Source organism: Bactrocera tryoni, chromosome 3 (assembly GCF_016617805.1).
Source record: "Bactrocera tryoni isolate S06 chromosome 3, CSIRO_BtryS06_freeze2, whole genome shotgun sequence".
In the NCBI taxonomy this organism is placed as follows: Eukaryota; Metazoa; Arthropoda; class Insecta; order Diptera; family Tephritidae; genus Bactrocera; species Bactrocera tryoni.
Genome location: NC_052501.1, coordinates 60549181 through 60667451, shown reverse-complemented (window position 1 = coordinate 60667451; position 118271 = coordinate 60549181). Strand labels below are relative to the sequence as shown.

Genomic DNA, 118271 nt, shown 5'->3' with positions numbered 1-118271 from the left:
ACAAAATTAAGCGAATTACCTATAAATTTCATACCTGTACATACATACATATAAAAACATATGTATATTGAAGTACAGAAAAGCTCCAGAGCGAGGAGCATTAGAAAGATTGCAAACTTTTAACCAAACGATTTTATGGACATAAATATGTACATAGGTATTTTTATACACGAGTACATTTATATCTGTAATCACATATATGTATGTATGTATATAGTATATGCGTATGTACATATGGTGACACCAAAGTCAAAGTCACCCAAAACAACTATGTCGGCAGCGTACAATGCCTCCAAATATCTCGATGTTACGAAAATCGGTCGGTTTGTTGTTACATTTGTGTGTGTACATATGTACATGCATACATATATGATCTTTCATTCTCTTAATTTTATGTACATAAGCGATACTAAACCTCGCGTAAACATCGCGCCAAGAAGTGACTAAACATTTCTGGGTGGCGATAAACGATTCTGTTAACACGGCAAGACAACTACCGGCAGAATTACTAGTTACATACATATATACCGCAAAGCCGGTTACGATGCGTTATTGCACACACATATGTATATACATACGTATGTACTTCTACACATACACATCTACATAATATTCAGCTAAACTTTAATGATATTATATATACTGAGAGCAATGTATTAATGTAAACTTGAAGACTCTGAGCAAATGAAACTGTTAAAGTTTTACAGTGTGGGGCTGATTGGGCGCCGACCAACATTGTTCAGAGCGAAATCGTATGATCGACAAGTATACAGACATGTGTCTACATTTAGCCATATTAATGGGAGAATAAGAGGAATAAAATCATCGAAGTTCACTTTCAGTAAGACAAGTGACAATTTGTCAAAGTAAAATGTCACATAAAAACAATTTAGATGTGTTTTTTTATTGTTTATGTTATTTGTGTAAAATTGTAATGCAGCGTGAGATGGTGTTACACCGATACTTCTAAAAAGAGTTTTTAAAATTTATATACCAAATATTTTATTGACAGTATTATTTTTTGAAAGCAATAAATTCTTAATAATATAATCTAAGAATGTGTGGATGTGTATATGTAAGTAAAGATATAACTTTTTGAAGCCTATTTACATACAATCATACCAAAACCGATAAATGTACTTCTATTGTTCTAAAATACTTTTTAAGCATTAAGTAAGTTTATGATTAACTAATTTATAAACAAGCAATTTTTTTAATCGATAATACGGGTGAATTAATTCTTTATTTACTCAAAAGTATTATTAAAAAAAATACATAAATACGTAAAGTAAAATAACGGCAAAGAAGTTAGGCATGGCTAAGTTCGTACAACGGCAAATACCATATACATTTGTATGTATTTGCATATTAGGGGGTCCGTTTTTGCCCTAAAAAGAAGGATTAAACGTAAACCAGCTACTTATTTTCAATTTAAACATTGCTTAAATTATATTTATTTTCTCATGTGCTATATACATAAATAACATGGTTTTCTTGATATTTTGCATTAACTAAATAAATCTACAACTTTGGAAATGTGATATCGTAATACAAAGTATACTGGAAAAGGCAAAAGATTTATTAACGTTTTCTTTTCCATACAAAATTAAAAGTTATGTGCAGTTATGCCTCTAGTACCTTTCTTTATTTTAATACATTTAATATATAAGACACTTGACAAACCTCCAAAAAAGATAATTTAATCAAAAATCGCCTTCTTATCACAGGATGTCTATAAATTGCGATTTTTAACTGCCTCGTAAAACGTTTACATAAACTTCACGAACTAAAGCAATAAAAAAGATAATTATAAATAATATTCGCACGTTTATACTCTCGTGTACAAGAACAACAAAATATGGAGAATTTATTATCAACACTTTAAGCGGCACGTATCTGATAGCAAAAAGGAATTTATCAAGCAAAACCACAGCACTTATGAATGATTTAATTAGCACCACGATGAATAAAGCTAGCTATCAGTAGCGTTAACAAAACGCAGGTTAAATATACATACATATGTTTACATATAATTGCAATTATGTTCGAAAAAATGGCAGAGCTTTCCAATAATTGAAAAACTTTCATGGTAAATCCCATTTGTAAAATTTTTCATTGTTGTTGTTAAATGGATACTTTTTATCATGCAATAAGTGTACAAATTAGAAAGTCTAAAAAGCGAGATTTCATTATTTTCTGATAACGAGAAAAAATAGGAAAATGTACAGCCGAGAACCTTCCCGCTTCAATTAAGAGTCCACATTTGGAGAGATTCTGTTAGAAGTGTCTAAGAACCCAGTTTTCAGACTAGCAGCGAAAAAAATGTTTTTGTTTTTTACCCACCCTAATGGATACACAAACCATTCCTACACAGTTCCCTTAAGGATATATTGCATACGACTGTCATTACGTGTACGCGTTGTCTTTATAAGAACCTAACAGCATCTTTGCAATATCAGACTTAGTGTCGCTATTTTTTCAAAAACCATCGTATGTACGTGTATTCTATCAATTGATACCACTTGCAATTCGTTTATGGGTGGTGTTCAGTGCGTATGAGCAACTTTTCATCACTTTTATTGTTATATTTATTTTCACTTGCTGCATAATCAATTGTGGAAGCTTAGCATCCATACTTTCATTAACGCTATGTTTTCAAATATATGTATTACAAGCATTTATTTGATTAATAGTCGTGAATTTTAACTTTATAATTTATAGTTTTTTGACATCTCCACGGCTGATCTAAGATGAAAACAATTATTGTGAGCTAAAACACAAATATATGCATGTGTGTATTAATGTATGCCTATGTACATACATGCATGCTTGAATGTATGTTTGTACACCATTTGATAATTATAAAGCTTGGTATAAGTATTAATAATTCTCAACCTTTTTCACGAGTCATTTCATTATCAGCAATATATGGCATCGAGCAGAAGATTTTGCAGACGAGAATGATTAGAGCATTCAGACAGACTTAATTAGTTTTGTGATTTGCGATTTTAAATATTGTATACTCAACAATAAAATTTAATTTGTATGAAAACAAGTGTAATACATATGCATTGTACATATGTATTATTATAAAAGTAAATAACCAATTCATGTGAATATGATGCAAAAATTAATCACAAATTTAAAATATGCGTTTTCTTTCTCATTACAGTCTCTTTTAAGAACAACTTATTTAACACGGCTATTTTCCTACTTATTTTCCCTTCTGAAGAATATGTTTTCTGAAATTATACTTAACCATATACAATTTCTGTCCGCAGAGTAAGCTTTTCAAGTTTGTAACGCCAGAATAGTAGTCGCACGTTGTCAAATCTGCAAAATACGGTAGCGATTCGTAGACTAACCGAGCGATTCTGTATTGTGATATAGTCACAAGTCTCTAAAATTGAGATTTTCATTCAATTCAGTACGTAACAATCACAAAATCACAATTGAAAACGAACAGGTCTAATCAGCTCTTACATTTCATTATTTAGAGATGTATTTACACTTGAATGAAAATAAACGTGTCGATAATAAATACTAAATTTTCTACAACATAGTCAAAAAGCATAATTACTAATATAAAAATATATCTTGACTTTGTTTCAGAATATTGACGAAATTTATGTGAAATTGATTTATTTTTAACTTTTTCGTGTTTGAGTTATTACAAAATACAAAAAAATGACAATCGATTAATATTAATATTTAAAAAGGGAAAACAATAGTTCTTTTCTGCTAACTACATATCAGGCCACAGAAAAAAAGCTCGGTCTAATACTATGTTCGGAATGTTGTGGAATCTAAGTCGTTCGACCGACAATGTGTGTTTCCGATGAGTTTTCACTGACAACTATCAATAGCGGCATTCTCTTGCCATTGCAAGATTTCACGATGACACAAAATGCAAAAATCCTATACTGAAATATACAAGGCCAAGAAAGCACCCATTGCAGAATCTAGTGATATATGACGACACGAAAATAAACATGGGTTTTGGTTTGACATATTTTACAGTCATTGCAAATAATTTTCTGCGTGTTTTTTTTGTTGTGCTGTTGCACTAAGAGGAAAATTCTGCAAATTCTGCACCGTGCAAGGTTTTGCAAGAGCAAGAGAATCCCCCTAATATGAGAATATCAAGCGACAGCTGTTTTTGTATATGGATGTAAACAAATATCAAGGGCCGGCAAAATATGTCTTCCAAAACCATCGATTAAACCACAGCAGGCACCGATTATAATGAGTGGAATGTAAGTTTTCAAGTAGTTTTCAGCGAAAACTGTGTTTTCGTTTGACGTATTTTACATTGACGTAAACACAAGTTTTCGTGCGAAAACCACTTTTTCCCACGAAAACGTGTTTTCGTTGTCGGTCCGAACATAGTATAACCTCTAGTATAAATGTTTGCACCCATTGTATATAATATTACGGAGAAGGAAAGTGTATACTTTTACCGTTTTGAAAAACAAAAAGTCAATTGAAAACTCGAAAAATTAATTGATTTGGACATCCAAACGTGAAAATTAAAGTAAATTACCAAACATATAATCTATTCTAATACGGCTGTATAAACTGACGGTGAACAACACCAAAAGCTTCATCAGGAACGGGAAGGACCTATCCGAGCCGTTCGATACCAAACAAGGTTTCAGACAAGGTGACTCCCTTTCGTGTGACTTTTTCATCCTACTTTTGGAGAAACTAATTCGAGCTGCAGAACTAAACAGAGAAGGTACCATCTTCTATAAGAGCGTACAGCTGCTGGCGTATGCCAATGATATTGATATCATTGACCATAACAACCGCGCCGTTATCTTGGAACCAGCCTCAACACCAACAACAACGTCAGCCTCGAAATCCAACGCAGAATATATCTTGCCAACAGGTGCTACTTCGGACTAAGTAGGCAATTGAGAAGTAAAGTTCTCTCTCGACGAACAAAAAAAACTCTATAAGTCACTCATTATTCCCAACCTGTTATATGTATGGTGTAGAGGCATGGACGATGACAACATCTGATGACTCGACTTTACGAGTTTTTGAAAAAAAGTTCTGCGAAAGATTTATGGTCCTTTGCGCGTTGGCAACGGCGAATATCGCATTCCATGAAACGATAAGTGTATGAGATATACGACGACATTGACATAGTTCAGCGAATTAAAAGACAGCGGCTACGCTGGCTAGGTCATGTTATCCGGATGGACGAAAACACTCCAGCTCTGAAAGTATTGAAAGTATTCGATGCAGTACCCGCCGGGAGAAGCAGAGGAAGAGGAAGATCTCTACTCCGTTAGAAAGAACAGGTGGAGAAGGACCTAGCTTCACTTTTACTTGTAATCTCAAATTGGCGCCACCTTGCGAAAAGAAGAAACGACAGTGAACACTCATACCTTTGATCTCTCTCTGTGCTCCTCTCCAGCTCTACTCTAGAAAATCACCGTTGAATTCAAATAAATATGTTAGTGAAAAGTTTATAATATCACTGTATCAGTTGTCACTGATACCTCTTCAGTGTAGAGGAAATATCAACAATGATTCTTTTCTTCGGAGTCGTCGGTCTATAATATAAAGTATAGATGTATGGTACACACATATGTATGTACATATATGTAAATAGTCGAAACCCCAATTAATGGCAGCCAATTTAGCGGAAGAAACAACAATGATAAGGCAATGAGAAAACAAAATTTACCTACAAACACATACACATGTTCATATGTATGTATGTATGTACATATGTATGTAGTGTAGTAGTATGTATGTATGTATGTATGTATGACATATACCGCATCATTTATACAAATTTATGCAAGTGTTTATTTGATCGCTTACATATGCGTATATGCATATGTACATATACATATATGTATATTGAAGATAAGAACTCGGTTGCCTCGGTCAATCGAGACACACCTACAAAATTCGTTAAAGCAAGTACTAGAAAAATGATATACTTACGCGTGTTTTCATCAGTAAAGTTCCCAAAGACAATTAATTTTTATACCCTGAAAAGGGTATATTAAGTTTGTCAAGTTTTCAAGCGATTGAGAACGCGACAGTAACACTACCATAAAAAGTAAAGCAGTATCTTTTTTCCTCTAAACTTATGTGTGTATGATAGGGCTTTTCATTTTTATACCCTGAACAGGGTATATTAAGTTTGCCACGAAGTTTGTAACACCCAGAAGGAAGGGTCGGAGACCCTATAAAGTATATATATGTATAAATGATCAGTATGTCGAGCTGAGTCAATTTAGCCATGTCCGTCTATCTGTCCGTCTGTCTGTATATATACGAACTAGTCCCTCGTTTTGAAATTTTGCAAACATCATTTTTCAAAAAGCTGCTCATTTGTCGGAAATGCCGATATCGGACCACTATAACATATAGCTGCCGTATAAACTGAACGATCGGAATCAAAGGCTTGTATGGAAAACTTTCACATTTGACAATGTATCTTCACGAAATTTGGTATAGATTATTTTCCAAGACAACAATGTAATCTCCGAAGAAATTGTTCAGATCGGATTCCTATAGCATATAGCTGCCATACAAACTGAATGATCGGAATCAAATGCTTGCAAGGGAAACTTCCTCATTTGACGATATATCTTCACGAAATTCGGTATGAGTTATTGTTTATAGAAATAATGTAATATCAGAAGAAATTGTTCAGATCGGATTACTATAGCATATAGCTGCTATACAAACCGAACGATCGGAATCAAGGGCTTGTATGGAAAACTTTCGCATTTGACGTGGTATCTTCACGAAATTTAGCATGGATCACTGCTTAAGGTAACAATATAATATCCAAAAAAATTGTTCGGAACGAATTACTGTAGCATATAGCTTCCATGCAAACAGAACACATAGTTACTAAGAGAAATGCACCTGTGAAGGGTATTTAGCTTCGGTACAACCGAAGTTAACGTTTTTTCTGGTTTTCATATGTACATATATACTTATGTATGTATGTGTACATTTATGTATACTATATACATATGTATGTATTTATATTTTGTAATTAAATATATACTTCCTCTTGGTTGAATTATATGTACATATATGCCCATCGTACATTTTGCCATGTTGAACGCATTTTTTACATCTAGGGTAATCAGCACATAGCCTCCTTTCCATCTCTTGCCACTTACTGCTCATTTCACCGTATCGGCGTCGTCACGTTTGCGTCAACAGTGGATCTCTTTTTTATGAAGCCGTGTTGTCTCTTTAATAATCCGCCGGCTTCATGGATTGCTAACTCCAAGCGGTTTAATAATATAATATAAACCGCGTATATTAGGTATTTTCGTACACTTAATCCATTGTGTCTAACATACACAGAGGTCGGTACTATGAAGGCTCTTCAGGTCGTGTCTTTGGTTTTGATAGGAGAACTAAACGCTGTACTTTCCACGAGTCGGGGAACACCTCTTCCTTTAAACAAGCGTTGTACATTTTAGCGAACAAGAAAGAGCTTCAAAAGCTTTATAAGATCCAAGCAAACAGAACACAAACTTTAAAAACACTTTATTTTGTATGCACTCTTTTAAACGCGATTCTATTATTTTTAATAATAAATTAATTTGCTTCCACCTTCGCAAAAGTATATACTTGAGAGCATTAATGAAATTGTTAGAGTTTTATTTCATCTATGTCTATGAAATATTTATGTACAGCTGTGTTCATGGATATAGTTATGCCCCTGGCTTCTAACTATAAAATAGAACAATCAAGTTAAAAATACAAACTATGAATTTTATGCTTTTAAAAAGTAATTTTTAGCTACATACTTCTACGTATATCCACAATTTTATTTTTTCAATATATTTGTATTTTACTACGAAGATTTATTATCGTTTAATATTTCCCGATAAATTTGTGATTGAATTCAGTTTCAGTGCTGCGCTGGCCGAGACATTATGTCGATCCTTTTTGATTCAAACCCCTCCATACCTAGCTTGGTACTATGTTTTGGGTCATTATCCTGTTCAAAAGTCGTTTTTTAGACATTTCCCAGCTGCAAAATGATATCATAACAACCTTCAATAGGTTTACATATGTATGTAACTTATTCAGTTCATGATGCTATATATCAAATATGTAGTGTGTTTTTATAGCCCTGACAGACGGCAGCGCTAATTTGCTTTAGCGGGCATAATTTACATTAACTGGGGCATTTGTTAATGCAAATTAGTAATGCACAAAAATTTCGTGCATTTAGCTGAATTTACCAAATTTTAGTAGGCAACATTGGTTAAAAATGGCAGATTTTTGCTAATGTGAATGTTGATTAATAGAAAGAAGATAAAAACGTAAACAAAAGATTTAAGTAAAGCGTTAGAGGTAAGCTGTTTTTATATTGCTAATTATATTATGTGCCAGTATATTTACAAAAAACTAATTTTAATATTTTTAGATGGAAGGAAACAAACAACGAACAATGTGGACAAACAGTGACGAAAATGTTTTAATTGATTTGAGGCGTGAACGAGTCAGACACTTGCGATGTGCTAAGCATAATTTGCACATCTATGCCGATATATGTATCTGTGCAAATGGTACACAAATTTACACCAAAACAAGTTCATGTAAAAAGAGAAATTACATGGGCGAACTAATAAAAGTGGCAAAAGTACAACACATATTGCTGAAGATTTTTGATCACCCGGCGACATTTGGACAGTCGATAGTTATAGTGCTTTCCAATTTTATTTCACTTTTTCTTACAAGTAAACAAATTTCAACATCAGCTGTCTAAATGCACAGATCTGCCGTCTGTCACCATAAAATTCCAATGCGCATTAGCGTTGCTTAATGCGTATTAATTTTGCTCGTCTGTCAGGGCTATTAGAGACATATTTTCTGGACCACATTCTTCCGAAAAGAAGCAACATTGCTTTCATTGGTCCAGATGGCTAATTGAAATGTAATTTCGCTTATTTTTTTTTTTTGCAGCCACATGTTTCTTCGTCAAAAGAGTCACCTTCGGCGAACTTCTTATCTCATTTTGTTGCTTATTGTTTTCAAACAGTCTTCCACGATTTTTAAGATAAATAAGAAACAATTTAAAAAATGTTTTTCATAATTTTTGAGGATGGTTAAGACTTTATTTTTAAATATCGTATAATCTTTCTGTTCTATAATATTGATTTTGTACATTTCCACCATGATTCTCTGCTTTATCATTGTAATGTTACAGCTTCGCATATAATTGTAGTGAGTTAAACTATAGCTTCGATTCCCTGAAGGTTCTTTTATATTTCCTTAACTTTATTATCAACTAGAGGACCCGTCCACGCTTCACCGTGGCTGATACATAGATAATACTACCACTACTATCTATGTATGTATATGGTTTCGATTAGTTGGGTTATTACTGTTGTTAATGAGTTATAGCATTTTTGTGAAGCAACTTGTGTTAGTTTACAAAAAAATGGATCATAAAGCATTTCGTGTGTTAACAAAGCATTGCTTTTTTGGGGAAAACGCTGTTGAATTTGTTCTCAGGGAAATACATCGTTGAAAAGATATTTGCTAAGCTGGAAACAGGCGAAATGAGCAAAGTAAGTGCCTCGCAAGTTCATAAGCCAACAAAAACAACGAATAACTGATTCTGAGAAGTGTTTAAGTGCTCTCTAATCGGAATAAAGCCGAATTTTTGCGTCGGTGATAGAAACATAGCTCCAAGTTAATACCACCAGTTCACATTACATGAACATATTCTTTATCTGTCATAAATATGTAACATGACACTTACGACCCATATGGTCCGTATTAAGTATCCGTAAGTAACATTATGTGTACTTTGCTAACCTTAGGTGGTCCAAAAATGTAACTCATAGATTGTAAGATGAATCTTCCCACTTGTAACATATGTCCTACATATGTCCTATCTCAAGTGGATTGTAGATATACTTCCTAGAATGTAAGATTAATATTTGTATCTAGGCTTAAGCAAAATATTGTATTTAAGAAAATGTAATAAAGAAAACGGCTCAGTTGACCACAGGGAGTTGCTCACGGGTAGTTGCCCGTAGCTGCCCAAAATCTAAACAGAGTTTTTAATTTCCATCATTTCCCACTGGAGTAAAATCGACAGTCATTCTAGTGGACTGCACATGATGAACCGGTTCCCAGGCGTGGAAAGACAAAAAGGCGGCTGGAAAGGTTATGACATCAGTCTTTTCGGATGCACGTGGTATAATACATACTCAAAAACTGATTACTGAGCCAGTTATAATCTATTTCACTGCGTGCTTGGTTGCAGTTCTTTTCTTCTATTCCAAATACTTAGCAATTGTATTATTTTTGAGGAAGAATTTGTTTAAAATTGGATGCACAAATTCAAATGATTCCTACAAACATGAATTTAGAACAAATGCTTATGATTTAAAATATAATTTTTGTATTTATGAGTTGTATTGGATTCTAACATAAAGAGATAAAAGGTATCCTATGTCCTTACCCTGGTTCTAAGCTACCTCCCCACCAATTTTCAGCGAAATCGGTTCAGCCATTCTTGAGTTGTAAATGGTGTAGCTCACACAACTTTCTTTTATATACATACATATGTATATAGATATCCTTTCTCAATAGATCAGTTTCTTGTTCTGCCCACTAAAAAAAAAGAGCACTGGGATTTCATAAAAATGTCATCAGCAAATTTGTAAATTACTTAAATACTTCTATTTATCACAACTATTTAATAATTTTTATACTCTTGCAACCAGTTGTTACAGAGAACGTATCACCTAAAACTAATCGAGATAGATATAGGGTTATATAGTATATGTACATATATGTACTATAAATGATCAGGGTGACGAGAAAAATTTAAATCCGGTTGACTGTCGTCTGTTCGTCCGTCCGTGGAAGCTGTAACTTGAGTTAAACTTGGTATGCAGGTTTCTTAGTACAAAAATAATAGCGGGTTGGTAGATGGACGTAATCGGACCATTGCCACACAAATCACCATTAACCGAAAACATATAAAGTGCCATAACGAATCATTAAATTAAGATATAAAACTCTAATTTGGTACAGGAGATCGCAGTAGCCAGGGGCACCTGTGGGCATTTTTTTTTTAAGTGGGCGTATCCCCGCCCTTTAATAAGTTTAATTTATATATCCCCTAAAACACTAAAGCTACAACAACCAAATATAAAATACAAATCTTATAAGAACTCCTACTTATATACTTATATATTGTGAAAATGTATGAAATCGGATGAAAACCCCACTCACTCCCCATATAACTGTACTGTTCAAAACAACAAGAAGCGCGATAAATCAATAACAAATGCTCCAGAAACGTAAAAATTTGCCGCCAGCGAGATGATATGTTAAGGCTTTATAGGGGACGGGGTAAAAATTGGACGACGGGGGTGGCACCGCCAATTTTTTGGTGAAATCCGACGGTACCTGGCATTCTTTTCGCATTCCACGTTGTGAAAATGAGCGAAATCGGACAATAAATACAATTATGCCTACTTCCCATATTGCACAATTTTAAATTCCACTTAATTATTTTACTTTCCAGTACACAAATCAAGAAGAAATAAATATAACGGGCTTAAACTTTGTACGAATAATGCCTTTAGTATATGCCCCCTTATGACCAAAAATTGTTGAAATCCAACAATAACTATTGGTTGAATCGGATCAATGATAGCCCCTATATATGTACATAAGTAGCTAATATAAAGATAATCGAACTTCCGTGAGACTTTATACCGCATCTATCGGTATCAATGAAAATGACAGAGAGTGTTTTACTCATAACAGTGTATCTTTGTGCCTAAAATAGATAAATTTGAGCGAAAACTTGACTTACCCCCCCATATAACTAATATCAGGATTTTCGACCATGGGGCAGACTTCATTCTATATGATTGTTAATAGTATTATTATTATATAGTGGTATTGGGAAAAATAGATTAAATCTGCTCGATACTACCCCAACTTCCATATACTTCATATAATGGTTTTCATTTTTCTAACAAACCGTATGTGTCTGTCAGTATAAGAGTTATATATAGTATATGTACATATATACATATGTATGTATATAATTGCTTGAATTTCGATCCTAAAATTGACGTTTTACATCATAAAGTATTTCGCTGGCTTTGATTCTTGTAAGTTGCAAGAATATAAAATGTTCGGTTGCACCCGAACTTAGTCCTTTCTTACTTATTTCATTTATAGAACTCTAACGACAAGCACTTTTATTTTTAATGAAAAGCTTGTTTTGCAGAAAATATAAAAATGCGTTTTATAATTTGAAATGTCTATTCTTCCAAAATAATCACTCTTATTGGAAAGTGAGAATATGTTAGGAAAGATCTCTAAATATAAGAAGCTGCTGCACTATTATTGTCATGAGCATAACTATGATTATGTATGATTTAAAATTATTTAACTTACATAAAATAATTACGAAATTTTGCATTAATTTAATTAATGTCAGACAAATATGTATGTATGTACATGTAAACAAAAAATTTGAGCTTTTTTCATTCAACTTAAAAACAAACATACATACATACATACATATGTATAAGTAACATACATGTAAGTAAATACATATTATTAGCAAGTGGTGTGATATTCGTTGATATTATATTCACCATGGTTAAAACTTTATGAAATAACCGTTATTCTTAATCACTGCTTCACAGCTGCGTGGCAAGCTCTCTATTAACCTTTGGTATATGTCCAAAGGATAGAGTTCATTGCTTCGTCTACTCCTGCCCAAAGCTCGTTGCATTTTGTAAATTTTTCTTTGCCCAATTTTTTCATTGACTTCATTCCACAAGTTTTCGATAGGGTTTTAGATTTGGACCTTGCGCTGGCCAATCAATAATTAGAATCTTTTCTTGCGTACGCCAGTTTTTTATTACCTTTCCAATATGCAATTTGCTGGCACAACATCATAGATATTGTATTCCTTAGTAAATTAAGATATGCAAATTTATCCATATTCTCTTCTATCTATAGTAGTGGTTCAACTCCACACCTTGAAAACGACACCCAAACTTTTAAATTTCCTAAACCGTGCTTTACGGTCTTTTTGGTATATCTTGGATTGACTTCTTGGTTTTTCTCTTGATGCAGAATTGTTTTTCCAACAGACCAAAGTGGTTTATTTCGGTCTCATCAGTAAAAAGTATGATTTTTCAAAAATTTAAATCTTTTGATCTGTGTTCTTTTTCGACAGTAATTGTTTTTTTTTTATGTCCACACTCTCAAACAAATTATTTTCACTTAAACGTCTTCGCAATAGTCTACTTAACACGTTTAAGCCCAATTCTGTATTGACTTTGACCATTATTGCGCGTGAGGATTTGAAAAGCTGATCCTTTACAATTTCTAACAATTATTTTATCCTCGCGGTCGTTTTGCGAAGCGATGCCTCACAAATTATGTTTGAAGATAACAGATTTTTTTTGGAACATTTCACTATATTAGACATTTTTTCTTGGTTTATACCGTTTTTGTAAAGATACCAAATATTTCTTCTGTTTATACTCTCGCAACAATGTTGCTAAGGAGAGTATTATAGTTTTGTTCACATAACGGTTGTTTGTAAGTCCTAAAACTAAAAGAGTCAGATATAGGGTTACATATACCAAAGTGATCAGGGTGACGAATATAGTTGAAATCCGGATGTCTGTCTGTCCGCCTGTCCGTCCGTCCGTCTGTGCAAGCTGTAACTTGAGTAAAAATTGAGATATCATGATGAAACTTGGTACACGTATTCCTTAGCTCCATAAGAAGGTTAAGTTTGAAGATGGGCAAAATCGGCCAACTGCCACGCCCACAAAATGGCGGAAACTGAAAACCTATAAAGTGTCATAACTAAGCCATAAATAAAGATATTAAAGTGAAATTTGGCACAAGGGATCGCATTAGGGAGGGGCATATTTGGACGTTATTTTTTTTGGAAAAGTGGGCGTGCCTCCGCCCCCTACTAAGTTTTTGTACGTATCTCGGAAACTACTATAGCTATGTCAACCAAACTCTACAGAGTCGTTTTCTTCAGTCATTTCCATATACAGTTCAAAAATGGAAGAAATCGGATAATAACCACGCCCACCTCCCATACAAAGGTTATGTTGAAAATCACTAAAAGTGCGTTAACGGACTAACAAAAAACGTCAGAAACACTAAATTTTACGGAAGAAATTGCAGAAGGAAGCTGCACCCAGGCTTTTTTTAAATTGAAAATGGGCGTGGCGTCGCTTACTTATGGACCAAAAACCATATCTCAGGAACTACATACTCTACCGATTTCAATGAAATTCGGTATATAATATTTTCTTAACACCCTGATGCCATGTACGAAATATGAGTGAAATCGGTTCACAACCACGCCTTCTTCCAATACAACGCTATTTTGAATTCCATCTGATGCCTTCTCTGTATAATACATACATTAGGAACCAATGATGATAGCGGAATAAAACTTTACACAAACACGGTATTTGAAAAATATGTAAATGACGGATATGAAATCTCGATTATCACTTTATCATGCGAGAATATAAAATGTTCGGTGACACCCGAACTTAGCCCTTCCTTACTTGTTTCTATTGTTGTCCTACTCCCAATGTCCGCACATTTTGCAGAAATGCAGACAAACTGCGTTTAATTGCTGAGTAAACATGTTTATGACTGTTTTATGCATTTGTTTATTTGTTTGGTTATTCGAATGCGCGCAAAAGACACACTAACGTATAGATGTTCATATATACATATACAATATTACATTATATTTAGAAATGTTTACCGTCAAAACTTTCAAGTTTCTATATACATTTACACATATATAATTTTATAGGTATTTATACACACTCTGTACACTGACCCCGTTGATAATAGCGCTATTTTTGAGTAGTGTCAAGCTTTTATACTGAAGGTGATTTAGAGCTTTTGCCAAAATTCCATTAATCGGTCCTGTGGCGCAATGGATAACGCGTCTGACTACGGATCAGAAGATTCCAGGTTCGACTCCTGGCAGGATCGCAGATTTATTTTTTTTATAAATTTTATAATATAATTTTACATTTATTTGAAATCCGTTACATATTTAGAATCTCATTAACTTTTACTTATTGTAAAACTAAATAAAATATATTTTTAGCGCTATATTTAAGAGACAAGTTAATCACTGTTGAGACTAATTTGTATTTATCATATTCCATGCAAAGGTAATAGGACAGGAGGTATAAGTGAAACTTGCACATAATTTTACTTAATTCCTAGAAATGCATAAATATTTAGAGCATCAATGAGAAGATTAAGAAATCCTGAAAATTTTATCCAAAGCAAGATTTGGACAATTGAAACAAAAAACCGTTAACAAGGTAGAGTAGAACTATGTATTGGAAATTTATGATACTTATATTTATCCGAGCCATTCGGTATTACAAACACAAATGCAAGCCAAACTTTATATAAGAGGTTATGTATCCCAAATATAGATGTTATTAAAAATATTAGTAAATAAGAGCGTTAAATATATAGCACTGAATGACGTCATGTTTTCTGCCTCTAGAACACCAACAACATAAGTAAATTTCTGATTAAAACGAAATATGATTTCATCCAGAGTGTTCTTACGTCTAAAAAAATAGCGGTCTTGAATATGTCAGTATTGCTCACTTCAATAATTAAGTAAAAAATCTTTATGATTCTAACCGTAATCTTTAATAACTTTATTAATTGATTTATTTCCTTCTGAGTATAATATGATTCTTATAGCGGGATTCTGTAACCAGTCTCTAGTCTCTATTTGAGACATTTTGAGGCAAAGTCTCAATTTGAGACTAGTTACTATTCACTAAACAGTCTCTAGCGTTAGTCTCAAAATATTGAGACCTGGTAGTTAGGAGGTCACAAAACTAAAAAGAACTCTTGTCTGCCATTTTGAATATACTGAATAGAGATCATCATAGATATTAATCGATTGTGGTTTCTTTATATTTTGTAAGCAACTCAAACACGAAAAGGTTAAAAATAAATCAATTTTACATAAATTTCGTAAATATTATGAAACAAAGTCAACATATATTTTTATTTTCATTGATAATTATGTTTTTTGACTATGTTATAGAAAATTTAATATTTGTTATCGACATATTTATTTTCATTCAAGTGTAAAAACATCTCTGAATAATGAAATGTAATAGATTTTGTGACTGTCACTTACAGAATAGCAATATCATCTCAAGTCTCAAAAATTGTCTCTAACTTAAAATCTCAAATTTAGAGACTTGAGACTGTCTCAAGTTACAGAATCGCACGGTTAATCATTTCTATCTTGTAATAGTGTGAACAGCTTGTAAGATTATAAAATAATACCTTTAATAAATGTTGCAACTACAACACTGAAACCAGCTGATTTGTGAAATTTCGTAAAAATTGTTATCAACAAATCGCATTGATAAACAAATTAATTAGCAAATATTTCAACAAACATCTTTAGATCAAAATGTTGACTGCTAAAATAGGTAAAGTTGGCAAAGTGCTTATATGTGGTATGAAAGGTGTTGGCAAAACGGCATTGTTGGAGCAACTAATTTATGGGAATGTTAATATGGATACGGTAGGTGTAATTATCCAACTCACATATTTTTATACAAACCTTTAATTTCCAATACAATTTAGGAATTACATCCCACTATAGAAGATATATATGTTGCCAGTGTGGATACAGGACGCGGTGGAGCACGTGAGACTCTTCGAATTTACGACAGCGCAGGACTACAGGGAAAGGGACAACTGCCACGCCACTATCTTTATTTTCCAGATGGTTATGTATTGGTGTATGATCCAACTGATCCCAGTAGTTTAGATATGTTAGCAGATATAAAAACCGATATCGATCGTAATAAGGAGAAAAAAGATAATGTAGCAATAATCGTTTTGGCTAATATGCGTGCACGCAACAGACGTGATTCACCAGCATCGCCACCCATTCAAGTAACGCAGCCCCAATCACAGCAGCAGCAACCCGATCCAGTGGAGTCTGTATTGAATCGTGCAAATAGTTGGTGCGCACGTGAACGTATTAAACATTACACTGTAAATGCCATGGAACGTCCGTCTTTGTATGAACCATTTATATCATTGTGCGCCCGTTTGCATCCGCCACCGACAAAGAGCAGTTTCCCCCAATTGCGTCAGGTAATGCAGAAAACACAGAAAAATGATAGCTAGGACGGGGAATCGGATGGCGGCGGTGATAATATGCTATGGTGTATTACAGGCTGTCAGCGTATCGGCAGTGGTGGTGATGGGCAGTAAGTTATTATGTGAAATAATAGTAGTATCGAAATGGTATTAAAACTCTTTAAAAATTAACATTGCATATTACAGTAAACTTGACTTTTCTACTTACTATAATTAGTACTTAAACAAAATAAGTGTAAAATTTCTTCATAGGAAATTATGGCTGTTAAATTAATTAGCAGTGCAATATGAAAAATGAAAACAAGTAAAGAAAATGTTTTTGTTTTAACATCTACTCTGATAAGGTTTGTGTTTTTTTCTAAATGGAATCAAAATTAATTAAGTTAAATTTACCGTGCGATTCTGTACTGCGATACTGTCTCAAGTCTCTAAATTTGAGATTTTGAGTTAGAGACAATTTTTGAGACTTGAGACGATTTTGCCATTCTGTAAGTGACAGTCACAAAATCTATTACATTTCATTATTCAGAGATGTTTTTAAACTTGAATGAAAATAAATATGTCGATAAGAAATATTAAATTTTCTATAACATAGTCAAAAAACATAATTATCAATAAAAGTAAAAATATATGTTGACTTTGTTTCATAATATTTACGAAATTTATGTAAAATTCATTTATTTTTAACCTTTTCGTGTTTGAGTTGCTTACAAAATAGAAAATAACTACAATCGATTAATATCTGTCATGATCTCTATTCAGTATATTCAAAATGGCAGACAAGAGTTCTTTTTGGTTTTGTGACCTGCTAATTACCAGGTCTCAAGTTTGAGTCAATATTTTGAGACTAACGCTAGAGACTGTTTAAAGCGCCCATACACGAGCACACAAGTGCGTTCGATCGGTATGTGTGCGCTTGCGGTTTATCGTGTATGGGCTTGTTCGCGTACCGATCCATGTTCGCGAAAATGTTTGATTTTTTACGATCGGTGCGCGAACATGTTTATCGTGTATGGCGTTGTCGGCGCACAAAATCTCATTTCTCTCGTGTCGCCGAACAGTGAAGATCGCGGACAATGGCAAGAGTTAAGGGGAGAGCCTGCTTTCGAGGCTTCAAGGATTTGAGGATTTTTTTGGGAGGGAAAGAAATAATTGATCCAATCGAAATTTCTAGGCTTTATAGTTATATATTTGAACATCTTTCACAAATTTTTTGGATACGAAATCTTTGATATTCTGCCTTTGGCAAGCAATTACCCGATGCATCTCGCATGTACATTTTTCGGACGGCGGGCAGGATGCAGGTCGCAATTTCTATCGGAAACAAACAATTCAAAGAGATTAACATTTTTTATTAATTTAAACTAAGAAAATTCCAAAAAAAAAGTGTAAAATTTAAAATTTTATTAAAAATTTAATAAGTAGTGGCTTTTGATCAAAAGAATTTTACTTTATGCTGTTTAAAAAAATATGTTAAAACTTGACTTTTCTTAATATTTTTTTTAGTTTAAATATAAGATAATTTTATGTCAATGATAATAAACTTTGCCCCAATTCTATACAACGTTTAGTTTTTTTTCTATCCTGCCCGCCAATTAAGAATAATCGTAAAAATGAAAAACCGAGAAATCACGCTTTAAAGTTTTCGCTTTTTGCCTAAGCGCTCATACATATGTATACATACATAGTGTAAGAAAAAAAAAGTTGGAATAACTTATTAACGAAATTCCATGAAATAGATAAAAATGCAACATTAGAAATAAATTCCAAGAAATGTTCCGCTTGCCTGTCGCACATCTTAACTCTGTGAAGAACGGACGCAAAATGGATTTGTGTGTCGTGTATGGGCAAACGAATTCATACCGATCGAACGCACTTGTGTGCTCGTGTATGGGCACTATTAGTGAATAGCAACTAGTCACAAATTGAGATTTTACCTCAAAATGTCTCAAATAGAGACTGGTTACAGAATCCCGCTATTAGTACATCAATATTTAGTAAAGTAATTGAGCCGTTTCTATACAATTGCAGCGGCGGTGATATATTAAATGCAACCATGTAAAGCATCTATTCTGCCGCTTGTTCTATTCAACTTCGTTCCATCTGTCATATTTCATTGTGGAAATTTGTCTGCAACTTGCAAAATTTTAATCTCGTGGAAAATAATTTACAGCTGGTAAAACTCAAAAAATATTAATAAAAGTATTTAAAATATTGTGTTTACGCAAAGGACTATGTCCAAAGAAGAAGTAAAAGCTGAAGCAATGGAAGCTAACGACAATTCGGTGAGTAGAAAACCATCGCTTAAAAATGTGTGCATGAATGAGTCTCGCTTGTGCATACTAATGTATATATATATATGTATATATGATGTGTCGGAACAAGCAACGCCGCTACTATGGCATTTGTTTAACGATACAAACAGCTGGAAATGCCGGGCCACATGCTACAAAAAAAACGCGGCAAAATAATATTTTTTTGCTAACATGTAATATCTTATAGAATGAAACCACTTCGGAGGCAACAACTTCGTCTGCTGAAAAGGAAGTAGATTTCGACAACAAGATCGAAAATGATCGAGGCAAACGATTTGATTTTTTGCTTAAACAAACGGAAATCTTCACGCATTTTATGACAAATAGTAATAAAAGCCCAACTAAGCCTAAAGGGCGACCAAAAAAAAACAAAGAAAAGGAGAAGGAAAAAGAAGGGAATGCGGAGTAAGTAAATATAAGCAAAAAAATGTATAGTTATTAATAAAAAAAAACCGTTTGTAGCCATCGCCACCGAAAGACTGAGCAGGAAGAAGATGAGGAACTCTTGGCGGAAGATACACAATCGAAAGAACTTTTCCGTTTCGAAAGTTCGCCCAGTTACATTAAAAATGGCGAATTGCGCGATTATCAAGTACGTGGCTTAAACTGGATGATATCGCTGTATGAAAACGGTATAAACGGTATATTGGCCGATGAAATGGGTTTGGGTAAAACTTTACAAACGATTTCTTTGCTTGGCTATCTCAAACATTTTAAGTAAGTTCACCTGTAATAATTACGAAAATTTAACCATAACTTAACCACCTAAAATCTTGTAGAAATCAAGCTGGTCCACATATTGTAGTTGTACCCAAATCAACTTTGCAAAATTGGGTTAACGAATTCAAAAAGTGGTGTCCTTCATTACGCGCTGTCTGTCTCATTGGTGACCAAGATGCACGTAACACATTCATACGCGATGTACTCTTACCAGGCGAATGGGATGTTTGCGTCACCTCTTACGAAATGTGTATACGCGAAAAATCTGTTTTCAAGAAATTTAATTGGCGTTATATGGTTATTGATGAAGCACATCGTATCAAAAACGAAAAATCCAAGCTCTCAGAAATTCTGCGTGAGTTTAAAACAGCCAACCGTCTGCTTATCACTGGCACACCATTACAGAATAACTTGCACGAGTTGTGGGCTTTGTTGAATTTCTTGCTGCCGGATGTCTTCAATTCGTCCGAAGATTTTGATGAATGGTTCAATACAAACACTTGCCTAGGCGACGATGCGCTCATAACACGCTTACACGCAGTATTGAAACCATTTTTGTTGCGTCGTCTCAAAGCCGAGGTGGAACGCCGTCTTAAGCCCAAGAAAGAAATAAAAATATTTGTCGGTCTTTCAAAGATGCAGCGTGAATGGTATACAAAAGTATTGATGAAAGATATTGATGTTGTGAATGGTGCGGGTAAATTGGAGAAAATGCGTCTACAAAATATCTTGATGCAATTACGAAAATGCACCAATCACCCTTATCTCTTTGACGGTGCCGAACCAGGGCCACCGTATACCACTGATACGCATTTAGTTTATAACTCTGGCAAAATGGTCATACTTGATAAATTATTGCCCAAGTTGCAAGCACAAGGTTCACGTGTACTTATATTCTCCCAAATGACACGCATGTTGGATATACTCGAGGATTACTGTTTATGGCATAACTATCAGTATTGTCGTTTGGACGGCCAAACTCCACACGAGGATCGTAACAGGCAAATACAAGAATATAATATGGACAATAGTTCTAAATTTATTTTTATGCTTTCCACACGCGCTGGTGGTTTGGGTATCAATTTAGCCACCGCTGATGTGGTTATCATTTATGATTCGGACTGGAATCCTCAAATGGACTTGCAGGCAAGTGCTGCTAAACTGTTAATTTGTAACATTGTAAATGTAATGTATAGTTTTTTTTATTTACTTTTATATAGGCTATGGACCGTGCGCATCGTATCGGTCAAAAGAAACAGGTGCGTGTTTTCCGCTTCATTACCGAAAATACGGTGGAGGAAAAGATTGTGGAGCGCGCTGAAGTTAAGTTGCGTCTCGACAAATTGGTTATACAACAAGGTCGTCTGGTGGACAATAGGACGGCACAGTTGAACAAAGACGAAATGCTAAATATCATTCGTTTCGGCGCAAACCATGTCTTCGCCTCTAAAGACTCTGAATTAACTGATGAAGACATTGACACTATTTTGGAGCGTGGTGAAGCCAAGACTGCCGAAGAAAAGGCCAAACTGGATCAATTAGGCGAAGGCTCTTTACGCACATTCACCGTTGACACTGGCGGTGGTGAGGGCGGTTCGACTTCTGTATATCAGTTTGAGGGTGAAGATTATCGAGAAAAGCAGAAATTAAATGCATTGGGAAATTGGATCGAACCACCAAAGCGTGAACGTAAAGCGAATTATGCTGTAGATGCATATTTCCGAGAGGCTCTTCGTGTTTCTGAACCAAAAGCACCGAAAGCGCCACGCCCACCAAAACAACCAATAGTGCAAGATTTTCAATTCTTTCCGCCACGTCTTTTCGAGCTGCTCGATCAGGAGATTTACTATTTCCGAAAAACAGTCGGCTATAAAGTGCCAAAAAACCCCGAGTTGGGTTCGGAGGCAACTAAAATGCAACGAGAAGAACAACGTAAAATTGATGAAGCCGAGCCGCTGAGTGAGGAAGAGATTGCCGAGAAGGAATCACTTCTAACACAAGGATTCACAACGTGGACCAAACGTGATTTTAATCAGTTCATTAAAGCGAATGAGAAATACGGCCGTGATGATATAGAAAATATTGCAAAAGATGTGGAAGGCAAAACACCTGAGGAAGTTATTGAATATAATGCAGTTTTTTGGGAGCGTTGTCATGAGTTGCAGGATATCGAAAGAATTATGGGTCAAATTGAGCGAGGCGAAGCAAAAATACAACGAAGACTATCAATCAAAAAAGCATTAGATCAAAAGGTGAGCTGAAGAGAAAGCTAAAATTATTTAAAGAATTATACATTGAAATATTTTTTCAGATGTCACGTTATCGTGCACCATTCCATCAACTACGCCTGCAATATGGCAACAACAAGGGTAAAAATTATGTGGAACGCGAAGATCGTTTCTTGGTTTGCATGCTACACAAACTTGGCTTTGACAAGGAAAATGTCTATGAGGAGTTACGTGACGCTATACGGTAAGTAATGAACCTGAAATTGCCAATATATGGATTTAACCCCTTTTGTATTTGCAGCTCATCACCAGAGTTTCGCTTCGATTGGTTTATAAAATCTCGTACAGCACTTGAACTACAGCGTCGTTGCAACACGCTTATAACACTCATTGAGCGCGAGAATATCGAACTTGAAGAAAAAGAACGTCAAGAGAAAAAGAAGAAGGCTGCTAAGAACTCGACAGGCGCGAGTACAACAAGTGCACCGCCGGCAAAGACAAATCAGAAGCGCAAATCCGAAGCAATGCCCGTTGAAAAGAACGCCAAGAAGAAGAAAAAATAGATTTAAAGTATCCTACATAGCATACATTACAAGCTACATCATAATTATACAAAATACAACCAGCCGCTGTTAGAATCGTAGCATATTCGTTGATGTAGCTACCATATATTTGATAAATTATAAACTACTTGATTGAAGGGGAGATCGTCGTCCGCAAAATTATCAATATATCACTCTTACCATATTTTTATATTCATTTACTCATTGATCATGATCAGAAGCTACAATAACAAACTTATCAGCAGCCGGAAACTAATAAGCGTATATATACTCAAATATACTACTGAAACCCACTAATTTAAGTAAACTTACATTTTTATGCTAATTTTAATGCTATTGCACCATAGAGATAAAATTGCTTTAGTTGCTTCACTCGATGTCTTGTTCGATTTCAATAATTACTAGTAAGTATGACTATAAATATAAACTTTTCAAGTTGTCTAGTAAATGTCTCTTTATATTTCATGGGTTTAAAATATGAGTTGAACAGCAATGCAACTTAAAAATGTAAGTAACATGCAGTAACTGTGAGGTGTACAGTTAAATGTCACTTCATTTTTATATCGATGTTGCCAATCACTTTTTTATTGGTCACTCCTGTAAGCTATTAGAGAGTGTTGTGTGGGTTCATGCGACCGTAGTTACTTTATTAAAATTACGAATACAAATTTCCAAATGTATTTCTAATTTTACATTTTATTTGGTCTATATAATCATCGCAAAACTACTTAATGTCCATATGGAACTGTACTTAATACTTAAATAATGAATAAAGCTACCACAAATACATAACAAAATGGATTCAACCTTTCTGAATGCGTGTATCTAAAACAATATGTACACTCAGGTTTAGGAATGATTTATCATATATTTTCCTCTTTGGTAATGTTTTTACTTATAAAAAGTGTGAATTAAAAGTAGTAGAAAACACTTTCCACAAGCCAATGCAAGACGGCATTTAAGTAAACTACATTATTTAATAATATTAGTCTTAAATATATTTTGTTATACGGGCATTTAACTTCAATTACCGCCAACGCAATGTGTAACGTAGTTTACGTAAATGTATTCGTGTATTAAATACGACATCCCATAGTGGACTGCTAATGCCATAGCCCATATCTTGGTGTGCGAAATGGTGTTGATAGTGATACCGTTTCATATTGTACATGAAGCGTGTATGTTCTAGTGAAGGATTTCCATAGTGGAGGTAGTAATGCATCAAATCATAACATAGATAACCGCTGAGTGCGCCGGCTAACACAATACGTGGTTGTGGCAACAATACACTGAGAGGCGCGTAAAGTATGCTGGCAATAACAACGCCCGGCAGTGGTGGAAAAACAAGGCGCATCGAATCGAAAGGCACTTTATGATGCAGTCCATGTATCATAAAATGAAATGAGCACAAGAGTGGATGAGTGTCAGCATTCACCTTCATATGGAACACAAATCGATGGAGCACATATTCAAGAAAAGTCCACAAGAGTATGCCGGCAGCAAAATAGGCGGTCATAAATGATAACTGTGGATAAAAATATGTGCATGTAGTGATTTCATAATTTAGTTTAAACATAAAGTTCTTACCTCATTTAAGCTAGCTGTATTCCAAAAGGGTGAAAACTCATCCCATAAGCATTTGCTAATGACGGGTATCCAAAATAAAGGTATAACCCACCAAGGAGTTTTCGTTAACATTTCCAAATATGTTGGTCCGAAAAGACGCAAAGGTCTATCTACTGGTTTATGCACCCATTCATCATAATGTCTTGTTATGTGCGAAATTTGTGGCAGCATTGCTTTGGACCAATCTACCAAATGCTGGAATGAAAGGTAATAAAGAAAAAATATTATTATTATTATTAAAATAAACATTACATTATATGTAACAGTGATATGATAAGCATACCAAAATTAAATTTAAATCAATGTGTTATAACAGTCGGTCGGACATTCATAAAACAATCGTTAGTTACTACAAATAATGCCATATTTAATTAACTTTCTTTTAAAAACTTGGCACCACTGTCAAACATATCAAAACAAACATCGCTTTTTGACATTCTGAATGTCAACAAATTGGCTTATACAAAAAAGTCAAAATCGTCGAGCGTAAACTTCAAAATATTTCAAATTTTATTTTGAAAATTTTTATTTTTACAATTCGTGAGAATATTTATTTTGTCTGAGTTTATATAGCAGTAAAAGCAGTAAAACGGAGGGAAACAAGCGAAGAAACGAGAGCAGCTCTTGCATGAGCAACGGAGGAGTAGTAGAGTCACGGAGTAAAAGTGCAATATCTGCAACGTCAGTGAAACCCATGGAAACATTAAAGGGTATTTTCAGTGTCCCCAGTAAGTATAACAGGCGAATGTAAGCAACTACAGCATTTAATTAGAAAAAAGTGAGTGATATATATGTACATAAAGGCTTTAATTGGCATGCACATATTCTGTTGGCATTGTTTGTTACTTCTCGGTTGTCAGGAGCAACCAAGGAGCACACTGTTTATATTGAAAAGACTTCTTTTTTTTACATTATTTGCAAGAATAGGAGAACTTAATAATGTTTTTACTCTGAATGTAGAGATGGATCGTAATCGTCGAAATTTCCTGAGGGAGAATAAATTGAGCTTACGTGAATTACAAAGGGTGACTAATAAGGGTAAAATGCAACAGCAACAAGAACAACTGTTACGGGACCAAAAATACGCTGGACGCCGTTCACAATCTCAACAACGTAACAACAACAATTGCTTGGATGTGAGTCGAATATTTGAAAGCTTATTTTTTCTGAAACTAGATTTGGCAGTTATTAATTATTCTACCTTATATTCCGTAGAAACAAACTGTGACCCGCTGCCCTTCATTGTCACGGGTTCCCAGTGGCCGTGTTGTGGGGACTTCTGCTGCCGGTGGTGTCGGCGATTGTTCAAATCATATTGGTAGACGCAGTGTTTCTCGGACAAATAGCACGACGACAATCAAATCTGTACATAAACAAGTGCAAACTGAAGATATACAAGACGAACAATTTCTTTATGACGCTTTGAAGCGGTTAGAGCCCATTCTAAGGAAATTGTATGTTTTTTGTATTAAACATTTTATATTTTAACAGTTGTACCACCAACGAATCTCAGTCACGTTTTAATGGTTTACAACCTAACTTTACGCCACGTTCACAATATATTGCAAACGATGCACAAAGCCGAAACTCTTTTTATCCGTCAGCTGATGAGGACCAAAGGTGTCTGGGGAATTCAGATGACTGTAGGTTTGCTACGCAGCCGCAAATACAGGATCCGTACGTACAACGTGAAGATACAAATAATTATGTTGAGCAATATAATGAACAGCAACATGGCGAAGTAATTGGAGGTGATGATGTAGATACAATACATAATGAAAATGTTAGACGATTATGTGCGCCTGAATCATCATCAAAGTACAATTTCGCACCAACTCCACGCTCTCAACAACACTTCACCAATGGATATAATATGGTGGACAGTGATGGATTACCACCAACAACAACAATGCAATCATCATATGAACCGCCAGATCAACAGCAACAGCAACAACCATTGCGTTACCGAATGCAACCTCATGTACAAGGTGATTTACGTGCCAATTTCGAAAATATGTCTTTAAACAACGGTTACGGCGGCGTTGCTGACTGCGATGTTGCAGTTGATGAAGATTATGGTGCCTTAGGAAACAGCGGTGGTGTTGAGGCTGTTTCCATATCTGGTCGTAGTCGACGTACGAATATTTCACATAATTCACAGCAAAGTAATACAGATTTGGTCAAAAAGCGTTCAAGTGGTAGCATACATAAACTTGGTTGTAAGTTAAGCCCCTGGGCGGTTAATACTTTACAGTTATTTGAATGCAACTTTATCAATTATGCTTGCAGCTCGAGATAACATTAGTCTGCCTCGTTATTTGGAGCGTGAGAAACGTGAAAAGGAGGAACAACGCCAACGTCAAAGTGAACGCGATCCCAATTGCCCGCCTGGACATTACCCACTATCGGATAAAGAGCGTCAGGCAGCACTTCAATCAGCTGAAACCAGTACGTAATAAAACTGCTGAATTATATCCATGTATATTGTTTTTAATTTTTATTGTTACAAAATAATACTTTCAGGATTCAAAGCACTTGTAAATGAACTAAATCGCATGCCTATGACAACTGAAACTTTACGTATGCGTGTGCGCAAAGCCGAAATTGAGAGAGAACTGAAACTACTCGAAACAGATATACGGGTATTTTCGAAGTCTAAGGTTTATTTGAAGCATAAGGAACAGAACATTTGAAATGAACACTTTTGTGTGTAAATGTATATGTCTGATTACAGCCAGTGAGGCGAAAAAATGGAAATGTAAAAAATGTGCATAAAATATACTTTAAGACATTGCGATGTCATCAATGTCATTGCCCTTTACTAACATAATGGCTTATATATTTAATTGGTGTTCTTAGTACCTTCGTCATTAACATGGGAAACTTATTTTCTCCTGTGAATGTTAATTTTCATTAAGACTTTCGAGTATTTTGATATAGAGGTGTGTGTGTTTGTATAATATTTTTGTGTGCATAAATGCATTAATTTGTGGGACTTTTAAGTAGCTTTAGTCAGAAACCACTAGTAGAATTATAATTCTACGTAAATTTCGATGTGCGACGTTGTGTGTGTGTACTAGTTTGATAATTATTTTGAAGTTATGTGTAAACAAAACAAACAGGATGCCACATGATTCATAGCTACTGATATCTACTAATGAAATATATTATTTCTTATATAAATATGCAATTAAATATTTGTATTGTATGACACGAAAATTAAAAGAATCGAAATCTATATTTTTTCTTATGTAATTAACTATCTGCAAACTTTGAAATCTATTTAAATTTTTTTAACTGAAAATAGTTATTGAAAAACAATAGCATTTGCATTTAAGGCGGTAAATAAATAAAATGGATTTATTATGAAAAACAAAAATTTTTAGTTTTAATTGAATGGTAATCTTCATAAAAATGCACTTGCAGCCTTTTGTAATGACTTTACCATATTTATATGAGTGGATTGTTGTTGTTTTAACTGTAAACACTTGAATGCTGCGAGTAAGATAATGATGAAGGCATGGCTTAAAACCGAGTAAACTGTAATCAAACCTCAAATCTATATCAATACCTAATTATTCAGTTTGATAATAGTAAATCGTCCAGTCGTGCAAGCGACAGCCGCCAAGCACGTCGCTCCCAAAAGTATTTATGCTAAAACATTTTGTTCAGCTTGATTTAAATTATATAAACGAGGTACTCATCGTATGTTGTTGTTGTAGCGACAGAAAACATAGGAATACTGCTGAGTTTACAGATCTTGGTTAATAAAAATCCTGATTCGTTCCAATCTGTCGCTTTTGATTCTTAACACATTTAGCGCCATTTGCGGCACTGGTGCACACGCCCTGAGTACATACACGTTTGGGCCGCGTGTTTACATATCCACACGCAACCTTAACGTCTTGAAACGCGAATGTGGCATAGTGCACACGATTTACATTGGGTTTAAATACCTGGAATGAAACTGTGGCCCCAGAAGAACGTAAAATTGTGTTTGGCCTGAGATGTTTGTATACCCAAAATGCGTCAGCGGCAGACAAAATATAGGACTATTTGGTTCAACGAGAACAGATAGATGGTTTTTTGTAATAGAGTTTTTTTTTCCTTTTTGTATTGAAATAATCAATTTTCTACCGTACAAAAATAATGATAACATTCAAATCTACAACTACTAGAAGGAATGTAATAATTCAACATCATCATCATCAACGTCTTCTGAGTCACAAAAATCTGACAGATCGGAGAGATCAGCATTCAAAATTTCATTTATCTCTTTATCACTAAGTTTTTTCCTTGACATCTTTTATTTTTTTCCAATTGGCTGAATTAGTTCGTCTAAAGCAATAAAGAAAGAAAAAAATGTTAAGTGTGCACCACGCGGCACCAGGAAGTAAAATTACTGCACACACAGAAAATTGGTGGTAATAGTGGAAAAAGTAAAAATTTTCACTTTCTGATTTCAAATATACAATAAATAGCATAAACAGAATGTTATCAGAAAAAAAATATTTTGGCCTGAATGAGTAAATCGCGATTGATTAACACACAAGTTAAACGATTTTGGATTATTCTAGTCTTTAATCCAGACCCTCACATAACAATTCTTAACCATTTCGGCTGTTTTTATAAGTCCCTTCAAACATTCCCAACAACTCTCTTCTCTTTATTGACCAACCATTGCAATAACTCATTACTCTTAGATAACTATTTAATAATATTATATAAATTTGTATACATTTCACATATATGTACATATATATGTGTTTTAGTTATAGTCTGGTATATTAAGAGGTTTCTGACACCCAAAAGAAAACTTACTACATACAAAGGTCAGCGTGCAGAACTGATTCGATTTACCCACAACCTTCTATCTGAATATAAGTGCGTGAATTGGTCCTTCAGTTTTTGAAATATCGATCTGAAATTTTGCAGACGTCTTTCTCTATCCAAGAAGCTACTCACTTGACGCAGCTGCTGATATCAAACCACTATAGCATACAGTTTGAAAAGCTGTTGTATGGAAATTTATTTGAAAGATACCTCTGCGAAATTTGGCATGAATAATTGTCTAAGACCCCTGGCATTCAAACTCAAGACTTTGTATGGAAAACTTTTTATTCGACAAAGTACCTTCATGAAATTTTTCACAGATTATTGTTCAAGGCAGCGATACAATCTCCGAAAAATGATTCAAATAGGGTCACTATAATATATAGATGCCCTACAAACTGATTGATCAAAAACGTAATGAAGAACTTTTTATACCCTTTTATGTTATAAGAAATGCACTTGGAAAGCTTCAGTTAGCGTTTTTGTTTCTCGTTTTTTTATGATTTTATGACAGTTTGTAACACTTAACCTTCGAATTAAAGTCGCAGTTGTCAAATTGCAGTTATTTTTAAATTCGTCCATTCATAGTACATGTGAACTTTTACGCTTTCTAACAAATATTTTCTTATCTTATTTAATTGCTGTTAACTAGTGTAAGCATAGTTAACTAAATAATCTCTATCTTAAATTGCCAAATGATATATATTTTAAATAGAAACTTTCGTGAAAAATATATCACACTTGCTATACCGAAGGTTTTACCCAAAGTGTTTGTGATAAAAAGTGAGAATTGTTATTTATTCAAATGCGTCAACAAAAAGTGCATACATACATACATATGTACTTGTACATACAGTGGGGAGCAAAACCGTCAACATGTTTACTGAATGCGACTAAAGGTCCTTATATCTTTTTTTCTACTAGCAGTATCGGCAACATTTATACACCAAAATAAAGATAATAATTCAATTTATTAAAAATAGAAAACAGAACAGCTTTTATTTATTCTTGAACGAAAATGTACGATAAATTCGATTTACAAGTCATTTTGACAGTTTTGCACCAGTGTATAAGTATGCCATGAAAGTCCCGCTATATTTACCGGAATGGCTGGGTTCGGTAATTCAATGGAAGTTCTGAGTAGAGACGGAGTTAACAATTTATATTAGTAACGTTTTGTCTGTCGTGGCGATTACTAAAAATTTTTCCAGGGGTTTTTTGTGAACCAAAAAAAAAATGCGAAAGTTACTGCGAGACGTCGAAGATAAAGTTATTGTTTTAATTAAAAACAGCTATTCAGCTAGGAAAATTGCCGAAGAGTTAAATATAAGTCGACAAACGGTAATAAATGTGAAGAAAAGACAAAATATTGTCCAAGTTGTAAACGCTGAAGGCCGCCCGCGAAAGCTTACCGATGGTGATGCCCGTGCTGTTGAGCGATTATTATGCAAAAATGAATGTAGGACTCCTCGAGAAGCTGCTTCTAAGTTAGAACTTCAAGCGAGTTCATGGACAGTTCGACGCTCTTTAAATAAAATTGGTATGGTTGCTGCGGTTAAACAAAAAAAACCTGCTTTATCTGAACGAAATGTTAAAGCTAGACTTCATTTTTGCCGAGAACGGAAAGATTGGACAATTGAGGACTGGAAAAGGGTTATATGGTCAGATGAGACGAAAATTAACAGGTATCAATCTGATGGTAAGGCATATTTTTGGCATCGTCCGCAAGAAAAGCTTCAGCGTGGACAGGTAAAGCAAACTGTCAAATTCGGTGGCGGAAGTTTGATGATTTGGGGTTGCTTCACGTGGTGGCATATTGGTCCTTTGTTTAGAATAAGTGGAATAATGAATAAGGAGATATATCTGCATATTCTAAATTCACAGTTGCCTGACTTCGTGGACGAATGTGCCTATCCAGCGGAGGAAATAATTTTTCAACAAGATGGCGACCCGAAACATACGGCGAAAATTGTCCAAGAATGGCTCCAAAATCAATGTTTTAACACTTTCAAATGGCCAGCACAAAGTCCCGACCTTAACCCGATAGAAAATTTGTGGGCATACGTTAAGCAGCAGCTGGCTAAGTATCGAAATCCGCCTTCCAACATGGACGAACTGTGGAGTCGGGTACAGACGAAGTGGAGAAATATACCCCACTCAATTATTGAAAACTTGGTTGAAAGTATGCCCAGACGCATAAAAAGCGTAATAAAAAATAAAGGTCTATGGACAAAGTACTAAGCCCTGTGAAGAACTTAGTTCTAAGTGTATAAGTGCAAAACTGTCAAAATGACTTGTAAATGGAATTTATCGTATATTTTCGTTCAAGAATAAATAAAAGCTTTTCTGTTTTCTATTTTTAATAAATTGAATTATTATCTTTATTTTGGTGTATAAATGTTGCCGATACTGCTAGTAGAAAAAAAGTTATAAGCACCTTTAGTCGCATTCAGTAAACATGTTGACGGTTTTGCTCCCCACTGTATATGTTTATCGAACTAATCATACAATTTTGTTATAAAATACAGAATAACTTAAAAACCAATACTGCGAAAATAATAATCAGTTTCCCTTTAACTGAAGTGATAATTCGCATCCATATATACATAACTACCCTTATACTGCGGTGAATAATATTTAATGTTATGTCGAAATGTAAAAAAATTCTAAATTTTTTAACACAAAACCTTCTAAATTTGTATATTATCCTTAAGCTTATGTTGAAATTTGTAAAAGAATTATATTTTTTAACGCAAAATAAATCATTATTGGGTAATATGAAATGCGTTATTTAGGAAACCATATCACCAAATTAAACAAAACTTGGCAGCACTGCTATTATTAACGATTTAATGTTTGTTCTTCCTCAAAACACTTCCTGAAATTTATGTACATTTAATTATCCTTGTTTTTAAAACAAATTATCGTTCTCTATTTCTTTTTTCATTTCTAACTTCTCCTGCTTTATTCAACATTTCTTGTACTCACCTCCATACTCTCGTCCAATTGATTATTGTTTTTGTCTTCTTCATGCAAAGTATCGCCTAACAATTCTATGCCATTTTCATTGAACTTAGCAAATACTTGTTGCTCCTGTTCATTATCAACAGCAATCTGTTCATCGTCCACACTTTGATGCAGCCGATGCCTTCTTTTTGTGTCATTCTGCAATTGTGTAGGTTTGATTTCGTACTCCTTCATCAGGTACATGGCAGCGTCAGAATGTGGTGGAGCATGCAGGAAACGTGTTGTCATATCGCTATTATTTAGGCCTCGAAGTGTATTTATGCCTCCTGGATGGTTGTGTAGAAAACGTCTTATATCGTAATATTTTTGTCGATACTTAATAATAAATTGTTGTTCGTCAATTTCTTTTAAGCCATTTCTCACACTTTTGTCATTTAGTTCTGTACTTTGTTGTTGTTCGTTTTGCGACTGCATGACTTTGCCATTTGGCATTGGTTTCGTAGTCGTTGTCATTGGTATTGCTGTTGTTGTTATAGCGGCAGACGTAGCCGATGGCAGTGTGAGATCTGATACTGTAGTAGGCATTTTGTAATGTGTGTGGTTTTTGACATCCACTGCGGGAGCATACGCTGGTTAAAAATGAGAGGTTAAATGCTGCAATGGTAAAAAAGGAAAAGCCAAAATAGTATAGAATTTAATGAAGATAAGGATAAGATTAAAGTAGGTTAGTGTGCAGTACATACTAATACAATATACATACATATGTACATACATATGTGTGTATATTTATTAGAATAAAAAATATGATGTAAGTGAAACAACGTTAATTATGCCCTGAACAGGGCATATTAAGTTTTCCGTGAAGTTTGTAGCACACAGAAGGAAATGTCGGAGAGTCTATAAAAAGTATATAAATGCATATGTATGTATGTATGTACATATATGCATATGTTCAGCGTGACGATCTGAGTTGGTTTAGCTATGTCCATCTGTCTGTTTGTGTCTATAATCGCGAACTACTCACTCAGTTTTTAAGATATCGCTCAAAAATTTTGCAAATGTCCTTTTTTGACCAAGGAGTTACTCATTTCGGATAATCACCGATATCGGATTAGTACAGCATCAACTATACACACTGAAGCATCAAAATCAAGTTCTTATATGGAAAACTTTTTTAATTTGAAAAAGTATGTTCTGGAAATTTTGCACGGATTATTGTTTGAGGTCCCAATTTTCCAAAGAAATTATTCAAATTGTACCACGGTAATATATAGCTGCCATACAAATTGATTGATAAGACCCAGTTCTTGTATGGAAAATATTTTATTTGTGAAGGGTATTATGCTTCGGTGCAGACGAAATTCTGTTTTTTTAGTTTGTTTTTCATTCTAAATCTCTATTTTTTCTTTTTTATTTTTAATTACGCACACTAACACCGTCGTTCTAAAGTTAAAATGTTTGATTAAACTAACGTTGATTAGAGTGGATCTACGTACGTTCTCGAATTATTTTATGTTTTTCGTATATGTAATATTTTAATCAACAAATCCAACTAGATAGTCGACGGGCACAAGCCATGATAAAATTCACATGTTACATATGATGATGAGAAATTAATTTTTAATAAACAATATCTTTGCTGTGGTTTAAATTCTTCGATAAGTCCTGTAGTTCGAAGAATATTTGGGTTCTTTGTATGTATTAAGGTTAGTAATGGAATGATTATTCGTGCCTATATAATTTACAATTGTAATTACGAAGAACAATTTTAAATGTCTATAGTTTCGATAATTTCGATGATATCTGATTTCGATAACATTATCCTGAAGATGTCGTTAAAATCAGTTTTGTAGTTTTGGAGTTTATATATCTCATAAACTATATGCGTTATTAATCTTAAAGAATCGAAATTAGCAATTAGTATGTGGGAGCTTCTGCTATAATTTTGTATCACTCATAACTAGAACTATTTTTAATTTGTTTCCGGTCCAATTTTGTGATTAGATAAAGGTTACCATAAGAATATTTCTAAGGATACTCTAGGTCAAGTAGAATTGCTCATGAATAAACAAGTTATCAATTTTGTATGAATACAAAAGAGCACATAGACATTTGTTGTTAGAAAGTTAATAGTAAGTATCATATTCGACTTGAATAATATGTATGTATATATTTACTATAGTGTACATAATTGTATCAGTTTGTATGCGTTTGGATTATTTTGTGGTTTCAAAAGTCAATCCCACTATAGTTTCTTTCAATTAGCACAGTCACTCATTAAATGCCTATAGCCATTATAGCCATGACATTAACACGTTTGGTTTTCCATTATTTTTTATACTCTTGCAACATGTTGCATAGGGTATAATAGTTTTGTACATCGAATGGTTGTTCGTAAGATTTTAAATTAATCGATATAATTACCGGCCACCATCCGAAAATATTAAAATTGTTCGCATCTGAGTCAGTTCACAGTTGGACAAGGGCGTAGCCCAAATGTTATATCTAAAATTTCTTTATATTAAAAAATGGACGAAATCTCATTATAACAGCGGTCTTCCATTCCATAGAATGCCATTTTGAGTAACTTCTGCTTATTTTAAAAGTTTAAAAGAATGACTACAAGGTATGTTCCAAAGTAAACAGGACTTAAAAAAACACAGAACAAATGGATTTTTCGGTAAAATCTGAATAAAATAATCAAAATAGGCTGCTTCTGCTTCAATACAGTTTTTTGCACGGTCCAAAAGCATGTCAAACGAGTGTTTTAGCTCGTTTGCCGGTATGGCCGCCAGTATGCCGGTGCAAGCCTTTTGAATGGCCTCTGCGTCCGCATAACGCTTTCCTTTCATGGGTAAATATCAGGTGAATATGGGGAGTGGTAAATCGGTCACAAGCGTCGATCGATGAGACGGGTTCTGAGCCATTTTTGGTCGTCAGTCAATTTGTGCAGCACAAACCGTGCACACACCTTTCGTAAGCCCAAATATTGGTCAAAATGCGATGAATCGATGTTTTAGAGATGTTCAATTCCATTTCCATGAATTTTAATGATGATTTCGGTCGATTTTTGATGAATTCACGCACAGTGTCAATGGAATTTCCGGTAATCACGGATTTTGATTGGCCCCCATGTTGATCGTCATTTATGTACTCGTGCACTCTGCTACGGGATAGGCAATCATCACCATAAACTTGTTTCATCAATTGAAACGTTTCGGTAAAAGTTTTACCAATTTTAAAACAAAATTTAATGTTCTCACTGGACAATCGATAAAGATAGCAGATTCTAACCAGTCGACATATAGATGGCGCCACCAGGGGCGCTAGATTCAAAAAGACCTGTTTATACATATATTCTTTGACATAACCTAGATCTAGAATCAATATTTTGTTGTAACAAAAGATTCGTTCGTTGGGCAAGAACCATTTAGCGAACTGTATATGTGTATTTAAAAAATTATGCTAGAATATTATCCATGCAGTCATTTGCTACCAAAAATATATAAAGTCTATTTACTTCATCATTATGTTCAAGGCAAACCGATGAAACTATTAAAATCTTCCTCTAGTTATTTCCGTCAACTGACTTGATTTTAAAGTGGATTTTTTTTTTATTTCAATGGTTACAATAATCACCAGCCCTCTAGAAAAATTTCTCATGTCTTTAATCCTTCACATCTTTAAAAAATTCTTTACAAAATTCGAGAGTACCCAATATTCGACTGCGGTCGAATTTAATACTTCCTTACTTGCTATTTAAGTGGCTTTTGTTTTAATGCATTAGAAATTCAGTTGAGAGATTGTTTGTTTATACACACGAGTAACGTGTTATTGTATCGTAAGTGGTTGAGTGTCACTTGTTTTATATGTGAGTTCTGAGTTACGTTATTAAGTGTAAACGATGTTCTGTAATATGATTCTTTAAGATGTTAATAGTTAATGAAATATTTCTAGTTGTACTGCTACGTTGGTAAAACTACTCAATTTAGTTTTAATTAGTTGTTGTAAAATGTACATTAACCTTTGAGTACTATATATGCTGAGAAACATTCTTAAGGCCTAGGACATACTTATATTGATATACCAGTTGTGAAGATATCTTATCAAATGAAAAAGTTTTCCATACAAAAATTTCATTTTGATTATTAAATTTGCATGGCACCTATAATCTATAGTGGTCCGATATTGGTTCCGACAAATGAGCAGCTTCTTGGAAAGAAAAGACCATATGTGAAATTTCGGATCGATATGAAAAAAACTGAGGGACTAGTTTGCGTATATACAAACGGACATGGCTAAATCGATGCAATTCGTCACATTGATCATTTGTATACATATATATGTAACGGGTGATCCAAGTAGAGATATATTTTTCAATAGTCTCTGTCAGGTTATTTTTTTCGGTATTGGTTGGCATTTCGTCATGGAAAGATTTTCGCCTGAACAACGTTTATAAATAGTTCAACTTTATTACAAAAATTCACGTTCTATAAAGAATGTGTTTCGCTCAACTTTTGTTCAACATAATAGGCCCATCTTGAGACCCAGCATTTATTATTATATAATATTCGACTGAATAGACCACGTCCAGCACACAGTGTAGAAAATATAGCAGCCGTAGCTGAGAGTGTGTACAAAGACCGTGGAGAGTTGATTCGGCGCCGTTCGCAGCAACTCGGACTGTAAGTCTATCAGTATGGAACGACTTGGCGCATTTTACGTTGAGATCTTAAATTGAAAGCACACAAAATACAGCTCGACAACCAACATCACTTCACTCTATGGGCTTTTGAAAAGATGCAAGAACATCGGACGTTTATAGCCAAATTCGTTAGACTTTTTCCTGTGGGGATATGTAAAGTCTAAAGTCTATGCAGACGCCCCCACTTCGATTCAGTTCTTGACGCAAAACTTGCGTGTCATTCGCCAGTTATCAGTCGAAATGCTCGAACGAGGCCTTGAAAATTGGACATTTGAAATAGTTAATCTTCAAAAAACAAATGCCAAAAGATGTTCTTTCGGATGAAAATAAACATTCCCCATTAAATTTGAAGTTTCTGCGTTTTTTTAAGTCGGGAAACTCGAAATGGATCACCCTTTTTATATATTTTATATCATAACCGAAAGTGTAACTTATAAATATTCAAACAAAGAACCAGGAACTAACAGGGTATAGTGATGCAAAAACTTCAAACCTGTAGAAACCAGAGTTACCACCAACAACATGATTCCACATTTATGTATCTTCTTTATTTTGATAGTACTGTGGCTTGATGAGAAATTTCTTCAATGACAGCTTGACACGTACCAAAATGGCTCTTCAGAATTTTACTTTTGAGATACCCTCAAAGAAAAGTGTTCATTAAGATCAGGTGGTTCATTACTTTACTTCTTTTTCTAACTTCTGCTAGAGTTGAATGATCGATACATCGATAATACTCGCATATATAATACATAGCTATTTTTGCTGACTGATTATTGCAGCGAAAGGAAACGTAAACGAATTTTGGGGCCACCCTATTGTAAACATATACATATATGGTACACATACATACTTTGTCTGATTCCTAGGTATAGCAAAATATTATTTTATTTTTGTATGATTTTTAAATATGAAGATAATAACATCAATATTTTCGAATTCCATTAATATATTTTTGTAAATCGATGTGGTCAAAATGTTCACGATTTTATGACTTAAAAGTTTCGAAACTTGTGCATGCATACACATAAATATTCAAAATTAATTGAATTCGACCAATGCAATATATAGTTTTCCTCAAAAACAAAAAGTATTTATTCATTTATTTTGGTTCAGCGCTTTTCAAGTATGATTTTCTTTGCTCTTCATAGTTCATATACAAATAACAAGTTATTAAATATATTTCTAGCACATTACAATATATAGTATGTATATACATTATACGTAATATATACATATATACAAGTGTAATGAAATTATAAATGTTTCCATCTGTTTTTATTATATAAAAGAATATTCTAAAAATTTTAAAATTTTGCGAATCAAAAAGTGCATATTTTCTTGAGAAAATACATACAAAGCAAGTAAGAAAGGGCTAAGTTCGGGTGCAACCGAACATTTTATACTCTTGCAACTTGCAAGAATCAAAGCCAGGAAAATACTTTAAGGTGTAAAACCAATCATATAGAGTACATTCATATTATATATTAGTTATGTAGGGGCTAGGCCAAGTTTTCGCTCAAATTTATCCATTTTAGGCACTAAGGTACACTGATATGAATAAAACACGTTTTTTTTATATTCATTGGGATAGCTCACATATTGGCCAATATATGCGGTACAATATCATCCCGAAGTTTGAAAATTTTTATATTGGGTATATGGGGGCTAAGGGAAGTATTGGTTTGATTCAACTCATTCATTTATATATCCCAGGCATTGACCGACATTTTCACTCAAAAGTTAACTATAGGTACCGTGGCCCAAATATTCGGTACCTAGGGACTTCAATAGTTTTTATTGGATTTAAACAATTTTCGGTCATAAGGTGGCACATACTAAAGATATTATTCTTGCAAAGTTTTATACCGTTATATTAATTTCTTATTGATTTGACCAGGATGACGAGAAAAGATGAAGTTTGAGTACTTGAAACTGAACGATTCAAGTGGAATTTAAAATTGTGCTATATGGGAAGTATGCGTGGTTGTTATCCGATTTCGTTCATTTTCACGCTGTAACATAAGAATCGGCCTCAACACCCGCGCCGTTAGTTCTGCTTTCTCCAGACTGGACAAGGAAGCACAGAAAATGGGTCTGGCAGTGAACGACGGCAAGACGAAATATCTCCTGTCATCAAACAAACAGTCGTCGCACTCGCGACTTGGCTCTCACGTCACTGTTGACAGTCATAACTTTGAAGTTGTAGATAATTTCGTCTATTTAGGAACCAGCATTAACACCACTAATAATGTCAGCCTGGAAATCCAACGCAGGATAACTCTTGCCAACAGGTGCTACTTCGGACTGAGTAGGCAATTGAAAAGTAAAGTCCTCTCTCGACGAACAAAAACCAAACTCTAAAAGTCGCTCATATTTCCCGTCCTGCTATATGGTGCAGAGGCTTGGACGATGACAACAACCGATTAGTCGACGTTACGAGTTTTCGAGAGAAATGTTCTGCGAAAGATTTATGGTCCTTTGCGCATTGGCCACGGCGAATATCGCATTCGATTGAACGATAAGCTGTACGAGACATATGACGACATTGACATAGTTCAGCGAATTAAAAGACAGCGGCTACGCTGGCTAGGTCATGTTGTCCGAAATGACAAAAACACTCCAGCTCTGAAAGTATTCGACGCAGAACCCGTTGGAAGGACAAGTGGAGAAGGACCTGGCTTCGCTTGGAATATCCAATTGGCGCCACGTAGCGAAAAGAAGAAACGACTGGCGCGCTGTTGTTAACTCGGCTACAATCGCGTAAGCGGTGTCTACGCTAATTAAGAAGAAGAAGAAGAGCATAAGAATGTAAGAAGAATGCCACGTACAAAATTTTGCAGAAATCGGTTTGGTCTGGTCTCGTCTATCATCAAATTTTCACACCAGCTCCCATAAAACTCTCTCATACCGTCTCGGTGGTAAATTTTTTTGTTTATGGAACATTTAGTTATTGATTTATCGCGCTTTTAGTAGTTTTTAACAGTACCGTTGTATGGGGAGTGAGCGGGGTTATACTCCAATTTCATCCATTTTAAGTACCACTTTTTCAAAAAAATTTTTCACAGGTGCCCCTTGCTACTGCGATCTCCTGTGCCAAATTAGACTTTTATATTTTAATTTAGTGATTAGTTATGGCACTTTCTATGTTTTCGGTTAATGGCGACCATCTAACAACTCGTAATTATTTTTGTACTTAGAAACCTATATACAAAGTTTAACTCAAGTTACAGCTTGCACAATCGGACGGACGGACAGACAGACAGTCAACAGGATTTCAACTTTTCTCGTCATCCTGATCATTTTATATATATAATCCTTTATCTATCTCGCTTAGTTTTATGTGATATGTACAACCGTTAGGTGAACAAAACTATAATACTTTGTAGCAACTGGTTGCAGGAGTATAAAAATAAAGGGACTCATGCATACATACGGGCATACGAGTATGTGTAGTATATGCAGTAATTATTGAGCACTTTTCAATTACGTCGCTGTTAAACTTTTTTTCACAATTTTTAATTTAAACAATCTTCTTCTTTTTATCGCATACTTTTTAGCTGTAACTATAATTATTATCACAAAATCTCAGTTATAATTATTTAGTTTACTTTTATGGTGAGCTTCAACTATTATGGCATTTGCGTGGGCGTACCACAAAGTACCTTGGCTAATCCATAATCGTAAGTAATTTTGAAAAACTAGTATTACGGCCTATAATAACTTAATTAAAATACACCTTTATATACAATTATGTACATTGAACATTCGCTGTGGGCTTATGAACGCTTTTCATTTGGTGAAAATCATGTATGAGTTATACAAAACAATACAAATATTTATCTAAATCCGACCGGTTTTAACGTTGATTTGGATTCACCATTGAAGGTGGGCTTTGATTTTACTACTCAACAAATCTGAAGGAAAAATTTTAGAGGTTTGTGGGATATTTGTGGTGTCCTGAAATTGAGTTTAAACATTTTCTATAACGTACAACTAGTAATTAGTGTTATAAGAGTTTAATAAAGAGTAACGGGTCACAGATAAAAAAAAATCCCAAATTTATTATTTTGAATTCTTGGAACGTTTTTAGGCTATTGCGCTAGTAACCTTAATTTTAATTCCAGTACCACTGAATGGCACTCGTGCACTCACGCATTTGGGTATAATGGATTTGACTACTAACCAATTCTAGCATCTCTGCTTCCATTCCACAAACATTAAAACCTACCTTCGTAAACAGTTTTAAATATAATTTTCGTTATGTATTGAATAAGAATCAAAAACCAGAAATCATAATTTAAATATTACGCGTTTGAAATCACGTTTTCACTACTAAAACAGGAAGAAAAGTTGCCACAAATATTTTATATAAAATTTTCGACGATTAATAAACGAATGCTTGTTTAGTTAAGGCACATTTATTGAAAATCATCACTTGTGTGCTTTCATATCTCGACATACAAACATATTAGGGGTATTCTTTTGCTCTTGCAAGATTGCAGATTGCAAAAATACTATACCGAAATATACAAGAGCACGAGAGCACCCATTGCAGAATCTAGTGATATATGAATGGCTAATTCGGTCAATTTGTTGTGAATGACTATTAAGCATGGCTACTGTGAATTGGCGCACCTTATGCATACATTTTTTAGAAAAAAACTGTAAGAAATCTTTAAAATTTAAATAGAAATAATAAAATCCATTTAAAACTTATCTTCCTCAACAATTTAACGACGTAATATGTCTTTATGTAAAATGGCAACTACAACAGGGTTGCAATTATATTTTTGCGTGACATTGCACGCAAATATACATAGGTTTTGGTCTGACATATTTTACAGCCCTTGCAAATATTTTTCTGCATGTGTTTGTTGTTGTGCCGTTGTAAATCTGCAATTCTTGCACCGTGCACCGGGTCTTGCAAGAGCAAGAGAATACCCCTATTACCTTGATGTGACGTTACATATACCACGAATTGGTTATCAAGTTTTTTGAGACACAAGTATTAAGAGGCCTTACGCGACTTACTACTAAAATTTAATAAGCCTACTCACTTAGACACTTTGATGTGTGTAAGTACCGGCAGATTTGCTAGACTTAAAAATATTTGTTTTTCAACGGTTAATACTTTGTTTTTTTTTAATTTGTGAGTAATTTTTAGATACAATTTTTACAGATAAAATAATTCGTGCTTATGTAATTAGTTATTTGACTTTTATTTCACTTTTTGTTATATTATTTTTGTATTGTTATTGCAACAAATTATTGAAATTTCGCATGTTTAGCGCAATTATTAACGCTTAAATTTCTGTATTTTTGTATCTCTAAATTGTAGATTTAATACACTTTTTGCATACACGGTGAATAATATATAGCATATTGTTTGCGCTTATTAAGTAAATTTTTGTTGTAACAAATTAATTAAATTTTTACACTTAGCCACACTACATATAAATATGTGTACATATGTACACACATATAAATAAAATTATTAGACTATTTACATTAGAATACGGTACGATCATTTTCGATGAATCACTTGATGCGAAACAAATCGAAAGAATTTAATTCAATTAATTGATTAAACCGCCAAATGGCACAGTATGTCGGTCAAAGTAGATCGGAAATGTACATTCATACATACAAACATTTCTTTAGCACTACTATTGAATACTTATAAAAATGCAAAATATTCACGCTCAGTAATATTTTTTTTTAATTATTTTTGAATTCGCCAAATTGGCATGCAAATGATTATCAACGTAAGACGGAATTAGCAATAACTACATACACAAGCACTAAACACTGAATAGTGGGCACGCACACTCCGGTGCTTGGAACGAACTCGTCCAACGGCGTCGCTGCTCCAAAACGAACTAACCAACATAATTTCAACATTGCTGGCGAGTAGGTGCCATGGTTGTTTAGTTTTCTATAGTAGCGTTTTGTTTCATTATTGACGGTAGATTGCTGCATTGTTGTTGTTTTCTTTATTAGTGGCTTAACCCTCAAACCTTGGCCATACCATAAGTGCCATTTTGCTGGAGTTTGTGATAGCAGGGCGCATCCAGAAGAGGGTTAGACAGGCTAATCACTGTTTAAGCAACTATACATATACATATATATATACATGTTTGCATACATACACATACATATATAATTATCAAAGTAGCAGGTAAAAATCTAAACTTTTTTTGTCTCCGCTCTATATAGATTGTGGCACTCAGATAACACTTATCTTCCGCAAGTTGCTTGTGTAAAACTGAAGCTTTCTACGGGCGAAAGGGTATGTATGTATATTTGTATTTTTTATCGACGCACCGGTTAACTTTTAACATTGTTTACTGTCACGTTTGTACAACGGTTGGTGCTCCACGGCGTATACGCATTGATAAGAGCAAACTTTATTTACACAAACAAAACTGTTTATTCACGCAACAACACCAATCATTTTACCAAAATTTCCCAATGCACAGTATTATGTAAGGGTGCAATTATTTTTCGTTGTTGAATAAAAATTTGGCATTTTTAGAAATTTACTATGCATATAAATATTTTACAACCATTCCTGAATTGGTTTTTTCTTACAAATATTTGTAAATGTGTACAAGCGCTATACATAGGTATATACAAATGTAAACGAGTACAAATTTCGTTTCAGCAAAATTAGAAAACAATATAGGAAAATAGCATGCATGCTATTTAATGCTTAACTGAAATTCTAATTTTTGAATTCAAAAAAATTTTGAGGTTAATTCTTATCTAAAATTTACGATAGATTCAATTTATCAATCATATTGTAATACTACTGTGCCCAAAAAATAAGGTGACATTGTATTTATTTTGAAAATTCTTTATTTATTCTTCAAATCAATTTCATCCCCTTCAAAGTAATCCCCTCCCGATGCAATGCACTTATGCCAATGGATTTTCCAATCTTCGAAACACTGGTTGTAGTCACTTTCCGGGATGGCTTTCAGTTCCGTCTTCGCTGCGGCTTGAATCTCCTCTATCGTTTAAAAACGGTGCCCCCGGAGCGGTATTTTGAGCTTGGTGAACAGCCAGAAGTCGCACGGCGACAGATCAGGTGAATACGGTGGTTGCGGAACGATATGGGTTGAGTTTTTGGCGAAATGATCACGAATTACGAGGGCAGTATGGGATTCCGGCCTTTTTAGGCGGATAACGTTACGCAAACGATGCATAACGTTCAAATAATATTCCATGTTGACTGTTTGACCGGTTGGAAGGAATTCATAATGCACAACACCACGATAATCGAAGAAAACAGTCAACATGACCTTGATTTTTGAGCGACTTTGGCGCGATTTTTTTGGTCTCGGCTCTCTTTTGGCATGATATTCGCTCGATTGATCGGTTGTTTCGGGGTCGTAAGCATAGATCCAAGTCTCATCGCCAGTTATAATGCGTTTCATGACCTTTTTTCCAAAAATTCGATGTTTTCGGTACCAGTCGAGATTTGACGCGCTTGAGGCCCAAAACATCCTTCAAAATGGTTTTGGCTGAGCCTTTCGATATGCCAACTTCATCAGCAAGGTCTCTAATTGTTAATGGACGATTTTACACCAAATCTTTGATTTGTTGAACGTGAGCTTCGTCGGTTGAGGTTGATGGTCGCCCTGGACGCTCTTCGGCTTCGACACGTTCACGGCCGGCTTGGAACTCACTATACCACTTGTAAACATTTTTTTTAGACAAAGCTCATCACCAAAGGCTTTCTGCACCATCCTCAACGTATCCGCAGCAGAAAATTGATTCCGTAAACAAAATTTAATGCAAATTCTTTGCTCAACAAATTTCGACATCGCAAAAAACGAAAAACTCAATTTTAGCAGCTCACAAAACGACACGTATCTCAAACACTAATGAATATTTTGACATGAAATTTGACATAAATGTGACTGACAGTACAACCAACCTAAAAAAAAATAATTCTCCAAATCCTTCGACGCGCGCAGTTTAAATTTAAATGTTTAGTAATACATTTTCAATGCCTTTTAACATAATAAAAAGAACTTAATTATTGTTTTTTTTACTGGCGTAGACACCCCTTACGCGGTTATAGCCGAGTTAAACACAGCACCCTAGTCGTTTCTTCTTTTCGAAATGTGGCGCCAATTGGATATTCCAAGCGAAGTGTTCTTCTCCACCTAGTTTTTCCAACGGAGTGGAGGTCTTTCTCTGCTTCCCTCGGCGGGTACTGGGTCGAATACTTTCAGAGCTGGAGCGTTCATTTACGAGGCTGACATTGTTATTGCTGTTAATACTGGTTCCAATATAAACGAAATTATCTACGACTTCGAAGTTACGACTGTCAACAATGACGTGGGTGCCTAGTCGCGAGTGCGGCGACTGTTTGTTTGATGACAAGAGATATTTCGCCTTGCCCTCGTTCACTATCAGACCCATTTGCTTCGCTTCCTTATCCATTCTGGAGAAAGCAGAACTTAAGGCGCGGTTGTTGAGGCAAATGATATCAATATCATCGGCGTAAGCCAGCAGCTGTACACTCTTATAGAAGACAGTACCTTCTCTGTTTAGTTCTGCAGTTCGAATCATTTTCTTCAAGAGTAGATTGAAGAAGCCACACGAAAGGGAGTCGCCTTTTCTGTTAGTCTATATGATTGGTTTTACACTTTAAAGTATTTCCCTGGCGTTGATTCTTGCAAGTTGCAAGAGTATAAAATGTTCAGTTGCAGCCGAACTTAGCCTTCCTTGCTTGTTTATCTTATCTTTCTAACACCATACGTATATAGCATAATATAGCATGTATACAACGCAATATACGGATTACTAAAACCATTTATTTCAAAAATAATAGAATTCTTATTACTAGCCCTATTATAGATTATTAGGTGTCTCATTTTAAGTTTTTTTTTATTTATTTGCGAACACTTGAATTTTTTTTGTTCAAAAACAAATTCCCTGAAAAACTTGTCCATTAATTTTGACTTTAAGTACTTCCTTTTCGATTTTTCAAGTCTGAAAGAATTGAGCAAACGGCTGGTTTTATCGAAAAACTTCCGAAATAAAAGAAGAAACAAATTGATATAAAGTTATTGAATCAAGTTTTAAATACAAAAATTTATATGTTTACTTTGTTTTATTAAATCGTTTATTTATATCTCCGAAACAAAGCAGTTTATGGCATGCTCGTTTCGACCGTTTTTGTCCGAAATTTAATGTAATTTCTACAACTTTTTTTTATTTGTAAGTTTGTCTATAAAACCAGCCGTTTACTTAATTTCTTCAAAAATATATGAAAAACGTGAGCAATTGAAAGGAAGTACTTAAAGTCAAAATTAAGGCCTCAAATTTTCATAGAATTATTTTTCATTAAAAAAAAGAACAAAATTTTCATGTGTCCGCAAAGAAATAATAAAAGATTAAAAACAAGAAAAAACGTTAACTTCGTCTGCACTGAAGCTAATATACCCTTCACAGGTGCATTTCTTTTAGTAACTATGTCTTCAGTTTGTATGGAAGCTATATGCTATAGTAAACCGATGTGAACAATTTTTTCGACGATTATATGATTACCTTAAGCAGTAATCCATGTCAAATTTCGTGAAGATACCACGTCAAATGCGATAGTTTTCCATACAAGCCCTTGATTCCGATCGTTCGGTTTTTATGGCAGCTATATGCTATAGTGAGCTGATCTGAACAATTTCTTCCGATATTACATTATTTCATTCAGTTTGTATGGTAGCTATATACTATGTATAGTGATATGAACCATTTCTTCGGAGATTACATTGCTGCTTTAGAAAATAATCTATACCAAATTTCGTGAATATATCTTGTCAAATGAAAAAGTTTTCCATACCAGCACTAGAGTCCGAGAGTTCAGTTAGTATAGAAAAATTTCTTCGTATATTACATTATTATTTTAGAAAATAACCTTTGCCAACTTTTGTGAAGATACATTGTCAAATGTGAAAGTTTTCCATACAAGAACTTGATTCCGAATGTTCAGTTTGTATGGCAGCTATATGTTATAGTGGTCCGAAATCGGCAGTTTCAACAAATGAGCAGCTTCTTGAAGAGAAAATGACGTTTGCGAAATTTCACGACGATATCTTAAAAACTGAGGACTAGTTCGTATATACATATATAGACGGACAGGCAGACAGACGGACATGGCTAAATCGACTTAGCTCAACGTACTGATCATTTATATGTATACATATATACTTTATATTGTCTCAAACGCTTCCTTCTTCGTGGCAAACTTAATATACCCTTTTCAGGGTATAAAAATGAAAAGCCCTATCATACACACATAAGTTTAGAGGAAAAAAGATACTGCTTTACTTTTTATGGTAGTGTTACTCTCGCGTTCTCAATCGCTTGAAAAGGTTTATCACGCTTACTCGTTACTTCGTTTGTAACCATCGTACATTTTGTCAGCTTATTGAGCACAAATTGTACATATATCATAAATAGTTGATAATATTACCATATTATATTAGAAGAACGGCGACAATGAAGCGACGAGCTTGATATCTAAATGTTATACTATATATAGATTTATAGTCTGCACTCAAGTTAATGGCTTACTTCAAAAATAGTTATATGAACCTGTCATATATTTCGCATTTAATCGGTGGCACAGTGTCGCAGTGTTTTAAAACTTTCAAGGCATGTTAATGTATGTTTCATTATAAAAGTTATATTAGTTGATACTACAGAGATTATTTGTCACAACAATATAGCATTAACACATTGTAGTGCAATATAATTTCTTAAAATATTGGCTATTTAAATTTTCATTTGAATTATTTCCATTTTCCATGTTCTTTAATTTTTTTATTTTACATAACAAAAAAAATAGTATATAATAAAATTTTATTATATATTAGGTTGTCAAACATCTGCCTTCCGCCTTTTTGTCTTGTCATGTATAAAGCGCTACAGAGCTCATATCTGGCAATACAATACATCTTTGAAAGGTTTGAAAAGTGATTAGTTTAGGTATTGCGTTCAACTGTTATAGACGTGTAAACATGGAGTTCACTAACGCCGAAATTCGCGCTATTTTAAAGTTTTCCTTCGTTAAAGGCAAATCCGCTAGAGAAACGTTCCGTCACTTCGAACTGCGGAGGAATGGTTTCGACGATTCAGAGCGGGTGAAAACGACACCATGGATAAGCCAGCTGGCGGAAGACCGCGGTGACGACGAATACCGATGACGACGAATACCGATGAAATCATGTAAAACATCGAGTTAGACCGGCATGTGGCATCTCGTGACATCGCCCAGAAGATGGGAATTAGTCACCAAACCATTTTAAACCATCTGCAGAAGGCTGGAAACACAAAAAAACTGAATGTTTGGGTGCCGCATGATTTGACTCAAAAAAATCTTCTGAGCTGAATCAACGCCTGCGATATGCTGCTGAAATGGAACGAACTCGACCCATTTTTTTTTCGAAGGCCGGTGAATTGTCTTAAATAGTGGCCAAGCCAGGATTGACGGCCAGGAAGGTTTGGCTGTGTGTTTGGTGGGATTGGAAGGGAATCATCCACTATGACCAGCTCCCATATGGCTTTCGCTTAATTCTACCGTCTACTGCGTATAATCAGAAGCGTCCAGACCACACACTTCGTTGATGACTCGTCAGAAGCTACGGGAGCTCGGATGGGAGGTTTTATCGCGTCCACCATACAGCCCGGACATAGCGCCACGTGATTCCTGTCCATGGCGAACACCCTTGTTGGTGATGAGCTCAAAACAGGCTTGTGAAAAGTGGCTGTACGAGTTCCTCGCAAATAGGGAGCGAGGCTTCTACGAGGGGGGTATTATGAAGTTGCCATCTAGATGGAAAAAGATTATCGAACGAAACGGCGCATTTTTGAACTAATTCGATCACTGTAAAACTTTTAATAAAGCATTGAATAAAAAGCAAACAAGTGTAAGGAAGTATTTCACAACCTTACATATACATAGGCAATTATACAATAAATTCATAAGCATAAAAGAAAACACAGTCTTTCAGCTACGCTTTTAAATTTATTTATTAGTCATTCTAGTAATGCAGATTAAGTAGCCCGCTACAATTGAAACATTTCAATGTATCATTTATACATGGTATATACTTACATACATATGTATGTATGTAGGTCGGCAAAAATATTTATGAGAGCAATGCAAGCTTATACAAATATGAATGATTGTAAAATATTTTGTGATAAGATAAGCAGGGCAAATGCCTACATACAAATGTAAGTATATAGTATAAACATAAGCATTCACAAAACAACCAAATATATAGCACAAATAATAGTTATCAACACTAAATTACTTGGCTTAGTTGCGGTCTTGTGAAAGTAGGTGCAAATCGACATCATGCCTACATATGTACATCCTGGGTACATACATATACACATACTGTATGTCTGCTAAACGAATGTTTATCGCATGCAACAGTGATGCCGGCGTCGATAACGAAAATTATTTTTACGCATATGAAATACATAGATGACTAAATACTTTGCCATTAGGTGTGTAAAATACATACATATGTATATAGCTGTAAATCACAATCATGTACAGACTGCCAAATTGTGTTTTAAATATACAAATATTATTTACATACATCTATAAATACAATTTTGTTCATTAGCGCCCGATTTAAGTGGAACAGTTTGAAATTTGAACTTTTTACTCTGACATTTCATTGGACTATACGATCTTATAACATACATAACTAGTATATACATATGTATGTACACTCATTGTGAATTCAGAGGTGAATGCTAGAGTAAAATATAGAAATATGTAGATATACTTAAGCAAAACTAAAATGTACATACATACATATATACCATAAGTAAAATGACTTATATATATACACTACATAAATATACATCTATAATATATAGTATATTTAAATTTTATATACATAAACTATGTACTATATGTTTGTGTTTATTTATGATTTAGTAACGAGATTGACAAGAAGGTTGTTTTGGTATAATCGATTACACATTCCTTGAAATGTGGTTTGAGACAGCTTTGATGAGATGAGCTGTAGTTTGTTAACCGTGCCGGATAGTTGTGACGTATTTATGCAATTCACGTTTCATTTAAATCGTTACAGTAACAGCTGACGATCGTAAAAAACAAACGTGACATTTCGCATTAGCATTGACATTTCTCAATGTGCAAAAACTAATATAAATAATAATTTTGAGCAGTACGTATGTATCAAAAAAAATAAAATGATTATTTTATACAAAAATGTGAACAATAACCAAAAATAAAATTGAAATTAAAAAGATGCATTTATTTTAAATAAAAATGTACTTTGCTTTGAAAAGGGGTAGAACCCTCATTCATTTGTCAAAAAACTTCGTTGAGTGATTTATGGCTTCGTATATTCGTATATCATATACGTACTCTAATAGTATTGTAGTAGTAAATAATACTTATTTTTAATAAAACGGCATTGTTGAGTATACTAGTGTATATAGTATGCGGTGTATTTTTGTAACAAATAACGATTGTTTGTATGACTTAAAAATAATAAAGTTAGACGAGAAGAGAGAGTTGACGAATTGAAATCCGGGTGAGTGTCTGTCCGTGCAACATGTAATTTGAAAAAAATGGGCGTAAGTCGGCCCTCTAATAGGTATAATATACATATCTTTTAAGCCATTCACGCTACAACAAACAAAATAGTTTAAGGTATCTTTTTTAAGAGCCGCAAAAATGGATTAAATCGCACTATAACCCGCCATCGCCCCATACAACTATTTTGTTAGAAACTACAAAAAGTGCGTTAATTCAATAACTAAATACTTCAGAAACGTACAATTTTACACCAGAGATGGCACGTAAAAACCCAGAGAAGACTTGTTGTCAGTTTTTGGAATTTTGGGCGTAGCACCGTCCACATTTACATAAGTGAACTTGACCGATTTCAACTAAATTCGTTACGTAACATTATACTCGTACAGACAATTTCAATTAACGGTGTGAAATTGGGCGAAATCAGAAAAAATCACGCCCACTTCCCATACAACACAGTTTTAAATTCCATCTTATTCTTTTATTTCATAAAAATAACCAATTAATGTAAGCGAAAAAAACTTTGCATAAATAGTGTACTCAACGTATTTCATCCTACGCCCAAAAATTGTCGAAATCGGACTATAAATTTTCAAGAAGCCAGATGCTAAATGTGTGGAACTCAGTGCGCTGACTATTTAATTATTGATAAAGCTTTTTTGATAATTATATGTATAACCTTATATCAAAAGTGTTCAGCCCCCATATACAAGGAGCGTTCCAAAGTAAACCACACTTAAGAAAAACAGAACAAATGTTTTTTCGGCAAAATCAATTTATTTTATTCAAAATAGTCTTCTGCTTCAATACAGTTTTTTGCAGGGTCCAAAAGCATGTCGAACGAGTGTTTTAGCTCGTTGGCCGGTATGGCCGTCAGTATGCCGGTGCAAGCCTTTTGAATGGCCTCTACGTCTGCATAACGCTTTCCTTTCATGGGCAAATGGATTTTTCCGAAAAGGAAGAAGAATTAAAAACAATGTGGGAATTAGGTTAAAAAAATTACATTACGCGTGACAAATTAACATTTGCATATAAAACGGCAATTTATATATGAACGTTTATGACTTAAACGGTATGCAACTAAATCATATTTTTGCCCTACAAATACGTTAAGAAGACTCGTCCGGTTCACTTGAATAGAGAATATGATGAATGAAAAAAACACGATTTAGATATGTACATTCTAAAATTTGATTCAAAAACAGTTTAAAGTAAATATCATCTACTATATAATGTAACAAAAATATAGTAGGGCTAATATTTAATAATACAGTTCAAGCTTATGATTCTTAAAAGTTACACCCACTGAAAATGCGAGGTCAAACTTTCTATGCATATGCCTGAGAGTATGCAATAAATAATTCATATTAAATTATTATCAAAGGATCTAAGCTCCATTGAAAGCATTATTTTCAAAACAAGGCTTGGTAATTTTAAGTGTTTTATAGCTTCTTAGCTTTTTAAATTATAAACTCTCCATTTAAATATGTACGTGCACTTCCTTATGAATTCGAAGTGAATGCTAAACAATGTCAGTATATAAAATTGAGTAAGCGTATAAGATGGGTCTTCATATCAAACTATAACAAAAAATGCTCATGCTCAAATTCCGATCGCTATAGTGGAGCGATCCGAATAAATTATTTGAAGATCATAGCGATGCCTGATAATAATCTATACAAAAATCTGTGAAGATATCTGTACAAAATTTCAGATCGATATCTCAAAAACTGAGGCACTATTTCGCAGACGAACATTTCTAAATCGACTCAACTCGTCGTGAAGATCTTTTTTAACATATATGTATGTATATACTTTATAAGATATTCGACCATTCTTTTCGAGTGTTAAAAATATCGTGACCCTATTCAGGGTATAAAAGGCAACAAAAATAAATTGTAATTTTATATCTATTTATATCACTCATGATATATCAAATATCATAGACCCAAGCCAACCAACTAACGACAGAAACCGCTTTCGTTTTCAGTGGCATGCAAATATTAGTATCTATTAATAGCTTTCTTCTAGTTTGTATACAGCTCGGCTATAGATCGGTTACTTCTAAGTCTATCATTGTGATGTGTTGTTACTCACGTTTATTCACTACAAATAAAGAGTGATCCGAGAAGTGGTAGTTGAAATAGAGATAAGAAACCTAATAATATAAATAGAAACGATTGTAGTTGATTCATTTCTTTCTGAGTCACTTGCTAGTGACTTGACTTTTTTGAATCGCTCACGCCATCAATAAAAGTGCCTCCTCATAGCTTGCAAACGTACTGCCATTGATTAAATATTTAATGAAGTTCTATAAGGATTGTTATATCGAATATCTTTATGGTATAACTGTTTTTACGATGTACTATATAATATAACTATATTTCAAATGCTGAAAAAGTTGGCGCGTTTTGTTAAAAATAACTATTATTATCTTGTTTTTTTTTTTCAATCGATAACATAAGTACATATGACCATATATTATGGCATACATTAATTTTCCAGAAGGAGTACTCTCGTATACGCATGCAATTTCAAAAATGTTTGACGCAAAACGCGTAGAATCATGGACATTTAGCGTGAATCGTGAATCATCATATATTATTATATACATATAGATTACGGTGCGACCACATTTAATGGCCAACACCTGCGATATTTGCACTAACTTTTTGCCAAACATACCGATGTTTACATATTTATAGAACGTATTGATGCCCAACCCCATGAATGAGGTCGAGTACGCGTCTACTTGTAGTGGTAAATAATATTGCCGACAGATGTTTGTTGTTGTTTTTGTTGTGATTTTTGCAATTAATTGCAAGTGGAGCAGCGAGACTCACATTAGCCGATTGAATGCAAGGATCCAGTCAATATGACTATGACGGCACTAAACCTGTCTTCCATACATACTCACATAAATTTACACGTAAAACAGTACATATGTAAGTATGTACATATACAATACAAATCTGTATGTACATACCCACACTGTTCGTTAATTCAGTGATTGATTTGTGAAGAAAATAAAAGTTTTCATTGATGATTTAAGCACACCATTCTCAGTTGAGCCACTACTGCTTCGGAAATAAAATGCGGAAATTTTACCAGTAATGTCGCATTTTATTTTCAGTGATTTTTTTTATAATTTTTCCAAAAGTATTTGAAATACATTCATTTCGCTATGAAAAGTATGACGCAATGTAAATCGTACTACTAAATAATGCCTTATTGGGGATTATTTAAGTGGCAAAATGATTGATGTAACGAGAAGTGCATGAATGGATTTGTGTCATAAGCTGGAAAATAATTGTCATAAGATTTTGTTTAGAAATTCTCAAGGCAATATCCGATTAGAGGCAAAATGGGAACAAAAAATGTTTGTATTAGTTTTGATTTTTATCAATCAATTATTTAAACATTTATATTTATATATTTTACTATTTTCGATAAGAGACAAAATAGCTTAGTTCTATTATGTTCTAGCTAGTTCAGTACACTTTCGTATTGGTTTAACCATTTCTTCAGTGCCGATTTTTGAAAGCTGGCCTTGTTTTTTGTTATAAAGAATATCAGTAAAATTTTTCGGAAGTAGCAAATAGAAACAACAAAACAAGTAGAGTAATTTTAGCAGGTATTGTTTATACTTGGAAATATTTTCTTCCAAACAAGAGAAAACTTAAAAAGTTAACACGAAACGTGTATTATGAGGTTACCTGGATTTCTTTAGGTAAAAACAGCTCTTTTCCAACAATTTTTTCTCATATAAAGAGTGAAAAAATTTAATACAACTTTTTTATTGTTACTAACATACACTATTAACAAACAAATTCTGAAATTTTAGGAATAAATATTTTACACTCGACTATTGAGACGCCATTTTCGATGACACCTCGGAAAAAAAATATGCCCGCGTTGGCAGGATAACTCCTTACAGGATCATCTAATGTTAAATAATACGTGTTTTAGTTAAAACCGCTACTTAGAACTTGCACGAAGGAAAAAGACTGAAAATTGGATATTAGGCAGACATTAAAAAAAAAAGAAAATTTCAGTGAAAATTTCGAGAAAGTTGTTTTCAAATAGTTGTTATCGAAAAAAAAATCCTTCGACAAAGTATTTAAGAATTGTATCTCAAAGATATGTGTAATATTTCATGAAGATCGGTTGAGTAGTTCTGGAGAAATCTTGCCAACTGACTTTAAAAACACAGTTACGAGAAACCGCGTTTAAAGACGGGTTATTTAGCCTAGCTAGACTTGAGCTCACAAATTCTCAAGGCTGTATTTCCGAAAGCTCTCTGAGAGCACTCGTCAACAACGGACGGCATTTCAAACTCCTGACGTACAGCTGCAACCGAAACCTGTGGTTTTCGGAAATTGCAAAAGAACAGCTGGTACGACGAAGAGTGCCGTGTCGCAAGGTTATGATCGACCACAACACGTGCGGGATACATACCGAGAGTTGAAGAGGGAAGTGAGAAGCATTTGCAGACAGAAAAAGAAAGAGGTCGAAATGCGTGAGTATGAGAATCGCCAGGAGAAGGCGAACCCGATTCCCCGATCGATGACGATGGAGCAGACGTTCCATTACCCGACCATGAAGAAGTTCGAATAGCACAATTACCCGTCTGAAGAACAACAAAGCGGCGGGGGCCGATGGATTGCCGGCTGAGCTATTCAAACACGGCGGCGAAGAACTGATAAGGAGCATGCATCAGCTTCTTTGTAAAATATGGTCGGACGAAAGCATGCCTAACGATTGAAATTTATGTGTGGAATTGTGTGCCCCACAATCTGCGCCAACTACCGTGGGATAAGGTTCAACATCGAGTATAAGGTTCTATCGAGCGTATTGTATGAAAGATTAAAGCCCACCATCAACAAACTGATTGGACCTTATCAGTGTGGCTTTAGACCTGGCAAATCAACAACCGACCAGATATTCACCATGCGCCAAATTTTGGAAAAGACCCGTGAAAAGAGAATCGACACACACCACCTCTTCGCCAGTATCCAGACTGGACAAGAAAGCAAAGCAAATAGGTCTGGTAGTGAACGAGGGCAAGACGAAGTATCTCCTGTCATCAAACAAACAGTCGTCGCACTCGCGACTTGGCTCTCACATCACTGTTGACAGTCATAACTTCAAAATTGTAGATAGTTTCGTATATTTAGGAACCAGCATAAACACCACCAACAATGTCAGCCTGGAAATCCAACGCAGGATAACTCTTGCCAACAGGTGCTACTTCGGACTGAGTAGGAAATTGAGAAGTTAAGTCCTCTCTCGACGAACAAAAACCAAACTCTATAAGTCACTCATTACGCCCGTCCTGCTATATAGTGCAGAGGCTTGGACGATGACAACAACTGATGAGTCGACGTTGCGAGTTTTCGAGAGAAAAGTTCTGCGAGTTGGCCATGGCGAATATGGAACGATGAACTGTATGAGATACATTTATGTATGTATTTGTATGACGACATTGACATAGTTCAGCGAATTAAAAGACAGCGGCTACGCTGGCTAGGTCATGTTGTCCGAATGGACGAAAACACTCCAGCTCTGAAAGTATTCGACGCAGTACCCGCCGGGGGAAGCAGAGGAAGAGGAAGACATCCACTCCGTTGGAAGGACAAGGTGGAGAAGGACCTGGCTTCGCTTGGAATATCCAAATGGCGCCACGTAGCGAAAAGAAGAAACAACTGGCGCACTGTTGTTAACTCGGCTATAATCGCGTAAGCGGTGTCTACGCCAATAAAAAAGAAGAAGTATCTTCGAAACAATTACTCGAAATTTGAAATTTTTGGACAATATTCTAGAGGTGTTGTAGAATTTAATAAGACAATAAAGAAAATCGATTTTTTGAAACCCGTAAACCGATGTTGCCCCTTATTCTTACAGCACCTATAGGCATAGTATGTGTGTACTAATTAGGGTGTCCTAAAGTATAAGGCAATATTTTTTTTCGCGAAAATAAAATCGCATACCATCTATTTTTTTTTAAATGGTCTTATTAGCATAAATAAAAAAAATATTATATTAATCATGGCCAGTCGTGCAGACTTGATGCCGAACATAAGATATTAATTTTTGTACTGGAAAAAATATAGAAGATTTTTAAAATTTCGTGATTATTTAAATATTAAATATTATTCTACAAATTTTCTTTTTAAAGTTTATTTTTTAAAGTCAGAATTATCATCATCTTATCCCATCTTTCATCAGCATCGTTTCCTGACCTCAGCACTGAAAACTTCTTCTTGGTGTCTTGAAACGAAGCACTATTTGGCTATAGAGACCATGGGTTGAAGGATTCTCTTTCGTTAAATGTTCAACAGTTTTTATTTTAATTTCTTGGTGAACAGCTATTTCATCGATTAAATACCATTATTTAATTCTGCAAACCTTAGTATCGACGAAAAATCAATGGTGCAGCCTTTTCTTTATTTGTAATTTTCGGTACATAAATCGCCCTTCCCTGGTTTGATGCATGGTACTTGGCGGCCTATCTTTAAATTTTCGACTTTTATCTCTACCTAAAATTATGACAGAGAGCAATTAGTTCTCGGTAGGCATCGTTCCAAACCCCTTAAGCCTGTTCTCTTCTTGATGAATTTCGTCACCTTAACACACATTAAATGTTCTTTATTTCCATACGCAATAATTACCGAAGGACGTTGTTCTTTTGATTTGCGGGCATCTAAAGCACGCAATAATTTTCTATCAAAGTGAACAGTCACAAACTATAGAATCTCATTTTGAAAATCAATTTTAATGGTTTCGGCGAGCTATTTGCGTTTTTCGGTGCGAATTCTTTGAATAGAGGACTTATTTGTAGGAAATTCATCAGTATTGTATCTAAGTGCTTCAATAGTAGCTAAAACAACATACATACACGGTATCCCTCATAATTACTGACACCTGTCTAGGCCCACTACCATTTTTGGATGAAGTCTTTTCACATTGATTTTTGTTTTTATTTTTGTTGTTTTTTTTTGAGTTGCAAGAACTCCACCTGCGTTGATTCTTGAAATGATATTACATATGTTTTCATTTGAATCATATGAATCTTCTTATATATGATCATTTGAGGATGTCGACTGGATTAAAAGCGCCGATTCTCTCAGCGCGTTCTTTCCTCTTGAATGGTTTCTTTATTTTGTCCACATTCTCTAAGTGACCCGGTCGACCTGGCTCTCGTTGTCGTTGCAAAATAGGCTTATTTTTATTTGTCTTCATTCATTGAAAGGGATTAGTCGATTGTATCACCTTTTAAAAATATATTTTTATAAAAACTGCAAAATTCAAATTGGCTGAAAAAAACTACATACGTACATATGCATGTGTTTAAAGTGAGCAAAATTATAACATGCATATCGGTAGTTCGTGCGTGTCGGCTGTAGTAAGCAAGTATTGGCAAGTTTCGATGCAAATCGGCACGGGTGATCGTAATGGTAAATACACCAAACTTAGTTTCCAATTGTTTTCACATGATTCAAACAAATTAAGAGAACATGTATAGAGATCCTAAAAACTTTAATTTTGTATGGCACCCTAATGTGCACATAAGTAAAGATTACAACATACATATATTATATTTTAGTAGATGATCCAATAATTAGAACTTAATCCATTAATAACCTTATCGAAATAATACATAAGGGGATTCTGTTGCTCTTGAACGATTGCACGGGATGCAAAAAAACTTATAACAATAATTGCAGAAACAGAAATTCCAGCGACTTATACCATACAAGTATATAGTATGCAATTATTTTGCTACGCCTCATTGTACGAAAATTATCGTGGGTTTGGATAAATCATATTCTTCAGCGATTGTATATTTTTTTCGCTTGTGATTTGTTATTGTGCTATCGCACGAACCGGAAATACCCAATTTTCGATCATTTATAATATTTTTAGTCATAGGGTGTCGTGGATGTTAAGGTTAACTTTGAACAAGATAACGTTCTTAAACACTTAAGAGCGATTTCTAATTAGAGAACAAATAAACAAATATGAAATTGGTAAGGCCCGCGATATTAATTCTGGAAGGAACAAAATGTGACTGTTTGAAATAAAGGGAATTTTATTTAAGAAAGACATTTTTTAAAGAAAGCTATTGTATGTCTCTTAGCTGTACCCTCCTCGCAGGAGCTGACTGGGTAATGGAGGTCGCTACCATCGCCGTTACGGCTTGTCACCTGGGTTAATTCCTGGAGCAGATCTGGACGGTGCAGGCAGGCGGCGTCTAGCTAAACAAGGTATAAATCCATCCTACTCTTCCTGGAAACTTAATTTTTATAATAGGTACCTCTGCCATTATGAGGTACCTGGCGGTAGGTATAAAACGCTAGGGGTAGAGGTTTCCTTAATATAAAACTTAATTTGGAGCAAATTGAAGGAAAAAAGTGGTGTGGGATTTTAGCCCAAACGTTGGTGGGAGAAGTGACTACTAAAAAGCAGTTCACAGCGGTTGTAGTGCTACAGTCAATCCGTTTTTACAACGTAGAGCTGCCACTGTCCTTGAAGACTGATACCTCGAAAGCGTTGGAAGCGTAATCACGATCGAAGAGGAAGCTTTACTACGCCCTCCGACCAGGCTAGGCCCAGGGCAAAACCCAGGAAGGAGGAGTTGGAGGCGAAAACTGCTTAAAAAACGGCGATTAAGTTCAATGAACTATGGGTAAAGCAAGCGGTGTTGAAGCTGTGATAGACGGCCGTCCTAGAGATAGTGGACTAGAGCTGCATCCGACCATACCGTAAGCGAAGGTGCTCATACCTTGGATGGTAAAAGCGATGAACTGCGGCTCATAAAAAGTAAAAAACAAGCGCTAAGTTCGGGTGCAACCGAACATTTTATAGTCTTGTAACTTACAAAAATCAAAGCCAGGAAAATACTTTAAGGTGTAAAACCAATCATATAGAGTAAAGTCAGCCGGATGTTCAAAAATCCTGATATTAGTTATATAGGGGCTAGGCCAAGTTTTTGCTCAAATTTATCTATTTTAGGCACAAAGGTACACTGTTACGAATAAAACACGCTCTTTTATTATCATTGGGATAACTCACACATTGGCCGATATATTCGGTACAAAGTCACCCCGAAGTTCGAAATTTTTTATATTAGGTATAAGGAAGCTAAGGGAAGTATTGGTCCGGTTCAACCCATTTTTGACATACAGACATATCATTATAAGAGAAGAATTATCCCTGAATTTCATTTATACATACATATGTCTCAAACATTGACCAACATTTTCAATGAAAAGTCAACTATAGGTACCGTGGTCCAAATATTCGGTACCTAGGGACTTGAACAGTTCTAATTGGATTGAAACAATTTTTGGTTATAAGGTGGCACACATTAAAGACATTATTTGTGCAAAGTTTAACCCCGTTATATTAATTTCTTCTTGATTTGTATACTGGAAACTGAACGTGTGGCTATCCTCCGATTTCATCCATTTTCACACTGTTGGTAGAAGTTCTTCTAAGATATGTAAAAAATTTGGTTGTTGTAGCTTAAGTGGTTTAGGAGATATGTACATTAAACTTGTTAGATGGCGGGTACATGACCACTTTTTCAAAATTTTTTTTCCAGCGGTGCACCTGGCTACTTCGATTCTCAAATATGAGTTTTATATCTTAATTTAGTGCTTAGTTAAGGGGCTTCATAGGTTTTCGGTTAATGGCGATTTGGTACAGAGGATCGTAATAGCAAGGGACACCAGTTTTGAAAAAGTGGGCATGGACCCGCCCTACTGAAAGCGCGATAAATCGGTAACTATCTGCTGCTGGAGAAAATTATTCGAGCTGCAGAACTTATCGAGCAGGTAAAATATTTTATAAGAGTGTACAGCTGCTGGCGTATGCCGATGATATTGATATCATCGGCCTCAACACCCGCGCCGTTAGTTCTGCTTTCTCCAGGCTGGACAAGGAAGCACAGAAAATGGGTCTGGCAGTGAAGTAGGGTAAGACAAAATATCTCCTGTCATCAAACAAACAGTCGTGGCACTCGCGACTTGGCTCTCACGTCACTGTTGACAGTCATAACTTTGAAGTTGTAGATAATTTCGTCTATTTAGGAACCAGTATTAACACCACCAACATTGTCAGCCTGGAAATCCAACGCAGGATTGCTCTTGCCAACAGGTGCTACTTCGGACTGAGTAGGCAATTGAAAAGTAAAGTCCTCTCTCGACGAACCAAAACCAAACTCTATAAGTCGGTGCAGAGGCTTGGACGATGACAGCAACCGATGAGTCGACGTTACGAGCTTTCGAGAGAAAAGTTCTGCGAAAGATTCATGGTTCTTTGCGCATTGGCCACGGCGAATATCGCATTCGATGGAACGATGAGCTGTACGAGATATACGATGACATTGACATAGTTCAGCGAATTAAAAGATAGCGGCTACGCTGGCTAGGTCATGTTGTCCGAATGGACGAAAACACTCCAGCTCTGAAAGTATTCGACGCAGTACCCGCCGGGGGAAGCAGAGGAAGAGGAAGACATCCACTCCGTTGGAAGGACAAGGTGGAGAAGGACCTGGCTTCGCTTGGAATATCGAATTAGCGCCACGTAGCGAAAAGAAGAAACGACTTAAACGTAAAAATTTGCCGCCGAGATGGTATGACAAGGTTTTATAGACACGATGGGCATAGAACCGCCCACTTTTTAATGAAATCCCATATCGCGACTCACCGATTTCAACTAAATTTGGAACGTGGCATTTTCATATTCCTATGTCACTCTGTGAAAATGAGTTAAATCGGACAATAACTACGTCTACTTCTCATATAGTACAATTTTAAATTCCACTTGATTCGTTCACTTTCCAGCACACAAATCAAGAAGCAATTAATATAACGAGACTAAACTTTGCACGAATAATGCATTTATTGTATGCCACCTTATGACAAAAGATTGTTCAAATCTAATCAAAACTGTTCAGGACCCTAAGTACCAAATATGTGGACCCCTGTAAATATAGTTAACTTTTGTTCGAAAATATCACTCAATGTCTGAGATATATAATTGAAATTCAGGGATAGTACTTTTCTGACAATGGTATGTCTGTGTGTCAAAAATGGGTTGAATCGGGCCAATACTTCCTTTAGCCCACAAATATACCTAATATAAAGATTTTCGAACTCCCGGGTGACTTTATACTGGATATGTCGGCCAATATTTGAATTATCTCAATGAAAATTACAGAACGTGTTTGTACATAACAGTACATCTTTGTGCTTAAAATGGATACAATTGTGCGAAAACTTGACCTAGCCCCTATATAACCATTACCAGGATGTTCAAGCATCCCGCTGATTTTGTATAATGACTACCTATAATGATTTGGACGTATATATGTATATGTAAGTCAGTGTATAGGTTATATACCTGCATGGTGTATGTACTATATATAAAAGTGCTCAGATTCCAATCCTCTGGTTGACGTTTTACATTGTAAGGTATGTCCCTGGCTTTGATTCCTGCAAGTTGCAAGAGTATAAAATGTTCGGTTGCACCCGAACTTAGCCTTTTCTTACTTGTTTTATATTGTTTGTTTTATTGCGACCAAAACAGCAGAGAACCTCAAAATCGTCTAAACACAGAAGCCTATTAATGCGCTAAAATGTAGAGCAATTAAGCTATATTTCACACCTGTTGGCGAGTACTTCAAGACTGTTACTTTTTGTCATTTTTATTGCATTTTTTTAATATTCTTCGCACATTCTCGTAAACGAAAGAGAAAAGTCGAGCACAACAAACTTGCTAAAAAACAAATATTATGCAATACCCGCTCTATACTATTCATACATATGTATGTATACATACATATATGTATATACATGTAGACATGTCTATATTTGGGAAAACTGCTTCATTTCAATTACACAAACAGAACACGTCGATAAAATCTCTTATTGCCTTATAGGCATTGGCCAAAATAATAGCCACGCGCTTATCTACGAAAAAATTTCGTTGCTGATGAGTACATGTACATATGTACATACATATGTATGTATCTATGTACATCAACATGTTTGATAAAAAACCCAAGAATCATGTACACCTGAGCAAAAATTGAGATTTTATACAAATAAACTGGTATCTGTCTGGGGTTGTATGAAAGCCAAATCTAATTGGCCAACATAAGTGATTTACAGATTATTAAAATGTATTTGTGTATTTAATTTCTCCTTATTATCCATATCTAACCATCAGTAGACCTAACGATGATCAATGTAGTCAGGGATACTTTCAATTTCCTCAGAATAACGAGCTAAATGCACAAAATTATGTCCCTAAACAGTTTGGTGTTATATTTTATTCATTTGTGCTTACATATTGTTTTTTGTTAAAGTAAAAAACTAGTGAAGATAATTTCTCTGCGAGCTCATAGCCACGCCTCTTAAGGGGTTTCCTTAAAGGGGTATTCTAGTCTAGAGGCATTAATGTCAGGTTATTTTTAAGTGTCGTAAAAAATACAATAAATATTATTTAAAAGTTATTTAATAATATTAAAAGAATACAAAAAATATAAAAAAGTTAAACATTTAAAAATAAACCGCTGATAAAGTGGGGGGTTTGAAAAATTTGCACGTGACCATATCCACCATTTCAATACTCCTAGCAATCTGAAACCAGAAAAAAAGTACACCCGACATTCGAACTACGCAAAGGTTGGAAAAAAGTGTTTCACGAAATTGCGACATTTTTGGCTATCAAATTTCGTTGAGATTTTGTAATATTGCTAGTTCCAGATGTAGACAAGTTTATAAAGAAAACTTTCTAAAAATTTTAGATAAATCGGTCCAGTAAAACCTGAGAAAACGTGGGTATTGTTTTGAAAAAAGACAGTTTGGAGAAAAAACGTTTATAGCTTCAGTTCCAGCCGAAACAGTATGGATGCCGGGTCAGAAAAATACCTACATATATCTCTGAAAATAATTTGAATATTAAAAAATCCTTTTGTAGGCATATTTTCAAATAGTTATTTTTTGAAAATATAAAAAAAGTCACTCTCTGAAACGTTTATTAAACATATTTCCTACAGAGCACTCCTATTAGTGGTCTAACCGAAAGACATTTTTGGAACACAATAGTATTTTTATATAAAAAAAGTCACTCTCTGAAACGTTTATTAAACATATTTCCTACAGAGCACTCCTATTAGTGGTCTAACTGAAAGACATTTTTGGAACACAATAGTATTTTTATTTTACTTTCCGGTCGAATAGACAAATTCGATCTAATTATAAAGTAAGCTACATACTTGTACATACTATGTACACAGAGCACAAATATACGAGCATTTTGAATACACTCATGCATCTGTAAACAATATATTTGTTTACTTAGACAACAACAATACGTATGGTAATGATTTATTTATACTTAAATTGCATACTTGATCTCACTTATTAGTGCAAGAATTTAGCGATAATATGCAAATTCCTGCTATGCAATATCAAATTAAATATAAATAATTACTTGACTTTCCTTAAACATTCATTTTTATTTGGAATTTTATTAGTCTCCAAAGAGCAATATGTAAGTATAATATAACAAGTAAGAAATGGCTAAGTTCGAGTGTAACCGAATATTTTATACTCTTGCAACTTGAATGGATCAAAGCAAGGGGAATCATCATGTACATAAGGTCTGTTAGTTATATGCGGTCTATAACAACTTTTCAACCATTTCATCCATGTTAGGCATAAAGATGTTTGTTAATTTTGTTAAGATAACTAATATATTGGCCGATATTTATTTAATATATATTATATTTAACCCATTTTTACATACATACATACATGCATATTACCATGATATTATTTATAAGTTATTTAATAACAATAAAAAAATATAAAAAAGTTAAACATTTCAAAAATAAACAGCTGATAAAGTGGTAGCAATCTGAAACCAGAAAAAAAGTACGCCCGACATTCGGACATTCACGAAATTGCGACATTTTTGACTGTTTCGTTGAGATTTGGTAATATTGCTAGTTCCAGATACAGACAAGTTTATAAAGAAAACTTTCTTTCCAGTAAAACCTGAGAAAACGTCAATACCCACGTTTTTTGAAAAAGACAGTTTGGAGAAAAAACGTTTATAGCTTCAGAATATATCCTTCCTTCTAGAATATATCTCATATATATCCATATATTCGGTATCTGCACTATTCGTCAAAAGTTTTATCTGTATGCAGATTTTTATACAGGAAATCAGATAGAATCTAAAATTGTGTTTTATTGGAAGTAGGCGTGGTTTTATAATATTATCTATTGAATTTGGTTGAAATCGGCCAAGTAGGTCCTTAGGGTGTTTCCGCACCCATTGTTCAAATTTAATACCGGCTTCTATGTCATCCCGGAGTAAAATTTTATGTCCTTGACAGTGGCAGTTTTCCAATTCCGTGCATCTACAGTATCAAACCGCCTTGGATGCCAAGGAACACGTGTTCCAAGTTTCAGCAAATATCTCAATTTTTATTCTTCATCCTGCATCATTTATATACATATACATAAATGTATATAACTCCAGTATTTCAAACTCGATTAGTTTTCGATGATACACACAACTGTTAGCTGTACAAAACTATTATACTCCGTAGAAACATGTTGCGAGAGTATAAATATATGTATGTATGTACATATGTATGTTAATCATGACGATAAACTAAATTTTTTCAATACATTCTCAACAAAGCTTGGATCGACTATATTGTTTTATTTCAATGAGAAAATATCTGTAATCGGCTCACACATTAATGCTGACTCTCATAAGTTTTATTATATAACCTAGAATCGTTCTTGGCAACGAAAACGACTTTGATTTATGATATACATATATGCAATTGAGTAGCAATACTTTTTCGATGAAAAAAACTAACACTTTATAATTTTATCAGTATGCCCGATAATGCCAATATTTCATAAGACGCCTATTGAAGTGTTCGCGAGAAAGATTCTGCTTATTCAACTTCAAATATAGCATTGGAAGTTGAATATATCTTATTTAAGGGAATTAAAGCCGATGGAATGTTGTGGAAGACAGAATTTCCAGCAATTGTTGTCCAAGGCGCTACGATTTGTGTTGATTGAAGGAAAGAGATATTCCATTTTAATTAAACAGACTAATTGGAGGAGAACATGGCGTCAAAATGGGTTTCGAATTGACGGTAACAAATTAACAGAAAAACCGACGAAGTTAGATGCAGGGAAAAACACCTCAGCAGATACAGCGCCCATGAAAGAAGAGAAATTATTGTAAATATTGCCTTCAAGTAGCCGAATTCCTTTCCCCCGTGTAATATGGATTTTAAAGTTATACAAAATATAGAGACATCGATGTGTTTTGGTCACTTTCGTGAAAAATTAAGGATATCAGAATTGGATATACATACATACATATATAGAATTAGCATATTTGCGAGTAGACCAGGAGTTATGATCACAAGCATACCTTTTCTTCGATACAAATTCATATAATCGTATAATACGCACTGTCCTATTTGTGTACAGACATATTTATGAATATTACCAAATTTATCGTCAATAAGCAAGCCAATCTTAGCGCTTTTTTCCCGGTCATTCTCTTGAAATATTAGAAGAAGAAAATGTCGCCTTGGTCAGGTGCTCCTGAGATTGCACGAAATGTTAAAAATTGAGGGACTAAATAGTTCGCATATACACAGAAAGACGGATCCGCAGACGGAAGGACAGACACACAGGCGGACATGGTTCAATCGACGTCACACTGATCATTTATATACATACTATATATGTATATTAGGGTGTCCCTTAAATTTCGCAGTGTTTAATTTTGTATGCATACCTTCTTAAAAGTTTTGTTTTAGCATAATACTATTTAAAAAAAAAATATCAGCTCGTTTTATCAACGCTAACCCGTACCGACTTGCGATTGAAACTTGTTCATGCAAGAACCGCGCAACTGAGCGCTGCAACCTGTAGCGACGGGTTGCAATTGCCATTTCGTATTTAAGTTTCAGGTCATTAGAGTGCAATTGTTTAATACATAAATATGTCGGTTGAATTACGAAATGATAAACAAAATATTTTCCTTATCGGTTTGCCTAGCCATCAAATTAGTGGTGCAAAATTACCATCAAATCGACAAGTTCTCGCTGTATTGTTTTATAATATTCGAGAAGTAAAATTGACTGTCAGTGAAAGTGCAAATTTAGTGATTAGGGAGTGTATCATATATTGGGAAAAGGCAAGAATTCCCACAAAAGCATTTCCCAACTGCGTAAAGAAACTAATAGACCTATATGATTCATGGAGAGAACTGCAAAAAAATATCAAAAAAACTCAAGTTACGTTTAAAAATCGTGAAAATGATTTTAAGAATAATCTTGATAACTTATTTGATATTGCACATGCTAATGCTTTTGATATGATAAGAATAGAGGAAAACAAACTATTTCTGATGAAACAACGGGAGCCAGGTCGACCAGGATGTCTTGGTGGTGTGGACAGAAAGTTAGCGGATAAAGAAGAAAGAGCTAAACAAAGACAGATAGGAGAAGAGGAAAGAAATGTCAGACATAGGGAGTTATTGGCAGTCCCGTCAACTTCAACAGCCATTAATGTAATAAACTCAGATGATTCAGGGGAAGAAGAGATTTTGGATACACAAAACGCAGTACCAGAAGAAGCTCCATGCACCTAAACTTGTTGCGACATTGGATCGATGTCAACTCAGCATAAGAGACTCTGTTTACATTCTTCATGCAGTAGTAGAGGCACTTGGTCAAAATAGCGATGATTTCACCATCAACAAGTCCTCAATTCAGCGAATTCGTACTCAGACTAGAAAATCTAGAGCAGAAGCAATAAAAGCTGACTTTCAGAACAATATACCTGATGTAGTAACAGTTCATTGGGATGGGAAACTTTTACCTGGGTTGGACGTGCGAAGTTCAAAAGAAGAACGTTTACCAATCATTACTTCATTTGACAATAGAGAACAGCTTCTCGCAGTACCAAAACTAGACAGTTCTTCTGGTAAGGATCAAGCCAATGCCGTTTCAATCGCCCTCTCCGATTGGAATCTTAATGAAAAAGTACAGATAATGTGCTGCGATACAACTGCTTCTAATACCGGCCGTTTCAGTGGAGCTTGTGTTCTTCTAGAGCAGATTTTAGAGAGAGAGTTGCTGCTATTTGCTTGTCGCCATCATATTTTTGAGCTGATCCTAAAATCTGTTTTTGAAATCAAACTGAAACAAGTAACTAATAGTCCTGACATTCCCTTCTTCAAAAAGTTTAGAGACAATTGGAAAAACATCGATTCTAATAATATTGATCTCTGCCTTGATTTCATACAGAATTATACTGCTGAGACTGATATTACATCCTTGTTGATGTATTATAAGGCAGAACTAGACAAATCTTTTGTAAGAGATGACTATCGGAAATTGGTAGAGCTATGTGTAGTATTTTTGGGAGGAGATAAAGAACGTAAAATAAAAATCAGACCTCCTGGAGCTATGCACCAGGCAAGATGGATGTCAAGAGCAATATATTCATTGAAAATATGTTTACTGCAGTCTCAATTTCGTATGAACGCTAATGATAAAAAGGCTCTGCAAGATGTTTGTTTGTTTATTGTAACATTGTATGTTAAACCATGGCTTCAATGCTCGGTGGCGACTAAAGCACCAAACCAAGATTTGTGCTTTTTGAAAGCATTGAAAGCGTATGAAAAAGTTGATGCAGCTACTTATATCTAAAGCTTCCATAAGCGAGTATAGCCAGCATTTATGGTACCTTTGTGAAGAAACTGTTAGTTCATCACTTTTTGATAATAAAGTTGATAATGAGACTAAAAGGAAAATTATTGCCAACTTAAACAGAGAGGAAAGTCCGAATATTGGAAAGCGCTACATTCCATCGACGCTAGAAATGTCTAATACGTTGCTTGGTAAGTCTAATTTTTATAGATCTTATGTATATTATTTTTGTTATTTAAAATTTAATATATTTCTGAATGATTTTGTTTCTATGCGGAGCATCCATTTTTTTTCAAGATTTCAAATACATGCAAGCTTTCTCCACGTCGATGTATCTGCTTGGGAAGGTGATGCTGCCTTTCAGGATGCTTTACGAAAAGTAAGCCAGTTAAAAGTCGTAAATGACACTGCTGAAATAGCCGTTAAAGACTTGCAAGACTTTAACGGACTAATCACAGCCGAAGAAGAGCAAAAACAATTTTTATTACGATGTGTCCAGGAACATAGGCACTTATATCCAGATTGTAAAAAAAAAAGTTATCCTGCTTAATTTTAAGGTTCTTTTAATAAATGTTTGTCTAACCTAACCACTTTTTTTATTTAATAGCGTTTTAATCAATTTTACAGTAACACAAATAATAGATAGGCTATATCTCAGAATAATGGCTATATACTAGAACAAAGAAAACTTTGGGGGGTTGGTCGGCACGAGTTGCACTCGTCGTAGAAAGATGAAAATTTATATTTGAGTATATATTTACATTTATAAAAAATATATAGGGTATGCGTTTTGAATTTCTAAAAAAAAAAGTTTTTCGGCATATAAGGGACACCCTAGTATATACATATGTATGTAAACAAAAACCCGTCCACGCTTCACTGTGGCTGATACATAGATAATACTACTACTAACATCTATATGATTTCTATTAGTTGGATTATAACTATTAGTTAATGAGATATAGCATTTTCGTAAAGCTACTTGTGTTAGTTTACAAAAAATGGATCATAAAGCATTTCGTGTGTTAATAAAGCATTGCTTTTTTTGGGGAAAATACTGTTGAATTTGGGCTCAGGGAAATCCACCGATGAAAAGATATTTGCTAAGCTTAAAATGGCGAAAGCACTGTGCAAAGTTGGTGCCTCGCATGTTCGTAATCCAACAAAAACAACGAATAACTGATTCTGAGAAGTATTTGAGTGCTCTTTAATCGTAATAAAACCAAAATTTTTCGTCAGTGATAGAAACATAGCTTCATCATTTCCCACTGGAGCCTAATCGATAGTCATTCTAGTGGACTCCTCACGCGTGGAAACGAAAAAGCCGGCTGGAAAGGTTATGACATCAGTCTTTTGGGATGCACGTGCAATAATACATACTTAAGGACTGATTACTGAGCCAGTTATACTCTATTTCACTGCGTAGTTGGTTGCAGTTCTTTTCTTCTATTCCAAATATTTAGCAATTGCATTATTTTTAAGAAGACTCTGTTTAAAATTGTACGCATATATTCAAATAATTCCTACAAACATCAATTTTGAACAAATGCTTATGATTTAAAATATAATTTTTGTATTTATGAGTTGTATTAAATTTTGCCATAAAGAGATAGAAGGTATCCTATGTCCTTACCCTGGTTCTAAGCTACCTCCCCTCCAATTTCAGCCAAATCGGTTTAGCCGTTTCTCAGTTATAAATGGTGTAACTAACAACAACTTTCTTTTATATATATAGACGGAACTGAGAGTACAAATACCGTCAAATGTTTGACAGAAAGTAAGTGGTCAACTTTTATATGGGAAAATGGAATTGTCGTCTTACTCTATCTTACTCGCAATTTTTTCTTATTTGCTCACCGTTTGGTCCTAACCTGGACTACGACAAACATTTTAAAACCGAAATCAGCTCAATCGGCCCAGCCGTTCTCGAGTTTTAATCAGACTAACGAAAAACAATTCATTTTTATTTATATAGATTTTTTAAGTAAAAACATGAATCTGTTGTTTTGAAATATATATTTTTTTGTTTGTGAATTGTTTTGGCTTTTAACATAAAACGATAGAAAGAAGTCTATGCCCGTCCCGAGGTTCCAAGCTACCTCATCACCAATTTCCAAATCCGTTTAGCCGTTCTTGAGTTATAAATATAGAAATCGACTTTTTTTTGCAAAAAAGGCCGCCGGCAGGACCTTCTTCAGGACTAAAGGAATATCCGTGCAAATTTTCACGTCTTTCCATGCTGTGATTCAGGCGGAATGCGCGAACATACAAAAAAGGCGTTTCATTTTTATATATAAGATTATTCGAATGAAATATTACCAAAATAGTGTACGTGTTTGGTCATTGGAAAGTACTCATGTCTGATTATAGGAATAGCTTTTGTATAAAAATAATAATGAAAACCTTGTATACTTGAAATTTGCTCAGTTATGGAAAATGGCCGACTTTGAGGACTGTCCGTAATATGGAGTTTTACTGTACTTTATAAGGCCGTTATCGTTTTCTTTCTTATCGCGGCAAACTTAATATACCCAGTTTAGGTTATAAAAACTTATGCATGTATATTTGGTTTGAATTAAACCTTCTTCACTTTCATATTTTATAATAGCACTTGTGGTTTTTATTCAACATTTGACGTATATTAGTCATATGTACAATATATGTACATATATTTATACTAAGGGATCCGGCCACGCTTTGCTGTGGTATACATTTTATACTATTCAATACAATGAAAATTTTATTTACGAATAAAGCCGAAATGTTTTTGTCGGTATAAGAATCCAAAGTATTGTACTTGAGGTCTAATTTTGGATATGTTTATATGTTTATTTTTTATATGTCTGGTTACAAGCGTTCCTGACCAGTTAATAGAGTTGCGCGCTTAATAGATTGTACTTAATACACATCAACAATGTTCATGGTTAATGGAGATGTCCGCTTAACAGGGCGTCCATTTAAAGGAGCTTTTACTGTATTCTTTATTTATGAATTGTCTTAACTATCCTATCTTTTAAGTTGGTTCGAACTGGACACAGTCCGCTAAATTTTACTAAAATCGGTTCAGCAGTTTAGTATAAAGATTATCTTCATTTACTTACTATTAAATTAGCAAATAAAATTCGGCCACATACATAAGTATGTCCGACTGCATTCCTCTATAACTCATGTGTACTTTAATTTAGTGATTCAACATTATGATTATCGCTGTTCTTGATGATTCAAAACTATTCATAAACAAGTAAGGAAGGGCTAAGTTCAGGTGCAACCGAACATTTTATACTCTAGCAACTTACAAGAATCACAGCCAGGGAAATACTTTATGGTGTAAAACGTCAACCTGAAGATCGAAATCTAAGCAATTTTATACATATATACTATATATAATTCCTATACTGACAGACAGGTTTGTTAGAAAAACGAAAACCATTATATGTAGTATATGACAGTTGGTGTAGTATCGACCAGATTTCATCTATTTTTCCATATACCACATATTATTAACATGTCACATACTAAAAAACCAGATGTTTGTTTATCAAATTTTTGCCAAATATTTTTATTTTAGGCACAAAGATACTCTCTTATGAGTAAAATACATATGTTCTCTAAATTTCGTAATTTTTGATCATAAAGTGGCACACACTAAAAACATTATTCGTGCAAAGTTTTATCCCGTTATATTAATTGTTTCTTGATTTGTGTACTGGAAACTGAACGAATCAAGTGGAATTTAAAGTTGTGCTATATGTGAAGTAGGCGTGTTTATTGTCCGCGGACGGACGGACAGACAGACAGTCAACCGGAGTTCAACTTTTCTCGCCACCCTGATCATTTCTATATACATACATACATATATGTATAACCCTAAATCTATCTCGCTAAGTTTTAGGTGATACGTACAACCGTTAGGTGAACAAAACTATAATACTCTGTAGCAACTGGTTGCAAGAGTATAAAAAATCACATACAAGTTAGAACGAGCAATGCGGGTTTATTATGAAAGCAAAGGCATGTGTAATAAAATACGTTTCTATGCAAAACTCTATGATAGCAGAATATTTTATATATTATAGTTTATTGTAAACACCGTCAATGTAGTTGAGTTTTTTAATTGTTAATTGTTGAATTGCTGATTTTTGAAAATTTAAAAATTTCTGTAGGTTTAGCCACTCTGCATTTTGACCAAGCTAAGAAATTTAAAAAAAATTCTGTATTTTGTTATATGTTATCATATATTTTTCTGGTTTCAAAGCACACTTATTAAATCTTATTTTAATATTTTTGTTGCTTATTTACTTTTCACTTTTTCAAACACTTCTATTAAACTTGAGTGAAACCTTATTTTGTAACACAAATACCGCTACGCTAATTTCTCACTTTACCCACAACTGCCCTACTAAACAAAACGAACAACTTCAAATGATACAACAACAACAGCGAAAACCCGAATATGCATATTTTGTTAACTCCGCGATGCTGCTGTGCGGTCAGCTGTAACCGACTGATGTGACAACCGCAAATGCTCAAGGAACACTACTAAGTTTTCGCTGTAGAAACCGCGCGACTTGCGACTTTGCGCAGCTGATGAAACCGTGACGACTGCGTAGCGAAGTACTTCAAAGTGTGTGAGATGCCTTTGTTGGTGACGGCCCGACTCACGGCTGACGACGCGCCCACCCCACAATTCAGCTACAGTTACATTCAACACACCCAGCCGATCACCTACAAACAGCGCTCCTATTCAAAGAACTTGTATATAAGTATGTATGGAAATGTATGCGAAGGAAAAGGTCTTGCTTTCGTGCGATTACGTCAACGGGTTTCTCAAATATGTGATACTAAATAAAAACTAAACCTTACATTTGCTTAAAGTTTTCATAAAGAAATTTGTCTCCTTTAAGTGATGCTCCTTATGTTCGGATAATGACGTTAATATGAGAATTGAATGAAGAATTACTGCTGAGCAATATAAAAAGTAATGGAAGAGCAATTGACTGGTGTTTCACTTTTGCTTTCTACTTGTTTTTTTTTCGCTTACAGCTATTATCATTCTATTTTGTTGTTTCTTATATTATATATATTTGCATTTGCCGGTTGGTGAAATACATATATGGAGTTCTAGCCGACTAATTGGGAATGACAGCACATACCTGACAGGGTACACAGCATACATACAAAAACATGTTCATCTATATATGTTTTATATACTATATGAATATACATATGTATGTATGTATGTTTGATACGCAAATGCCTTAGCATAAAATAAAAAGAAGTAAGGAAGGGCTAAGTTCGGGTGTCACCGAACATTTTATACTCTCGCATGATAAAGTGATAATCGAGATACTGTTATTAGCAACTTTTTTGCGAGAGTATAAAAATGATGCCCTCTGAATTACATGAAAATGTCTGAGAGATTTACCGATATTTTCGGTGAAAAATTAGGTTATGTTAGGTTAGGCACTGAGTTCTTCGTGTTCGATATCAGGGACCTTGAAAAGTTATAATCCGATCACGACAATTTTTCCACAAGGGTTACCTCAGCTCAAATACCATATTTGTGTAAAGTTTTATTCCGCTATCATCATTGGTTCATAATGTATATATTATACAGAGAAGGCATCAGATGGAATTCAAAATAGCGTTATATTGAAAGAAGGCGAGTTGTGAACCGATTTCACCCATATTTCTTACATGTCATCAGGATGTTGAGAAAATATTATATACCGAATTTCATTGAAATCGGTCTAGTAGTTCCTGAGATATGGTTTTTGGTTCATAAGTGGGCGACGCCACTCCCATTTTCAATTTTGAAAAAAAGCCTGGGTGCAGTTTCCTTCTGCCATTTCTTCCGTAAAATTTAGTGTTTCTGACGTTTTTTGTTAGTCGGTTAACGCAATTTTAGTGATTTTCAACATAACCTTTGTATGGGAGGTGGGCGTGGTTATTATCCGATTTCTTCCATTTTTAAACTGTATATGGAAATGCCTGAAGGAAACGACTCTGTAGAGTTTGGTTGACATAGCTATAGTAGTTTCCGAGATATGTATAAAAAACTTAGTAGGGGGCGGGGCCACGCCCACTTTTCCAAAAAAATTACGTCCAAATATGCCCCTTCCTAATGCGATCTTTTGTGCCAAATTTCACTTTAATATCTTTATTTATGGCTTAGTTATGACACTTTGTAGGTTTTCGGTTTTCGCCATTTTGTGGGCGTGACAGTTGGCCGATTTTACCCATCTTCGAACTTAACCTTCTTATGGAGCCAAGAAATACGCGTACCAAGTTTCATCATGATATCTCAATTTTTACTCAAGTTACAGCTTGCACGGACGGACGGACAGACAGACATCCGGATTTCAACTCTACTCGTCACCCTGATCACTTTGGTATACATAACCCTATATCTGACTCTTTTAGTTTTAGGACTTACAAACAACCGTTATGTGAACAAAACTATAATACTCTCTTTGACAACTTTGTTGCGAGAGTATAACAAGTGAGGAAGAGCTAAGTATAATCGAATATTTCATACTCTTCCAACTTGTAAGGATTAAATCCAAAGAAGTACCTTCAAGTACATAAGGCCTTTAGTTATGTGGGTTCTAGGGCGAGTTGGTGACGTAATTTATCAAATAATAGACCGTTACCGTCTAATCGTCAAGTACTGCAGTACTTATTTTTAACATTCGCGAAGTTAAATTGACTGTTAGTGAAAGTTATACATTTCAAAGATGGCAGCGGAATTAAAAAGCAATAAAAATTGTGTTTTCTTAATTGGTGATGTAATTTCTCAAATAATAGACGCAAAGTCTTATCGTCAAGTACAGTAGTAATTATTTTTATCATTCGCGAAGTTAAATTGATTGACAAAAATTTTATATTAGGTATATAGCCACCATATAGTAGCAGTATATTGAAGTATTGACCCCATTCAACCCATTTGTAGCACACACTCATACTACTATCAGGAAATGACATGACAGGACATTGGCCAATATTTTCGGTAAAAAGTCAACTATGGGTACTGGGGTCCAAATATTCGGTACCTAGGTTTTGAATAGTTTCAGTACTCCAAAAGCATCATTCATGCAAAGTTTTATCCTGTTACATTAATTGCTTGTTGATTTGTACACAGGAAGGGGAAAGAATCAAATGGAATTTAAAATTGGGTTATATGAGAAGTAGGTGTGATTGTAGTTCGATTTTAACTCTATAACATAAAAATGTCAGAGGAATATTACATAGCAAATTTGGTTGAAATCGGTCGGGTGGGTCTCGAGATATGTGTTTTCACCTAAAAGTGAGCGATATCACGCCCACCGTCTAATTTTGACCCCCGCTCCATTAAAACCCTTTTACACCCTCTAAATCCGAAAATTTAATGTCTCTGACGTATTTACATAGTTATTGATTTATCGCACTTTCAGTAGTTTTGAACAGTACCCTTATATGAGGAGTGAGTGGGGTTATTATCCGATTTCATTCATTTTCACAATGTCGGTAGGAGTTTTTATATTTGCGTTAGATAAATTTGGTTATTTTAGCTTAAGTGCTTTAAGAGACATATACTTTAAAATTATTAAAGGCCGGGGCCACGCCTACCTTTTCAAAAAAAATCCTAAAAGTGAACCTTACTACTGCGATTTTCTGTGCCAAAGTACAATTCTTTTGTGGGCATGACAGTGGTCCAATTACGCTCATCTACGAACTAGTAATTTTTTTAGCAAGGAACGCGCATACGAAGTTTCATCCAGTTATCTCAATTTTTACTCAAGTTACAGCTTGCATGGACGGACGGACAGACTGACAGTCACCCGGATTTCAACTCGTCTTGTCATCCTGATCATCTATATATATGTAAATAGTTATAACCCAATCTTAAAATATGAAGTCTTCATTTTTGCGGGGACTTCTTTCAAGACTTCACTAAAAAATGACCACCTTAAATTAATTTGTTCTTAATTTCTTATTTTTTCATTCGTTTCATTATTTTTTCGTGCATTTCTTATACTATACCAAAACAGAATATAACGAGATATTTATCTTTATTTTGATCGGTCATTTTTATTGCAGATATATGCCATTTGTACAATGCAATTTAAAAAATTTATCATTCGCTGCCTAAATTTCGGCAAGATATCTTTTTAATAAAAAAAAAAAAATTCACACAAGGACTTTGTGGGTCAGTATGTATGACAGCTTTTTCAGTGGCGAGGACAAATGAGCCCTTTTTACTAAGAAAAGGACGTTCGCAACATTTCATATCGAAATCTTAAAATCTAATTGATTGTCGATTTTTTTATATTTTGTAAGCAACTCAAACACGAAAAAGTTACAAATAAATCAATTTCACATAAATTTTGTAAATATTCTGAAACAAAGTCAACATAAATATGTACATATACATATTTTTATTTTTATTTTTAATTATTCCTTTGAATTCGTTGTAGGAACTTTTATATTTGTTATCGACATATTTATTTTCATTCAAGTGTAAATACATACATATCTCAATAATGATATGTAAGAGCGGATTAGACTTGTTCGTTTTCAATTGAGAGATTTTTGTGACTGTCACGTACTGAATTGCAAAATCGTCTCAAGTCAGTAAAAATGTCTCTAATTGAAAATCTCAATTTTAGAGACTTGTGACTGTATCACAGTACAAAATCGTTTTATGGATGAAAATATTTTTTGACAATTTTAGAATGGTTTAATAAATATATGAATATAGAAAAAATTACAAGACTTTATTGCTTATTTTGGTACCCCCACAACCTCGCTGAACCCTGTAAAAAACTAAGGATTTACTAAAACACTTTTTGATATGGAAAGAAAAATTGATCACAACACAATTGCACATCCATCAGGAGGCATGTTAGTGCAGATTAGTACCGCAATAAGATGTTCAAATACTTGGCAAATCAAAGACAGCTAATATTATATCAAAAATTAAAAAATATTTTCCAAAATGCTTTTTAGAACTTTCAAATGTTGTTGGAGCTTTTAGAGGCGCTAGTGTTATGAATATACATATGTATGTATATTATATCGAAAATTAAAAAAATATTTTTCAATATGGCTTTTCCGTATTTTTAAACGTTGTTGTAGTTTTTAGTGGCATACAACACTCTTTTGGAAGATCTGAAAATTTCAAATAGAGTTTCAATTATTTTGTTTCTTTGCAACACTGTATATATGTAGTTCACTAAACCAATGTGCACCGCTCGGATACACACAAATATGGACCAAACCTATTAACGAAATTAAAAAATTTAAGCAAATTAAGAAAACACGGCAGCAACAATTACAAACGAACGGGAAACAATGTAAATAAAATGATAACAAAGTTGCCGGTAGTCGCTTTGACAAGCTAACGTATGCCAATGCGGCATTTTTTTGACAACAGTAAACACGCAAACATTTCTACTACCCACACTAAAAAGTCAATGCCACACATACTAGCTTAACAGAAGCAAGCAAAATGGTATTGCATGTGGCTCAAAATGATATTTTGGTTTTATGGCATTTTTCGAAACTTATAACCTCGCTCAGAACTTCCTCGGACTTTTATCGATTTTTTGATCGAGAAAGTATTAAAACGTTAGCAAGGTTAAATTTTAATTTCGATGATATTTTATGTGTTTTATATGTTATTTTTTAATTTTATGTAAAAAAGCAAGATAATTTTTCCAGTCAATTTTGATAACAAATCTATTCTTCAACTTTATTTTACATACATATGTATACCATTAAGATCTATACATCTTCGGATGTAGAAAAGCTTTGATCTCTTATTTTACATTTGTCGTATGGGAATATAAAGAATTCATTCGGGCCCAGGTCAGGACTACACGGTGGATAACTCATCAAATCGATGTTTCGAGTGTTCAAAAATACAGTTGTTTCAGTCGATGTGTGAGAGCTCGCATTGTTGCGGTGGACATTCGGTGGTTGGTTTTTCTGATTTGCTTCGTGCGCGAACAGCTTTTTTTTGGATTCGGCTCATTTTGAAACACCCATACATTCGACTGCTGTTTTACTCTCGGGTTTATAAGCGTAAATCTACGATTCATCACCTGTCGCGTTGCCATAGAGGTGTTTCGATGCAATGTTATCGTATTTTTTTAACATTACATAACATAACATACTGGTCCAACAAGGACCTTCATTGAAAAAATAATAATAATTAAGTTCATTAAGTTGTAAAAAATAATCGGGCGAAAAAATGTTCACGACGTAAATTCATTTTTTAGCCGAGTTGAATATTTTAAGATACTATAAGCAACACAAATAGCATTCAAATGTCAAAACGTTCTAAGTAAATACGTATAACATCAAAAATGTAAAAGTTGTGATTGCAACATAGGGTTAAGAAATCCCAAAATACAAAAAGCAACCTGCGTATTATTTACGTATCTAATATATTGATCAAAAACAATGAGATAAATATACGAATAAAAGAATTAGAGATATGTATGTTGGTAATAGTAAATATCACATAAGATAACATATTGATAAGAAGAGAATATGTTATGGAAGGACAGATTTCTACACTGCCGTAAGGGGAAACCTGTATTTCCTCAAGAAAACATGGCCCATTTTCAATATACAATGTATATATTTTTTTATATAAAAAATTAAATATTTTATTAAAAATTTTTAAAATTTTTCATTTTCAAAGATACGTATTCTACAAAGGTTTTGTTAAATTTTTCAAAGAAAATATTCAAAACGTAGCCATTATAAAAGAAAAAAATGTTTAAAATCGAAACTGTCAAAATTGTACAAAAGTTGTGAAAAAACATGTTGCTTTTGTCTTACATGTCGATATCATATACTTGACTATCGGGAGACCTCCATAGAGTAGGAAACACCACACGAAGTAGAGCATATCAACATCGTTTAAGCATCAACTTGCAAAATTTATTATACAAACATTCATATCTTGAATTTATTGACTATACCATGCAAAACTTATTCATAAAATCGATAAGACGTTAACTTCTTCGACTTTCCAATTGTCCGATAATATCTTAATACTCTAATAGGTATGTTACCTTACACCTAAATCTAATCTCCTCTTCGAATAGTATGTACACATGCTTGTCCGGAAACACACAATATCTTTATCAACCCAACATATTCTAGATTGGCTCAGTGGTTGGAATGTGTGATTGTTGTTAGGAGCGTGTCTACTTGTCATCTGACGGCTACTTCCACAGCGATGTCATAAATTACACTCTTCATTTACATACATACTTATGTACATATGTACATACATTATACACTCACCGCACGAAGGAAGCACGTGCTGATGACCAAAATATATAGCTGTAAAAATATGTGTGCGACACACCTTCCATATGGGTGTTTCCTAAAAATTAATTAGATTTAACTGCTGCTAATTTCTTGTGACTAATTCATAAAGTTATAATATTTAAAGAAGAAACATTTAATAATACATTATTTAGGGGTAATGATGAAAAATATCTTCTGCTTGCACTAAATAGGTTTGGGTAGCTTCAAAATCGGATATACATATGTAAGTATACAAGGGCGCTTTCCAAAGAAAGCAGGACTTTTTGAATCTAGCGCCCTGGTGCGTTAGAATCTGCTATCGTTATCGATTGTTCAATGAGAATTTGGTGAAAGGAAGTTAATGCGTATTATCGGTGCGAAAATGAGCTTCGAACAAAAAGCCAACATTAAATTTTGTTTTAAAATTGGTAAAACTTTTACCGAAATGTTTCAATTAATGAGAAAAGTTTATGGCGATGATTGCCTATCCCATAGCAGAGTGCACGAGTGGTTTCAAAATTTTCAAAGTGGTCGTGAGGACATACAGAAATGACGATCAACATGTGGGCCAATCAAAATCCGTGATCACCGGAAATTGCATCGAAACTGTGCGTGAAAAATCAGCCGAAATCATCAAATTCATGGAAATGGAATTGAACATCTCCAAAACATCGATTTATCGCATTTTGATCGAACATTTGTGCTTACGAAAGGTGAGGCACAGTTTGTTCCGCACAAATTGACTGACGACCAAAAATTGTTCAGAATCCAACATTCGAAGGACGATTATTTGACTAAAAATCACATTTTAACCATTAATCCCTCCCCGTATTCACCTGATATGGCACCGTGCGACTTTTTCCTTTCGGAAAAATTCATTTCTCCATGAAAGGAAAGCGTTATGCAGCCGTAGAGGCCATTCAAAAGGCTTGCACCGGCATATGTACTGACGGCCATACCGGCCAACAAGCTAAAACACTCGTTCGACATGCTTTTGGACCGTGCAAAAGGCTGTATTGAAGCAGAAGGAGACTATTTTGAATAAAATAAATTGATTTTGCCGAAAAAACATTTGTTCTGTGTTTTTGAAGTCCTGTTTACTTTGGAACGCACCTTGTATATTGTGTAGGAATGTTAATAACCAAAACACCTTTGAAAAAAGAAATTTAAAGAATTAGTCCAGTATGGAACAATAGTTAGCTTAGTCTTTAAGTTGTGGCGGTTAGATTTAATTTAAATTTATTTTGCAACTTTAACTTCATTCCGTTTTCAAATTTTAAAACTCGTGACAATATCGAAAACACAATACGACAATATTGCATAATAAACGATCAATAAATATCGCCATTCGGGATTGCGGTTAATATAAAAACAAGAAAAAACGTTAACTTCGGCTACACCGAAACCAATATACCCTTCCCGGGTGCATTTCTTTTAGTAACTATGTGTCCAGTTTGTATGGAAGATATATGATATAGTAATCCGATCTGAACAATTTTTTCGGAGATTATGTAGTTACTTTAAGCAGTAATCCATGTCGAATTTCGTGAAGATACCACGTCAAATGTAAAAGTTTTCCATACAAGAACTTGATTCCGATCGTTCAGTTTGTATGGCAGCTATATGTTATAGTGGTTCGATATCGGCAGTTCCGACAAATGAGCAGCTTCTGGAACAGAATCATTTATATATACTTTATAGGGTCTCCGATCCTTCTTTCTGGGTGTTACAAACTTCGTGACAAACTTAATATACCCTGTTCAGGGTATAAATATTGACGTGTAGCTAGCGTCAAGAATCTGATGATTGCTTTTTTCTTCTTTTGGTTTTTAATATGGCATCTCTAAGAGTTGAATATAGCATTATTACTTAATTTAAAATTACTTTTTAAAACACACGTACTCGCGGTACAAGGATTGCAAAAATATAACTGTACGTATAACATAGATTGTACAGCATTTCTCATCAATTTTTAAATAAATATTTAAATAAATAGTTTTAGTGGGATACATGTATTTAATTCATTCAGTATATCCACAAAGTTATTCCAATACTGGAAGATCTGAATGAAACAAGTAAGGAAGGCCTAAGTTCGGGTGCAACCGAACATTTTATACTCTTACAAAGCCAATCATATATAGTAAAGTCAGTCGGATGTTCGAAAATTCTGATATTAATTATATAGGGGCTAGGTCAATTTTTCGCTAAAATTTATCAATTTTAAGCACAAAGATACACTCTCACTTGTGAGTAAAATACGCTAGCTCATTACCATTGAGATTTTTTTTTTGTTTCAAAATTATTTTATTTATTGGATCTGCTTTTTCTTAAAGCCTAACAATAAGTTATAAAATCTTAAATCTAATTAAAAAAAAGTAAGGAAGGGCTAAGTTCGGGTGTCACCGAACATTTTATACTCTCGCATGATAAAGTGATAATCGAGATTTCATTATACGTCATTTACATATTTCTCAAATACCGTATTTTTGTAAAGTTTTATTCCGCTATCATCATTGGTTCCTAATGTATATACTCGTATTATACAGAAAAGGCATCAGATGGAATTCAAAATAGCGTTATATTGGAAGAAGGCGTGGTTGTGAACCGATTTCACCCATATTTCGTACATTTCATCAGAGTGTTAAGAAAATATTATATACCGAATTTCATTGAAATCGTTTGAATAGTTCCTGAGATATGGTTTTGGTCCATAAGTGGGCGACGCCACGCCCATTTTCAATTTTTAAAAAAAGCCAGGGTGCAGCTTCCTTCTGCCATTCTTTCTGTAAAATTTAGTGTTTCTGACGTTTTTTGTTAGTCGGTTAACGCAATTTTAGTGATTTTCAACATAACCTTTGTATGGGAGGTGGGCGTGATTATTATCCGATTTCTTCCATTTTTGAACTGTGTATGGAAATGCCTGAATAAAACCACTCTGTAGAGTTTGGTTGACATAGCTACAGTAGTTTCCGAGATACGTACAAAAAACTTAGTAGGGTGCGGGGCCACGCCCACTTTTCCAAAACAATTGGGTCCAAATATGCCCCTCCCTAATGCGATCCTTTGTGCCAAATTTCACTTTAATATCTTTATTTATGGCTTAGTTATGACACTTTATAGGTTTTCGGTTTCCGCCATTTTGTGGGCGTGGCAGTTGGCCGATTGTGCCCATCTTCGAACTTAGCCTTCTTATGGAGCCAAGGAATACGTGTACCAAGTTTCATCATGATATCTCAATTTTTACTCAAGTTACAGCTTGCACGGACGGACGGACAGACGGACGGACGGACAGACAGACATCCGGATTTCGGCTCTACTAGTCATTCTGATCACTCTGGTATACATAACCCTATATCTGACTCTTTTAGTTTTAGGACTTACAAATAACCGTTATGTGAACAAAACTATAATACTCTCCTTAGCAACATTGTTGCGAGAGTATAACTAGACATGCTCAAGCAAGTGATTGAGCTGTTTTGGTGATACGTTGCTCCTTAGTACGCAGGCATATCTCTTCTTTTAAGTCGTGTTTGATCGCAGGAATGTACCAAAGCATTAGCCAGAGGGTTTGGGTGATCTCGGAGTTTAGATATACAGGAGTTTAGATATACAATATATATATTGCTGCTTGTGATTTTCCAGCCAAATATAAAGCAATCACACTATTACGTTTAAATTCCATCACGTATAACTTTTTTTTCACACGACACAGACTAAAATGTTTTTGTACGCTTGTAAACAATGGAATGATTTGTTATTGGTGTAAATTTAAGCGCGCTGTCATTAATAGTGTGGTAGTTATAGCAGTTTGAATTTGGTAACACTTCGAGTGGGTAACCCTGTATATTTAATTCTGCTGTCTTCTACTTCTTTCTTTACCATAGGGATACCAAGGTCTTTATGGATATTTTCGTTACGCATGTACCATGGTGAACACGTGATTGTTCTAAGCATTTTTGATTGAAACCTTTGTAATATATCAATATTGGTTGCACAGGTCGTACCCCACAGTTGAATGCCATACATCCAAATCGGCTTTATGACCGCACTATACAAAAGCACTTTGTTGTCTAGGCTAAGTTTTGAGATAGCTCACACATTGGCTTTATATTAGGTATATGGGGGCTAAAGGAAGTATTGGTCTGATTCAACCCATTTTTGGCATACAAACATACTATTATAAGATAAAGATTATCCCTTAATTTTAGTTATATGTATCACAGATGGACCGAATTTTTTGATCAAAAGTCAACTATAGGTACCGGAGTCTAAATATTCGGTACCTAGGGTGTTGAACAGTTTTTATTGGATTTTAACAATTTTGGTCATAAGGTGGCACATACTAAGGGCATTATTCGTGCAAAGTTTTATTCCGTTATAATAATTCCTTCTTGATTTGTGTACTGGAAACTGAACGAATCAAGTGGGATTTAAAATTGTGGTATATGGGAAGTATGTTGTTGTGGTTGTTGCCCGATTTCCTCCATTTTCACAATGTGACATAAGAATATAAGAAGAATGCCAAGTGCTAAATTTTCTCGGAATCGGTCAGTCGGACCCCGAGATATGGGATTTCACCAAAAAGTGGGCGGAGCCACGCCCATCGTGTAATATCCACACTGGCTCCTATAAACCTTTCTAATACCATCTCGTAAGTAAATGGCGTATTTAGTTATTGATTTATCGCGCTTTTAGTAGTTTTTAACAGTACCGCTAAATGGGGAGTGAGTGGGGTTATCCTCCGATTTCATCCACTTTTACACTGTAGATAGGAGTTTTTATATTATTTGTGCTCGATGAATTTGGTTGTTGTAGCTTTAGTAGTTTAGAAAATATATATGTATATTAAACTTATTAGAGGGCGTGGCAAAGAACACTTTTTTAAAAAATTTTGCCCACAGATGCCCCTTACTATTGCGATCCCTTGTACTACATTTTTATATCTTAATTAGTGCTTAGTTATGGCATTTCTTGTATTTTCGGTTAATGGCGATTTGAGGGCGTGGTAGCGGTCCGATTACTCCCATCTACGAACTCGGTTTTTTTTGTATTAAGAAACTCACATACCAAGTTTTATCGAGATATCTCAATTTTTGTTCAAGTTACAGCTAGCACGAAGGGACGGACGGTAAGATATACAGTCAACCGGATTTCAACTTTTCTCGTCATCCTGATCATTTATACTTGTATTTGTATAACCCTATATCTATTTCGTTCAGTTTTAGGTCATACATACAACCGTTGGGTGAACAAAACTATAATACTCTGCAGCAACTGGTTGTAAGAGTATAAAAATCGAACGTTGTGATATCCGAAAATAATAGTTTCAAAAATGAGTAGCTATTGAGAGATAGATGCTCATTTGTGGGAATCGCCGATATCACTATACGGACCACTCTAGGCAGCTATACAAACTGAACGAACTTTTTCTTTTGACAAGATATCTTCCCGAAATTTGGCATGGTTTATTGTAATGGCGTGATATCCGAAGTAATTGTTCAGATCAGATGACTATAGTATAGGGCTGTCAGTTTGTGCTGGCCGATTGAAATTAAATTCTTGTAATAAATGTTTTGTATTTGTGAAGGGCATAATAGCTTCGGTGTAACCGAAATTAACGTTATTTCTTGTTATAACTGCCGTATTTTCTCAGCATACGAATTTTATGATAAATTGATTTTAGCTATCTTCCATTTCCATTCCATTTTTTTAATACGGAATATCAAAAAAAGTCCGCGATTACATGAAGCAACTTTTGTTGCTAATTCTCGGGCGATTCTCTTTTGCTGTCGCCCATTACCTTCACACGAGCAACTTGTGTTGCGCAACTCTGTTCGAGTTTTTTTCTCATTCCCTTTCACTTTACTTTAACCCATTGTCTTTTCTTTTTCCTTATAGGTATTTGGGCCACTCTATCACATATATTAATCAGCTCTGTCAATTACTAAATACATTTTAATTATTAAAACAAACATATATCACCCTTTTTACTATGGTCTGAATCAATTTGTATGGCTTCCTCCATACATTTCACAATATCTTTAATTAATTAGATTTTTTCGTCATACTCCATTTTCTAAAATATTTATATTATATTATGTATATTTGTATACTTATTTGCAAATTACTTACCAAAAGATGAAATTAAATTTTTTAAATATATTCAAAATATTAATTTCAAAAAAAGATACGCAAATGCAACTATGTACTACGAAAGAAAGAACACGAATGCCGAAAAACGTCGCAGCGAACTGTTACGAATAAGAACACAAAGCGAGTTGCTGAAAACTGGAAACTCGGCGCGATTCCCCTCCCCTCGTCGCCGCAACAAAAGTTGCCTCGTGTAATAGCGCTCAAATCGGAAATCGCCGATTTCCTTGCAATGAATATTCTTTTGCGATTGGAGAATAAAAAAAGTCACTGCGGCTTAGATCCGAAGGAGATAAAGAATGTGGGAGTAATTTGAAACACAATTCATACAATTTTAACATCGTTTTGATTGATTTGCGACACTGAATCTGTCGATTTTTATGCTCGGTCTGCCTTTACTTAGAGCTCTCGCAAGCTCATTAACCGTATGTTCAAAACTTGTGAACTAAGCGAAGTAACAGCCTTTTTGCACGCCTATTCAGTTCATCAGTGGTTTTTGCACCACAATAATGTACCGTCGCAATATCGTGCCGCAACCAGCATTAACCTGATTTAGCTCCGTGTGACTTCTGGCTATTCAGCAAACTCAAACGACCACTCCGAGGACACCGTTTTGTGTCAATTGAAGACATTAAACGTGAATCGCTGCGCGCATTGAAGGCTATTCCGGAAATTGACTTTAACAACTGTTTCGAAGATGGAGTCATGTGTAGAAGTTCACGCAAGTGAGGAAAGTTCTCTGATTTCCATCCACTTAAAAGTGGCCAGAAACGGTTATTTTACATAGCCAAAGAACATCCGTTTGAAGGCGAGCTAAAGTGAGGAGGCGAAACATCCCCTCCATATAGAGGGTGTGGAATTCGTGGTGAAAGAGAGGCTCTGTCGCCGAGTTCTCTAAAATATATTTTTATTTATGCCCACGTCCCGACGGAAGAGAAGGACGATGTTACCAAAGATGCCTTCTATGGATATCTCTTGCCAACAGGTGCTACTTCGGACTAAGTAGGCAATTGAGAAGTAAAGTCCTCTCTCGACGAACAAAAACAAAACTCTATAATTCACTCATTATTTCCGTCCTGCTATACGGTGCAGAGGCATGGACAATGACAACATCTGATGAGTCGACGTTACGAGTTTTCGAGGGAAAGGTTCTGCGGAAGATTTATAGTTCTTGCGCGTTGGCCACGGCGAATATCGCCTTCGATGAAACGATGAGCTGTATGAGATATACGACGACATTGACATAGTTAAGCGAAAACACTCCAGTTCTGAAAGTATTCGACGCAGTACCCGCCGCTGGAAGCAGAGGAATAGGAGGACCTCCACTCCGTAGGAAGGACCAGGTGGAGAAGGACATGGCTTCGCTTGGAATCTCCGAATGGCACCACGTTGCGAAAAGAAGAAATATCTGGCGCGCTGTTATTAACTCGACTATAACCGCGTAAGCGCTTTCTACGCCATTATGGAAGAAGAAGTATATATGTAGTATGTACATATATATACTTGTATATTTTTTTTTTCAAAATACCGAAACTTGAGTCAATCAAAATGCTGTGTTTGGTTTTGCTGTCCAACAAGTAAAAAATTAATGCACGTGGCTTTGGAAAGTTAGATCTAAGAACCAAATATAAGATCTAGTTAAATTATTTTTTTATATTTTATTTGCATAGTTAGAATAGTTCGATTGAGGTCAAGTACGTCCTTTTGTTCGAAAACTTATTGCCAAGCTGAACGTTTTGTTGCTTCAGAGGTCCGCTTGTTAATATTAAAGTACCGAATTAAGACTTTGGCCATAAGGTAGTAGCTCATAATAACTAGATGAGCTCCTGCTAATACCACGAAACCCATAGCAAAACCTTTCTGTCCGCTGACCGCTTCTGAGGGATAGCTTATTCATGGATTCAATCCAAATGGCGAAAACAAAGATCATTATATATACATATGTAGATATATTCCATTTTGAAGAATATTGTATATTTTTACAGAAATTACTAAAGTAGAGATAAAATGTGCTTTAGCATTTATCTTAGCGTTATTAGAAAAAAATCGTGTCAAACGGGTTTGCGATATCTTACCACTTTTTGCAGTCCGTGCCTTTTACCAAACATAATATGTAATATGCATAGACTTTGTGTAAACATTATTTATTAGTTGGCATTAGGCGCACACATACCGTTAGTAAAACGCAAAACGAAATGAGAAGTGAAAGCAAAAATCAACGAAATAATAACTATCGATCAAGTATTGGCAGAGTTAATTGTAGCAATTAAGTGTATGGCCAACTTAAGCACAGGGTAGGTGAAACTACATGGACACGGTGGCAATACCGCTAGTTACTCGGCGGAAGTCGCTGTGTCTAGCAAGAGACCATCAAGTGTCTGCATGCAGTTTAGAATCCTTTACGCGCGGTGGTACAAATGTTAAATGTATATGATATGTATTTAAGAATGTGTGTGTATTTACGATGTGTTTAACGCCAATACAATTCGATTGTGACATCGAAAATTAATCATAACACAAAAGTAAACACTACAAATGACAACGACTGATAGCCTAAATACATTTATAAGTACATACATATAATACATGCACACGCATTTTAATGTGTGTGCTTATGCCTCTTTGTGCAGCGCATGCCAAATTGGTGCGAGTAGTTCCAATACTATTAGGATAAGGTCAGTTGGTGAGTCGATATCCAGTGGTATGGGGCGCGTTTTGTTGTTTTTGTGGGCTGGTTGCTCTATCATTAAGTTAGTTGATTGGTTTCATTGGACGCCGGTTGACATAGTAATTTTGCTGTCATTGGGAATTATTGATGGTTTTATAATATCCACATATATGTATGTGTATATTGTACTAATATATATTTTTTATTGTTAAACCCTCTGTTGTTTAATACATAAATAATAATATTATTATTATTATTTTGTCAATAATCCCATCGAATATTTACCGTCAATTACGTCTGCATACAAATACAGTATTAATTATTTTAGTTCGAACACACACTAATCAAATAAGTTTACACTATTTTTGATTCCAAAACTTCTACAAACATTATTTAGGTTATTCTGGCAGTAATTAAATAGGAACGCACTTATTTTGATGTGAGATTAGAAATATTTTATCAGCTATTAGAGTATTTGAATTCCATAAAATAACTATACACATTTTCAATTGTTTATTTAACAAAGATCACCAGTGTACTTTGTGAATCTCCATAATCGAATACATATGCTAATTTTACTCAATATTTTCGTCATATATATGTATGTACATATGTAGGGATAGATTTTTAGACCGTTTTCCGGTCGGCAAATAAAATTTGGGCAATTACAGTTAGTACCTTTTGAGTTGTGGAAAAAATTCTATAAACAGATTAAGGTCAATAAATGAAGACAAATGGTCTTACGGTCTTCACAAATCTACTAAGCGACTTATAAGTTTCCACTGATTCTCAAATAATTAAAACGCTTAGACCAGTCCACGAATTTTAAAAATCGAAAATTTTTTGAGTTACATCTTATTTCTATGTTTTATTGAATCCGTTTGTTCAAAGCCTAATAGTAGTAATAATATCTTAAATATATTTAAAACTAGACATGGTCAAGGATCTAATTGAGCCCTTGGTCCTCCGAAACGCCGAATCTAATGAAAGCTGTTCGCGCTTGAAGCACTTCCTAGCATATGGTTGCCTGTTTTTTTTTGGAAAAAGCGTATACATACGTCATAACCATACCCTAGTAAATTCTGAGTGGACCCAACAATTTGTTGGTCAGTTACCTTACACACACATCGATTGAAACAACTGCATTTTTGACACTCAAAACATTGATTTGATGAATCATCCACTCTTTTTATTCTCGCACCAAAAAAAACGAAGAAACCTACGTTTTTCTAAACCTGTAGAGGCGGTTAATGCGTACAGAACGCATGTTTTTGAGATACCTCAATCTGAGTGGAAAAAGTGCTTCGGCAATTCGTTCAAATGCATACAAAAGTGTATAGATCTAAATGAAGAATATTTTGAAAATAATAAAGTGATTTTCTATGATCAAAATTTGTGTTTGTTCTCTAATCTCGAAATATAAAAGGCAACCCTCGTATAGGTAAGAACTAAACGAGTCACTTTTATCGAATGAATCTTAACGGTATGAAGTGTGAAAGATACAAATGAGTTAGTAGGGAACATTTGTTGTGAACGAACCTTAATTTTTTTTCTGCTTATTTAATAACCTTACTGTCATTGAACAAACAGCATCACATTTTTTCATTGTGTTGAAAATTTCAAATTTTGTACCGAAGAGTGATGATTTCCGAAAAGCATTAATTTTTTGTTTTCATTTGAAGAAAAGTACTGCAGAGTCGCAATGTGCTTGTCGAGGCATTTGGTGGTCATGCTCTATCAGAAGCAACATGCTAAAGATGGGTTTAACGGTTAAGAGAAAAGTTTGAAGACGCCAAACTGCAAGCAATATTGGATAAAGATATTAAATGTGGCACAACAAACAATTTCAGACCGTTTGAAAGCTTTGGGAGATCCAAAAGTGTGGAAAATGGGTGTCACATGAATTAAATGAAAGAGAAATGGAAAACCAAAAAATCACATATGAAATTTCGCTTCAAAAATACGAAAGAAAATGGGTATTGCATCGAATTGTCTCTGGCAATAAAAAATGGATTTATTTTAAGAAACCTAAATGGAGAAAATCATTTGATAATCCAGGACAACCATCAACATCGACTGTAAAAATATATCGATTCGGCACGAAAGCAATGTTCTGTGATTGGAGGGAGCAGAAAGGTGTAGTATATCATGAACTTTTAAAATCTAATAACATTGTTAATACTAATCGCTAAAGACAACAAATGATCAATTTGAACCTTACATTGAGACACGGCAAAGTAATTTTGTTACATGACAAAGTACCTTTACACAATGCAAAATCGATTAAGGATACAATCAAAGTTCTTGGCTGGAAGCATTTATTTTCATCGATGGGACATATATTTACATATATTATTTTAAACAACTCTTCAACGAGATTCAGATATTTTCATCCAGCAAAAAATCCCTTTAAAAAACTTTTTCATATTTTAAAACTCCTTTTATATCGAAAAAACGTGGAGATACTGCTTCTCTGTGATTAAACTGGTTTCATTTCCAAAAATTTGTTATCAAAAAGTTATCATGAATCATTTATTTCTGAATCATACACATGTGTAATCTAGTCTACCTGCCCACACTTCAATGAAAATACGTCACATTTTGTACTCGTGCAATCATGGATGTATGCGTTCAATCAATCATTTTGGGTTTATTTTTCAATTACTTAATAGATAATCATCTGCTTGCTATATGGATTTGTATGGCAAATAACATATGATATAACTATTTAATACGAATTTGTGCAAGTACTTTTGTATGCGAATTCCTTAATGGTATCAGGAAGGGATCTTTTTGAGCGTAACCAATCATAGTTACCATAAGATTTTATATCTTACAACAACTAAACTAGCAGGGGGCCTATTCTGTAACTCGATTCGAAAATGTATTCTATTCGAGAGAACATAAAACATAGAGAAGGTGCAGGCAGAGAACGTACAGAGAACGTATAATATAGAGAAGGTTCACCGCGTTGCCAAACTTACGATATTTCATTTTTTGGAGGGGTACTCTTTTCTATTAGTGGATTTCACCGCGAAAGGAGGGGTACTATTTTCTATAAGCGGATTTCACCAATATTTAACCGGAGCGTCGAAAATAGCAGAATTGAGCATTTTCAGTGTTAAATGAGAAAAATGATGCTAATTTCAATGTACGCTTACAGATTCGCATATTTACAATGCGCAAACGGCTATGGATATCATTTATATATATTCTCCATATATTTGATAACAAAGCTCATTAGTATGTATGTATGTATATGCAATTTGACCTATTTAATGATAAATTCCATTAAATCTGTTGAAATGTATAATAAAGTGTAAGGTTTGTATTATCACTTAAATATTTGATTAATATAATTATAAGTAATATAGGTTTATTAAGTTATACATACATATATGTACATATTTAATTCTTTGGGCATTAGAAGTTTTGATAACATCTTAAAAGACGATGTCATATGCATATAAATATGTGTACATGCAAACAGATTTTGAAAAACCGTACGCATAAACTTCACATATTCACATACATATGTATGTAATTTTGTGTTCATGTAAACAAATTTGAAAGAATCATTCGCATAATGTTTGTAAATTTGTCTACACACAACTTTATGTGTAAATATATACACCCATTGTTTTATACATAAACTCCGTTGTCACGGACAACCAATGGCCGAACTTCACGTTTTGTCAAAAAGTCAATGTGTTGTTGGTAGAAAATCCGAGCTGTACCGACAAAAAATCAAACGATTGTCACCGCTTCCCTTGCCGCTGTACAGCTCCGCCTACAAACCAGCGTTAATATGTATGTATATTTGTGCGTGAGCTTGCATACATATCGACGCAGCTGCGTAAAAATATTTCAGAATTACAAAATATTTTTCACATTCCTTGACAAATACAGTCAATACTGGTTATGTGCCACATTCAAAGATATAGAATTTTGTGGTTTGTTAAAAATAAAAATATAATATGGTACATAAGCTTCGCGGTCGCTTAAACGAGTCGTACTTAAAACAATAATTTCTATATGTTTCAAAAAACAAACTGTGAGATGCAGCAAGATATAATATAGGCTGTTAAGAGTGATGAGGGAGGGGTTTGATTTTCATTAAGCGGAGTACAACTTAACCGGGATTGACTGTACACAAAAATCAGAAGAATATTGAATATTTTCTTTGAAAAATTTATAGACTTGAAATTCGACAAATAAACTATGTTGTCTATTTTATTTAAATATATTTTCATACTTATTTTTACGGGGTTGTCACTTTTGCCTTCTCATACATTTCAGAAATATATTCAATTTATGAATTTTAGCTTTTGAAATCGTCGCAAAAAGACGCTTGTAGGCAAGGCATGCTCGGGGAGATGTAATGGCGTCTGCTTTTATGAATGAATCGAATATGCTTTTTGAAAGTACGTTTGCGTTCATGAATGAACATTTTGTTGTTGGGTAATTTACTATAAATTTTGACGTCGGCAATTTGGCTGTCATATTGGTTTCTGATGCTTTTTCAAACGATTGTTGGTTTTGTAAAACAATATTTGTAATTTTTGCGGGTAACATATCCACATGTGAACGCATGTGAGTATGTATGTTGTGTATGCATTGTTTGTGTGGGAATGTCATACGCACATATTTACATGTGTACTCATATTGTAAGTATGTATGATGATTTTTGTTTTTTTTCCAGAAGAATGTTTGTATTTTTTGATTTACATGCGTACGCATATGTATATTATTTGTGTGAGAATGCCACACGCACATATGTACATACGTATGTTTGTACGTAAATATAGAGAAGCGCGCGCTTTTTATATTTCTGATAAATGATAATATCTTGATTTGAAATTGATTTGTACTTGCATACATACATACATACATATATGTATGTATATCTGCAGGATAGATGCGTATGAAAGTTTTAAATGATAAGAGGTATGATTTCATACATATATAATATATTATGTTTTTAGGATATTAAGATAATATTTCATATATACATACATACATATAGCATATGTATATACATACATATATACATGCATACGAAATTATATAATATTATCAAAGATAAGAAATATTTAAAAAGTAGCTTTTATTTAGACATTAACTACAAATATTACCATGAAAATAGCATAATTTAATAATAATGTTATCAATTTTGCATGAATTCACAAAAATTCGCAAAATTATATTCATATCAATTGATATGATTGCATGTAAACGTATAAAAATATAAGCCAAGAGGCCAACATGCGTCTGTAAAAGCGGAGTATATTTCTGAGCATAATTTTCATTGAATTCTCTGCTCTGTTCACTCATTTCTGTTAACGTTTCCCCTGCCGAGCCAAAAGTGGTGAAATCCACTAATAGGATTTTGTTAGCTCTTGACAGTTCACACGCTTGTCCGTAGTTGAACCAGAGAACATAAAACATAGAGAAGGTGCAGGTTCGATGTCGAACATTTTATAGGATTTTTGAACGGAATTCACCTCACAACCTCAGAATTGCCGATGTGAAATGTTAACATTTTTAACAGTTCTCCACATACTCAAACAGAGAATATGAAGAGAAATAATATACGTACGGCTTATGATGCCATAGCATGTATGCGCAATCAAGGAATATTGAAGAAAAATAAGTTCTTTGATATTCCATTTTTAACAGCGAAAAATGTGTACAAATACAACTCTCTCACATACTCAAGAATATGAAGAGACATAAATATACGTATGTATGCATGCTCCTTGTGATACTCCCAACAACAGCATTGTGATATTTCCATGCTTCAATATGTATGCTTTTGCGTTTTGCCGTCGGCATTTCCATATTGGCATGTAATAATTATGATATGAGTATAATTTTGTGTGAATGCATGCATAGTACTATTTACAGTCTATTTAGACTTGTATATTTAATAATTTTATTTGATTTTTACATAATATACTATACTATATAAATATTTTTGTATTATATTTCTTACTAATAGAAGTTTAATTTACCACAAAAATATATACATACATAAATATATCGTCTATCATATTAATCTTATTATCTGCCCATATGATTGCATGTATACGCATGTGCGCATTTAGAAATTCAAATCATGATTTTATCACTTATCAATACATACATATGTATATTACATGCGCGCGCATTAATTTGCATGTTCATGCATTCATATATATTTATATGTACATACATATATTTGTATACACTTCCGAACAACTAATGCATAAGCATACAAACATACATATGCGTACACATGTGAATATGTCACCAACAAAAAATTGAAGCATTGTTTTACAAAAACAACAATTGCCTAAATAGCATAAGCACCACAAGTCAATATGGCAGCCGAATTGGCGAAGCTCAAATGTAGTAAATTTTACAGCAATAACAATTTCATTCATAAACGCAGGCGCAAATTCCACAAGCAACCTCGCTTCATTCATAGAAACAGACGCCGTAACATCTCCCCGAGCATGCCTTTGCTCACAAGCGTCTTTTCGCGACGATGGCAAAAGCTAAAAATCATAAATTGAACAACTTTCTGATGCTTCTTCACAGAAAGAAGTGACAAAAGTGGCAACATAGCCGTTGTCGATTTACAATATTTGTCTAAAATATTTTTCTGTGACTCGCAAAAATCTGCGTCGATATGTATGCACGCTCATACATCTTCATACATATTTACGCTGGTTTGTAGGCGACGCTGTTCGAGCAGCAAGGGAAGTGGTAACAATCGGCGATCGTTTGTTAGTTTCTTTCGGCACAGCTCGGATTTTCTATCATCACATAAGTGCTGAACCAATGAGCGCGACAAATATTAGAATACACACGTTCTTAGGGACACAGTTATTAAGCCAGCTGCACAACTACATAACTGTGTCCATAAGAACGTGTGTATTTTAATATTTGACAGATGTCGCTTGCAGTCTGTCGTGCTCAATTTGTTCAGCACTTGACTCTTTGACAAAACGCAAGTTTCGGCCATTGGTTGACCATGAAAACGGAGATGCGAAAGAAGCGTGCGACACTTGTTATTATGAATGTATGTACATATGTATGTATGTGGCTCGCATTTGCTTTCGTAAACATACAGACAAATGTGCCAAAGAAATAATATATGTACAATAGAAATTCTATTGGTACAAATATGGAAATGATAACGAAATAATGCGAATATGCATATTTCATGAAGGTCATTAATTTTTTTTAAGAAATGGAAGGAATGAATGGAAGTGTTTATATGAGCACATTTAAGTTCATTTCATAATAGTCGAAATTAATATCATTTTTGAAATAATAATTTATAGAAAATTATTTTTTGTTAAATTTTATAACATAAAATTTTTACCATTTTTCGGAAAACAATGGTTCTTATAACACAAAATAATCACGCATACTTATGTGACAATGGTTCATATAATACATTCATATGCTACTATGAGAATGCTTTTTTTATCAAATTATTTGTGTTTAATTTTATCACATAAAATTTTTATCATTTTTACCAAAGCACGCATATGTGACAATGGTTTATATAATTCTCGCATGAATTCAGTCGTTTTTTACATATATTTCTGCCATTGATATTTTTCGTGCTCATATTCTGCTAAATAGCAGCGAGAATGGTGAATTCCTTACTTCAATCTTATAAGCTCTGTTAGCCGTCCAATCGAACATCATACAGAATTCAATTTGCACCTTCTCTATGTTTTATGTTCTCTGCTTGAGCATTGCGAAAAAAGCGAAAAACAAAAGAAAACAAGTAAGGAAGTGCTAAGTTCGGGTGGAACCGAACATATTATACTCTTGCAACTTACAAGAATCAAAGCCAGGGAAATACTTGATGGTGCAAAGCGTCAACCTGAGGATCGAAATCCAAGCAATTTTATATATAAATATACTATATATAACTCCTATACTGACAGACACATAAGGTTTGTTAGAAAAACGAAAACCATTATATGTAGTATATGCCAGTTGGTATAGTATCAACTAGATTTTATCTATTTTTTCCAATACCACAGACTATTAACACATCACATACTAAACAACTTATCATATAGAGTAAAGTCAACTATAGGTACTGGGATCCAATATTCGGTACCTAGGGTCTTGAACAGTTTTGGCTTAAAAGGCATTATTCGTGCAAAGTTTAATCCCGTTATATTAATTGCTTCTCGATTTGTGTACTGGAAAGTAAAAGAATCAAGTGGAGTTTAAAATTGTGCTATATGGGAAGTAGGCGTGGTTATTGTCCGATTTCGCTCATTTTTAAAGGTGACATAGATATATGAAAAACATACCACATACCAAATTTTAACGAAATCGGTCAGTCGGGTTCCGATATATAGGTTTTCACCCAAAAGTAAGCGGTGCCACGCCCATCGTCCAATTTTTACCCCGCTCCCTACAAAGCATTGTCATACCATCCCGACAGCAAATTTTTGCTTCTCTGATGCATTTAGTTATTGGTTTAACGCGTTTTTAGTAGTTTTGAACAGTACCGTTGTATGGGGAGTGAACGGGGCTTGCATCGTTTTTACATTATAGGTAGAAGTTCTTGTAATAATCGTGCTAAGCGGATTTGATTGTTGTATCTTTACTGGTTAAGGAGATACATATATAGCAACTGCGATCCCCTGTGCCAAATATGAGTTTTATATCTTAATTTAGCGTTTAGTTATGGCACAAAACATATAGTTTTCGGTTACTCCCGATTTGTGGGCGTGGCAGTGGTTCCATTACGCCCATCTACAAACTTTTTTTTGTACTAAGAAACCTGCATACCAAGTTTCATCAGGATATCTCAATTTTCACTCAAGTTACAGCTTGCACTAACGGACGAACGGACAGACAGTCAACCGGATTTCAACTTTTCTCGTCACCCTGATCTTTTACATATATATATAATAACTCTATATCCATCTCGATTAGTTTTAGTGAACAAAACTATAATACTCTAGCAACCGGTTGCAAGAGCATAACAAACAGTTCGATGCGTTATAAAAGTTTCTGTAAATTCAGGAATGGTGCATTGAAGGCGGTAAACAAATAGCGATCAAATTATTCTTCTTTTAATTTAACCTACATATGTCATACAATATCAAAAACAAATGCTATGCCTAGCCGTTACTTTTCGCTTTCGATTTCAAACGCATAAATTTTCTTACAAGGTGGCTCGTCGTTCGCTTACCATAGGATCACTCACGTAAGTACCCATGTAGGATCCAGTTAGTAGGTGTTTTGACGTCCGGTTACCAAATAGCCAGTATAGTAAGCAATGAGGTTAAGCACTTCCCGTATGGACAATCACCACCTCCAGTACTGCAGGGCAATAAAAACATGTCGCCAAAGTGTTGATTATATCCGATCTTCTTTTTAGTTCTTTTTTTTAGTTTTTTTGCCTTATGCCATTAGAATATTTATTTACACTTCTATATCTCTGAATGACGATTTTTTCATATGATTTTACTAGGGCAATTTTTAAGATCCCCCCACACATCGTTCAAGGGTTCTATGATCAAACGTTCCTTATTGGAAATACAATCGCAGTTTTAGCTAGACGAGCGGTCCGATACTATTGGTTTGATGCTCGAAACAGAAATTGAATCGGTTTTTTGTGACAAAGTAACCAATTTCATAAGTTTTGTTATCAGAAATAAAGCAAAATGCAACGCAAGCTAAATTTCACATTACGATTCTCCTAGAGCATCAACTGTATTACTGTGATCTCTTAATATATTAATTTTTCATTGCTTTCTTCTTCCAATAAAGCATTCGAACTCATTGTAAACTGTAATAGAATAGCTTCCAAAATTATTCACTTGCAAGTTTTGTCACATTTTGTTTGATTCGAATATTGGTACAAAAAGAGGAAAATACTCAGATTCTGTGACGTCATTGAAAATCAGAATTGATTTGCAATTCCGACAACCAAACAAATCTGCCTTTGATTTCCGTCGGTTGAATTCTCGCAAAGTGGGAAAGTTATTCAAAAAAAGTGCAATAAAAATATATATTTTGATACATTTTTCAATTATAAAATCTAACAAAATATATATTTTTATTTATTGCCAAGCTCTAATTATAAAAACCAACCAACTATAATAGAAATTGATTTTCACACAAAAAAATATACACGTAATAAAATTATTTTTTAACGTTATTTATTTATAAAAATATTTTTATAAATGCTTTCGTTTTTAACACTGTAATTAAAATCAGTAAAGTGGTTTTTCAAAATACTTGATAAAAAACTGTAAAGAGTTCCCAAACGAATTTTCGAATATTATCTTTGTTTTTGTTTTAAGCACATTTAATTTGTTTAGTTTTTCGATCAACACTATAATTAATTTTTTTTTTATTTCGATATTTAATGAGCTATCTCAAATAACATTGGTCATTCATTTCATTTCCTCGATCAAAAATTATTGTCTAGGATATTTATTTGTTATTGTTTATATATATTTTACAGCTATATTCTTATGTATGTTTGCAAATACAATATTAAAAGTGCATTATAAACTACATATAACTAAACTACGGTATAAATTGTCACTAAAGTGCCGTCTAAAATGAGCAGGAGTCAGTGTCAATATAATTATGCGCCAAAGGTGGGATAATATTTAGGGAATGTCTCACACCGATCTTATATTTACTATTAACTAAATAGTATTCCTATGCACTACCAACAACGTTGCCGCATAATTTAGTCTTCCCCTACAAACATTGGCTTTCTTGAGCGCTCCTGCAAATGAGCGCCTAATGAGTGAGACCATTCGTATGACCATTCGCATTGCCATTGGCATAGTGGCCTTTAGACGCTACAGCTGACACTTTGGCAGATTTGCCATTCAATTCAGTGGCACAACCATTTGACACGCTCTTCAATTTCTTTGCTGGGGGCTCATTGGTAATCGACGCAAAATCGAAACGTTGCTCCAACATCATGTGTGAATTGGGTGGCAAACCAATGCAACTGCGTAAGATATTCTCAATGGCCGAACGTTGGCGGAAGAGAGAGTTCACCACTTGTGTGCCACGTGGCACCAACGGTGCCTTGCATAGGTAGCTGAGCAGCGAGAGAACTGGTTTGAATGAGACCCAAGGTGCGTCTGCACGCTCATTGCTCTTGATCTGTATGCGTGAACATAATTCACCGAGAATAACCAGATCCAGTATAAGCGGTGTTGCAAGTAGTGAATCCTCACAGGTGTTGTGTATGACGAGCGTATTATGACCGCCCATCATAATTTCCGAGGTGTATTCATCCATGGCACGCTTGCTATCGCCCACATAGGGTACATATTTGATGACGACCACATGATCGGGATGCTCATTGGGTTTGTAAAGCACATCGTTGGATTCGACCATATCGTCGACCACGTTACTCTTGGAAATCTATAACAGAAAGCATAAAGAGTTAATTTATAAAAGCAATATAATTTTTGGTAAAAAAAATTAATATCTTCAACACTACACACACCTCTTTAGAGCGGAATTGCTGTGGCGCTGACAAGTTCTTGCCATCATTATTACCCAAATGGTTGTAGCTGACAATGGATACTGGCTTAATGCCGGCGCTCACCAAAAAGTCGACCAACACCGACTTTAGTTTAGTCTGTCCCGATTTGAAATCGTCGCCGGCAATGAAGACACCCTTATGTTCCGCCAATTCAACTAGACCAGGTACAAAAGTGTTTTGCGGGGAGCCATTTATATAGGTACACTGCAAAATCAAAGAAATATTGTTTTAATAAGTACTAATGCCATAGGGAAAATGCTGCCACTTACACCTTCATCAATGCTGGCCATTGCAAAAATAGTAGATGGCGATATCTCTGCCTTATTCGCCTTCAAAGATGCCTCCAACTCAGCCATGGTGGAATTTAGCCCTTCTTTTACATCACAGAAACGTTCTGTATTCGCAGTCCACAATACGAGTACCGTATCGACACCAGACTTTTGCTTAAAATCGCGTATATCACGACGCAATTGTTCGTATTGCTCAAATTTAGTACCCTTAATTAGATTATCGGCGCGATCCGACTGATTAGCCGCGATAAAATCTGGATCGTAAATTGATGGACGTGGCTGAAGCGTTGACAAATGCTTGTAAAGTTGATCTTGCAGCTCGACATCCAATACCTGCGCACGTTGCATAGCATCGCCAATATTCGCCGAACTAATGTCCCAACCATCAACAACAATATCATCGGGATTAACCATGGGTACGAGATCCTTCATCGGCAAATGCACATCCTTGCCATCTTCATCGGAGCCAATTAGTACAGTAGATGCCTGTGTAATGGAACCAAACCAATTGGCCTTTTGAATGCCAGTACGTTTACGCCATTGCAATTGACGCCGATTAGCCTCCAAGGCAGCTGTTAGTGTGGAACCATTATTGCCACCCCAACCGACGAGCATTAAACCCAATTTCGGCACACGCCGATCGGTGCGGATCTTCAGTGCAGCTGACTCAGGGTATACCTGCAACGAGATCAAAAGACGATTCATAGAGATTTGAAATAAAAAATTTTCAGCTTTTACAGAGATTGTATACTTCTTAATTTCATTACTTAAGTGCTTAAAGGTTCTTATAAATTGCAAAAAGCAAAAACAAGTAAGGACGGGCTAAGTTCGGGTGAAACCGAACATTTTATACTCTTACAACTTGCAAGAATCAAAGCCGGGGAAATACTTTAAGGTGTAAAACCATTCATATAAGGGCTATGCCAAGTTTTCGCTAAAATGTATCTATTTTCGGCACAAAGATACACTGTTATTAATAAAGTACGCTCTCATATTTTCATTAGGATAACTCACATACTGACCGATATATTCGCTACTAAGTCACCTGGAAGTTCGAAAATCTTTATATTAAGTATAGCCCCCATATTGGTTCGATTCAGCCTATTTTGGACATACAGACATGCCATTCTACGCAAAGGATTATCCCTTTATTTCAGTTACATATAGCACACATTGACCGACATTTTCATTCAAAAGTCAACTATAGGTACCGGGGTCTATATATTCGGTACCCCTAGGACTTGAACAGTTTCTATTGAATTTAAACAATTATTTGGTCATAAGATGGCACACACTAAAGACATTATTCGTGCAAAGTTTTATCCCGTTATATTAATTGCTTATGGATTTGTGTAGTTAATATTTTTGTAATTTATTTTGTGTAATTTAAAATTGTGCTATATGGAAAGTAGGCGTAGTTGTTGTCCGATTTCGTCCATTTTCACGTGCCATGTACTAAATCGGTCAGTCGGGTCCCGAGATATGGGATTTCACCCAAAAGTAGGCGGTGCCACGCATCGTCCAATTTTTACCCTGGCCCCAATAAAGCCTTGACATACCATCCTGACAGCAAATTTTTGCTTCTCTGGCGTAGTTAATTATTGCTTTTAGTAGTTTTTAACAGTACCGTTACTGGGGTTATCACACACACAGGTACCCCTTGCTACTGCGATCCTTTGTACCAAATTACAGCTTTATATCTTAATTTAGTGATTAGTTATGGCACTTTATTCGGTTAATGGCGATTTGTGGGCGTGGCAGTGGTCCGATTACGCCAATCTACGAACTAGTATTTTTTTTTTGTACTGAGGAACCTACATACTAAGTGTCATCGATATATTTCAATTTCTACTCAAGTTACAGCTTGCACGGACGGAAGGACTCCTTGTCTTTTTTGGCATCAAAGGCATCGTTCACCACGAATTTGTTCCTCCTGGACAAACCGTCAACAACAAGTTCTACGTGAAAGTCTTCAAGAGAGTTACACGAAGGGTTAATCGGGTCCGACAAGACATCGCAGCCGATTGGAAGTTACACCGCGACAACGCCCCGGTTCACATTGCCTTTCTTGTGAACAGCAACCTAACCAAGGCCGGCATCCCAATGCCTCCGCAACCGCCCTACAGCCCAGATGTGGCCGCCCTTACCTGGAAAGGCCGATGAAAGACAAGCATTTTGAGACGACAGAGGGGAACCAAGCAGGATGCACCTCGGTTCTCAAGGCTATTCCGGAGAAAGCCTTCCGTGACGCCTTCATCGCTTGGAAGTCGTGCTGGCAGTGCTGCATCGACGCAGAAAGAGCCTATTTTGAAAGTTTTTAAAGAATTATAACTGGTTCAATAAATTTTTTTTAAATCGACTCAGTCCTATTAGTTTTCGGACAAACCCTGTATCCCAATTCTTTTAAGCAAATATTTAAATGAATCTTCGAGTGTTATTTCTGAGTCCCAATGCGTGAATGTGTTTCAAATTAATAATGTAGAAAACTTAACCGTGGTAATTGAAACATTCGTGTGAAGAGGTGAATAACATTATTTTGTAGATAGGCCTTAAAGAAGCAGGAAGAAGGACATATAACTGAATTATAGTTGAACGTTATACTATGGTAAGGAAAGTAAGCAAGAACCAGTTTTCAAATGTTTACTTTTGCAGAATGTATTGTATGATTTCAAACAAAAAACTCGTATCTCTCATGTATTAAACTGTCGTTTTCGTCGTATTTTATAGCAGGTTTGCTTATATAATATTTTATGGTACATACATACATACGATACCTACATAATATATACATAACCAAAGACGAATATTAACTTGTACTGCACCGAAGCTATACTATACACCCTGCATTTTTTTTATAGAAACTACATACATATGTATGTACTATATATGAACTACTAAATCTGAAAACGTAACGGTTTGCATCTAACGGAAAGTGTTTTACTAGTTCTAGTCACGTTGTTGGAAATAAAAAACGGCATGCCAAATTAAGGTTATTAACAGATCTATAGCTTGAATTTGATTAGTCGGTTTGAATTGCAGTTACAGTCTAAAGTAACGTAACGGTTTACATCCAACGGAAAGCGTTTTACTAGTTCTAGTCACGTTGTTGGAAATAAAAAAACTTCATGCTTGTTCACATGAGCTATGAGCGTTCTGCAGCACCACACATCACGTCACGTCACAACACCTCATCACACAACAGCTCACAGCATACCCCAATACACACACACGTTTTACTACGTCATTACTACAACACAACAACCATACGATTATTAACGAGACGACTCGTAATGTCAGCTAATATTCACCACCCAAACCAAATCAACCATCAAAAGAGATGGCTCCGACCGGGATTCGCTCTGATCCGTTTCATCCGTAAGGCAAGACAGTCGTCCGTGATATTCAGTCTTCTTAATTTTTATTTAACCGCAACCATCACCGCAATTTCTTTCTTTTTATCAACTCGAAAAGTGCCGTGAAGTATCGAGTTCGCCAACAGTGTCCAACCTTGGAATTTCGATACATACAATAAATAAGAATAAAATAAGATTCTATTGTGATACTACAGTGAAATAAATATTTTATAACGTGCGAAAATCAGTGCTTTATTTTCCAACTCATAGGTATACTATATAAAGTAAGTATACCATTGGCACCCGTTACTAATGCTAAATTCAGGTTATTAACAGATCTTAATCTTGACTTTGATCTGTCGGTTTGAATTGCAGCGACAGTCTAAAGTGGTCCAATCTGAACAATATGTTCGGAGGTTGTAGCGTTGTCTTAGAGAATAATCCGTGCTAAATTTCGAAAAGATATTTAGCCAAATAAAAGAAGTTTTCCAAGAAAAAAAGCTTGATTCAAATCAATGTTGTTATTGGCAGATAAAATCCTGAAATAATTTGAATCGAAATTGGCCGGATCTGATCGATCAGTTTATAACGCAGCTATTATATATCCTATAATGGTTCAATATCGATGATTCCGACAAATGGTCAGATTTCACAGTGATATCTGCAAAAAAGCGAGCGACTAGTTCGCACACATACAGACCGACAGACTGACAAATGGATCTGTTTAAATCGACTCAGCTCGATCAATAATTTACGAATATATGTATGTATGTATACTTGGTAAGATATGCGAGTTTTCTTTTGGATGTTACGCACTTCGTGGCAAACCTAATATACCCTGTTCAGGGCATAAAAAGAAGTTGTTCAAATCGGGCCTTAAATCGTGGAAACCTGATTAATATCTCGACCCCAATCGTTCTCATGTGTAACGGAACATGTGCCAAACACATAAAACTTATTGCTCTCTTAGAATATAGAAGCGTTCTTAGCTCAAGAAGTTATTTTATTTTTATTTTCATTCTTTCTTTTAACAAATTCTCAACAACGACGTGTACCAATCCGCAACCGGTAGTAAAGAACAAAATATCGTTACATACATATTTGTATAAATAAATGTACATATGTATGTAGCTATGCAATTGTGGCGTCACGTGTATACAAGTATTCCATTAGGACCCACTACTATAGGTATGCGTTTGAGTATATATGCTCTTACGTACTAAATATTTAGCTCTTCGGTTGAGCTCAAACTACTAATAAAAAGCAGTAACAAAAAGACAGAAATACCTACATAAATATAAATGGTTTTGGTTGTGGAAGAATTCTTAAAAAAGGTTGGAGATGTTGTCAAAAATTGGCTTAGTGTTTTTTTAAGACGAAACAGTCGTATCTACTTTAATTTATAAAAGCAACTGTAAAAGCGAATACAATTATATTTTTAATGCATATGATAAAAAAAGATAATTTTTTGGCAAAAATTAGAACTTGCAAACAGCAGATATCATTCTGACACATTTGTATGTATGTATCTACTGTTGTCTGTATTAAATATACATATGTATATCCAAACATACATAAGTATGCACATATTTTGCCAATTAAAGTGGAAAGTAGCGCCACAAAATTATCGCCTGATTATTAATGAGCAAGCGTGGGGGCCGGCCGGCATTTTTGTACAGTTTTGAACAAATACGATATGTTCGGTTGCGTGTTGAAAATGTATTATTTATATAGTCAATGATATATTGTACATACATACATATGTATGTACATTAGGGTGGGTAAAAGACTCAAAAATTTTCGCTTTGTACTGTGAGTAATTTTTTTATGGTAATTTTTCGATTAAGTTAAGCGTTTAAGAGATATTTTTCGTCAAACATCAATGCATCACATACATATTTTTATATATTTTTTGTATTATAAGAGGCAATGTTTGTAGAGCACTTAATTTTCTACTAAACTATGAGCTTTCTAATTTATAATGATTTCTTTTCCTTGAGTTATACAATTCATAAGAAAACAAAATTGCCATAAAATAATCACACTTCGACCGTTAATATCCTTTAAGTTAGGTTTACGAAAACATCGTAGGCAAATTTCTGAGTGTATTTCAGAAAAAGGGAGGTCCCTCTTTTCGGATAAAATTCAGTTTTAGATTTGGGTTTTCAAATACACTACAAGCTGTAGAAGCTTTTAATTTAAAACGGAGTTATAGCATCTTTGTTAATGGAAAAGACAGAAAAACCACAATTATTCAGTTGAAGTCGTATAATTGATACAAGTACAGTATTTATTGTGATTATACCAACTTTTTACTCTTTACATAGTTCAAATGATATTGTATAGCATTATTATTCAATATACCATAGACTGTTTTTGCTGACTTCCTTTAATCATTGATCTCATTGATCATTTTCGCCAAGACAATAAATTCCGGTGTCAAAAAAGTGACTGAGAATATTGTTGTGTGTGTTTCAAAGTAGTGGTTTAAAATATATTAAAATATATTACTCAAGTTTTTTAATAAGGAAAAGCTGCAGCTGTACACCTACCCTTCGCAGCTACATTTTTGACCTTCGTCGGTCTGGAAAGATATCCAAAGAAATTTCGAATAAGGTCAAATGCTCAAAAAAAAAAATTGTTTTTGAATGTCCTTAAGTATATACAGAAAACTATTTTCAATATTGCACGCAAAGAAAAACCCGAAAAACTTCAACAGAAATATACCGCAGATTTACTACTATCTCCCGAGGAGACCCAAAAAAAAAATGAGTTCCACTGACATTCTCATTGAAATTCAAGACAAATATAATGTACAAATATCCAAGAAAACAATTTTCCGGAGTTTGGTCGTATCTGGACTTCACGGCAGGGCAGCACGTAGGAAACCAATTCTGACTAAAATTCATAGGAAACGACGCGTAGACTTTGATAAATCAATGGAGTTATGTCGAGGATGGAGTCATGTGTAGAAGTTCACGCAAGTGAGGAAAGTTCTCTGATCGCCATTCACTTGGGAGTGGCCAGAAACGATTCTTTTACATATGACTCAAGCAGCTCACTACTTCCGGTCTTGGACCAAGTATCCTCTGGGTAGCCTAAGAACATCCGTTTGAAGGCGAGCTAAAGTGAGAAGGCGAAATATCCCCTACATAGGGTTGTGCGCTGGGTTTGGGACCCGCCACGTAAAAAAACACCCCCAATGAACAGTAACAACCAGCCTCGGATGAGAGACCCCCCTTTTGATGACGACCACGGCAAACGGAATAAGGACTACGATTTAAGGGCATGCACCTGGAATGTCCGGTCCCTTAATTGGGAAGGTGCCGCTGCCCAGCTGGTTGATGTCCTCGTGAAAATAAAGGCTGACATCACCGCCGTCCAAGAAATGCGATGGACGGGACAAGGACAAAGACGAGTAGGTCCTTGTGGCATTTACTACAGTGGCCATATAAAGGAACGCAAGTTTGGTGTGGGATTCGTGGTGGGAGAGAGACTTCGTCGCCGAGTACTGTCATTCACTCCGGTTAATGAACGTCTAGCCACAATCCCCATCAAAGCGAGGTTCTTCAACATATCGCTGATTTGCGCCCACGCCCCGACGGAAGAGAAGGATGCCTTTTATGAGTGCTTGGAGCGCACTTATGAGAGATGCCCCCGCCACGATGTCAAAATCGTGCTTGGCGATTTTAACGCCAGGGTGGGCAAAGAAGGTATCTTTGGTACTACGGTCGGTAAATTCAGCCTCCACGATGAAACATCCCCAAATGGGTTGAGGCTGATCGACTTCGCCGGGGCCCGAAATATGGTTATCTGTAGTACTAGATTCCAGCATAAGAAGATTCATCAAGCTACCTGGCTGTCTCCGGATCGAAAAACTACCAACCAGATCGATCATGTTGTGATAGACGGAAGACACGTCTCCAGTGTTTTAGATGTGCGTGCGCTCCGAGGACCTAACATCGACTCGGACCACTATCTTGTTGCAGCTAAGATTCGCACCCGCCTCTGTGCAGCGAAAAACGCACGCCAACAAACACAAGGAAGGTTCGGCGTCGAGAAGCTGCAATCACAACAGACAGCCGAACGATTCTCTACTCGGCTTGCACTCTTGCTCTCTGAGAGCACTCGTCAACAACTCGGTATAAGGGAACTGTGGGACGGCATTTCAAACTTCTTACGTACAGCTGCAACCGAAACCATTGGTTTTCGGAAAGTGCAAAAGAACAGCTGGTACGACGAAGAGTGCCGTGTCGCAGCGGAGAGAAAACAGGCTGCCTACCTCGCAATGTTACGATCGACCACAACACGTGCGGGATGGGATAGATACCGAGAGTTGAAGAGGGAAGCGAGACACATTTGTAGACAGAAAAAGAAGGAAGCCGAAATGCGTGAGTACGAAGAGCTTGATAAGCTGGCCGACAGGGGTAATGCTCGAAAATTCTACGAAAAAATGTGGCGGCTTACAGAAGGTTTCAAGACCGGAGCATACTCTTGTAGAAACCCCAAAGGTGATCTAGTCACCGATGCCCAGAGCATACTTAAATTATGGAGGGAACACTTCTCCAACCTGCTGAATGGCAGCGAATGCACAACACCAGGAGAAGGCGAACCCGATTCCCCAATCGATGACGATGGAGCAGACGTTCCATTACCCGACCATGAAGAAGTTCGAATAGCAATTGCCCGCCTGAAAAACAACAAAGCGGCAGGGGCCGACGGATTGCCGGCCGAGCTATTCAAACACGGCGGCGAAGAACTGATAAGGAGCATGCATCAGCTTCTTTGTAAAATATGGTCGGACGAAAGCATGCCCAACGATTGGAATTTAAATGTGCTATGCCCAATCCATAAAAAGGAGACCCCACAATCTGCGCCAACTACCGTGGGATTAGCCTCCTCAACATCGCATATAAGGTTCTATCGAGCGTATTGTGTGAAAGATTAAAGCCCACCGTCAACAAGCTGATTGGACCTTATCAGTGTGGCTTTAGACCTGGAAAATCAACAACCGACCAGATATTCACCATGCGCCAAATCTTGGAAAAGACCCGTGAAAGAAGAATCGACACACACCACCTCTTCGTCGATTTCAAAGCTGCTTTCGACAGCACGAAAAGGAGCTGCCTTTATGCCGCGATGTCTGAATTTGGTATCCCCGCAAAACTAATACGGCTGTGTAAACTGACGTTGAGTAACACGAAAAGCTCCGTCAGAATCGGGAAGGACCTCTCCGAGCCGTTCGATACCAAACGAGGTTTCAGACAAGGTGATTCCCTATCGTGCGATTTCTTCAACCTCCTTCTGGAGAAAATAGTTCGAGCTGCAGAGCTAAATAGAGAAGGTACCATCTTTTATAAGGGTGTACAGCTGCTGGCGTATGCCGATGATATTGATATCAAGTCACTCATAATTCCCGTCCTGCTATACGGTGCAGAGGCTTGGACGATGTCAACAACTGATGAGTCGACGTTGCGAGTTTTTGAGAGAAAAGTTCTGCGAAAGATTTATGGTCCTTTGCGCGTTGGCCACGGCGAATATCGCATTCGATGGAACGATGAGCTGTACGAGATATACGATGACATTGACATAGTTCAGCGAATAAAAAGACAGCGGCTACGCTGGCTAGGTCATGTTGTCTGGATGGATGAAAACACTCCAGCTCTGAAAGTATTCGACGCAGTACCCGCCGGGGGAAGCAGAGGAAGAGGAAGACCTCCACTCCGTTAGAAGGACCAAGTGGAGAAGGACCTGGCTACGTTTGGAATATCCAATTGGCGCCACGTAGCGAAAAGAAGAAACGACTGGCGCGCTGTTGTTAACTAGGCTATAATCGCGTAAGCGGTGTCTACGCCAATTAAGAAGAAGAAGAGTTATGTCGTTTGGAGCGATGTAACAAAAATTAGTCGCAAAGGTCTTGATGGTCGAAGATATGTTCGCCGTCTAATCAATCAAAAATTTTATTCCCGCTATACATATTTCATGCGAAGTGAAGTATGCTTGAGGATCTTTCATGTTGTGGGGATGTTTTATTTGGTGTTGTGTTGGTACACTCCATAAAATTGATGGAATTTTAAACAAGGTGAAATACGTCGACATCCTGAAAAATGTCATGATGCCATGAGCAGAGGAAAATTTGCCTGTTATATGGAAATTCCAACAAGATAACGATGCAAAGTATGCGGCGAAGTTGACACAAAAGTGTTTTGATGAAAATTCCATCAATGTTTTGGAATTGCCATCGTTCAGCCCTGGTGTGATGTTAAAAAAGCCTTTAGTACCAAAAATATACCAGCGGTACGCTGTCAGAGTCCAATAACGTCAATTTGCAGTGGATGTGGAGTCATATAATAGTATAAGGGTTAAGCAACAAAATACTAACTGAAAGTAAGCACATTTTTGTAATATCATTATTTTTTGCTTATAAAATATTTTCGTTTCAAATTAGTTGTCGCACTTAAATCGTTGATTCCACATGTTTTTGTTAAAATCTCCAAAACAAAAACAAATTTAAACAAAATTTTTACTATTAGAGTTTAAGTTTAACATAGGTTTCAATAAAATAAGTGAAAATACAGTATAAATATGTGATTTATTGGAAAATAAAATCATCTACTTCAAAATATGTAGCGTTTCTAATTAGTAATAGTATAACACAAATATGATAATCTTTCTTAAGTAAATGTGTACTATATTTTCTCTGAAAAGACTTTCGAAAGTAATGACATTAAACTTTACTCTTCTTAATTTCACAGTATTTAATCTAGATTTATTTAACTAATGGAAAGGAAATTATCACCTTGAAATTAATGTTTTAGTATTTGCACTAATATAAGTAATCAATAAAAAAAATTAACTTCGGCTGCAGTGAAGCTATAATGCCCTTCACAAATAAAACAGCTTCCACGTATGAACTTGATTTTGATTGTTCAGTTTGTATGGCAGCTATATACTTCAGTAGACAGATATCGGTGGTTCCGACGTGTGCAAATTTTCATATCTAAAATACTGAGAAAATTTTACATCATATTACAATTTCATCTTTGATTGGAATGAACCGAGATTTATTTCTGGTCAGTTGCAGTAACTTCAGCGACATACCCACATACACCAAACCTATTTAGGCTAATATCTGCCGATACAACGACATAGAACTGTGTCTAACAACTACGTATGTATGTAAGTATGTTATCTACAAAAATTGTCGAACAAACGTCAAACGTCAGTAGATTATTTTGATTTGAAGGAAAGCGCCTAATATATTTTTGAGTATATATTTCCACTAAAAATTTAAACAAGAAAAAAAACGTTAACTTCGGTTGGACGGAAGCTATAATATCCCTCACAGATCAAAAAAATTTCCATATAATAAATAGATCTTTATCGGTCAGTTTGCATGGCAGCTATAATCTATAGCTAAGTGAGCAGCTTCTTGAGGAGAAAAAGACGTGTACAATATTTCAAATCTATATCTCAAAAATTTACTAGACTAGTATACTACATACAGACTAACTAACAAACGGACATGTCTAAATCGACTAAGCTCGTTACGCTGATGAATTTCATACTATCTACATATTTTATAAGAGTGTTCCAAACTTTGTAGTAACCTTAATATACACTGTTCAGGGTAAAAAAGTTCATCCACAAGCTTTTCTGCAAAATTTCAATTGCATAATTGACACAATTTTCCGCAGGAAAAACAAGCCATATAATCGCCATGTGCGTAGGTGAGCTAGCATGTGCATTATTGACTTTTCGCTCTCACCCAAATACGAACGCTCATCGACCTTGAACGTGAACTCGCCAACACCGTTTGGCTGGAAAAAGAAACTACTTGGTGGCATGCAACAAAGCAACAGCTGATCAAAACAAAACGCACCGCTAACACTGCGCCGAAAAGCTCTCCCACACCATGCACAAACCGCTCCTAATATATAGACTTTTACTACTACATAAACGAGTATACTTCCAGTCGCACTTTTCACTTTTACTATAACGCATGCGCGGTAAGTTGTGGGTTGTTTAAGTGGCGGCAGGTCTTCATACTCGTAGTATTATTCATACTTAACTTATAGAATGCTATGTACTTATATATGTTTGTACACAACAATATTTGTTATAAGTATATAGTCAGCTTTATATTGAGCATGCAGCTACTACATTTCCTCATGTATCAGCTCAGCTGAGTACATTGGACTGGAAGTTGTGAAGGCAAGGAAAGGGATAGCACTGGCGCTTTAGTTAACTCATGTTAGGGTGGGCTATTTACATACATAAGTATATGTATGTTATTCCCACAAAATGCATCTTCAGAAAATTGTTGTTTGCGAGATTTTTTTCCTATATACATACATATGTATGTATGTACGTAAGAAATTCTTATACGCATGTAATTTATATAATGATATTAAAAGCGTCGTATTTCGCACGAAATAGTCTAGTCGTAAATTATATTTTTATTGCATGTACAAATGTTCATACACATGTACATATGTATTATTAATGCTTTGTATGTAGCATATACAATTAGGTGTGTTTTGATATGAAATTTCTGAGAGCGCGGAAAAATGCACGTAAAAATTAAATTTCCAAAGTTAAAAAGCTTCAAAAGTTCTCAAAGCCAGAACCAAAAACTGCGGTTAATTGTACAAAAATATTTTTTACGTCGGAAATTTAACAGCAATACAAATGTATTGACAACCCATATACATACATATGTATGCTGTCAATAATTCACCATAATCGAATTGCTGGGACACATTAATAATGTGTTAGTTACACCGTTTATAACTCAAGAACAACTGGACCGATTTTGATGATTTCTTTTTTGTTAAATTCGCCTCCACCACGAATAACAGAAAATCTACTTAAATCTATAAAATGGAAAGCTTCAGATCAATAAATAATTAAAAATAATCGACAAAGGTTATACTACGCAACAAATACAATAAGAAGGAAACATATGATACTGATATGTATAGAGGTCTGTGGGCTATTTGAGGTGTCTTGATTACGAATTTGAGTTCAAAAAGTTTCCGTCACATACAGCCATTTTTGTCATTTTAGTAAATGTGGTGATTCGAACCCTACACCCATTGACTACAACACAAAAAATCCGGATATAGCAACCCAAAATTAACAATCGCAAAATGACTGTAAACTACTACTGAAATCGAAATGTAAATAAAATAAACAAGAACAAAACAAAAGTGTTGACTTCAACTGCACCGAAGCTATAATATAAAAGAAACGTAACATAAAAGAGAATAAAAGTATAAGTAGGTATGAACAATTTCTTTGGAGCTTGTAGACTTGTCTTGGACAGTTAGTTTGTATAGTAGTTATATGTATACTATAGTGGTCGGATATTGATGGTTCCGAAAAATAGACACAACTTCTAGCAGAGAAAAGTATGCGTGTAAAACCTCACATCGATATCTCAAAAACTGAGAGATTAGTTCGTGTACAGACAGGCATGGCTAAATCGCCGGAGCTCGTCACATTGGTCTTTTTATATACTTATGTACATATATACCTAAAAAGATAATATACCCTGGATAAAAATTCGAAAATTTATAAATTTATTCAATAATTTTTTGGTAAGAAAATAAAGGTCGTCGAAAATAACATATGTATAAAAATATATTATTTAATTTATTATGACCAAAAGAAATCAAATGCACTTTAATTTTCTTACGGCTCTCTAAAATGGTCTAGAAGCCAAATATTTTTGACGTGTAGCTATTTCACTGACACATAATGTATATTTTTGCACACATAAGCATATGTACACGTATGAAATTATAGAAAAATCAATAATCACTCAGTCAATGATACACATGAAGACAAAATAATGTTATAGTATTTACATAATTCGATAGGTACGATATTGAGCAGTGAATTTATGAACAAATGTGAGTAATCCTCAACGTGGATATACACAAGAGTGAATTTTTTTCGCTAAAAGCAAAACTTAATTATCTGATAATTACAATATTTTTCACATTTTCATACATATCTATGGATTTTTTTTCATTTATTTCCTCCAATCCCCTCATTTTTCGCACAAGCCTATTTTATTATGTGTCACTCACCTGAATTTTGTCATTGGCACTACGTTTAACATGCGACGTCTGGTACTCATAATCGGTCTCGATGTAGTTCTCGCTGATTTGCACTTTTGGCGAAATCACTTCCAATGTAGCAGTGTCCACTTTCATATTGTATTTTGTTATTGAATTATTTCAGTTAATAAAATTGGCTTAATTGCTCTTGTCTATTTATATATTCGTTTGAATATAAAGTCTAATTGATCTGTGTTTTTACACAAGTCTAGCGATGTATTAAACGTGCAGAAATCGCAAAAGCAATTGCAGTGGTTTTAGTCTTTGAAAATTGTAAATGTCCTTAATTGAATATTTTCACAAATCGCTTCAAGGATTTACGACGTTACGAAATTTACTTTCCACTCACAGCTCAGCTCAGTTTGGCAGTTTTTCAACCAATGAACTCTCACGACACCATACGCTCCTATTTATGTTGAACCCCAGCCGGCGTTTGCTTGTTCTCCAGAGCCGACATAGCCACCATCAGAGCGATTGCACATGTGGTAGTGTGCTTCGATAAAATCACGAAGAAAGCAATGCTACAACACTGATGCGGGGGGCCAAGTGTACACCCCCATCAACAAATTGGGATATCGCGTGGCTTGCAAGTTTGTAGACATGCGTACACATACAAGCGCTAATTCATGCAGCCAGAATACATAGTATGATATATGTATATGTATGTGTATTCATACATGTATGTACATAAGTAGAATTGTGTATATGCTCGCAATGAGTTCTGGCATACCTACGTACGTTTGTATGCGAATATGTGTGACGTTGTTATGTTCGTATTGAAGCAAACGCTAAACATTTGGTACCGGCATCGATATCAGCCGCACTACTGGCTCGTGGCAGCGCTTTGCCGGCTTTGCATTTGCTAAATAGTCTGTCGTTCGCAAAACAATTTGTTTTTTTTTCGCACATACAAGTACATACATATGTATGTACGTATGTGTCTACCTAAATATAAGTACAGGTTTTGAGCCAAAGGGCAATACATTTCAAAAATTTTTACTAAAATTGAGTTTCCAAAAATGGGACAACGAAGTTAACTTAAGGAATGTAAATGTGACCTCATATTAGATCCATGTATTGTATTTACATGTGTTTGTATGTATAATGCTCAACTTCTTTCAATGGGTCATCAGAGTGGAAAATAAAATCTCATCTGCCGTTTGGAGATCTTTCCCAAACCGAAACAAGGAGTAGAAGCTCTCATACGAAGTTAACTTAAGGAATGTAAATGTGACCTCATATTAGATCCATGTATTGTATTTACATGTGTTTGTATGTATAATGCTCAACTTCTTTGAATGGGTCATCAGAGTGGAAAATAAAATCTCATCTGCCGTTTGGAGATCTTTCCCAAACCGAAACAAGGAGTAGAAGCTCTCATACGACTATCTACGCCATTTGGAACTGAAAGGTTCATAATTTGGACAAACAACTAAATAAGGTACCTATTATTATCGTGACTAGCTGAGTCAAATTAGCCCTCAGCTGTAAGTCAATTCAATCCCTCAGTTTTAGAGATTTCGATCTGAAATTGTACACACCTCCTTTCCTCCCCAAAAAGCAGCTCATTTGTTGGAACCGACGTTATTGGACCAATGTAGGATATATGTAACTGTAATACAAACTGAACAATCGTAATAGAGGGATTGTAGGGAAAGAAAGTTAGTGCCGTCTCCAAATACATATATTGTTCAAATCGAGTCACTATAACACATAGCTGCCATAAAAATTGACAAACTGACTGAAGGGCATTATAACTTCGGCGCAAGCGAAGTTAATGAGTTTTCTTTCTTTTAATACTTTAAATTCTACCTGAAAAGTCGACTGTTGTACATATGGTAGTTAATCCATGTCATCTGGTTTCAGCTATGTATCATAATTTTCCTTAAGTAAACTTGTTTGGAGAAGACCAACAGGGTTCAACACAAAGAACTCTACTGTTGAAACATTGCCTCTATTATTCCTGTTAGTAAGTCTGATCAATACCACGCTGGACATGGTCACCACTTTCACCTTCTACAAAAATTATTTGGTATGCTTTTAACTCGTTTAATAAATCATAAAATCGTCTCTCTCTTTCTCACATAAAAACTCACCGTCGGTATTCTCAACCAAAAAATATCTCTCAAAAAGCTTATCCTTTGGAAGTGCTTTGCTTATATGCTTGCATATACTTCATTATTCTCTAGTATTTTCCTAGCACTTTCAAGGACACTGAACATTTTAAATGATTCATCAGAGCTTTGGTGGAATTTTCAAGAACGCTGAGCATTCTAAATAGTAGTTCTACAGAGCTTTTGGTTCATTTTCAAGGACGCAAAGTCGAATGCGGAAAGCGTAAAGGTAAGATATCAAAAACTTGTATAGTATGCATGTACCTAAATACATACAAATATTATTATGCAACCTTATACTTTAAAGTAGCGCTAGAATGCTTATACAGAGAAATGTATTGTATGCACTCTCAAGCCATCGTGTACCTTATGTGGTATACGTTTGCGGCATAGAAGACGTGGTACTCAGTTCAAATTTCTGCATGCCCATCTTTTCTTCCACTTACAACTCCATTAGTAATTTATGTGTTGTGTTCGGTTCTTTCATGCACTTTGCTTTGCTCACACTTTTTGAAAGTTCGGTTGTATGGATTATTTTATTATTTCTTTAGTGGGCCTGACATTCACGCTTATAGATGCTCGTCCGGTTGCCCCACTATTAAGGATTCTTCTAGAAGAGCGTTTCGCAAACGGCTGGAATTGACAATGACCGGGTGGATAGACAGTGCCAGCTGATACGGTCGCCTTCATTGTGCCATTCCAATAGCTGCACATAGAAAAAGAAGCGTGTATGGTTTGTATGGACATATGCTCGAACATTTATGGAGTGGGCTACAGACGATCGCATATGAACTATTGCACATACATATTTCCACACATATGTTCATCCATGTACATATCTATGTACATATGTATATGAGTATATGCCCAACATGTGTGTAAAAGACGGTCTGTTTCATTAATTTCTAGTTGCGCCTGGTGGCTGGTAAAATTCCACAAGTCTAGCTCAATTGATCCACAGTGCGAGTGCATATGGAAATTTACAACGAATAATATTATATAACTTTTTGCTATTTAATATTTTGTGTGTAAGCAAACAAACTACTTGGAGAATTGTGCAAAAAATAATAATAATAAAAGTGTAAATATGACACGCATTTCAATGAAGTACATACATATGTATGTGAGGGTATGCAGCATGAATGAGCAGCTAATTGTGCACTGGGGGACTATAAGGTGGTGCAGGTATGCAGCAGAGGGATGCTCTTCGAAGCGACGTGAAGTTGCTACCACTGCTCCGTCGGCTTTAGCTAGTTCCAAGCATGCAACTATAGCTACTCGATTTCTTTTCCGAACGTATGCTGGTTAGTTCTGGATATTTCTTCTGATTTCATATATGTAACTCTCATGAAATGTTTATGGAGGCAATTTGACACTAATGGTATTTCATTAATTGTATGCAAGGCTATCTTTAAAAAACAATTAACTAATGCTTACATTTTGTTTTGAATAAAATGGGATTTTCCGTAGTATCACTCAGATGAAATATGTATATGTATGTACATTAGGGTGATTAAAATTTTTTTTTTTTTTCAATTGGTACTCGCAAAAATAGGTTCCTAGACACCTCTAAGAAAGCCTCTCCAAATATGAGTTTTTAATTGTAACGGGAAGGTCCTCCGCCTAACGGTTTTCTCTTTTTTCTTATTATCAGATAGAGAAATTTATATCTCGCTTCCAACTACTTGAAAAATATCTTGTTAATTAGGTTTTGTAGGAAATAGAATGCTCTAAAATATGGTCTCTTATGATTTTTTCGTAAACCCAACCGTTTAAAAGATATTAACGGTTGAAATTTGACTATTTTTGGGAAAATTTTTCATTTCTTATGAATTTTATAACTCAATGAAAAAAAATTATTATGAATGATGTGGAAACATCTAGACACTTTCTCCTCCACAGTTCGGCTTTCGCCGGATTCAGTTTGAAGCATCTTGATTATCATACTTTTTACGAACCTGTCGATTTGGCTGGAATTCATATTAGCTGTCTCAATCAATTTTTGGGAGGCGCTTTGCCGATTTGTGAAGGTCTTTTTGATCCGAACCTAAGAGTCCAACTGGAAATCAACCTATTTAACCTAAACTAACCTATATGAAGGCAAGAATATACCCGTAATTGGATCTCATGTAACGACAAAGTACCAGAATCTGCTTTCGCATTTTATTTT

General features: G+C 34.9%; 5 protein-coding genes and 1 non-coding gene across 9 annotated transcripts; 4 read left to right on the top strand and 2 right to left on the bottom strand.

The window, feature by feature from the left end:
- The first annotated feature begins 14966 nt into the window (after positions 1 to 14966).
- Positions 14967 to 15039, top strand: Trnar-acg. Its single transcript has one exon. It is a non-coding gene; the product is annotated as a tRNA-Arg (tRNA).
- Positions 15040 to 16507: 1468 nt separating this feature from the next.
- LOC120771085 (NF-kappa-B inhibitor-interacting Ras-like protein) lies at positions 16508 to 17398 on the top strand. The gene is made up of 2 exons (XM_040098910.1): positions 16508 to 16621; positions 16684 to 17398. The coding sequence occupies exons 1-2, from the start codon at positions 16508 to 16510 to the stop codon at positions 17233 to 17235; spliced, it is 666 nt and encodes a 221-aa protein (XP_039954844.1). The 3' UTR covers positions 17236 to 17398.
- A 1941-nt stretch (positions 17399 to 19339) lies between these two features.
- LOC120773003 (chromatin-remodeling complex ATPase chain Iswi) lies at positions 19340 to 23482 on the top strand. The gene is made up of 7 exons (XM_040101921.1): positions 19340 to 19493; positions 19711 to 19928; positions 19986 to 20240; positions 20303 to 21389; positions 21464 to 22495; positions 22555 to 22715; positions 22773 to 23482. Exons 1-7 carry the CDS (start codon positions 19443 to 19445, stop codon positions 23032 to 23034), a joined length of 3066 nt encoding a protein of 1021 aa, XP_039957855.1. The 5' UTR covers positions 19340 to 19442; the 3' UTR covers positions 23035 to 23482.
- A 220-nt stretch (positions 23483 to 23702) lies between these two features.
- Positions 23703 to 73124, bottom strand: LOC120773005 (dihydroceramide fatty acyl 2-hydroxylase FAH2). 4 transcript variants are annotated; one of them, XM_040101923.1, is made up of 4 exons: positions 72844 to 73124; positions 32482 to 33114; positions 24622 to 24855; positions 23703 to 24559 (listed from the first exon to the last, which is right to left on the bottom strand). In XM_040101923.1, the coding sequence occupies exons 2-4, from the start codon at positions 33043 to 33045 to the stop codon at positions 24062 to 24064; spliced, it is 1296 nt and encodes a 431-aa protein (XP_039957857.1). In that variant the 5' UTR covers positions 33046 to 33114; positions 72844 to 73124; the 3' UTR covers positions 23703 to 24061. The 4 variants fall into 4 exon arrangements, with proteins under 4 accessions (XP_039957857.1, XP_039957860.1, XP_039957858.1 ...); XM_040101926.1 differs by having other exon boundaries at positions 72925 to 73124; XM_040101924.1 differs by having other exon boundaries at positions 72930 to 73124.
- Positions 25167 to 27490, top strand: LOC120773004. Its single transcript, XM_040101922.1, has 6 exons — positions 25167 to 25388; positions 25621 to 25796; positions 25876 to 26090; positions 26152 to 26879; positions 26950 to 27108; positions 27184 to 27490. The coding sequence occupies exons 1-6, from the start codon at positions 25289 to 25291 to the stop codon at positions 27351 to 27353; spliced, it is 1548 nt and encodes a 515-aa protein (XP_039957856.1). The 5' UTR covers positions 25167 to 25288; the 3' UTR covers positions 27354 to 27490.
- A 25971-nt stretch (positions 73125 to 99095) lies between the features above and the next one.
- On the bottom strand, positions 99096 to 114384 carry LOC120771002 (inositol-3-phosphate synthase). The gene is made up of 4 exons (XM_040098761.1): positions 113958 to 114384; positions 100487 to 101185; positions 100179 to 100421; positions 99096 to 100093 (listed from the first exon to the last, which is right to left on the bottom strand). The coding sequence occupies exons 1-4, from the start codon at positions 114081 to 114083 to the stop codon at positions 99455 to 99457; spliced, it is 1707 nt and encodes a 568-aa protein (XP_039954695.1). The 5' UTR covers positions 114084 to 114384; the 3' UTR covers positions 99096 to 99454.
- Between the last annotated feature and the right edge of the window lie 3887 nt (positions 114385 to 118271).

Coding starts and splice junctions, on each gene's coding strand:
- LOC120773003 (XM_040101921.1), top strand. CDS start 19,443: ATGTCCAAAGAAGAAGTAAAAGCTGAAGCAATGGAAGCTAACGACAAT. Junction 20,241..20,302: donor GGCTATCTCAAACATTTTAA/GTAAGTTCACCT, acceptor AAAATCTTGTAG/AAATCAAGCTGGTCCACATA. Junction 22,496..22,554: donor AAAAAGCATTAGATCAAAAG/GTGAGCTGAAGA, acceptor ATATTTTTTCAG/ATGTCACGTTATCGTGCACC.
- LOC120771002 (XM_040098761.1), bottom strand. CDS start 114,083: ATGAAAGTGGACACTGCTACATTGGAAGTGATTTCGCCAAAAGTGCAA. Junction 101,186..113,957: donor GTGCCAATGACAAAATTCAG/GTGAGTGACACA, acceptor ATCTCGTTGCAG/GTATACCCTGAGTCAGCTGC. Junction 100,422..100,486: donor TGGCCAGCATTGATGAAGGT/GTAAGTGGCAGC, acceptor TTGATTTTGCAG/TGTACCTATATAAATGGCTC.
- LOC120771085 (XM_040098910.1), top strand. CDS start 16,508: ATGTTGACTGCTAAAATAGGTAAAGTTGGCAAAGTGCTTATATGTGGT. Junction 16,622..16,683: donor GGAATGTTAATATGGATACG/GTAGGTGTAATT, acceptor AATACAATTTAG/GAATTACATCCCACTATAGA.
- LOC120773004 (XM_040101922.1), top strand. CDS start 25,289: ATGAGCAACGGAGGAGTAGTAGAGTCACGGAGTAAAAGTGCAATATCT. Junction 25,389..25,620: donor GGGTATTTTCAGTGTCCCCA/GTAAGTATAACA, acceptor CTCTGAATGTAG/AGATGGATCGTAATCGTCGA. Junction 25,797..25,875: donor ACAACAACAATTGCTTGGAT/GTGAGTCGAATA, acceptor TATATTCCGTAG/AAACAAACTGTGACCCGCTG.
- LOC120773005 (XM_040101923.1), bottom strand. CDS start 33,045: ATGCCTACTACAGTATCAGATCTCACACTGCCATCGGCTACGTCTGCC. Junction 24,856..32,481: donor AATTGGACGAGAGTATGGAG/GTGAGTACAAGA, acceptor CTTTCATTCCAG/CATTTGGTAGATTGGTCCAA. Junction 24,560..24,621: donor ATACAGCTAGCTTAAATGAG/GTAAGAACTTTA, acceptor TTTTATCCACAG/TTATCATTTATGACCGCCTA.